Source organism: Silene latifolia, chromosome 1 (assembly GCF_048544455.1).
Source record: "Silene latifolia isolate original U9 population chromosome 1, ASM4854445v1, whole genome shotgun sequence".
Lineage (NCBI taxonomy): Eukaryota > Viridiplantae > Streptophyta > Magnoliopsida > Caryophyllales > Caryophyllaceae > Silene > Silene latifolia.
Genome location: NC_133526.1, coordinates 84208426 through 84352604, shown reverse-complemented (window position 1 = coordinate 84352604; position 144179 = coordinate 84208426). Strand labels below are relative to the sequence as shown.

Genomic DNA, 144179 nt, shown 5'->3' with positions numbered 1-144179 from the left:
GAGGGCACGCGCCTCAACCCCCTCTTAGGCTTCAATCCAGCCGTGTTTGATTTCGTCTTTCCTTTTTATTTCATTTCTTATTTGTAATCGGTTTTTACGATTTCAAATATTACAAATCATTTTCATGATAAACTTTTAACCATAAAACATTTTAACCCTTGGTTCCTCATACCATAACGGTTTAAATCCGTGTTTCGGTGATAATATTTGGTTAATCACATTTTAAAAGGCATTTTAAAACCTTTTATTTCATTTCTTTACATTTCAAAAACAAGCATATTAGTCATAAATACAAAATCATCCTTGGCTCCACATACCATGTCAGTTTCAACCCGAGTACGATGATAAACATTGACTAATTATAAACAAATGAACTTAAAACAATTAGTTCATAATCATTTTTCAAAATTATTCATGTCAAGCTTACAAAATCGAACCCGACATTAAATATTGTCAATACAATGATGATTATTCAAGTCTCGTTCCTTACATTAGCACAAAAGCGGTCCAAACGACCTTTTCAAACCAAGAAGGGTTCAAACACCCTCTTTTCAAACCATTTTACAAACATTTTAACAGTTAGAAGACGCCCCTTGGACAGTCTGATGACTCGCGCCTAAACAGGCCAACCATTTTCCAATTTTCAAACCAGGACTGGCCTGTTTGCATCGCCTGATAGCTCGCGCCTAAGTAGGCTACCTGATGCAGACCTATTTCTTTTCCAACACTTATCAAGGATGATCCCGACTTTGGATAACCCGAATACAGGACGGATCAGATGACAAATCTACCCTTTTTACATTATATTGGCAAAACGCTTTTCTAAGACAAATGGATCATGCTATGCACTATAAACCTAACTTGGTAAATGGATGTTTAATTTCCATCTTGCATGCAAATCAATATTAAATCCAACTTGACATCAAATACTTGATACTTGGATAAACAACCGACATAGAAAGCTCACATGTTAGGTTCAAAATTGTGGATGTGCATTCATGCATTTATCCGTTTTATCAACTTTTGCATTTAACCAACCAAGATCGAACAGTAGAGGTGGCTACCGCGGGCGTGATTGGGTGTCTGATTAAAGGGCTTCTAAATACGTACCTTCACCTCTTACTCATAAACTTTGGATAGTGGACGACCTTATCCAGAGCGAACGAGAGTCATTTTAGAGATAGGATGCTAAAGAGGGACGACTCCTTATCTTTAGTACCTATGTCAAACACCACTTTTTTTCTAAGTTGACCTAGGTATAAAGTGGATTCGAACGGGTTCCAAGCATCCCACAAATGCTTGGTGGCGACTCCGAACATCTCTTGCATCATTTCGAGACCCTTGCCAAGACGAAACCCACCGATCTAAAACGATCCGGTCGAAAGCATTTTTACACAGCCAAGCGTGGCTTTCAAAAGACCGCTGCATGTCCAAAGATTGGCTTGGCGTGCAGGTGGCCCATGACTACAGACTGGTAGGTGGATCACGCCCACAAACTGGCATGTGGCACATGTCCACAGATTGGCGACTCCGCTGGGGAAAACTAGGACACTTGTGTCATCGTGATCCCTAGATGGTGAGACTCGAATGAGGTCTTGGTTGAAATGCATTAATTGATATTACGGTCATAAGTCGGGTTCCTTGTCCGGGCCCACAACCTAACCCTTTTCGACCAATTGGCTCGTCTCGTCGGCGTGAGTTTTCTCATCCCCGCGTTTCGAATCCCGATTGAGTTAAGCATACCATTGACGTTGCACATTTCTGTTTTGTCAAAGAGCTTTCATTTCCTTCGAGCACGATGATTCATAATTATATACATATTTATGCCTTCCCTTAATTGGTTTTGATATGATTTCGCGCTAAATTATGTTAATTACATGCCTTTTATGTTAGAATGTCGATACTTCTGCTTTTTTATGTTTAATGCAGGAATGATGCATTTGAGGAGTATAGGAATGAAATAGGTATCACAGAGTAGGCATGAAGGAATACACGAAGCATGGTACGAGAATCCATAAGAATGAAGGAAGAGAAGTTAAGAAGAAAACACGAAGAAAAGAGCTTCTTATTAATAGTGCCTATTTGAAGAGCCATATCTTGAGTTCTACAACTGATTTTCTAGTGATTCCAACAGAAGGTGAAATCTTATCTTCTTAGCTTTCCAACTCCGTGAAAATAGCTTGTTTCTGACAAGTGAAGAAATGGCGGCCTTTTGAAGTTCAGTGCGCAAAGCAGGAACTTGGTGCCTCGATCGAGTACATCTTGGGATTGATCGAGGAACCTCCATACTCGATCGAGTACACCTAGGCTCGATCGAGGAACCTCCATAAACAAATAAAATTCGCAATGTTGAGAGTTGGGGTATCTGAGAATTGGTGCCTCGATCGAGTGCACCTAGGATCGATCGAGGAACCACTAGTTTCCATAATATTCCGCAAATTTCCTTAAGTCGGTTATGAATACTATAAATACCAAAACTCGTACTCTAGGTTATTTTATGCATTATTTTACGTAGGTTTAGTATAGCTACCTTAGAAAACTCTCTCAAATACTTAGTTTAGTTTATTTATTGTTCTTTCTTCCGGATCTAAACATTGCTATTTTACGGTATTGTTCTAATCTTTCAATAATTACTACTTCAATTACTTGTTCATCTTTTATGTTCTTAATTATGCTTTCTTATATCGTTATTGTTGTTATTGTTATTAGTATGAGTAGCTAAGCCTTTAATCTAGGTTGAAAGGGGATCTAGGTTGTTACAAAAGGGATTATTATGAATTGATTATTAAATTGCTCTTGATTGTTGTTTAATTCTAGTGTTACTTCTAATTAGTTGATTACTGATCAGAATTGATTAATTAGTCTTGCATAAACTAGGATTATCACCGACCGGGTTAAAACTAGTACAGGCCATGATAATTGAATTAGACCGACTTAATAATAGAGATTGCATGTTAAGTTAGATCTAAAAAGACATATTAGAATCGACCGATCTTATGACTTTCAACAATATAAATTGCTCAATCAATGAATTAAATCCTCCCCTTTGATGACTACCTAGTGAACCCGAATCCCTAGACTCTTTAATATTATTGTTTATAATCTTTATTTAAATTGCTATTAGTTGTTAGAGATCAAACCAATCAAAACCCTATAACTTGTTACCTTTAAGACGAATTTAAATATAAACAAACTAGATAACCACCGCCTCCCTGTGGATTCGACCTTGACTTACCGCTAGTTATTTTGTTAGTACTAAGCTAGGATTTATTTTGATTAAGGCAAACGACTGAAAATAACCTTATCAGAGCACGAGGCTAGGGCACCCTCCTTACACATTTTGTTTAGATTGGTATGCCTCTTGAAAATCGGGGTTTGATCGCTTGGTGTGTAATCAACTTTTTTAAGCCAAAACCGGTGTCAGCATTATGCAAAATATGATGAAACTGTGAGTGTTTATGTGTTATGTGATCATAAGTCATTCCATGTCATTTCAAACTTTCAAAACCCCCTTTTTGCGCCGTTATAATGGCCGTTTCAAACCTCGGTCTTTCGCCGACCATCGCATTTCAAAAACCACGCCTCTTTAGGCCGTCGTAATGACGATTTTCAAATCCGGTTTTCTACAAACATTTCAAAAGCACGCCTTTTTAGGCCGTCGTAATGACGATTTTCAAACCCAGTTTTCTGCAACCATTTCAAAAACACACCTTTTTAGGCCGTCGTAATGACGATTTTCAAATCTGGTTTTCTACAACCATTTCAAAGCACGCCTTTCTAGGCCATGGTAATGACGATTTTCAAACCCGGATTTCTACAACCATTTCAAAAACACCTTTTACGTCGTTATAATCGTCGCGTCAAGACACGGATTTCAACCCATCTCGCGCTGACACGATGGCTCTTTCAAAAACCGAAAGGGCACACACCCCTTTTCGAGGCTTTTTCAAATCCCGAGGACCATACACCGTCCCCGGGACCACAACCTTTCAAAACTCGATTTTCAAAACATACAATTTTGAATTTCAAAAACCGTCTTTGGAAACAGCACATTATTTCCAGAGCCGCTGCAACTCGAACTTAAACCATCTTTTGAAAACAAACTTAAGACAACCTTTTCAACTGATCGACTTTCGAAGATCCCTATTCTTCGTGAGCCGTCCAGAAAGCGACAAACGAATCTTTTTTAAAATCTCTATTTTCGAAAACTTCAGTCCACCATTCCAATTCCGCCTCGTATCTATCGAGTTGAAGCAAGCGTACTTATGGGTCTTTACTTATGAGTCGTCTCGCCCCGAGACTCGTTCAACGGCATCATGCCACTACGTTGAATGCGAGTTAAAATCCGGTCAACACCATCACATTATAAATCGAGTCAGCACCAAGGCACCACACATGGTTGCCCTCATCTTGTTGAGTCTGAAATGTCTTTCCATCTCTTGTGTTGTCTGCATTTAGTCGTTAAACCGTGTCGGATTGGGATGTAACGTGAGCCGTTTTTCTGCCTCAAAGCCATGGCCCCGTCTTCAGCTTCATCCAACAACAACGATGACAAAAGAGATCTCACGACTGCTCAGCTGGCCAGCCTACTCACCGCTCTTAAGGTCACCCTGGACCGTGTCGAGACCCGTATCGACACCCTGGAAAATAAGGAAACCGGAGAACACAACTCTTCGCCTTTGACTGAAACCGAGAAAAGGCTCAAGCTCTTGGAAGAACAACTCCTAGCCCGTGATAACAACATCCACCTTGAGAACAATCGAAGATTCGAGCCCGTTGGGGATCAACTACCCGACAACTTTACCCTGACTGATATACCCAAGTTTAAGGGAGTGGAGGACTCGCTCAATCACATTCGGGCCTTTAAGGACTATATGTCTATTAAAGGGGGTCAAACAGGAGCTCTTCACCCAGATCTTCCCATCATCCCTAGAACCAATTCCCCGCCAATGGTACTATTCCCTCGACCCCAAGAACCTCACTACTTCGGACGAAATCGCCATTAAATTTGCCAAACAATATGCCGACAACGTCGAAATCCAAGCTAACATCTGTACTCTTGAGGTCCTGATTCAAAATGATAAGGAAGGGTTCACAGAATTCCTAACCCATTGGAGGATGGTAAGCACTCAATTGATCAGTAAGCCGAGTGAATCAACTCTGGTGGAGAAATTTCTCAAGAACCTCTTCCCAGTTTATGCCAACCTGCTGAGATATCAAAACATCAAAACATTCCAGAACCTACGAATCCTCGGGACCCGCATTGAAGACGACCTCCGCAAGGGTGTCCTAGCCAAAACCACTGGTAGAGGCTATCAGGGATCTACATCAACTGGATCTCGCCCCTATGGCCAAACAAACAAAATAGATGAGGTCAACCTCCTTGAACCAACCGCAAAGAAAAATGAGCGTCCTCAAAGGGTATTCACAAACTTGGGAACAACTTATGTCAGTGCCCTAAAAAGATTCATGGATCAAGGGAAACTACAGCCGATTAGGCCTACTCCTGACCAGTCCGAGGCCAAGAAAACCCGTTTTTGGAATCCTAATGCCTACTGCCAATACCACCAGGGTAAAGGTCATGACACAGAGGCTTGCTTTAAACTGAAGCACGCCATCCAAGATATGATCGAGAAAGGGGAACTACCATTACCTCCACCCACCAAACCAAACAACAAAACAAACCCCTTGGGAATCCATGCTATCTCTGATGACAAGCCAACCTTGGATTTCTCATACCTCATCCTACCTGTTTATGACGAGGTGAATGCTTTGGAAAAGGATACCCCGGACGGGATGTTCGTGTTCAACGCCGCAACTATGCTCACCATGTTCCAATAGTTTGAAGAAGCCATAGCCAGTCTCTAAGAAAGGATTACCCGACTTGAGGACACCTACCACTGGTTGATTTTAAACCCACCAACACCAACACCACGCCCGAGGGAGGGTTCTCCAAACACCCAAAACTACCCTCACCAGAACGGATTCTCCCGCGACCATTCTGGCATGCACCCCACAAAAACTACCCCCACAAGAACTTCCCCTACAAAAACTATCAGCCGAGGAATACACCTCTAAGGTACCCTCGGGACCCCGAAATCAACAGTATCTGGAGAGACGACACAGAAGATATATACATTGTTCCAAGAAAAGGGAAACAAGCAAATTTAATCGGTCATCTTACCCGGTCCGGACACCCCTACCAAAACCCAAACAATACAACAACCATACCAACGGCGAATGACCAAGTTGTCTCGGACGCGGACACTCAGCCCAAGGTTCCCGAAAACTCGATCCTTAAACAACTGCAAAAGGCGAGGGCCGAAATTTCAATTTGGCAACTGATTGCTACATCCTTCAAACATCGGCAGGCTTTGCTACAAGCCTTGGGAAAGTTGACGGTTCCCTCTACCTCCTCCCCAGAAGAAGTGGTGGCACACATGACAAGGGATGTCTCTGACCTGAGCAATTTGGTCATCTTCTCTGACGAAGATATCCCTCCATTCGGAGCCAACCATAACCTAGCCCTGTACATCACCGTACAATGCCTCAAGAAGAACGTGCCAATGGTTCTAGTGGATGATGGATCTGCGGTTAATGTCATTCCCCTCAAGATGGCTCACAAACTGGGTATCAAAGAAACTGATTTGGTCCCAACTAATCAAGGAGTATGCGCATATTACGACACTCGTCGCAAGGTTGCGGGGCTTATCACCTTGACCATTGCAACTGGACCCTTGAAAATACAAGCCAGTTTTCAGGTGGTCGACATCGACGCCTCTTTCAACATGCTCCTGGGGTGCCCCTGGATTCACGCCGCCAAGGCCATCACCTCATCCCTCTATCGGAAAATCAGGGTCCCTTTCAACGGGAAGACAATCCCAATTCCCGCTTCCCCGATCAAGGCTATCATGAAAAAGGGAATAGCCTCTCAGGTCATTAAGGAGGGGGACATCGAAATGTGGGGATTCTAAGCGGTGAATGCCTTAACCGATGAATCGGCACCCTTTGATTGTGACCCGTTCATCAACCTCATAGTTAACCGCATTCTGATACGCCAGGGTTATTTCCCGGGCTTACCTCTCAATCTGCTAAAGAGCACCTTGCCTCCTATGAAACAGGCCAAGGTCCCTAACATCCCCTTCGGGCTAGGCTATGAGTCTACCGATGAAGACATTAGGGAGATGAACCTCCTAATACGGAAGCGCAAAAAGCACGGAGTCATCCTCCGTCCCAACCATTTGGCTCTCAATGGATACTTCGTCCCCAAGGGAGAATCCGAGCTCTACAACGGCTTTCCCGAGCCAATCTATGACTCCGTAGCTAAGGTCAAGCACCCGGGCGTAGAAGTCTTTCAAGACTGCTATTTCATCCCCGACAACACCAAAGCTGCGTCGATAAAACCTAAGTTGATCCCATGCCCCTACGGACAAGCCGTCAGTCTCCTCTTCGGGGAAGACAATATCAAGCAGCTCGGCTATTTGGACATCATCAACATTGCTCTAAAGGATAACCAGTTTGATCCCATCGCCTCAATCTCTGATACTGACCCAGAGAAAACTACACAAGGCTGGAGGAGAACTGTCAAGTGGACCGATCGCCAAGGCCGCATTCTCAAGGTCCTAACGGAAGAAGGCCCTATGTTCAAAGAGGAAAGTGATGAAGAGTCTGAGTCTGAGTCTGAGTCTGTCCTAGCTCCTAGCACTCCTGATGTCCCTGTCAAAGTCCCCTTTCCACTGTTTTATCACAAACTTGTGGCTGCTTCAGAGGCCGAGTCAACTAAGGTTATCCCCACTCCCATGGAAGGTAGCAACCTGGAGGTTGTTCCAGGGGCCCCTCCTCTGTTGTGTCGCCTCTGACTGCCCATAAGATGTCTGTCCTATCCGAGCTTTTCGCTCAAGTCGACTTAATGAACGCTAAGTTTGCTTATGACTCATCTCAATTTAACTGCAATGCAATTCTGAACGAACATGAGGAATTTAACTTGAGTGACTACCCACCTCACCTAGCCAAAGAACTTGAAAAACGAGAATATAAGACCCTCATCATTGAGGAGACCAAACCTATTAACGTAGGGACCGATAACACACCTCAAGAACTTAGGATAGGGACCACCCTTGACCCCTCGGAAAGACAGCAGTTCATCAACCTCCTACACGAATACAAGGACGTATTCGCATGGTCCTACAAAGACATGCCCGGGATCGACAGGGAGATTGCAGAGCACAAGATACCTATTAAACCCGAAACTAAGCCCGTGAAATAAAACTGCGCCGAATGCGCCCTGAATGGGCCTTAAAAATCAAGGAAGAGGTAGACAGACAGTTCAAAGTCGGATTTATCAGAGTGTCTGAATACTCTGACTGGGTGGCCAACATAGTTCCTGTACCCAAGAAAGACATGAGAATTCGGGTTTGCATCGACTTCAGGGACCTAAATAAAGCAAGTCCAAAAGAGGACTTCCCTCTGCCACATGTAGACATCTTGGTGGATAACACCGCCGAGCATGCCCAATTATAATTCATGAGCGGGTATGTTGGGTACAACCAGATCAAAATGGCTGAGGAAGACATGCACAAGACTGCATTCACTACACAGTGGGGTACTTACTACTATACTGTCATTCTCTTTGGTCTAATCAACGTCGGGGCAACCTACCAAAGAACCGCCATCACACTCCTACATGATATGATGCACAAGGAGGTAGAAGTATATGTCGATGACATGATCGTCAAATCAAAAGAGCGGGACGGCCACATCTGTACCCTTCGGAAATTCTTCGCCCGCCTTCGGAAATACAACATGAGACTAAATCCTCATAAGTGTGCATTCGGGGTCACCTCCGGAAAACTCCTGGGACACGTCGTCAGCAAAAGAGGCATCGAGATTGACCCTACCAAAATTAAAGCTCTTCAACAAATGCCCCAATCTAAAAACGAGAAAGAGAATCGAGGATTTCTCGGTCAAGTCCAATACATCAGCTGCTTCATAGCCAAGCTCGCTTTGATTTGTGAACCGATCTTCAAGAAGCTTTGCGCCTCCGATCACACCGATTGGGACGACGATTGTCAAAAGGCCTTCGACAGGATAAATGAAATCCTATCCAAACCTCCTGTCCTCATGCCACCTCAACAAGGAATTCCCTTATCCCTATATCTGACTGTCACCGACACAACCATGGGAGCCATGCTAGCACAAACAGTCAACGGCGAAGAATGAGCCATCTACTACATCAGCAAATAGTTCATCGAATACGAGACAAGGTGCACCCAAGTGGAAAAGACTTGCCTTGCCCTGGTCTAGTCAACAAAGAAGCTGCAGCACTACATACTCAGCTACACGGTTCATATCTACTCCAAGATGAACCCAGTCAAATACATCTTCGAAAAAACCCGTACTAAACGGAAGGCTATCTAGATGGACGCTCATGCTATCTGAATTTGACCTTAAATTCGTACCCCTCAAGGTTATCAAGGGAAGGGCAGTCGCCGATTTCCTAGCAGAAACCCCCGTCAACGAGGATCTAACGACTGACACATGGTCACTTCCTGACGAAGACATCCTTTGTCCCGACTCCGACGCATGGGACCTATACTTCGATGATGCATCAAATCAAAAGGGCTTCGGGGTAGGAGTCCTCCTAATATCACCGGAAGGAGAACATGTTCCGATCTCAGTCAAACTGGACTTCGCCGTCACCAACAATGCCGCCGAATACGAAGCATGCCTCATCGGCCTACAATCAGCCATAACACTTGCATCAACAGTTTGAGGGTCCACGTTGACTTTCACTCATCATCAATCAGGTATCCGGGTCATGGAAAATCCGAAGCGACAGCTTAGTACCCTACCGAGAAAAAATCAATCAAGAAGCCGAATTCTTCGACCAAGTCGACTACTTCCACTTGCCACGAGAGGAAAATCAATTTGCTGATAGCAAAACTTGTCGCGCTCGTCAACATACCTGATAACCTGACATCGATGCCCCTGTGTGTCGAGAGAAGGAGTGAGCCAGCTCACGTCTGCACCATCAACAACAACGAGGAGAACCATGTCAAACCTCGGTACCAAGCCATCCTCAACTACAAAACCATAAACGAATTCCCTCCCAACTCTTATACAAGAGGAGAAAGAGGCATCCGCTTACTTGCATCACAATTCGTGATAAACCAAGAACAACTATACAAAAGAGCACCCCAAGGGATCCTTCTCCTTTGCGTAGATCGCCATAAAGCCAAAAAAGTCATGGAAGAGGTCCAAGACGGAGAATACGGCCCTCACATGAGCGCAATGATGCTAGCCCAAAAAATCATGCGATTAGGCTATTACTGGACCACCATGGAAGCCGATTGCAAAAACTACGTCAAACATTGCCATAATTGCCAAATCTTCGCCAACATACAACACATAACACCATCCCTTTTATACACCATGACATCACCCTGGCCTTTCTCGACCTGGGGCCTCGACATCATCGGGAAAGTCAACCCGATAGGCACCAAAAATCATTGCTTCGTCCTTGTCGCCATCGACTACTTCACCAAATGGGTGGAAGCACAGTCCTATGTAGTCTTGACCGCCAAACAAGTGTGGCCAAATTCATCCAGGACAACATCATCTGCAGATATGGGGTACCCCATGGAAATCTCAGCGACCAAGGCTCCCACTTCCGGGCGGAAACACAAGCCTTGCTGGATAAATACAAAATCAAGCGGCATCGTTTATCTCCCTATCGTCCCAAAACCGACGGAGCGGTAGAGGCAGCAAACAAAACTCTTGTCACCATCATCAAAAAGATGCAAGATAATTACCGCAATTGGCCAAGCAATCTCCCATTCGCACTCTGGGGATACCGAACCTCCATTCGAACACCAACAGGAGCCACACCCTTCTACCTAGCATACGGTATGGAGGCTGATGAGTCATAATTATGTGCGTATTTATGCCTCCCCTTAATTGCTTTTGGTACGATTTCGTTCTAGTTTATTTCATTTACATGCCTTTTATGTTAGAACGTTGATACTTCCGCTATTTGATGTTTAATACAGGAATGATGCAATTGAGGAGCAAAGGAATGAAATGGGCATCGCGGAGTAGGCATGGAGGAACACACGAAGCACGGCACGGAAATCCATAAAGAATGAAGGAAGAGAAGTTAAGAAGACAACACAAAGAAAGGAGCAGAAAACAGATGATTCCTCGATCAACTGACCAAGGACTCGATCAAGGAACTAGCATGCTCGATCGAGTGCACCAAAGGCTCGATCGAGGAACCTATAATTTCTATAATTTCCGCAATTTCCTTAAATCGGTTACGTTTTATTATAAATACCTTATCGTACCCTAGTTATTTACGCTTTTATTACGCTTTAATTTCCGTAGGTTTAGTAGAATTCCTCTAAAAACTCTCTTAGAATACTTTAGATTAGTTTACATTAATTTAGCATTCAGATCTATTGCCTTTATTTTACGGTATTATTCTAATCTTTCAATAATTATTATTTCAATTACTTGTTCTTCATTCATGCTTTTAATCATGCGTTCTTATATTGTTATTATTATTATTATTGTTATTAGTATGAGTAGCTAAATTTACTATCTAGGATGAAAGGGAATCTAGGTTATTAGAAAAGGTGTTATTATGAATTGATTATTAAATTGCTTTTGATTGTTGTTTAATTATCGTATTACTTCTAATTAGTTGATTACTGATCAGAGTTAATTAATTAGTCTCGCATAAACAAGGATTTTCACCGATCGGGTTAAGACTAGTATAGGCCACGATAATTGAATTAGACCGACTTAATTATAGCGATTGCATGTTAAGTTAGATCTAAAAAGGAATATTAGAATCGACCGATCATATGACTTTCAACAATATAAATTGCTCAATCAATGAATTAAATTCTACCCTTTGATGACTACCTAGTGAACCCGAATCCCTAGACTCTTTAATATTATTGTTATTCATCTTTATTTACTTGCAATTAGTTGTTAGCATATAAACAATAATAACCCCCAAAACTGATTACTTTAAAGACGATCTAAATATAAACAAACTAGATAAATTAGAGCCTCCCTGTGGATTCGACCCTGACTTACCGCTAGCTATTCTGTTAGTAGTAGTTTAGGTTTACTTTGATTAAGGTAATACGACTTTAACCTTATCAGAGGCGGTTCAACCAGTAGAGTTGGATGTCCCATATCTACGCATCCTACTGGAGAGTCAAGTTCCTGAGGCGGAATGGACCTGTCGAAGGTTCGAACAACTCACGCTTCTAGACGAACGACGACTTAACGCCTTGCACAACGTCCAGCTATACCAACGATGTATACAATGGGCATTCAACAAAAAGGTCAAACCTAGGAACATCAAAGAAGGCCACTTGGTCCTCAAGTCAATCCGAGCACCACTACCCGTCGATCCGAGGGGGAAATTCAAACCCAATTAGGCCGGGCCATACCTGGTCAAGAAAATACTTTCGGGGGCGCAGTGAGACTGAGTGACCTAGACGGGGAGGATTTCACAAACCCGACCAACCTAGACCAACCCAAGAAATACTACCCTTGAAACCTAGCAACCAATAAACCTTGCCCTAGTTTTAAAACTAGCAACCACAATATCCCTTTCAAGTCATGTTCCTTAACGCGTTCTGATTTGAAATTGCTTGTTTTACCGAGTCTAAGTTACGACACCTTGCCATGTTTCAAACAACTTTTGATCTGTCAAAGGCAACATCCATTTGCTCTCAAACAAAAAACGCATGAACTACGAGCATGGTTTGATTTCAACTTTTCAGGTGGATACGTAGGCAGTCCTTTCTTATACAAGAAGGATACAACCACAACACCCAAACAAAACTAACAAAACATTTCGAACTACGATCATGGTTTGATTTTACCTCTTCAGGTGGATACGTAGGCAGTCCTTTCTTACACAAGAAGGAGACAACCATCCCCACACACAAAAAAATCACCCATATCAACTTCAAAAAAAAGGGGGAAAAACATTCCCTTTCCCACAAAAATACAAAAAAGAAGCCTTTCTCTCTTCCTACAAAAATCCCTTCCACAAGTGTAATGTTTAGAATAATTCAAACCGAATTGCCTTTACAAGATGAATGGAAGAAACAAGCACTCATAATTTCTTTTAACACGGACAATCCTCTTATTTTATTAATAATGTGAAGGATTACAAATTTGACGACAAATAAAGCTAAGTAAAGTCTACAACTTGTCAAAGCTAGGACGTCGACTAAGACATCTCACATAGTAAAACATAATAAAAATACACAATACATAGCTAGTACAACATAATAAAAATACACAAACACTAATACAACATAATAGTAAAACGGGTAATGCAGGTCTTCATTCTTCCATTCTACCCTTGCCATTTTCCTCGGGGTACATCTTCCCCTTGTTCTTCTTGTTGGTGCGCCTAGCATGGACTTCCTCTTCGGAACGGATCCTCAACGGATCTACAACGGCGACAGCCTCCGGTCTCTTGCAAGACCCTATACTCGGTCCAAGTCGAGCCCATACACGGCCCACTAACTCTTTGCGACCTGAGCTTCTCCTCTTTGGTGGCCTCATTACATCTGGGTTAGCTCCATCGACAAACCCATCAAATAAGGCACGGTTGGCCTTGCCAACCTCTCTATACTTCAAGTCGACGTTCTTTTCCTTACGAGACTTGGACCTTTCCTCCAAGGTTTGAGCTCTTGACCTTTCCTCCAAGGTTTGGCACCTCCAAAGTCGGCCGAGTGGCCCACCACCTTTCGAAGACCTCCACAAGCTCGGAGTTCCAGAAAACACTCTCTTGGATGAGAGTATCTTGAGCGGGCACCATTTGTTGATGCCCCATTTGCCTCATGAGCCTTTCGGGATAAATGAAGGAAACAACCTTCAAGCCCACCACCATCGAAGAACAAGAACTAGCGGCCGAAGCGGGAAACCCCGTGAAAAATATCATGTGCCACCATGGCACCACCCAACGGATATGAGGACCACCCTCCTCCACCAATATCGAGGTCCAATAGGCCTCGGTGGATGCAAAAACTATCCGAGTACAATTTCTTCCTCATAGTAAGGTGACGGAAGGAGTAAGAAGAAGAATTGGCTGGAGGCTCTACATACCTTAGCCTCTCCAAGAGCCACACTTGGAGGACCCTTGGTGATCCAAACGAGGGAGATTCTCCACAAGAGCCCTTCTTATCCAAAGCTTGGATGATCTCGCCAAGCACCAACCATGATGGATCCCAACCATGTTCCATTTGCTCAACTATGTGAACAAGGGTCATACTACCATACCATCTTGACCCCTCTTTCTTCAAGGCATCGACAAGGAGGTATGAATGCACTAGGCAAAAGGCAAGATCCCTTCTCCTAGCCACCTCCGAGACATTAACATCCAACCGGTTTGAGAAGATGTTGATAAGAGCCAACATATCCACACCATGGGGAGCAAGGAGAGAGTTCACTTGGCTCGTTGACAAGCCCAACAATGAATGAAACTTCTCTTTGTAACACAACCAAGTCGGAGAAAGCACCAGAGTACAACCCGACCATCCACCAATGGCGTCCACTTCTTCGACAAGAGGGCAAATTTTACCTTTCGGGAAAACGAAAATATGATGTTTTGAATCCCAAAACCGAGAGCATGCTTCAAGGAATGAGGATTTAGCCTTGACTTGATGAAGCACCAACAATTGACCAACTCCCTTTACAACGAGTTGATACTTCTTGGGAGGCGATAAATCCCGACACCAATGTCGCAACCTATTTTCGAAAGCATCCATGAATTATTTTGTGGAAGAAGAAGAAAGGTTTTTGTAGAGTTGTTTTTCGTGTTTCGGATTATGAAACAATGAAGCACAAACGTCCCTATTTATATAAAACAATCAGCGCTTTTTTCCGAAAAAAGGGGAAGCGCACTTCCATCGCCTATGGCCTCGCGCCTCTTTGAGCTGGTCCTCAGGATTCGCACCTTGATTTGTCCTTACTAAGTTGTGTTTCTTCCTGACACCTAGATTCTCTCGTCTTAAGGATCGAGCCTCTTCAGGCCTATCCAGGAATTTTTGTGTTTTCTCACACTCACATTCCCTTGTTTTCGCGTTTTACGAAATCCGACACGGTTTCCATGACGCGGCTTTAAACATACGAATTTTTCTCTTCTTTTTTTAGGGGGTTAAGGGCTAGTCGACCCGATCCGCGACGGATCATTTTCATGTCAATCGAAAGTTCCGAAAATTTCTCGCTTTTTCGCATTTTCCACAAAAATCGAGAATTGATAACACGACGTCAATTTTCTTCAAAAATTCAAGCTCTTGCAATTCCTAATCTTGATTTCACAAATATCAAATCAAATACACTCGCAAAATCTCTTTTAAAATTCATCCGTGACGGTTTGAGTTTTAGTTTTTCGAGTTACAAATCAATTTTCGGCAAAATTCGATGCAATTTAATTCAAACACGAATTAATTGCCCAAAATTTCAAATCAATTTTACTTGAAAAATCCAAACATGACGACCTGTCGCGGAATTTTCAAAATTTTCTTTTCAAAATTTCAATTTTAACTTCGAATCATCGTGGTTATTTTTGTTTTCATCAAATGCTTTTGCGTGTTTGCGTTTATACGTAGGTGCTACCTGTTTTCTACACTAACGATGCAGGAATAAATGCAAAGCAATGGTAAATCAACCGCTGACCGTGCCTCTCCGAAACACAACACAAAAAAGACAAACACAAATAAACTACAATCCAAAAACACATATATACAAACCGCCTCATGCAAAATATACACATGTACAAACAAAAGCCAAAACCACAGACGAACAACTACAACTACTCAACGCCTCTCGGTGGACCAGTCTCGGTCTCACGAGGAGTCGCGGGCAAAGCAGACACCACCTCCTGCTCAGGGCCCCCTCTCAGGAAAGCTCTCCAACGTCTCGTACTCCATCGTGACGCGAAGCTCCTACGCTGCAGCCAACTGAGACCTGAGAGAAGCAATCTCCACATCTCGGCTCCGCAACCCGTCCTCGCGACGCCTCAGCTCCTGGTTCCGACCGATGATCCCCAACACCTGCGACTCGATCATCGACCTCGCTGCATCCAACTCAGTATAGACCCGAGCAAGCTCCCCCAGATCCACAGTACCCTGCAGAACACAATACAGGTCATTGAGATCTAAACGTGAAATGCAACACAAAAACAGACAAAACAACCAATAAAAAAAGCACTTGTGCAAGCTAAGCCTCCCTCGCAGTCAGGTCACCAGCAAGCGCTCTCCACCGGTTAGCCATCCGCCACAAAGCCTGATGATTAACGTGTTGGAGCTTGTGTCCTCCACAAATTAGTGTGATAACATTTGTAAATCTCTTACAGGTTCACAAGGGTATACTTCGTATTTTATCAGTTGATTAACGATTACCTAATAACGGTTGGCTTGCTAGAAAGTTTGACGTTATTATCATACAGATGGCGGTGATCAACTGGTCCCTAAATGTCACACCTATAGGATGTGTTTGAGAGATGTGGTTATGGAAATGTAATCACATTGATGCCTTATATGACTAAATAGTTAGTCAATGTGTTGATGAGACAATTGTTTAATGCAGATTAAATAATATTAGTTGAGACGAATTAACTGTCAATTCGTAAATTGAATATAATAAGTTATATTTAATTAATGTATATGATGTAAGTTTGGACAAATTAATATGTTAATTCGTAATTAAATGTAATCGGTTATATTTAATCAACAAGATGAATGTGTCATAGTGGTAATAGGAAGGGTACTCAAACCAAGAGGTTATGGGATCGATCCTCACTAGATGACAATTTATATTTAACACATTTTATACATTTTTGGAATAACCGAAAATAAGGAAAGTATACTCCTCTTTATTTTCGTTAATGTGGGCCGAATTAGGGTAAATAATATCTCCATTTAACCTTCTCTTTTTCGGTTTATTAAGAGAGAGGAGAGATCATTTTCTACCCTAATTCTAACCTAGCCTCCATCTCATGAGGGGAGAAGCTTGATGCCTCATGCTGTTACTTTAATCGAGCTTTGTATGGAGGATGCAAGCGATGGAAATATTGGAGACTTAGCTAGGATAGTGGAGGTGTCTTTTAATCGGAAGGGTGCCAATGCCTCTCCTCCTACTCCAACCCATCCTAACAACTGCCCTTACATTTGTAACATGACTGTTAAAAAGCAGTTTAGAAGGAAATAATTGCCGTGAATTCTGCATTACTTAATTTTTTTTAAGCCAGTCTTTGTCTTTGGTGCTGGGTTTTCAGGTTGATTAATTAAGATCTTATATATGTGCTGGAGTAGTGGAGCAGTTTCCTCTCTATGTGAGACTTTTTAAGATTATGCATTCTATTATACAGTTGGTGTGATGATATCTCTTTTTATGTATGTAGCTCGTAACCTTATTAGTGTATCTACTACCTATTTTAATGTATGTTGTAAATATTGTAGTGTGCCTAGGACAAATTAGTGTATTATTATCATTTTATTTGTGTGTTTGTTTTAATGTAACAAATGAAACACAAAATCATGATACTTTAAGAAAACCCTCCCTTGGATCTTGACATATTTTTTCAGGCTTTTAGATTTTGACTTCTGGAATTATGATGTTGACAAGGAGCCTGAGTTGTGATGGTGAAGGGCTTGAGTTGTGATGCCGGTGAGGGTTTTGAGGGCTGATAGGCATAGAATTTTCTATGTTTGTTTTAATGTAGTAAGTGATAGTTGTGCTATTTGTTTCAAGATCTTCTGAAATATGAGAGAATTGTTGTGAACTTGAAGCTTTGATCAGTATAGAGAATATTATTTAGGAATTAAACATTTGAATAATCAATCTTTCTATCAATTTTTAGATGTTAGATGTTGAGATTTGTGTTTTGTGTTTTGGATATATATCGACTGTTGGTATTTGACCCTCTTCTAAATTCTATAATATGTTTTGATTTATCTCTTTGGAGAACTGTGTTATGTATAGCCCTCATTTAATCTTTGTTTAGCGTATATTAAAGGCTATTAGCTCAATGGTAGAGCAAAGTGCTAAATTTGTACAAAGATATGGGTTTGAATCCCATATAGCCTATCGATAACAAATCACATGTTTGCAACTTAGTGTCGAGATTCAAGCGGTACAGTACAACTAAGATTAAGCATGCCATTATCATACTTGGGTAAAAACGAGCAGACTATAATTAAACTCGAGCGTGCAGCAAGAACGCCAAGGAGGGGATGTAATATTTTTGTACTTGTGTAGTGATTAGAAGTTCACAGACTAGTATAGAAACTGTTGTAAAAGAAACTATGACCAAACATTTTGGTCTTAGGCAATCTAAATGTAAAAGAAACACTAGTATTTCATAGTCAATATGGGAGTTGAACCCACATCTTGGGCATTACACAATGCTAGTCAATATGGGAGTTGAACCCACATCTTGTGCATTACACAATGCTCTGCCATTTGAGCTAATTGACTTTCAAAATAAGTAAAATGTAAATATTCGTAATGTAGAAACGTTAATGACTATATCAAAGATAATATAAACTCACTATATTTTAAAATCAAATAGTCTATCTGAGTTGGGATTTTTTTCCCTTGTTCCTTTTTTTTGGTTGAGTTGACTTTTGTTCCCTATTTCCATGTCGTAGTAATAAGATTAAAATACACCTTTGATTTTCACTACCAGCCATTACCACTCAATTAATCACATGAACACAAATACCCTCGCCCATTCCCCATCCACAACACAATCCAGACGATATCACCCCTTCTCTCCACCATCCACAAAACTTAAACCAGTCTACAACCACCAAAGCTGACACGCCCTCCTCTCCAAGAAAACCACCATGTCATGGCTGCGATGAGGGGGAGGGGGTCGTCGAGGACTGCCAATGCCTTCCTTCACCAAAACTGACACGCTCTCCCCTTCACACTAAGCGTGTTTTATGCACGTAGAAATAAGACTAGATGCGTAGAAATATTCATTAGATACACGTAAATAATCACTACATACATAAACTAAATGAGTTGAACTGTTTATTTGGGTTAATCCTACCTTAAACCTTTTCCGGCCTAGATAAGGACACTAATTTTAATTTAAACCCGTTTCGATAATCAGGGAACGGGTTTAGGGTTGGATTAGACAGCTCCTCCTAATCATACCCTAAACCCTTTCCCACCCTACAAGAATGGTAAGAGTTTTGGGTGCAATAGCCTTATCAGTGCATGGAGTAGCCTTGTAGATGCATGAAAAAGTAATATATGTGCATTAAACAACTTTGTACATGCATGAAATATGTAAAATCTCGTTACATTAAAATAATCTAAGTGACAACAATGTCACTGCTTAACCAAACCCTAAACTTAAACCCTCCCATTGTAGGGTTTAGGGTTGTCTTTTTTACCCTCGTCCTTGTAATAAGGGAAAAGGTTTAGGGTTGGAGTAGGGGGGCTCCGCATAGCGGTCCAACCGTAAACCCTTTCTCGTCCTACTTTAGGACGCTATTCCCTAATTTTAAACTCGTGCCCCTCAGAAATGGTTCACTCTGCTCGTCTAGGGTGTCTTTCGAATCACTTTTCCGGAAAAGGGTTTAGGGTAGGATTAGACAACCCCGCAATGCGAAACTATTTTTTATAAGGACACTAATTTTAATTTAAACCCTTTCCCGTCCAAAAAGAATGTCAAGAGTTTTGGCTGCCATAGCCTTATTAGTGCATGAAAAAGCAATATATGTGCATTAAATAACCTTGTACATGCATAAAATATGCAAAATCTCATTGTTACATTAAAAGAAGCTAAGTGGCAACAATGTTACACCTTAAACCCTCCCATTTTAGGGTTTAGGTTTGTTTTTTATCCTCGTCCTTGTAACAGGGGAAAGGGTACGGTCCCGCCTAAACTAACTCTAAACCCTTTCTCGTCCTACTTTAGAACACTATTCTTCTAATTTTAAACTCGTCCCCCTTGAAAAGGGTTCACTCTGACCCTCTAGGGTGTCGGGTGTCGGGTGTCGGGTGTCTTTTGATCTTGAAGGCGTTCGAATGACTTTTCCGGAAAATGGTTTAGGGTAGGATGAGCCAACCCCGCGGTGTCGGGTTTGGCTCATCTTACCCTGAACCCTTTTTCGGTCTAGTTAAGGACACTAATTTTAATCTAAACCCTTTCCCATCCTAAAAGAATGGCAAGAGTTTTTGGGTGAAATAGCTTTATCAGTGCATGAAGTAGTCTTGTAGATGCATGAAAAAATAATATATGTGCATTAAACACCCTTGTACATGCATGAAATATTTAAAAAATTAAACATTAACAAAGGAAACTGAGGTTGTGCCATTTCTTCAAGTCAAATATTTAACATAATTAAAAATTAACTATAAGTGAAAATCACATTGAGTTACAGAACAGACCTTTATAAACCACATAGATACACACTTTAGTACTCCACGTACAGAAGTTAGGTCTCCAAATACACAAATCTCACACAAGTCGAGCCTGTGGAAATAAAAACTTTCGATGTCAGTCTCACACTTTTTGACAATGAAAAACTGTAAAACCCAAAAACAATAAGTACTGATCTCTTCACCATGTGTATATGCTCACCAAATGAGTGTTTTTCATTGAACACTAAAATGGTTCAGTCATAACACCAGAATTCAACAACGACAAGTGACGACAACGAATTACATCATCTAAATTGATGAATATAAAAGCTATTTATCATCAACGAAGAAATACAAATTACATTGATAAATATAAACACTAATTTCGACTAATTTAATTGATGAATCGTAAAATTAAAAAGATATAAAAATATAAACCCTAATGTCACCAAAACAAAATCAATTTCAAGTCTTTACCTCGTGAAATCCACAGCGTCCATTGATGAAGAAAGCATGACGAAGTTGAATTCACAAAATCTGGAATGTGATCGAACGCGGACTCTCGAAATTGATGTTCGAACAAGAAAACAAATGTAGTGCAGAGAGAGAAAAAAAAAGGATAAGAATGAAAATTTATAATGAATTATGACAGGGTTGGACTTTGAAGGGTCGATGTGGGGAATTAGCTGAGTTAATCTTAGCCATTCACTTATTTGAGATCTAACACTTGTAAATGGTTCTCACGGTTATCATTATATACATATACATAGAGAGGGGTTCTTGTAAGGCCCTCATATATAATGAGTCCCTAAGTCTTTATAGAAGCCTTTGGATATAGTGGATGGAGGGATGAGATTCAATCAAAATGAAAGGCTACAAACTAATCTCACTAAACAAAATGCTTATTACTCTAATTTCCTCCTCAACTCAATTATTCCCCTCATTAATCATTCCTCTCCTCTCATTATCACAACCACACTCCTTCTCTCTATCTCACTTCTCTCATTTCATAAACTAAAAAAAAAAACATACAAAAAAAACCAAACAAAAACAAAACACCACCAATATCCCCTTCGTCCTTCCTCCTACCGCCAACCATCCCACCTCCGCACCAGACCACCGTCACCAACAACAACAGCAGATCGACCCGCACTACCCCCGACTACCTCACCCGACAACCCCACGGCCACCTCCCTCCACCCGACAACACAACTGACTCGCACACCCGACAACCCCACGGCCACCTACCACCTCACTGACTCGCACACCCCGACACCATCGCGCCTCATTCACTCTCGCCCTCCACAACCCAAAACCCGACACCCTAAACACCAGATCTGACCATCCTCCCTCCTTCACGGCCACCGCAACAACCGACATCAACAACCACACTCACTGTCGTACCACCTTTCTCCCTCCCTGCTGCCGCCTAAACACCACGGGTCAGAAAATGGTGGTTTCGTGGGTGCGGTGGTCATAGGCCGGTTTTTTGGCTTTATTTTTTTTTTTTTATTTAAGATTTTGTATATGTTGTTTTTTGTTTTTGCTTTTTTGTTTCTTCTGTTTTATTTTCGTTTTTTTTTTTTTTTTGTTTTTTTGGTATTTATTAGCTTGTGTTTGTCATAGGCCGGTCATAGGCCGGTTTTTTAATTCTTTAATTAGCTTGTGTTTGTCTCGTTTTTTTTTTAGTGTTTTTGTCAGATTTACTTTATTTTGTTATTGTTATTTGGTTTTTTAATTTTTGTTGGTTATTGATGGGTTGTTATTTAATTTGTTCAGATTTAATATTTGTTGATTAATTACGATTTTTCATATTTATTTGGTTTTTATAAAAGTTATACTATTTACGACTAAAGTTATACACTTAAAACATTAAAGTTATACTATTTACGACTAAAGCTATACGCTTTAAACATTAAAGTTATACTATTTACGACAAAAGTTATATTCTTCAAAAATTAAAGTTATACAATTTATACTATTTTGTTGTGTGTTGTTATTTACTTACTTTATATTTTTTTATTTCAAATATGTCTTATATTACAATTTGATATTTAGATAATGGCTTTATTTTTCCAGATCTAGTATTGTTTTTTTATTTACGAATTACGACTAAAGTTATACATTTTATGACTAAAGTTATACCCTTGAAACATTAAAGTTACACTATTTACGACTAAAGTTTTACCCTTGAAACATTAAAGTTACAATTTTTATGACTAAAGTTATACATATTGTCTATTAAAGTTATACACTGCGTGCATTAAAGTTATACACACGATCTATAAATTTTTTGAGAATTTGGTTACACTATTATTTTTTTTATTTTTTTGAGAATTTGGTTTGTGGGATGTCTTTCGGTTTTTTTTTTCATTATTTTTTTTGGCCTTTTTTCAGTGTTTACATATTATGGGTTTTTTTTAGATAAGGATTTTTGTTTTTCTAGTATTGTTGGTTTGGATTTTGGTTTCTTCTTTTATTAAAGTTTGATTTTTTTTATTATTTATTTTTTTCAGATCTACTTTTTTCAGTCCACTATATTTTTTTGTTAGATTATTTATTATTGTATTGTATTTTCTAATTTTTTATCTTTGTTGTTTTTAATTTCTAATTTGTTATTTTTCAAGTTTCATATTTTAATCAAGTTATACAATAATCAAAATAAAGTTATACTATTAACTACTAAAGTTATACATTGTATAAATTAAAGTTACACAAATTTTGGACTAAAGTTCTACATCTTGTTTATTAAAGTTATACACTGGGTGCATTAAAGTTATACATCTTGTCTATTAAAGTTATATACTGCGTGCATTAAAGTTATACAATTTTGGACTAAAGTTATACAATCTTGGACTAAAGATATACAATTTTGGACTAAAGTTATACAATTTTGGACTAAAGTTATACGCTTAAAATATTAAATCTCTTATTCTTCTCATTTCTCTTCATTTTTGGACTAAAGTTGCACAATTTTGGACTAAATAATGTCACTTTATGGACTAGAGTTATTTGGACTTAAAGTTATACAAATATGGATTAAAGTTATACAAATTTGGACTAAAGTTATACAAATATGCACTAAAGTTATTCATAATAACAGTGAAGTTGAACACAATGTCATCGAAGTTGCACACAATGTGGATTGAAGTTATATATAATGTCAGTGAAGTTATACTTAATGTTGATTGAAGTTGTACAAAATGTCTTTGAAGTTGTACACAATTTATATAACTTTAGTCTATAATAGTATAACTTTAGTCCTTTTTTGTATAACTTTTAGTCCTTTTTTGTATAACTTTAATCTTTTTCTGTATAACTTTAGTCTATAATAGTATAACTTTAGTCCAAAATTGTGTAACTTTAGTCCATAATAGTATACCTTTATTCATTTTTTGTATAACTTTAATCCAAAATCGTGTAACTTTAGTCCATAATATTATAACTTTAATGATTTTTTGTATAACTTTAGTACAAAATTGTATAACTTTAGTATAAATAAAAATTTAGATTTGAAACCAACACAATAAGAAGATGAGATTGAAGTTGCACATAATGTACATTGAAGTTGTACATAATGTGAATTGAAGTTATACACGTTGAAGTTTAAATATTAAAACTAAAAACTTCATAAAATAAGACGAAATTTAACAAGACGAGATTTTAAATAATTTTATAAAACAAGAGGTTGAAGTTATAAACATTGAAATTTGAGAAAAAATAAATAAATATACATTTAAATTTAAATACTAAAACTGAAAAATTTATGTAACAAGACGAATTTTAAAGAAACGACATTTGAAAAAATAAAAAACAAGACGATATTTAAAATGTCAAAATATGCATTATAATAACTTTAATATGTCTAAGATTAATACTAACAAATAGAAAAAAAACTCCAAACAAATAATATACCACAAAACCGGAAAAAAAAAAAAACCTTAACTGAAAGTGAAACGAGATCGGGTGGTGAGACGGTGGCGGTGGGTGGATGGTGTTGGGTGAGGTAGTGGTGTATAAGGAAAAAAGATTTTGATTTAATTGGATTTTTTATTTTTTTGGGTTTTTTTATTTATTTGGATTTTTTGGGTTTTTTTATTTTTGGGTTTTTTTATTTATTTGGATTTTTTGGGTTTTTTTTATTTTTGGGGGTTTTAGAGAGGAGGTGGGTGAAATGTGTGAGATGAGAGAGAAATGAGTGAGTGGAAACAAATATATAGCAAATTAGTGTTTAATTAGGTGGATTAGTGAAGTGTGTTTATTAGGCTTTTAACCACCTTTTGGTGAATTCATCTCATCCCTCCATCTCCCTCCATCCAATGGGTCATAATAGAACTTATGGACTCAATACATATACATGGCCATACATGATCTCTTCTCTCTCTCTCTCTCTCTCTCTATATATATATATATATATATATATATACACACATATAGGATTTGGTGAGAACGACTATTCAGTGAGAACGGTGAGAACAGCCCACTAATTAAGTTAACCTCCACTGATCCACTCCCTCGTTGATAGGTTTATCGCGTACCTATGCAAAAATAATTTCCCTAGACACAAGTTAATGTAGTAATAGGGGTCGAACACAAGGAAACGGGAATTACGTCGTGAATTGCTATGGGTGGATTTTTATCAAGGTCGATTACGTTTTGGGTTTGATTTGTTTGGTTTGATGATTAATGAAAATTGCAATGTAAATAATATGATAAAAGATAGTCTAAAGGGTTCGGGTCACTCATGCAAAGGTAAACATATGAACATGATAAACTTGATACTAATAATCTTGTCAATTACTTAGGCTTAAAGTTACCCACCTTACGGCATTAGTATCAACCATAGACCGGGTCCTAGAAAAACTCTCGTCCATGACTAGGTCGTCCTACCACACATGCTTAGTCTAATTCAATTCCGTGCCTCTCGACTTTAGAACGAATAAACAAGTTTTAATCTACGACTACGCCGATAATCAAAGATTAAGCGTAACAAAGCAAACATGTGATGGAAGCAATTGATCAAAATTATTATAAACTTTATTTAATCATATTATATGTTTGATTTTGCATGGCTCCCCTAGCCTTTAGACTAGAGAATTTAGCTACTCATACTAAGATGTAAAATGTAAACTAAATTGTAAGGAATGTTGAACATGGTTATATGATTTATACTAATTAGGTGATATAACATATGAAAAGAGCAAAACTAAATAAATATGAAATACTTGACTATGATAACTATGTGATAACTAAAGCAATGATGTAAATTGTAAACTTGTAATAAGAAATAACTTATAAAAGAGGACTTGTATGGAAGAACAACCAACTAATAACCAAAAGATTGAATAACAAATGCTTGAGAATCTCTTGAAATACAAAGTGTTGAAAGATTAACTAAGGAATGCTTAAATAACTTAAACTTGAAATGAAATCTAATGAGAGAAAACTTATAATGCTTGAGAATTAATGTAGTAAACTTGGACATAAAATGGGATGGAAAAGACCTTGGAACACCTCTCCTATTTATAGGAGAGGATAAAGAAACGTAAACGAGCAAGATGCATGCGGCCCCGATCGGGGTTAGGTGGCCCCGATCGGGGTCGTGTGTTTCCGGGTATTTTCGCTTAATTCCTCACTTAATTGCTTGAGGAATCCTAAGTGCGTGATTAATGACCCTTAATGCACCCGGGTAAATGCTCCATCTAACATCTTTAGAGCTCCCAAAAAGCATCCTAAGCATGTTGGAATCTTATGCTTTCCACCTTGACTTGGACTTGAACATTTGGGCTTTGACTTTGACTTTGTTTGTTGGCAACATTTGCATTACTCAAACTAATCCATCAAATTTCTCCATGCAAAACCCAATCCAATGCTCCATGCTTAGTCCAACACTTGGTCTTGTTTAGCTTAGTGAACTTGGTGTATAAAATGGTAGGAAAAAGCCTCTAAATGCTTAGATTCCTATAAAACCGTAACAAACACAACAATACGCCTAGGACAACAAATATTAGCTTATGACACTATGATAAGTGCTAAATATCAAATAAAATGGACCTAATATAGGGGATGAAAGTATATAAAATATGCACTTATCAAACTCCCTCAAGCTAAACCCTTGCTTGTCCTCAAACAAGAAACCAAATCCCATCAATTGCAATATCCAAACAAGCTAAGCATAATGATTTTTGAAACCCGAAACAACTTGGGCAAGGAATAAAGCAAAACATGGATGAGATTTACACGACGGCGTAGCATAGAAAACTTTGAATGAACCTTTAAGCTCTTGCGCGATCTTGTGACTTATGGACTCTCACGGGGCACTCAACTCTTTTTATGTGAAAGGACAATTATGCGAATGATCACTCAACTATCCTCGACTTATAAAAATGTGCCCGCAATCTAATATGGTAAACAATCAAGACTAGCAAGCCAAAACAATCAAATGCAAGCATGATAAAGAAGCCAAATGGGTAGGAAGAAGGCAATATGTAATGGGTAAGAAGGGGGAACAAATGAATTATGGATTGTGGAGCTAATGTCAAGCTAGCAACAACCAAATTGTAAGGATGCTCAAACCCAATTCTAACCCAATTTTGCAATTCAAATCATAAGAAAACTCTCCAAAATATGTGAATAATGCATGAGAGTTTTTCACATCAACTTCTTCTTCTCTTTTTCTTTTTTTTTTCAATGCATACTTCTTTTTTTCATGATTTTTCTCATTCATTCAGTTTTTTCCATCTTCATTTTTTTTTTTCATTTTCTTTCATTTTCCAATTTCATCACTTCAACTTTTTCATTTTTTTTTCTCTTCTTTTCTTTTTTTTTTCTTGAGAATTAAGACCAAGCTCACATGATTTTCAAACTTTGAAACAAATCCCAATTGAGCACCCAAACAAGACCAAACAAGCTACTAGCTCAACAAGGTAGGCAAGTTATAATGTAGCTAGGGAAAATTTGTTTGTGAAGGGGTCAAGAAGGCAACTATATTCATGTGAATGGCTCCAAAATGCTATAACAAGTGAATGCATGCTTACCAAGAGATGACATGAGAACCATACTTGTGCGTTTTGATGAAACACACATTATAAGGAGACACCTACACTCACCTAAGAGAGACCGGATATGGATGCATCGGTCAAAGAGAGGCTCTACCTTACCATTTTGTAGCTTGCCACAAGTCAAGATCAAGCCTATTCGGTTCATTCTCCATCTCCCACCTACTATGTCAAGACATCCCCATGTAGCTAATATCCCAACATGAAAGAAAAAAATCATTAGAAATAAGCCATTATTAGGATAAGCAAAGAGGAAAGTAGGCAACAAGCAAGCACAAAGCAAAAATTTCTCTCAAAAATTTTCAAATTTCCTACACTACATGCAAACTAAACTATATGCAAATGCAATATCTCCCCCCAAGCTAAACATCACATTGTCCTCAATGTGCCAACTATCAAATCACCCAATCAAACCATAAAAATGGCTCAAAGCACAAAACAAGAAGGACTAGAGGTTATGTTTAATGGGATGCAAGATCTAAACTAATATGCAAAGCAATGAAAAACATACTCGACTTGCCAATCTCCCCCAAGCTAGCATGAATTCGGGGGATGAAGATGTTTCTTTGTGATTAAGGTGAAGAATTATAGAAAAACGGAAGAGAAAGGAAGAGAAAATACCATCGGGTGTGAAAATGATCGAAAGAATTCGATCCCCTTTTTTTACCCGTATAAAGAGAAGGCCAGAAAGTCACAGAACCACGACCCCGATCGGGGCCACCAACCCCGATCGGGGTTGACCACCTCTTCAGGTTTTGACTCTTTTCCGCATTGATTTAATTCCTTCTCGTTTCTTGAAAACCACGTCCCCGAGCGGGGTTGTTGCATGGGGAAGCGTGCCAAATTTACTTCTAATTCTTCTTCCTTCATTTTCACCTAAAAATCACAAAAAGAAACATCATCAAGTCGAACATTTTTATTACTAATCTACTAAAAACAATAAATTGCAGAAAATTAAAAACAAAAAGAAATAAAAGCAGTAAAAAGCTTGGGTTGCCTCCCAAGAAGCGCTGGTTTAACGTCCCGCACGACGTAAGAAGCTATTTGATTCAATTTTTGTTCTAGAGCTTGCCACCAACCAAGCTCCATTTCATAGCTATCTTTGCATTCCGCAACCATTTGAAATTGTTCAAATAAAATTTCCTTTTCTTCTTGGCACTCATAGCATTAGTGCCCTTAGAATCGTCACCTACAAAGCAAACAACACCCATATCGTCCTCGAACGGATCCGTTAGTGAGGATCCAAGCATAGTAGAGGCATAAGAAGAGTCCACAGTGCTAAATAAATAACCAGACTCTTGTAACATTGGGCTTCTAATGGTGTTGTTTTTGCTAAAGGAAACCCGGTCATCACCCACTTCCAACGTCAACCTCCCATTTTTCACATCAATTAACGCACCCACGGTGCGTAAAAATGGCCTACCTAATATAATTGGGGTTTGTGAGTCCTCGGCCATATCAAGTATGAGGAAGTCAACGGGTATGAAAAACTTGCCAACTTTGACGGGAACATCTTCTAAGACACCTAAAGGTCGCTTTAAAGAACGGTCCGCCATTTGCAATGTAATACTTGTGCATTTTAAAGCACCCATGTTAAGTTTTTCACAAAGGGAATAGGGCATGACACTTACACTAGCACCTAGGTCGCAAAGGGCCTTATCAATGGTATATTTGCCTATAGTGCAAGGAATAGAATAGCTACCGGGGTCCTTAAGTTTCGGGGGAGACTCGTTTTGTAAGAGTGCACTACACTCTTCGGTGAAAGTTATGGTCTCAACCTCATTGAAGGATCGCTTCTTTGAGAGGATTTCCTTCATAAACTTTGCGTAAGAAGGGACTTGGGTAAGCAATTCCATAAACGGGATGGTGACTTGCAAATTCTTACAAACTTCCAAAAATTTAGCAAACTTACCTTCCTCCTTGTGCTTTGCTAGACGATAGGGAAATGGTACTTGAACAACTTCTTTGGGAGGAGCATCCTCCACATCTTTCACTATCTCTTTCTCATTCTCCTTGGGAGCATCCACTTTCTTTGAAACGGCATCACTCTCCTTAGCATTAGGAGAGATTTCTTCAACAACCACCTCATCACTTTCTTTTGGCATCGGAGACCCAACATCTTTAGCATCAAGCTTGCTCTTCCTCTTTAGCATCAACAATTGATGAGGAAATGGCACACGATCTTTAACAATAGGCTCTTCACTAGCCTTCTTTTTGTCATTTCCCCCAAGCTTAGCCTTTTTAACAACCACCTCATCATCCAAAGTCATGGATGGCCCATCATAGCTTGAACCACTTCTCAAGGAAATAGAATTAACGGTTTCATGTGGTTGCTCACCTTGGGGAGGTAGTTGACCATTCTTCCTTTGAGAATTAGAAGCGGCTAATTGAGCCACTTATTGTTCCAACATCTTGACCACGGCACTATGAGCTTGATCATTCTTTTGAATTTGAGCCAATAGTTCCCTTTGCATTTGGATGATCATGCCCTCGAGCTTACCCACTCCTTGATTGTTTTGTTGGCCATTTTGTGGTGGATTTTGTTGGTAATTGTTTTGTGGGGGCCTTTGTTGATTTTGATAACCCGGCGGAGGGATATACTTTTGTTGTTGAGGAACATAGGCATTTTGTTGTGGTGGAGGTTGACGGTTAAGCACATTGTTGCTAGTGTAAGACAAGTTCGGATGGAATTTTGAATTCGGGTTATAAGTGTTGGAAAATGTACCCGGTGGATATGAACTTTGTCTAAAAGCTTGAAAAGTATTTACCTCTTCAATGGGGGCTCGGCAATGAGCGGCATAATGACCCGCACCTCCACAACCGTCACAAACGATGATTTGGCTCGCTGAAGACACAATATTGAGTTGTTGAATGGAATCTTTAGCATCTCTTTCCGCCAATTGTTGTTGGAGCAAGGCAATTTGAGCTAGCAAAACGGAGTTGTTGGAGGATTATTCTTTACCTTTAGATGGCACAACTCGAGAATTGACATATTGGGCGTCATGGATCGCCATAGATTCGATCGTGGAATGAGCAAGATCGGTGTCAATTTGATCAAACCGCCCATTGTTGGCGGAATCAAGAATCCTTCGCGACTCGGCACAACATCCATTGTAGAATGTTATTGCTAGAAACCAATCATCTAGCCCATGATGTGGGCATTGCCTTTGAAGCTCTTTGTACCTCTCCCAAGCTTCATATAAGCTCTCAAGAGCTTGTTGACGGAATCCGGTGATTTGGCTCCTCAAAGTTTGAGTTTTCTCCGGTGGAAAAAACTTTTGATAAAAAGCAAGAGCCAATGTCTCCCAATTGGTGATTCCCAAGGTGGTGCGGTCAAGGCTATTGATCCAAAGCTTGGCCTTGTCCTTCAAAGAGAAAGGGAAAAGTATTTCCCTTATTTGGGCTTGGGTGACGCCCGTTTGACGGATCATGGAGCAATAATCACAAAAGTTTTGCACATGCAAATTGGGATCCTCCAAAGGACTTTCCCCAAATTGCTTCCTCTCCACAAGGCTAATGAAAGCCGGCTTGATCTCGATTTCCGGCGCGGTGATTTGAGTGGTTGTGATTCCGGCCGGAAGCATGACCGCGGTCGGCTTTGAGTGATCGGAAAGTTTCACCATCTTTTTGGTAGTAGATGGTGGTGGTGGTGGAGTTGATGAATAAGAAACCTCCTCCTCTTCAAGAACCTCTAGATCGTCTAATTAAGACTTTCTAGCACTTTCAACTTGTATGGGAGAAGTGGCTTCTTTCACTTCCTTCCAAAATCGTCGTCTTCTCCTAAAGGTTTTCTCGGGCTCGGAATCCGGTGAAAGCAATTCTCCACTACGAGAGGACCTGGGCATAAGACAACAATTCCTAGGAAAATGATAAGTAACGGTCTCAAGGAACAAGTGTTCCTCAAGACAAAATAAAACAAGATAAAAATCGACAATTCAAAATGTAATAAAACCGTTTCCCCGGCAACGGCGCCAAAATTTGATAGGTGTATCACGTACCTATGCAAAAATAATTTCCCTACACACAAGTTAATGTAGTAATAGGGTTCGAACACAAGGAAATGGGAATTACGTCGTGAATTGCTATGGGTGGATTTTTATCAAGGTCAATTACGTTTTGGGTTTGGTTTGTTTGGTTTGATGATTAATGAAAATTGCAATGTAAATAATATGATAAAAGATAGTCTAAAGGGTTCGGGTCACTCATGCAAAGGTAAACATATGAACATGATAAACTTGATACTAATAATCTTGTCAATTACTTAGGCTTAAAGATACCCACCTTACGGCATTAGTATCAACCATAGACCGGGTCCTAGAAAAACTCTCGTCCATGACTAGGTCGTCCTACCACACATGCTTAGTCTAATTCAATTACGTGCCTCTTGACTTTAGAATGAATAAACAAGTTTTAATCTACGACTACGGCCGATAATCAAAGATTAAGCGTAACAAAGCAAACATGTGATGGAAGCAATTGATCAAAATTATTATAAACTTTATTTAATAATATTATATGTTTGATTTTGCATGGCTCCCCTAGCCTTTAGACTAGAGAATTTAGCTACTCATACTAAGATGTAAAATGTAAACTAAATTGTAAGGAATTTTGAACATGGTTATATGATTTATACTAATTAGGTGATATAACATATGAAAAGAGAAAAACTAAATAAATATGAAATACTTGACTATGATAACTATGTGATAACTAAAGCAATGATGTAAATTGTAAACTTGTAATAAGAAATACCTTATAAAAGAGGACTTGTATGGAAGAACAACCAACTAATAACCTAAAGATTGAATAACAAATGCTTGAGAATCTCTTGAAATACAAAGTGTTGAAAGATTAACTAAGGAATGCTTAAACAACTTAAACTTGAAATGAAATCTAATGAGAGAAAACTTATAATGCTTGAGGCTTAATGTAGTAAACTTGGACGTAAAATGGGATGGAAAAGACCTTGGAACACCTCTCCTATTTATAGGAGAGGATAAAGAAACGTAAACGAGCAAGATGCATGCGGCCCCGATCGGGGTCGTGTGTTTCCGGGTATTTTCGCTTAATTCCTCACTTAATTGCTTGAGGAATCCTAAGTGCGTGAGTAATGACCCTTAATGCACCCGGGTAAATGCTCCATCTAACATCTTTAGAGCTCCCAAAAAGCATCCTAAGCATGTTGGAATCTTATGCTTTCCACCTTGACTTGGACTTGAACATTTGGGCTTTGACTTTGTTTGTTGGCAACATTTGCATTACTCAAACTAATCCATCAAATTTCTCCATGCAAAAACCAATCCAATGCTCCATGCTTAGTCCAACACTTGGTCTTGTTTAGCTTAGTGAACTTGGTGTATAAAATGGTAGGGAAAAGCCTCTAAATGCTTAGATTCCTACAAAACCGTAACAAACACAACAATACACCTAGGACAACAAATATTAGCTTATGACACAATGATAAGTGCTAAATATCAAATAAAATGGAGCTAATATAGGGGATGAAAGTATATAAAATATGCACTTATCACTCGTCATTCACACAACCCAACCCAATTATTCAATTCACACAGCCCAACCCAGTTATTTAACCCACCCAAATTTCAACAAACCCCAACCACCCTCTATCACCAACAACCACCCTAATGCCTCTCCAAGGATCGTCGACGGATCTCAGACCACCGGCGACAATGAATGCCCAATCGCCGGCGACGAGATTATCATAATTGAGATTAGCCATAATCGAGATTGGCCTTCCCTGACGCACCCTCAGAACCAATTTACTCACCTTGCAACCTCACCAGCACCACCACCAGACGTCGACAACGACTAATGTCACCATAGAAAAGGTCGGTAAAGGCGTTTACCACCATCGTCGATTCATTTCTGGTCGCCGCTTATCAACCAATACTATACTTCATCCTCTTTGACGCATCACAAAACTCATTGTCATGCCGACGGAGCTCCGACAATATCCTCACCGGAAATAGTAATATTCCACTGGTACCATCACCGTCGTCAATGGAGCGCCGACAATATCCCCCCCTTCGTTTGTTTCCCGTTATTTCAACGTATCTACACCAATTGTTGATGTATCTAACCACTAATTTAATGTATCTTCATATAGATACACAAAATTAATGACTAGGTGCATAAAACTTGTTCCAGATACATAAATATATTAACCAGATACATCATTTTTGTGTTTTCCAAATCGGAGATTTTGGTGTGTAGGTGAGCGATATTGTTGGCAGAGGGAGTAGGGACGTCTTCAAGGGAGGGAATTCGGTGCTATTAAATGAATCAGAGGGAGTTTTATCATTAAATATTAAATTTGGAGGTGTTTGATGTCAGCCATTGATGATAATTAGGTTAATTCTTGATTATTTTGGGGGCTTTTCTGGGGAAATGATTCGGAGAGCAATGAAGAGCGTAAGAGTAGTAGCCTACATGGATGGATTCTTTCCGGCGACGACTGCCGGTGGTGGCTGGGAATGGTTGTGTCGTGTAGTGGTGGTGATGGATTGAGACAAGAGGTGGTGTTGGCTGTGGATCAGATGAGAGAGAGGAAAGTTGAAATGTGATTGAGACAGAATGCGAGATGATGTTTGGTTGTGAGCGACGCGCGTAAAATTTTATTATAAATTTCGTTCTCACCGTTCTCACCGAGTGTTCGTTCTCACCGGATCTATACATATATATGTGTGTGTGTGTGTGTGTGTGTGTGTGTGTGTGTGTGTGTGTGTGTGTGTGTGTGTGTGTGTGTGTGTGTGTGTGTGTGTGTGTGTGTGTGTGTGTGTGTGTGTGTGTGTGTGTGTGTGTGTGTGTGTGTGTGAGAGAGAGAGAGAGAGAGAGTTAAAGTATGTCATGGTTGGATTGCATCATAAGTTGTTTGGTATATGGTGGAATAGGATGTGTAATGTTCGGTTAAGGTAATCGTGTTATATGCGAGTTAGTGTTAATTGATAGTAATCGGATGGAAATAACCAGTGACGAGTTCCAAGTATACCCTGGACTCGGAACGAGTTGTTGTTTTGCAGGAACGGTTAACCGAATTCGTAATCTTTGACTTTTTTTTAATCTTACTCAACCGAGTACAAGTGCTTACACGACCTAGCAGACCTTACTCGATCTAGTAGTGGGTCACTTTTTCGAAATCGTTGGAAAAAACAGAATCGTGGTTTATTCTGGCCAGCAGGAATCGAGCAACCCCAACTCGATCTAGTAGAGGCTTCTCGATCGAGTGCCCAAGTCACTTGATCGAGTATGTCGCTACAGTACACGGGTTATATCGGGACTCATACTCCTTTTTTCCCCCATTCTTTTCTTATTCTTCCTATCTTTCCAAACCCTAAAATCCTTCTAAACCTTTCTCCTCTCAAAGTTTTGGGTAATTTGTGATTGAATCCTTCTTGTTATTTCACTCAATCTATTTGCAACTCATTCAAGGTAAGATTGTTACTCTTTTTCCTTCGTTTTAATCAATTAGTAGCATGTGAAAGTGTTAATTTTTCCGAAATTTCAATTTATACCCATGGATTTCGCATTATAATTGTTGTATTTTGATAAGAATCACTTTAAATCATTGTTATTGATGTTAGAAATTGTAAAATCAAACCAATTTATGAGTATGTTTGGGCCGAAATTTCTAGGGTTTGTTCTACAATTTTGATTTTTGTTCATCTTTTGCTTATCTAAAGGGGGAAATAGATTAAGGAATGCTATTAGTATCATCTTTGGTGTTTGAATTTGGCTAATTTCACCCGAAATTTCGTCTTAAAACTCCGTCTTAAAAATGGCCCAAAACTGATTTTTGCCTAAATCTTTGTAATAATAATCTTTTTGTGAATTTTACTTTGAGGGGTTAATATCTCAATACTCCTAGCAATTGTGAAAATTTGGTGTTTTGAAGCTTTGAATTGTCTTTTATGAAGTTAGGAGGGTAAAGTGTATTTGGAATTCTTATTTTGTCATAAAAGCTTTACTTCAGTTGACATTTTTCTTCACATGAATCTTTGGAAGTTCACTTATTTATGTAAAAATCCGATTTGTGTGGCTAAAAACATGCTGAAACATATGCCAAGAGACGCAGCTGTGACCCGCCAGAGCAAGAGGTCGAGAGCCGCTGAGCCTGAGGTGGGGGAGGGAAGTCAGGGACCTACTGTTCCACCGGTTTCTGAGTATCCCACCGTAGTCTTTGCTGATTTTAAGCAAAGAGATGCTTTTGTTGAGTTGATTGGACATCATATGCGACCCACTAGGTGCATCGACATCGTGTATTTTGGATGACCTGAACATAGAGGTTGATGTGAGGCACATCTTTGAGACCCTGGGTTTGGTAGGGTTATATCATCTTAGGAAGCTTTCCTATCATTTCCTGACCTTAGAGTTTATGAGTTCCTTTGCTTATGATACGGCAGCAAAGACCGTAGAGTTTCGTCTGATGAACACCGGCTTTCTCTTGACCATTGACCAGTTTGCTTCTCACCTTAGACTCGCCCGACCCGAGAAGGGATCTCTTATAGATATCCCGACTGAGTGTAGAGGTAGAAGCTACATGCCTTGTTTCACCTGTAGATCTGGTCCTACTTTAAGTAATATGTTGATTAATGATGTTCATCATGTTACTTTGAAGATCTTCCTCCGAGCCCTGGCTTGTTTACTTTATGATAGGAAGGATGTGAGTAAGTTAAACTCGCATGAGGTTATGTTGTTGATCGCTTATCTGAACCCCACCCAAGTGCAACGAGTAGTCTTTAGTGCTCAGGCCATTGTTTGTGCTAGTTTGGCCTTAATGGCCACATCTCCGACCCGGTACCCGAGTTGTGGTGTTATTGCAACCCGTTTAGCAGAGAGGTTGACTAGCTTTGAGGCCTCTTCGGCTCTCAAACCTATGGTTTCAGTGTTGCCCACTTTGGACAGGGCTTACTTCATTGGCCAAAAATGGCTGAGGGTGTTGGAGGGTGTTGGGTTAGCTTGTAGGGTGAGGGGTATGAGTTGGATGAGAGTACCCGACCCAGAGCATCTTCCTGTGACTGAGCCTTTGACTACGGTTGTGGTTGCGTCGGGCTCAGATGATGATGAGGCCGCCCCTACCCGACAGTACTACCTGATTGATGATGGTCTTTTGGAGGTGATGCAGGAGCCGGTTGGGGGAGACCAGGCTAGACCTGAGGACCAGGTACCTAGGGTGGGGAGATGTCCTAGACAAGTGAGAGAGATGGTTGGTGAGACTCAGCCAGTGCAGCCCATGCCTCCACGGTACTATTACCCTAGATATCCTTCCTCTTTTAGCCTCGAGATGCAGGTGAGTGAGCTCACAGAGAGGGTGTCCAACACGTTAATGCTCCAGAACCTTAATGAGATGGCATATGTGCAGGGCATTGGGACCAACCTGGCCCAACCAGTTTGGCGGAGAGGTGTCGGGGACGATAGTGGAGTCTTTCACTCTTATGGAGTGGACCCGGCCACATGGGGAGCCCCTTTGAGCTATCCCTTCGGTTGTCTGGCGCCACGGAGAGCAGAAGGAGACCCGAGTATAGGAGCGACAGTAGGAGGAGGCACTTCTGGAGCTGGCACATCTGGAGGAGGAGGAGGAGATGAGGAGATGGTGGAGGATCGAGGTGGCAACCTCGAGTGATTTCCTTGTTGTTGTTGTTGTCTAGTAGACTTATAATACTTGTTCCTTTTGTTTCTTCATACTTGTATTTATTTTTGGTTTGTAACTGGCCATAAAACCGTATTTTGTCGAATTTTGTTTTCTGAACTCGTAATGCATGTGTATGATGTCAGGGTGAAACCCCGGAGATTTGCTATGATTACTTAACTTCATGTTGCGTTGGAGGGTGACCTGCCCTGCATATACTCGATCGAGTGCCCTATACTCGATCGAGTACCTGTTGTGGATGACCTAGGCAGTGTACTTACCTCTAGTTACTCGATCAAGTACGTGTTACTCAATCGAGTAGCCTATTCCAGACTCGATCGAGTGTCTTCAACTCAATCGAGTGCCCCCTGTTTTGACCCCAATACTCCGTTCTCTTGGACTTATGGGAAAGATTGGTTGATTATGTCTTGTGTTGTGATTTTTAATCATGCTTCTATATTTCTTATTACGTTACATGTGTTATCAAGGTGGCTTATATTAGTTTCATGTGATGCCATGTTTTTAGCTAATTGCTAATGTTTCTAAACGGTGGTTAAGTTTTATTGTCGGAAATGATAATTTCAAGCTAGTGATATATTGAGTAGTTATGTTTCAAAACAAGTACTTAATTTTCACATATGTTGGTTTGGTAACGTTGCGTTTGATGAACTCATTTTTGGGTTGTTTTCCCTTGGTGTACACCTATGCATACATGTCATACAGGTAATATCAATGCGGTAATATGATAATTGTTGGACTCATCATACATTAAATTGTTTCGTAATGTCAAGATTAGGTGAAGTTATCTTTTCGTGTAGTGTTTATATCTTTTCTTGAAGGTCAACTTCGGGGATGAAGTTTTTTCCAAGAGGGGAAGAGTAATGTCGTATGAGGAAAAATGCCAAATATAACAAAAATATCATGTTTTGAGTAGATTGTTGGTTAAAGTTTATTATGCTGTACTCCATCTTATTAATTTAAAATTTAAACTTTGGTTTTGTGAAGGTAAAGTGCGTAATTGCTAAGTAAAATTTATTAAGTAATTTGAATTGTTACATTGCTGAGTAATATAAATGTTGTGAAAAAATAATTTAAATGAATGTTGAATCCATTGTTGTATAATTGACTGGTAATTTACTTTATATTGGATCTTAATAATTAATTGTTGGTTGAGGAAGTAGAATGTTTGTGCAAGATGTGTATGATGTGTATGATGTATGGAATCGTGCAGTGTTAAGATTCGGTTAGTAAGATAGAAGTAACAGTTGGTGTTAGTGTGTTTTCTCGTATGTGGTACGTGGTTGATGACTCGGTAAGGAGTCGTATTTTGATGGTCATGCTCGCAGAGGTAGATGATGATGATGATGAGTAGTTGGCGTAAACAGATGGGTGGTATATGGGAATGGTTACGATTGTTCTTGTCGAGATGAGTTGTCGTCAGTTACCTTAGTTCATGTTACACCTTGAGTTGTGGGAGATGATGAGTTGTTGGTAGTATGGATTGGTTGTAGTTGGTTGTTGTTGTTTGTTTGTCTCTGATTTGCGAGGTGTGCTCTCGGCTGAGTGGAGTCACTTGCGGGAGTGGCTTCACGCCCTTGATTCCCCCCTTGGGAACCCGCCACAAGAGGGGATGTGCATATTAAGGAACATGGGTTTGCGCTCGGCAAAGATGGGTGGGGCTTAGGTGGGAACGGCTGCGGTCCCCCACTGGCGGTATGGATTACTGGTTGCGGTCATAGTCTGGCAGGACTTGACCTTCGGGCAGTCAGAAGAGTGATAGGTACTGGAAGTGGTGTTAGCTGTATATATGTTGTTAACTAGTGTTGTGTGATTCTTCAGTTACTGACCTTGTGTGGGTTGTCTGTGTTTTCTTCTTGTGTTGTCTATGTCATGATCCATTATGGTATGCAGTCGGACTTAGCAGGTTGATACGTGGAGCTTAGCTGGTTGCTTTGGAGGGACGAGTCTACCACGAGTCATGGCATGGATAGTATCACGTAGTTGATAGTTGTTAAGGCTTATCAGTTGTATCTTTCTTTTGTTGAGTTAAACTTGTAATAAACTTAATTGTTCTTTTATTGACGTTTGATATTTACTATTCCTCGGGCAACTGAGATGGTAACGCCCTTATCTGTTGGGGAAGGTCTTGTTAAGGCTCCTTGGTTGATGGGGGTGTTATAGCACTTCCCTTATCAATAAACTTCTATAAGGCCCTTAGGCACACACAATCTGTTTCCAAAGAATAAGAACCCGTTTTGAACCAAGTATTTGCTCCAAAGTTTGATCCGGCCAGATTGAAGGAGCTCCCATTCTTCTTTAAATTCCGGATCCTCCACATATAACTCTTTCATATACTCAAACCCAAGGACTCTTTGCTCCTTGAAACTCAACATAATGAACCTCCTAGACAATCCATCAGCAACTATATTGTCTTTTCCCTCTATATATGATGTATCACTTTTATATACACTTTTATAACTCCTTTCATGTTGTTTTGATACCGTTTCTGTGCCTATTATATCATTTATATGCCTTTATTAGTGAAATGTCAATACTGCCGCTACTTTATGTTTTAATGCAGAAATGACGCATTACGAGGTGAATCAAGTAAAGATGAGCATTGCGGTTATGGCATAGCGGAATACACGAGACATAGCACGAGAAACGAGGAGACTTGAAGATAAGAAGAGAAGATAAGAAGAAATCAAGTTGTTGCACTTGGTTCCTCGATCGAGTACATGAGGGCTCGATCGCGTAACCCTCCTAGATCGAGTATCTTGAGGCTCGATCGAAGAATCTCTTTGATGGACTTATTTTCGTATTTTCCTAAAACACGTCTTGTTTGTAATATATATTCTAAACTCGTAGGCTTTATATTTTTACGCTTTTTATTACTTTTCGACGACTGAAAATACTCTAAGCTTTCATACTTTGGATCTTTTAATCTTTCCTCCTTAATTAAGGTACCAATCGTTCTTCATAATTTATCGTTCAAGTTTTATGCTTTTAATTCATTATTGTTATTCCATGTCTTCTATTATGTTGTTATCCATCTTTATTGTTGTTGATCAATTTATCATGAGTAGCTAAATCATTCATCTAGGATGAAGGGGATCTAGGTTAATTAGAAAGAGGATTATTAATTGATTGTTAGTAATATCGTTTAAACTATCGTTTGATTATTGTTTTTATTCTGGTTATATGATTTAAGGCCTGAGTCTATAATTAGTGTAGCGAATTAATGCTTTCACCGACAGGGTTATAGTTAATATAGGCTGCGATAATCAAATAAATTGTGTTTAATATTAACGATTGCATGTTAGACTTAATCTAAAGGCATAATAGAATTAATCAATCGTGTGACCTTAGATAGTTTTATAGACCTAACAATTGTTTAAGATACACCCCATTTAATTGACCTAGTGAACCGGAATCCTAGACTCTTTAATATTATTGTTACACATCTTTTAATTTACTTGCTATTAGTTGATAGAAAACAAACAAACAAAACCCCCATAAATTGTTACCTTTAAGACACTTTAAATATTAGCAAACTGAATATTACCGCCTCCCTGTGGATTCGATACCTGTGTTACCACTTGCTATTTTTTTAGTACTGAGATAGATTTATTTTGATTAGGTGATACGACTTTAGCCTTATCAAATTTGGCGTCGTTGTCGGGGAGGCAACAATTTTCTTGTTTGTTTTTGTTTATTTTGTCTTTTTGTCTCAAGGAACCTAGTTCCTTGAGACCGTTCTCACACTTTTCTTGTTAGTTTCGTGTATGTCCAGGTCAACTAGGTCCGAGATTATTCCAATAGATCCCGAGCCAGAGAAGACTTTTCGCTACAGACGAAAGTTTCAGAAAGAAGTGAGTCAAGTAGAAGACTTGAGTATACTTGACGTTGAGACGGAGCATTCTACTATTTCAGAAAATAAGTCCTTTGAAGAGGACACTACTTCTGATCTTGAAATTCCAGTTCCAGAGATTACCATCATGCCTACTTTAACAAGCTATTCCGAGCCTACTTTGGCTTCCATCCCAAAAGGATTCAAGCTCCTACCTCGGATAATGGAACTTTTGAGATTCGTCCATCTTACATCAATTTGGTGGAACGGAATTTATTTGGAGGTAGAGCTACTGAAGACCCTGCAAAACATATGGAGAAATTCGTTACTTATTGTTGTTCCATCCCTCTGACAACTGGGGTGACACAAGATCAGGTAAAGCAGGTGCTCTTTCCTTTTTCTCTAAAAGATGGTGCTATGGAGTGGTTGCGAGATTTGGATATGGAGGATCAAGGAGTTACTGACTGGAATACTCTAGCTCTTGCTTTCTACAAGAGGTATTTCCCACCACAGAAGACTAATGCATTGAGAAATCAGATTACCAGCTTCAAACAAGCAGCTACTGAATATTTGAATGGAGCATGGATTCGCTTCAAACGTTTGGTCCGTTCAGTTCCCCGTCATGGCTTTCAAAAGTGGTTTCTTTGCAACCAGTCTTGCAATGGGTTGTATGATGATCATCGTGCTTTGCTAGATTCTTCAGCTAATGGGAGGTTTCAGGACAACACTAATGATGATACCGCGTTGAAGTTGATTGATCGGATTGTTATCCATACTGCTAAGTATGGAAATCCTAGGGGATGTACACGTGGGAATGGTGGAGATAGTGCTCTTGCGGCGCAGTTAGAGGCTATTTCTGCCCAAATTGCTGAGATGAAGACTGCCCAATCTTTGGGTAATAAAGAGGTAGTTCATGCTATGAGTCAACAGGAGGAGTCTTGTGCTAGATGTGGTATGGATGGTCATAATTCAGTTGAGTGTTTGAGCACATTGGAGCAGGTTAATGCTTATCAATCTTTCAGGCAAGGTACACCTTTCTCTAATTTTTACAATGAAAGAACGAAGGAGCATCCTTTCCTTCAATGGTCTAGTCAGAATGTGCAAAATCCACAGCCGCAACAACCACAGAAAAATTCATATACAATTCCTCAAAACTGTGGTAATCAACCACAAGGAGGATATCAAAGGCAAAATTAAGGAGGTCAACAGTTTAATAATCAATATCAATAACCTCCTCAACAAACTCCTCAACAAGCTCCAAACAATGAGATGGCAGAATTGAGAAATATCTTGCAACAAACTTTGGCTATGCAACAAAAGCAGACGGCTCAAATTTCTGAGCTGATTGCCCATAATAAGATGTTGGATGCCCAAGTGGCTCAGATGGCGGTTCATAACTCATCAAAACAGCCCGGAAATCTTCCTCCTTAAGGTAAGCAAGCTCATGAGCAAGCTAATATCATTCAATTGAGGAGCGGTACCACATATCAAAATCCGGAATTGCCAAGTAATGAAGAAGAATTGCCCACTAATGATGATGAGATAACCTATATGCATCCTAAGGGATTGGGTAATTTGGAGCTAAGTGATGATGAAAAAGAAGTTGACGAAACTGAAACACGAGATGAGAATAAAAGCGAGAAAAATCAAAAAGACGGATCTGCCAAGGTTCCTCGATCGAGTAGCATAAGGCTCGATCGAGGAACTTCAGTACTCGATTGAGTGACATTAAGGCTCGATCGAGGAACCTCTCTGGTCGATGACGGTGTTTTAAAAATTGATTCTAAAGCAAAGGAAGCCAAGCCGATTACTATTGCACTACCTTTTCCGCATCGTCAACAAAAGTCTAAGCTGGACAAGCAGTTTGGAAGGTTTATGGAGGTAGTGAAAAACTTACATGTAAGTGTTCCTTTTACTGAGTTGATAACTCCAGTGCCGGCTTATGCGAAGTTTATGAAAGAGATATTGACAAGGAAGAGGTCCTTTGATAAGGTGGAGACCGTTGCTTTTACTCAAAAGTGCAGCGCCGTGTTGCAAGCTAATTCACCACCTAAGCTTAAGGATCCAGGGAGTTTTTCTATTCCTTGTCATATTGGTCATCTTGTTATTAGTAAAGCTCTTTGTGATTTAAGAGCTAGCGTCAGTGTCATGCCTTATTCTATTTGTAAGAAATTATATGGGTCAAATGACTGTTACTAATATGACTTTGCAAATGGCTGATTGATCTATTAAGCACCCATTGGGTGTGTTGGAGGATGTTCCCGTTTTAGTTGGGAAATTATTCATTCCCGTTGATTTTGTTGTCTTAGATATGGCGGAAGACAATCAAATTCCTATCATCTTAGGTAGACCATTCCTTCACACAGCGGGGGCGGTTATAGATGTTAGGAGACGGAGACTGACTTTAGCTATGGAGGATGATACTATTGTTTTTAACTTAGAAAAAGCTTTAAAACATCCCATGATAGAAGAACTTTGTCATAGTATTGATATTGTTGATTTTACTATTGATGAGTGTCTTGCTATGTGTTTAAACAGGGATCCTCTGGAGATTACCCTTGTTTCTGATTCAGCTGATGAGACGGGTTCATGGAGTCAAGAAGTAGATGATATTGAGAAGTTGCTTACTGGAGAGGAATGCCCAAAGCAAAAGGTATACAGCTTAGGTAGCCCATCTAAGGCTACTAAGGTAAAGAAACCTAAACTGAAACCCCTTCCCTCTCATCTTAAGTATGAATTTTTGGATGACTGTGAAATGAACCCAATAATTGTCAGTGCTAGCCTAACTGAAGGCCAACTTTCTGTTATGTTGACTGTTTTGAAAACTCGTAAAAAGTCCATTGGGTATAGCATTGATGATTTATAAGGTATTGGTCCTGACTTTTGTATGCATCGTATTCACTTGGAAGAATGCCACAAGCCTAGTGCACAGGGTCAGAGACGACTAAATCGTCCAATGCAGGAGGTGGTAAGGAAAGAGGTACAGAAATTACTTGATGCTGGCATTATTTTCTCTATATCTGATTCTAAGTGGGTCAGTCCTGTCCAAGTTGTGCCTAAGAAGGGAGGTACTACAATAGTAATAATGATAAGAATGAATTAATTGCTACTAGACTTGTTACAGTTTGGAGGATGTGTATTGATTATAGGAAGTTGAACACAGCTACTAAGAAAGACCATTTCCCACTTCCTTATATTGATCAAATGTTAGAGAGGCTAGCATGTCATAGTTATTTCTGTTACCTAGATGGCTACTCCGGTTTCTTTCAGATACCCATTCATCCTGAGGATCAGGAAAAGACTTCTTTCACATGTCCATATGGTGTATTTGCTTATAGGAGAATGCCTTTTGGTTTATGTAATGCCCCAGCTACCTTTCAGTGTTGTATGATGGCCATATTTTCTGATTACATAGAGTCTATTATGGAAGTCTTTATGGATGATTTCAGTGTGTATGGTACTAATTTTGATGTTTGCTTGAGAAACTTGACTAAGGTTTTGCAGCGCTGTGAGGAGAGCAATCTTGTGCTCAACTGGGAGAAGTACCACTTCATGGTTACTGAAGGGGTGGTACTTGGTCATTTGGTGTCAGGTAAAGGTATCCAAGTGGACAAAGCTAAGGTTGAGGTAATTGAGCAACTCCCGTACCCGGTTAATGTTAAGAGTGTGCGTAGTTTTCTTGGTTATGCACGGTTCTATCGGCGCTTTATTAAGAATTTTTCAAAAATTGCTCAACCTCTAACTCAGCTGCTTCATAAAGATACACCTTTTGTGTTTACTGATGAGTGTGTTAAGTCTTTTGACAGGATTAAACAAGCTCTTATCTCAGCTCCTATAATCCGATCTCCGGATTGGAATCTACCTTTTGAGATTATGTGTGATGCCAGTGACTATGCAGTTGGAGCTGTTTTGGGGAAAAGAAAAGATAAGGTGTTGCATGTTATTTACTATGCAAGTAAAACTCTTGATGATGTGCAGATCAACTATGCTACTACGGAGAAGGAGCTTCTTGCAGTTATGTATGCTTTAGACAAATTTAGAGCTTATCTTGTTGGTTCTAAAGTTATTGTTCATACTGACCATGCAGCATTAAAGTATCTTTTAACTAAACAAGAAGCTAAACCATGACTTATTACATGGATTTTATTATTGCAAGAATTTGATTTAGAAATTCGTGATAAGTCTGGTGCTGAGAATGTTTTTGCAGATCATTTGTCTCGATTGAGATTTGCAGGAAGAGAGATTTTGCCTATTGATGATTCTTTTCCAGATGACCATCTTCTAGCTATTGTTGCGAGCACTACATGGTTTGCAGATTATGTTAATTACTTGGTTGGAGGTATTCTTCCTCTTGACTTGTCTTATCAACAGAAGAAGAGATTTATGCATGATGTGAAGCGGTATTTATGGGATGATCCATACTTGTTCCGGGAGTGCGCATATGGTATTTATAGACGAAGTACTCCAGAGGTTGAGGTACATGTCATTCTCTCTCATTGTCACTCTTCTTCTTATGGTGGTCATCATGGTCCTTCTAGGACTTTTGCTAAGGTAATGCAATCGGGTTTCTTTTGGCCAACTATATTGAAATATGCTACTACTTTCATCCGTTCTTGGGATGCATGTTAAAGAACAGGTAATATTTCGCAAAGGCACGAGATGCCTCAAACTGGAATCTCAGAGGTAGAGATTTTTTATGTTTGGGGTATTGACTACCAAGGGCCATTCCCTACTTCTCATGGGAATCAATATATTTTAGTAGATGTAGATTATGTTTCTAAATGGGTGGAGGCAATTGCCACCCCCACTTGTGATGCTAAATCTGTTGTTAAGTTGTTTCAGAAAATAATCTTTCCACGGTTTGGAGTGCCTCACGCGGTGATTAGTGATGGAGGAAAGCATTTCAATGAACGTCATCTCAATTCTTCCATTGCTTATATACAATTGCTATTTCCTTGCTTTTTAGCCCTATAATTGATGAATTAAAGGCCTAATTTCGAAAATTTGGGAATTAGGGTTCATAATTCCGGGTTGATTTTTGGCATTAAATTGGTTAGAAATTGTGTTTATTTGCTTGGAATCTTCACTTTTTGTTATATATTTGCAATTCCCTTGCCTTTTACATGGTTTATGTGTGATTTTTGACCTCAAAATCAAATTTCTCGACTCATGTGGTCTTAAAAACGTGGACTGTTTTGGCAATTAAATTGGTTTGTGATTATATACTTGTCTTTCTATAGATATGTCAACTAGTGGACAAGGTAGCAAGAGGCTACATGAGAGGCGCGCTCCCGTTCGTTAGTCGGTGGTAGTAAAGTCTTCCGAGGAGGAAGAGGAGGAGCTTCTACCAATAGACGAGTTTCCTTTTGTTGAATTTTGGGATAAGGAACAAAGGGATAAATTTTTGCAAATTAATGACTACAAAAACAATGTTTCCAACTAGGTGTGTGGTGTTGGGGCTGGTGTCCTCCACAGTTAGTGCAATGACATATAAATCTCTAAAAGAATTAAAGGGTATACTTTTGTATTATTATCAGTTGGTCCACGTTTATCAATAACGGTTGGCTTGTTAGATAAGTTTGACGTTATTGTTATACAGATGGCGGTGATCAACTGGTCCCTAAAAGTCACACCTATAGGATACGTTTGAGAGATGTGACGGCATGAAAATGCAGTCATGTTGATGCCTAATATGACTAAGCGGTTAGTCGGAGTTATTGACTAATAATTAGTCAAACGCGATGTTGAGATAATTATTTAATACGGATTAAATAATACTGGCTAAGGTGAATTAAGCGGTTAATTCGCAAATTGAATATAAACGGTTATATTTAATTAATGTATATTGAATTAATTAATTATACAATATTGTCAATGTCGGACAAGTATTAATATGTCGACTGTTTCATGTTACTAGTCGATATTTTAATATCCGATATAGGATGACGATTTATAATAAAAACCCGTCATATACATTTTAGCAAAACGAGTCGGACCACGAGTTAAATAAGGAGAAAGTGGAAAGCCCACTCCCTCTCCTAAGCAACCTCACGGCCGAATGAACAAAAGGAGAGTTTCTCTCCTTTTGACCTAATCATTGTCATTTGCACAAAAATTAGGGTTTTGGAGGCACTCTCTCTGAAATCCTAGATCTCACATCAGAAAACTCACAAAAACTCTCTCAATATTGCAAGGCAATTAGAGAGTACTTTCTAGCACAAGGGGCATAGTCTCAGACGATCTTGGGTTCAACGATTAGGAGGAAATCTACGTTGATTTCTGTTCTTAGGCCGTTTTATACAAAGGACCCGAGGTTGATTCTTATTCTTTTATCGTTTCTCTTGTTTTTCGTTTATGACAATTAATCACATGATAAATTGCGTTATAGTCCTTATTTTTAAGGGAATTTTACGGATATTTCCCTACAAGTGGTATCAGAGCGAGGCCACGTAAATTTTTCATCGTGATTTTCATAAAACGATTTGAATCGATATTTTTTTTGCCTTGAATACCGTGACCTGTTATACACGGCTGTTTAATTTTAATTTTTTTTTTCCGTGCTGTTGTAAACAGTCAGCCGAACTGTTCAGGTCTGATCAGTCAATCGAGGACTGTTAGTGTCTCGATCGATTGGTTTTGTTTGCGATTTGTTTTTGCATATTGTTATTATAATCGGTGTTTATAGCAATATGTTAAAGTTTTATCAATTGTAGATTTAATTTTATACGGATAATGTCAAAATTGCAATTGGTTTTATTTTGTCAAATCGATTTCGAGAGGAAATATGCTCTCGGTTGAGCCGCTGAAATGAACCGCTGAAAAAAAAAATTTCGTGTTTTATTTTTTTTGTGCCCATAAAATGTACATTATACGGATGTTGTACACTCGCTTGATAGTGAAACGGTTCACTCACGTACCATTTAGTTATTTTAAAGCGATTTAAAGTAACGGATTGTCATGAATTAAAATTAAGTTGATAGAAGCGGTTTTGTCACATAATTTTAATTGTTAAAAGGTGGTTTGGATAAATTTAACATAATTACAGAATTATGTCACGGATAAATTTTGTTTTAGTTGATGCATTTTTATTTATCGTTACTTTTGAATGCCATGAATATTTTTTTTATTACGTATTTAATTTTACAAACGGTTGTAACTTAGTGTGGCCTTAGTAGAACGTGTTACCGTAATGATGGAACACGGTCTTGGTTGTATTTTGAGATCTCGCATCTCCGTTTTGGATCTTTCCTTGTAATTACAGTTTTTATTTAGAATGTAAATAGGTTTATATTTTGTAAATTTTAAATTGTAATTTTGAGAAGACCAAAGATGGAGAATCGGATGCTCACTCCCACGGCATGGACCAAGATGGAACATCAAGACAAGCTTCTCGGGTCCAACGGTGGATTCCAAAGTTGTATTATGTTTCATTTTGCTAGGATAGGCCACACTAGGACTTTTATTTACGTTTTGCATTTGTTTTTATGTTTTTCATCGTAACGATAGTTTGCATCATATTCCGCCTAAAACCAAACCACCTAATATTTGCATGAAAACTGACTCATATAGAGGTTACGCGTTAGTTTTCTATGACATACAGATGTCACACGAAATTAATAAGCCATCACCTAAGTTAATTCATTCACGTAATGCTAGATTTTCGTTCACTTAAAATGAATTAAAAATAAGTTGATGGGATCTTCCTCGTATAACCAAAAATTGAGAATAGTCTTTATAGGTCAAACTCCAATGAATCCCTTCTTCGTCGGTAGGCATAATATGACCCCTTCTACGTCGGGTAAGTTGGAACTGATTGACCTATTTTATCTCAACACTATGGTCACTCGTACGATCATGTGATTATGGTGGACTAAAGATAGGATTTACGGAAATCTATCGACCAAGAGTTCTAACGGTAGAACTAGCCAAACAGTTGGCTTATCAATTTACGGAAATTGAGTCTTGGGATCATTTGTATAATTCTTGAGGTAGATCGATTATACAAGTGCAATGAGTCTACACGTTAAAATGAATTTTAAATAGACTTAAATCACCTCGATGAGTTGCTTATTTCGTTTTGTTTTTCCTTTCTTTTTCAGTGTAGATCACGATCATTTAAACTGCTAATAACAAAATGGCTGGCCGTATGAACGACCCAATGCCAAGTGCCACATTGGACCGTGAGTCCTGGCTTCGGATCTTCATGAATCAGATGAATCAGTCTACTCGACTGAAGAATGATGGATCAAACTTCGCGGACTGGGAGGCGGCATTACGGAATGCTGCCATTGCTGACGGGAAGCTCAAATATCTGACTGAGCCCATCCCGCCAAACCCAGGCCCCACGGCTGGAGCTAACGAGATCGCCACATATAGCGATTTCGTCATGGAAGTGGAAGTGGGTGCGATAAAGAACGTACTCATTTTTGCAATGGAATCCAATTTGCAGAAACGCTTCATAGCCCAAGGTGCAAACAAGATTTTCACCACGCTCACTAAGGAATTCTCGAAAGCACCGAGAATCGTGACCTATGAGCATACTTGTCTCTTCTTTGAGGCGAAACTCCAGAAAGGCCAACCGGTTAGCCCACACATTCTCAGCATGATTGAGAATGTCGAGAAACTGGAGGCACTTGATTGTAAGATCAGCGAGAATATCGTGATTGACCGCATGCTTCATTCACTCCACGATGGTTTTGCGCTCTTTAGAGCCAATTACTATATGAATGATTTGAAGAAAAGTCCTCATGCACTACACTCCCTTCTCGTACAGACCGAGAAGGACATGAAGTTTAGTGGTAGTGTAGATACCCGTATCCGTCGATATTGGAATTTATAGAGAACCCGACAAACACCCGATGATGATAGGACACATGTATTCTTTAGTTGTCATTGTCATTATTTGGGCTCGTTTTACGAGGTAGAATGGGCGTCGTCGATGAAGTAATTTATTAATTTAAATGATATTTAAATTAATGTTTCTTTAGTGAGTTCATTCTATTAATTTAAATGATATTTAAATTAAAGTTTGTTTTTTAAAGTAATTTCAATTTAATTTTGAATTTATTTTTCCAAGTTTATTTTATTGAAAATAAAATAAATAATTGATTTGAAAAATCATTTTATGAGTATTTTTGATTTGAAAAGTCATTTATTTTAATGGATTATTTGATTTGAAAAATCGATTTGAAAAACGAAGAAAACTCGTTTTGAACACTTGTTTTTGAGCTCGATTTTAGCTCGGTTTTTGAGCCCGTTTCCTTTACGAATTGGCACGAATCTCGAGTACACTAACCGACCTAAGCCTCTACCCATCCACCCATGTTCGAACCCCCATACCACAGCCCAAATCCTCGTCCCAAACCCCTCACAAGCAGCCCGCACCAATGCAGCCCCCCCTGTTTTTGCGAGCCAATTCCCGAGCCCAAACCCGCTCCAAACACTACCAAGACCCGTACCCATTAACCCTAACCCATACCCTAGTATCCTACCCATATTATCCTAGCTTAATCACCAAGAAAACCCCCCTTAAACCCTCACAAAAATCGATGGACAGCAGCCATACGGGTTTGAGCCCGACTGCCTCCTCCTCCCTTTTACCCTATTTTAAACCCTTATAAATACCACCCCTTCACCATACATTGATTCCTCTAAGTCCTCCATACATCCAAGCATCACATACAAGCTTTAAACCTCAGAAACAAACCCTAAACATCCTCCAAAAACCCTAAACAAAACCGACACACAAACTGAAACTGTTTGTGTGTCCTCTTCGAAAACCCTTTCGTTCCTCCATCAAAACTCCATAAAAATTCGAGTTTCTTGTTCCTAATTAACCACATAACATCCATCTACACATTAGACAAAGAATTACGAGCCAAATTGCCCTTGATAGTACACGAAATCCCTCGAAAAACAGAGTGAAATAACACTCTGTTTTCGCGGTTTCTTCTTGTCTGTCCAGTTCTGTTTGTGCTCGTTTTTCGTGCCCAATAACCCAAAACGAGCAGGGGTTGCTTTAAGATCCTTGTTCTCCTCTCTTTCTAGTTTCCAAAACATCTTTTAAATCGAATTTTCGTCGTGAAACGAGGGAGATATCACTGTTTTAAAATCGCTGTCCAGAAACTTTCCAAAACGCGCGTGTGCTTTGTTCTTCGTCGACGACGGCCTCTCGAGATAAAATCTACCTTCGATTACGACCCAAGACGGTGTCAACGATACATGTAGGTTGAGGGTGCATCAAATCCCCTTCTCTTTCCTTTTTTATTTCGTTTTTTTATGCTTTTTTTATAGTTTGTTTTTCGTTTGTTTTTGTTTGTTTATCGATTGTTTTAAATTAACGATGAAACTAGTTAGTCCGAGTATGAGTTAAAGTACCACTATGAACACCCGCGTTGACTTGAGATGGGAAAAGAAACCGCTACATCTGTCGGTCGTACACCCCCGTCTCATTTACATATCCTCGTGTTCAAAGTAGGGCATAAATAAAACAATTATCTAACTTTGTTCTTCGTTTTCGACTCCCTTTTGTCTCGGCCAAATCGATGGACCCTAGGACCCGTTGCATGTTAGTTTAACCTCTGATTGTTAACCTACGACATATTTAGATAACATTAATTTAATTTAATAACCTAATTAGACACGATAGGTGGCTTCGACGTAAGTTGTAAAATCAATCGACGATTCTGTAATTAATTGAATGCATCTCTCTCTTTCACCTAATTTCTCGCTAGTATAAGAGTGCGTGATTAGCACCTTCTTATTGACACTCGATGAGTTAAATTAATTAGCGAATTTGACCTAAATAGACCCTTTAGGCCGTGTAGAATGCACCCTCATGCGACAATCAATCAACATCGTTTTTAACTCGTTTTCTAACTTGTTTCTTATCCCTTTTCGCAATCATTCGATCTAACCAATGAATCTAACTTAGGAACTAGGTTGATTTTGTCTTGGCCGTTGGTTGGGCCGTGTTTGGCCGTGTATCTTGCCCTTCTCATTCCGTTTTCCGTTCCTTGTTTATCGTTTGTTCTGTGTTGTTTTGTTGTTTGTAATTTATCGTTGGTTTATCGAGTTGTAATCTTTCAATTTTGTTTTACTTCTTTTGAGTCAAAACCTCTTCAAAAACCTTGGTCTTGTTTGGTTAGACGGTTGTTCCCAATGCTTGTAGAAGCGTAGTAAACCGCATGTCGTCTAAAGCAACATGGCCCGGTTTATGCTAATACATGCTTTGGTGCGTAGCCCTATGTCTAATTCGATGAGATTAAGCGCGAGCACGCATTACGAGGAGTGACCCAAGGACCGTGGTTCATGTGAGCCGTGGGCCACCCCTCATGTGCACGGTTTTCAAGGCCAAATGGCCGTGTGTTTTGTGTCGTGTATTGTTTTGTTTGTAGCAATTGTAATTAGATCGAGTTGTAATTTATTTATTGTTGTGTCGGCATGAAATGCCTGGTTTGTAATAGGTAGATCCCAACGGCTCCCCCATTCCCCCTTAAGCCTTGTTTGTTTTATTTGTATGCTGTTTAGATTAATCAACCCACATGCTAAATTACAACTTTGACAAAGTTAGTTTAGTTGCATCTAAAACGACATAGAAATTGTTGTCACATGTTAGGGTTAAAACAACGTTTGCATATCATACATCGCAGTAGCTATGACCTTGTTTGAAATCCGACACTTGACTTAGTAGAGGCCGTTATTGACGGGCGGGGTTGGGTGTCCTTATGGGCTTCCCAACACGTACCCTCACCCCTTACTCAAGATCTATGGTTTGTGGATCCGTCTAAATACTATTGGATTACGAGAGTCATTCAAATCGAGTGATATAGGGTACAAGTCTTTATCTTTAATCACTCGTAGTCGATTGGCTTTATGCTTTTCGATGAAAGGTGTAAAGTTGACTTGAACGGTTCCAAGTTCCCAAAAAACTTGGTGGCGACTCTAATATGTCTTAATTCGATTCTAAAGAACCTCGAGTCGATTATGCAGTGTGGATCCCGCGGACGCAGATTCCCAAGGGCCTTGTCCACGATTTGGCGACTCTTTGGGGAAAAGAGGACTAGTTACACTTTGTGTTTCTAGGGTCTTTTCCTCCGAGGTGAAACTTGAAAAGAAAGTGTTGGAAAGTAAAACATTACTCATAGTGCTACGATTCATGCATAAACCCTTAAGGACTTGCCCGGGCCGTCCCAGCGTTTCTTCGTGATGCGTGGGGGGCGACGTCCCACTATGCCAGGAAGCTGCACATTGCTCGCTTCCACTTCGCCTCGCGTGGTTCTTGGGAGTGGGGACGATCTTCTAGGTACTTTACCTTAAGACACCTTGCTCTATAAGACCGCAAAAGGATGGAGGGCATAGACCTTCTTATAGAAGACTTGCCGAGACTTAGAGATGTCTAGGAGCATACATCCTTATAACATGAGAATGACAATGTGCAATGTGTTTTCCCGAGTCTTTATTTTCGAAAATTCCCATGTCCTTTTCAAAACCGAACTTTTGAACAACCTATTTTCAAAATAGCATGGTTTTAAAAACGCGGAACGCTGCCCAAATAGGACTAGAAATTTCGGCCCAAAATGAGCTTTTATAGCCGGCATGCTGCCCATTTCAAATCTCATTTTCAAATCAATCCTTCGTTTTTCAAAATCAATCCAAAATGTTTCTCGAACCTCAACCAAGCATGAAATGCGTCGAGTCGTGTCCGAGTCATGGCCGTGTTAGGCCGGGTTTGTTTCAAGAGTCTAGAACACGACCTTGTTGGGTCACCCAAACTCACCTCTTGGGCTTTGAGTCATGTTGGTCGACCTTTTGGTCTAGAATAGTCCACAAAAAACGTCCAAGCTAGGCCTTATGGACGTTTCACTCGAACCCCTGGGCTATGTTAGCCCAATCACGGGTTTAGTCACACCCAGTCCAGTTTAGATTCGAGTTATGGCAGTTGGAGTCATGTCGTTTTGTCGAGTCTAAAATGAACCGATGTCTAAATCAAACCGTGAGTTGAACCTTTGGTTAGTCAATCTCAAGTCGAGTCTGTGTTTGAGTCAAGTTGAGGTCGTGTCCTTAAGTGTGCAGGGGCTCTTACTTTAAATATTGACTCGACGGGTTTTCTTGTAGAAAGGCCGCCCAAAACCCGACGTCAAGCAATGGAAGATGCTGTTAACAAGCTTACTGAGGCCGTGAACCTCATGATGACCAGAATGGATGCGATCGAATCCAAGCTGGGTGAAGATTCCTCTTCATCTACCCCGCCTCTGACTGATCTGGAGAAACGGTTCAAATTCATTGAAGATCGTCTGAAACTCTCCCAGGGAAAGAACATCCACTACGAAAATGCTAGGGCATATGCCCCAGTTCAGGATAAGTTGCCCACAAACATGGTACTCACTGATATCCCAAAGTTTAAGGGCACAGAAGATCCGGTTTACCATGTTAAGGCCTATAAGGGGTACTTATCACTAAAGGGAGTACTGTTTGACATGCTCTCTCGAAATTTTCGCTCAATCTCCGGATGAACACCGAAGGCGTGGTTCTACAATCTTGACCTTAAGAACTTCCCCACTTTCGAAGATATTACGGTGGAGTTCTGCAAGCACTATCTTTGATAATGTCGAGATTCAAACCAACATAAGAACATTGGAGGTGATGACACGAGAAAGACAAAGAAGGCTTTCTTGAATTCCTTGCAAGATGGCGCGCTGAAAGCGTGAAATTAGCCAAGAAGCCTGATGAAGTTGAAATGGTAGATAAGTTCGTAAAGAATCTACGACCTATTTACCGCAATGCTCTGAAATACCAGAATTTTGGCTCTTTCAAAGAATTGATAAGAATCGGGATAAAGGTAGAAGATGATGTCATAAGGGCAGAGGCAGAAAAGCCGAAAGGGTACCAAGGGGCCTCATCGTCTAAGGGCAAGGCCCCAGCAACGACCCATATTGATGAAGCCATCAATCTTTTAGAAGGGCAATCGAAGAAGCCGCAGCGCCAAGCTCCGAGGGCATTCACCGATATCGGATGCACTTATACATACGCTCTCTAAAGGCTCATAGCCCAAGGAAAGCTGAAGCCTATTGGTCCAACTCCGGACCCTCCCGCTGATCAACAAGGTAAATGGTATAAACCAAATGCCTACTGTGCCTTTCATCAAGGGAAAGGCCATGATACTGAAAGGTGCTATCGACTGAAGCACGAAATCCAAGACATGATTGAGAATGGAACACTCCCGATCCCAACTGTTAAACCCAATAACATCACCAATCCATTTAGCGATCACGCCAACTTTGTTTCTGTCGAAGACAATGTCGATTATTCCCATCTTATCCGCCCATGTCACTTGAAAGGGGTGTTTATCGGGAACATATTTGTGGATTGCTTTGAATTCTTGCCAAACCCAAAGAATGAAATTCAAGTCGGGAGTCTTGCTCTAGAATGTACTCCTCTCATTAACGAAGTTAATAAAAGACAATTCGATTCACCAACCTTCATCACTGGCATAGATCCTCAGAGGACTACCTCAGGATGAAGGCAGACCATCAAAGGGATCAAGGACCAGAGCCGAGCATCTAAGCTGACAGCTGAACAAGGGAAAGCTCATGACCAGATTTGAAATTATGAGTCGGGATCTGTTTTCTTATCTTAGTCGAGTCGAGTCTAGGACTTTCTTTTCCTGAAGTTGAGTCGTTTGTCCCGCGATGACCTAGGATGTGTCCTAGGAATCGTTTATTCGAGTCTGTTAAGCATTTCTCATTCCAATAAAAAAGTTGCAGTTTCGTTTCCAAATATGTCTTGTTTCCAATCCTAAATCATTCTGAAAGCATGATAAAATGCACAACACACTCAGAGGCATCCCTGGGGTAGAAATATGTCATGTTTCAAAATGTAAGGTACACCAGGATCCCGTGTTTGATTCCTTTACCTATTCCATGTCTGGCGGTAGAAAACCTCCATCTGAACCAATGTTTGTGACAAGCCTTTAGATGATTCCATGACAAACCCGGACTAGCTCCTTGTTTCCCCTATCGATGATGGAAGGCAAGCCTTTTCCCAAAAAATCATCCCATCTCGAAGAGAGAAGATATCAACCCGTTCTAACAAGGAATTGTTAGTTCTTACCCAAATTAGTTGGCGAAGCCCAGTTTTCAAGGTGTATCCATTTGTGACTAGGAGAATGAGTAGAAGACTTTTTTTTTCAAAAAGAATGAGAAAAAGAGAAAAAGAGAAAAATTGGAAAAATGAAAAAAAAATGAAAAAATGAAAAAAGAAAAGTGATGAAAGAAAAAGGAAAAAAGAAAAAAAGATGTTGAAGTCATTGCAGAACGCTTTTGGTTGAATGTCGAAGTTACGGAAGCCAGAAGTCAAGTCAAGTACCCATAGTTGAAGTTCAATGGGCGAAGCCCAAAAGCGTAAGTAGTAACCTCTTTACCCTCTAAGTCCCTCCTGAGACAGTTACAAGGGGATAGTCAGGAATTGTGAGAATCAGTCTGCTTGTGTTAGTACACCCAAGCCTTTAGGGTCCAGACATGGAAATTTGAACCCACATCATTTTTCAACCCATTTGCACTCGTGGTTCATCAAAACCGAGACACCCATTCCAACCACATCAGCAGCCATAGCCCTTGGCCTTAGCACCACAAAACAAACCTTCAGAATGATGGTTAACCATTCCAACTTGTTATTACCAAGCTCTACATCCCAAAAGATCCAAGCCTTTTACACCTAACCCCAAACACGGGATTTAACGGTACTTTACAGGCTAGAATGGGATATGACATGATACCTTAGGTGAAACCTTTGAGTGTGTACACACAATCAAAATGCCATGTTTATGCACCTTGATCGAACTACGTCGGATTTGATTTCGCTCCACGCGAATACGTAGGCAGTCCTTCAGAATAAGGGATTCAATCCACTCACCAACCAAGTTGTCATCTTGTTGGTTTCTTACGGGTCTTAACCAAGTCCAAATGAAGCCACCTTTGTTCGAGTCAGTCTTAGCACTCGATGTAGGCTAGGATAAGGATTTAGGTTCGGATGAATAGTATCAAGTCTCAGAATGAGCTTTATCTAACGGTGTAGGCAAAGATGCTGAGTCACATAGATGTGGGTTTGTGTTGGGAACAGAAAATATGAAAAAACCCGCTGAAAAGAAAGAAGGCGTGGAAGAAAAATATTAAAAGCCCGCTGAAAAGAAAGAAGGCGGTGGCAAGAAATGATGGAAACTCGCTGAAAAGAAAGGAGGCGAGGAGAAGAGTGACAGAATGTTCCCAACAAGAGTGATGTGTGATGTCTAAGTGTTCTCATAAAATCAGTATGTGTTTAGTGTCTGGGCGAAGCCAACGTTGTTGCTCCGTGAGTTTAATCCACCCTGTCAATGCCAAGTGATCTTGATTCCCATGTGCCCTCGGGAGCACGCTCATGCCATACGATATCTGTGTCTCAAGTCCGATGGCCTTGTGATTCCTATTTGCCATCTTTTGGGTGCGCCAGAATGGCCAATTTACATTTCTACCCCCAACAAGTCAATAATTGAATTAAAACCCGTGCACACTTACGGTTTTATTTTCCTTTTTGTTTTACGGTAGCGGGCTACGCCCACGTGGTTTACGAGTCATACAGAGTGTCTGAGTCGTATTTCATGCTCACCCGTCAAGGTTGGTTTACGAGTCATACAGAGTGTCTGAGTCGTATTTCATGCTCACCCGTCAAGGTTCGATTTCAAAATGGCAAAGATTTCAGAATTCCGAAATTTCAAAAACTTTTTGCGAATTATGGGATAGATGATCCAAGTAGTGGTACATTTCAAGTCAAGGTTCAAATCTAAAAGTTCAAAATCAAATTTTGGATCGACGACCCAACATCCAGGTGATTCATTTCAAATTCAAATTTTGGGTCGATAGCCCAATTATTCAAAATTTTCAACATGTTCAAATTTCGGGTCGATGACCCAGTCTTTCAAACTCAAATTTCGGGTCGATGACCCAACATTCCAAGTGATGTCAAATTCAAAATTCGGGTCGATGACCCAATCATTCAAAATTTTCAAATTCAATTTTCGGGTCGATGACCCAGTATTTCAAATGATCCAATTTCAAGATCGATGATCCAAATGTGCCTATGTGATGATTATTGCAAGTGCGTTTTTGTGTAGCAGGGTATGCTTCAACTGGGGGCTCTAAAGTCTTCGACTTTAGAGCCATTGCAAACTGGGGGCTCTGAAGCCGTTGGCTTCAGAGACCATTATCAAGATGAAAAGGATGACATCCACCAAGAATTCAATTCAATTACAAGAGTATGAAAGGGAAGAATTCCGTAGCTGAAAGCAAATGATGAAAGCGGCGGCAACCTCCTCGGAAAGTCCCGTCCCATTCGGACAAGCGCCAGCAGATGATAAATTTTGGGCCAATGTCAGCAGATGATGAATTTTGGACATACGCCAGCAGATGATAAACTTTGGGCATGAGTCAGCAGATGCCGAACTACGACGCGGGTTTGATTCCGTCAGAAACGGATACGTAGGCGCCTAAGGATAAGGCTCAACCCACCATTTATGCAATTTATGGGTCGATGACGGACGATGATAATTTGACACAACAGAAGCAAGGGTCAATCCCCAACGAAGTTTCAGGTATGATCTCTTCTTATGGCTGGCGAGCTTATATACGCAAGTCTAACGGACTATAAACGACCCGAAGAATCCTCAGGTCGAAAGGGACCTGGGGTATACTTTGACTTTCGCCTTGTCCAAGCCTCAGTTAAAGTGGGGGCTCTGTAGATACCCGTATCCGTCGATATTGGAATTTATAGAGAACCCGACAAACACCCGATGATGATAGGACACATGTATTCTTTAGTTGTCATTGTCATTATTTGGGCTCGTTTTACGAGGTAGAATGGGCGTCGTCGATGAAGTAATTTATTAATTTAAATGATATTTAAATTAATGTTTCTTTAGTGAGTTCATTCTATTAATTTAAATGATATTTAAATTAAAGTTTGTTTTTTAAAGTAATTTCAATTTAATTTTGAATTTATTTTTCCAAGTTTATTTTATTGAAAATAAAATAAATAATTGATTTGAAAAATCATTTTATGAGTATTTTTGATTTGAAAAGTCATTTATTTTAATGGATTATTTGATTTGAAAAATCGATTTGAAAAACGAAGAAAACTCGTTTTGAACACTTGTTTTTGAGCTCGATTTTAGCTCGGTTTTTGAGCCCGTTTCCTTTGCGAATTGGCACGAATCTCGAGTACACTAACCGACCTAAGCCTCTACCCATCCACCCATGTTCGAACCCCCATACCACAGCCCAAATCCTCGTCCCAAACCCCTCACAAGCAGCCCGCACCAATGCAGCCCCCCCTGTTTTTGCGAGCCAATTCCCGAGCCCAAACCCGCTCCAAACACTACCAAGACCCGTACCCATTAACCCTAACCCATACCCTAGTATCCTACCCATATTATCCTAGCTTAATCACCAAGAAAACCCCCCTTAAACCCTCACAAAAATCGATGGACAGCAGCCATACGGGTTTGAGCCCGACTGCCTCCTCCTCCCTTTTACCCTATTTTAAACCCTTATAAATACCACCCCTTCACCATACATTGATTCCTCTAAGTCCTCCATACATCCAAGCATCACATACAAGCTTTAAACCTCAGAAACAAACCCTAAACATCCTCCAAAAACCCTAAACAAAACCGACACACAAACTGAAACTGTTTGTGTGTCCTCTTCGAAAACCCTTTCGTTCCTCCATCAAAACTCCATAAAAATTCGAGTTTCTTGTTCCTAATTAACCACATAACATCCATCTACACATTAGACAAAGAATTACGAGCCAAATTGCCCTTGATAGTACACGAAATCCCTCGAAAAACAGAGTGAAATAACACTCTGTTTTCGCGGTTTCTTCTTGTCTGTCCAGTTCTGTTTGTGCTCGTTTTTCGTGTCTTAATAACCCAAAACGAGCAGGGGTTGCTTTAAGATCCTTGTTCTCCTCTCTTTCTAGTTTCCAAAACATCTTTTAAATCGAATTTTCGTCGTGAAACGAGGGAGATATCACTGTTTTAAAATCGCTGTCCAGAAACTTTCCAAAACGCGCGTGTGCTTTGTTCTTCGTCGACGACGGCCTCTCGAGATAAAATCTACCTTCGATTACGACCCAAGACGGTGTCAACGATACATGTAGGTTGAGGGTGCATCAAATCCCCTTCTCTTTCCTTTTTTATTTCGTTTTTTTATGCTTTTTTTATAGTTTGTTTTTCGTTTGTTTTTGTTTGTTTATCGATTGTTTTAAATTAACGATGAAACTAGTTAGTCCGAGTATGAGTTAAAGTACCACTATGAACACCCGCGTTGACTTGAGATGGGAAAAGAAACCGCTACATCTGTCGGTCGTACACCCCCGTCTCATTTACATATCCTCGTGTTCAAAGTAGGGCATAAATAAAACAATTATCTAACTTTGTTCTTCGTTTTCGACTCCCTTTTGTCTCGGCCAAATCGATGGACCCTAGGACCCGTTGCATGTTAGTTTAACCTCTGATTGTTAACCTACGACATATTTAGATAACATTAATTTAATTTAATAACCTAATTAGACACGATAGGTGGCTTCGACGTAAGTTGTAAAATCAATCGACGATTACGTAATTAATTGAATGCATCTCTCTCTTTCACCTAATTTCTCGCTAGTATAAGAGTGCGTGATTAGCACCTTCTTATTGACACTCGATGAGTTAAATTAATTAGCGAATTTGACCTAAATAGACCCTTTAGGCCGTGTAGAATGCACCCTCATGCGACAATCAATCAACATCGTTTTTAACTCGTTTTCTAACTTGTTTCTTATCCCTTTTCGCAATCATTCGATCTAACCAATGAATCTAACTTAGGAACTAGGTTGATTTTGTCTTGGCCGTTGGTTGGGCCGTGTTTGGCCGTGTATCTTGCCCTTCTCATTCCGTTTTCCGTTCCTTGTTTATCGTTTGTTCTGTGTTGTTTTGTTGTTTGTAATTTATCGTTGGTTTATCGAGTTGTAATCTTTCAATTTTCTTTTACTTCTTTTGAGTCAAAACCTCTTCAAAAACCTTGGTCTTGTTTGGTTAGACGGTTGTTCCCAATGCTTGTAGAAGCGTAGTAAACCGCATGTCGTCTAAAGCAACATGGCCCGGTTTATGCTAATACATGCTTTGGTGCGTAGCCCTATGTCTAATTCGATGAGATTAAGCGCGAGCACGCATTACGAGGAGTGACCCAAGGACCGTGGGTCATGTGAGCCGTGGGCCACCCCTCATGTGCACGGTTTTCAAGGCCAAATGGTCGTGTGTTTTGTGTCGTGTATTGTTTTGTTTGTAGCAATTGTAATTAGATCGAGTTGTAATTTATTTATTGTTGTGTCGGCATGAAATGCCTGGTTTGTAATAGGTAGATCCCAACGGCTCCCCCATTCCCCCTTAAGCCTTGTTTGTTTTATTTGTATGCTGTTTAGATTAATCAACCCACATGCTAAATTACAACTTTGACAAAGTTAGTTTAGTTGCATCTAAAACGACATAGAAATTGTTGTCACATGTTAGGGTTAAAACAACGTTTGCATATCATACATCGCAGTAGCTATGACCTTGTTTGAAATCCGACACTTGACTTAGTAGAGGCCGTTATTGACGGGCGGGGTTGGGTGTCCTTATGGGCTTCCCAACACGTACCCTCACCCCTTACTCAAGATCTATGGTTTGTGGATCCGTCTAAATACCATTGGATTACGAGAGTCATTCAAATCGAGTGATATAGGGTACAAGTCTTTATCTTTAATCACTCGTAGTCGATTGGCTTTATGCTTTTCGATGAAAGGTGTAAAGTTGACTTGAACGGTTCCAAGTTCCCAAAAAACTTGGTGGCGACTCTAATATGTCTTAATTCGATTCTAAAGAACCTCGAGTCGATTATGCCAGGTGTGGATCCCGCGGACGCAGTTCCCAAGGGCCTTGTCCACAGGTAGCCTGAAACAGGATGTTCTCGTTGTGTCAAACAAGGGCAAGGGTAAGGGCAAAGCTCAGGCAGACCTAGCAGTAGGTAAACCGAAGTTTAAAAAGTCGGGATCAGGTAAGAGTGGGCCTGGTGAGTCGAGCACCTCACCAGGCGCGACAAAGAGCAAGACCGGTAACATGGAATGCCACCATTGCCACAAGACTGGGCATTGGAGGCGTACATGTCCTGTATACCATGAGGACATAAAAGCAGGTCGCGTTACTCCTGTTGGTATGTCTTCTTCTTCTTCTTTTATTCATATGATTGAGATTAACCACGCAAGTTACGGAACTTGGGTACTAGATACTGGTTGTGGTTCTCATCTGTGCAATCATGTGCAGGGGCTCCGAAACATCGAACCCCTTGTAAAGGGTGAGGTGGACCTGCGTGTCGGGAATGGAGCACGAGTGGCTGCCGTCTCGAGGGGAACATATGTGATCCAGCTTCCTAGCGGATTTGAGTTATTTTTATAACTGCTATTATGTACCCAGTCTATCTAAAAACATTATTTCAGTTTCTGCACTTGACAAACTTGGTTTTTCATTTGTAATAGAGAATAATAGCTGCATTTTCTCATTACACGATATGATTTATGGCAAGGCAGTCTCCATGAATGGAATTTATGTTTTAGATCAGACCACCGAAATATTGCACGTAATGAATAAGAAGTTAAAGGTTGGTGACAAAGATCAAACTTATCTATGACACTACCGTATGGGACACATTAATGAGAAACGCGTTAAACAGCTCATTCAGAATGGAGCTATCTCGGCCTTTGATTTTCAATCATTTGGCACGTGTGAATCATGTCTCATTGGTAAGATGACTCGAATTTCCTTCAAAGGTGTTGGAATGCGCGCTGCTGACCTATTAGGACTCATACATACGGATGTGTGTGGACCTATGTCAATCACCGCAAGAGAAGGCTATAGGTATTTCATCACTTTCACAGACGATTTAAGTAGATATGGCTATGTCTACTTGATGAAGCATAAAAGTGAGTCCTTTGAGAAATTCAAAGAATACGAGAATCGGGTCTGAGAACCAATGGGTAGAAAGATTAAAACACTACGATCAGACCGTGGTGGCGAGTATCTTTCACACGAGTTTGATCAACACCTTAAGGACTGTGGGATTGTCTTACAGTTAACTCCACCTGGAACACCTCAATTGAATGGTGTGTTCGAACGGAGAAATCGAACACTACTTGATATGGTTCGATCCATGATGAGTCACACCGTGTTGCCTGATTCATTGTGGGGTTATGTTCTTCTGTCGGCTGCACTAATAACTAACCGAAGTCCGTCTAAAGCTGTTGACAAGACTCCATATGAACTATGGAAGGGAACGGTCCCTAACTTGTCCTTTATACGGGTTTGGGGCTGCGAGGCTTATGTCAAGTGGAGACACGAGGATAAGCTCGGCCCGCGATCGGTCAAGACATACTTTATAGGTTATCCTAAAGGAACATTTGGTCATTACTTCTATTCGCCAACCGAACGACGTGTATTTGTTGCGGCTAGTGCGACATTCTTAGAGAAGGAGTTTCTCGAGAACGCGAAGAGTAATAGAACCTTCGAGCTGTCGGAGATTCCAGAACCAAATGCCGAGCAACCATTGGAGGAACCAGTTCCTTCAATCCCTTGCCGGTTAGTATTCTGAGGAACCTAGGAGGTCGGGTAGAGTCTCTATTCCTCCGGACAGATACATTGGTATGGTCGAGGAACATGACATAGATGACATTCTGCTCTTAACGAGTAGTGAACCCGCAACCTATAAAGGTGCCATGACTAGTTCCGACTCAAATCTATGGCTTGAGGCCATGCAATCCGAGATGGACTCCATGTATGAGAACAACGTATGGGATCTTGTTGACTTGCCTGCTAAGGTTCGTCCCCTTCAATGCAAATGGCTTTACAAGATAAAGCATTCTGTGGAAGGTCAACAAGATATCTATAAAGCACGACTAGTTGCTAAAGGTTTCACCCAAGTGCCAGGTTTGCACTACGATGAAATTTTTGCACCCGTAGTCATCTTTGCGTTCCATTCGGATTATCTTAGCGATTGCCGCTTTTCATGACTATGAAATTTGGCAGATGGATGTGAAAACCGCCTTCTTAAACGGTTATTTTGAGGAAGAGTTGTACATGGTACAACCCGAAGGTTTCATCGATCCTGAACATCCTAAGAAAGTGTGTAAGCTTAAGCGTTCCATTTATGGACTTAAGCAAGCTTCTCGGAGTTGGAATCATCCTTTCGACCAAGTGATAAAAGAGAATGGATTTACTCGATCGGTCGAGGAACCATGTCTATATATCAAGTCGAGTGGGAGCAAGATTGTCTTCCTAATATTGTATGTTGATGACATACTTCTGATTGGGAATGACATACCTCTCTTAACTTCGGTAAAAGTATGGTTGAAGAACCATTTCCATATGAAAGATCTGGGTGAGGCACAAAGAATTTTGGGCATCCGTATCTATCGAGATAGATCACGTCGGATGTTATCTCTCAGTCAGGAGTCTTATATAGACAAGATTCTAGAGAGATTCAGCATGACTAACTCCAAAAAGGGGTTTCTTCCTATGGCTCCAGGGGTGCATTTGAGCAAGTCTCAGGCACCAGAGACACCGGAAGAGAAAGAGCGCATGACCCGGATTCCTTATGCTTCGGCTATAGGATCAATCATGTATGCCATGATATGCACACGTCCGGACGTGGCATATGCATTGAGTATGACAAGTCGATTCCAACAGCATCCAGGTGAATCACATTGGATGGTTATCAAGAACATTCTTAAGTACCTACGGAGGACTAAAGATTGGGCATTGACTTATGGAGGCGAACAAAAGCTATGCGCAACCGGTTCCGCAGATGCTAGCTTCCAAACGGATCGAGATGACTCTAAATCTCGATCGGATTCGTTTTTACTCTTAATGGCGCTACGATCAGTGGAAGAGTTCCAAACAAAGTGTTACAAAGCAGATTCTACGATCGAGTCCGAGTACTATGTCGCGTCCGAAGCTGCAAAGGAAGCGATATGGATGCGTCAATTCTTACAAGGACTATCTGTAGTGCCTAGTTCGAATGACCCGATCACCATCTATTGCGACAATAGAGGTGCCATCTTCCAAGCTAAGGAGCCTAAGTCTAGCAACAAGTCTAGACATGTACAACGGAAAGGTCATCTAATCCGAGATTACGTGCAGCAAAAGGAGGTAGTGATAGAAAAGATTGCTACAGATGATAATATAGCAGATCCTCTCACTAAACCATTACGACAAGATAAGCATGAAGGGCGTGTTAATTCCATGGGAATTAAACGTGTTCCTGAGTTGTAGTACTCTTTTATGGATTAGATTCATTTTCTTGTGTACTCTATACGACATCATCGTTTTGATATTTATATATTTTGTTTTTCATGTGGAGTTGTACGACAATTTTTGAACACCACAAAGTGAACTGAACAAACATTATATTATAGTCCTTAATTGCCCACGTGAGCTAATAACTCTGGCAATTATTTTGTGACGTTGGTTGATGGTGGGTTCAACGAGCCATAAGTCAAACGGTTGACTGACCAATCACAGAGGCGAGTTATACGGATATCTCGTAGGACACAATTGTGACAACGACGTGGAGTCCTTAATGTTTTATAACATTCGGTGCCAGGTCGTGGATAGGACCTCCATGGTGATCCTAAGAGTCGATTCTTTTGACTATCGACTGTCTCTTGAGATTAAGGCAGATTTTGGGTGACTTTGGTTTCTTTCTCACGGTCATGTAAGCAAGGGGGCCAAGTAGATTTTTTCCGGGTCATTTCATCGTGTGCTTAGATCGGCGGGAGTCGAGTTGAAGGAAATATTCAGCCTTTATCAGGTACTCGATATTTCTTAGGGCCACTCGAGGAGTCAGAATCGAAATGCATGGCCATGCTCGAATACGGATTCGTTTTATCAGTTAAGTTACTCTCTAGTCGGGGAAACCACTCTTGATACAGATCGATTGTAAAATACGACCTTTGCGGATACGGATCTGCAAATTGTTTTACATTGAGTGGGAGAAATTTTAAATGGATATGAGAATCGGTTATCGCACATACACTTGTACGGACAAGTGGGAGTTTGTTGGAGCCGGTGTCCTCCAGTTAGTGTGGATAACGTTATTGCACGTACACTTGTACGGACAAGTGGGAGCTTGTTGGGGCTGGTGTCCTCCACAGTTAGTGCAATGACATATAAATCTCTAAAAGGATTAAATGGTATACTTTTGTATTATTATCAGTTGGTCCACGTTTATCAATAACGGTTGGCTTGCTAGATAAGTTTGACGCTATTGTCATACAGATGGCGGTGATCAACTGGTCCCTAAAAGTCACACCTATAGGATACGTTTGAGAGATGTGACGGCATGAAAATGCAGTCATGTTGATGCCTAATATGGCTAAGCGGTTAGTCGGAGTTATTGACTAATAATTAGTCAAACGCGATGTTGAGATAATTATTTAATACGGATTAAATAATACTGGCTAAGGTGAATTAAGCGGTTAATTCGCAAATTGAATATAAACGGTTATATTTAATTAATGTATATTGAATTAATTAATTATACAATATTGTCAATGTCGGACAAGTATTAATATGTCGACTGTTTCATGTTACTAGTCGATATTTTAATATCCGATATAGGATGACGATTTATAATAAAAACCCGTCATATACATTTTAGCAAAACGAGTCGGATCACGAGTTAAATAAGGAGAAAGTGGAAAGCCCACTCCCTCCCCTAAGCAACCTCACGGCCGAATGAACAAAAGGAGAGTTTCTCTCCTTTTGACCTAATCATTGTCATTTGCACAAAAATTAGGGTTTTGGAGGCACTCTCTCTGAAATCCTAGATCTCACATCAGAAAACTCACAAAAACTCTCTCAATATTGCAAGGCAATTAGAGAGTACTTTCTAGCACAAGGGGCATAGTCTCAGACGATCTTGGGTGCAACGATTAGGAGGAAATCTACGTTGATTTCTGTTCTTAGGCCGTTTTATACAAAGGACCCGAGGTTGATTCTTATTCTTTTATCGTTTCTCTTGTTTTTCGTTTATGACAATTAATCACATGATAAATTGCGTTATAGTCCTTATTTTTAAGGGAATTTTACGGATATTTCCCTACATGTGGATCGTAAAATTTTGCGTACTTTCAAAATTGTCACGGCCATGTATGATATGTTCTTTGAGCTTGGTTTGCAGGGTCTCTTTCTTATGCATGAACTCTCTTATCGTGCTTTAACTCTTGAGTTTCTTAGCTCGTATGTCTATCTCCCAAAGGAACATTTGATTCGATTTATAATGTTCAATGTTGAACGGTCTTTGACATTTGATCAGCTTTCTGAGTACCTAGGCATAGATAAGCATTCTGAAGGGGATTTGTATAATGCTACTGGCTTATCTATTGTTCGATATTTTCTTATTTTTACTGGTTTTGCGGATACAGATGTTAGTTCTATGGCTTTGCTTGATGTGCAGCATGTCTGCCTTAGTCTCTTTTTGAGGTACTTGAGTTATTTATTATTTGGGAGGCATGACAGAAGTAAGGCGTCGTCCTTAGAAGTGTTGCTTTTGGCTAGTTACTTGAACCCTTATCAGGAGGAGCCCTTCCAGTTTACTCCACCAGCTCTTGTTTGCCACGCCTTAGACCGCATGACTGGGAAGTATGCGGATTTAGATTGTGGGGCTATTATTACTCGGATTGCATGCCGTTTGTGTGATTTTGAGGGAGATGCTCCTTATGAGCCTATGGAGAATCCTGAGCCTTTGGTAGATGACGACTATCTACGTTATGGCATCTCTCATATTGACATTATTGGTGGTAAAGACCACTACTGGAAGGTGAGGGATCACTTTTACATGTTATTGCCTAATCCCAATTTGTCGGCTATCTTACCTCTAGAGGAGAATGAGTCTCAGCGGAGACCTCCACCCATTACCTATTTGATTTCTGATGAGCTCTTGGTTACTTTACCTGGCTCTAGAACTACAGCTACCACTGGAGGGCGCCGTAGACAGCGCCGTAGACCTCCTACCCACTTTCCTGGTTCTTACCAGCCTCAACCTCAGCCTTCTGCTCCTGCTGTTACTTCTGCTTCCCACTATGGTTACCATTTCGATCCAGCTATTGAGAGGGAAGTGAGGGTTCACGGGGATATTAAGACCGCTTTGACACAGAGGCGATTATGGGAGCAGATGGAGGCCGCTACTATTTCTGGGGGAGGTCAGTATACTGGTACTACTCCGAGCATTTACACTTCACCTGGTGATGATAGTCGTGTTTTCCATCTCAATGGTGTTACTCCTACGGAGTACGGGCAGTTTAGTAGGGAGTATGGTGCTCTGGGTCGACCATTCTACACTCTTATTCGTCCTCACCAGCCTACCAGTATATTTCCTCAGGATGTCGGTGTCCCTCTTTCTCAAAGAGGGCCATTTGGGCAGTTTGCAGCTTCTTCTTCTGGTGCAGCAGCTGTTCCTAGAGGCGGTCGTGCTAGAGGTCGTGGTCGATGCGGTGGCCGTGCTAGAAGCCGTGGTGGCCGTGCTCTTGATCCTGAGTTGGATGCTATATTCGCAGAGATTGATGGGTTTGATGAGGCCATCCATGGTGGCAATGATGATGATGATGATGATGATGATGATGATAATGGAGCGCAGTAGTGACAGCTAGTCACTACATCCCTCACTTTCTAGCTTGTTTGGGGGAGCTTTTGCTACACAGCTGGTACTATCTTTCCTTGTATTTCTTATTTCCCTCTTCCCTTTGTTAGTAGTGTCCTTTAGGTTGCTGAATTTTTATGTGATTGCTATGCTGTAGGCGTCACAATAAGGACACTGTGACATTTAGGTTTGAGGGAGAGTATTTATTTCTATTGTGTGTTTTATTTATGTTGTGTGTTTAAAATTAAAAAAACCATGAAAATTGAAAAATCTTTAAAATATAAAAACATGTTTTTATTTATTTTAGGTTGAGTCTTGGTGAATTATTTAGCAATGATGATAATTTGCTTTGTCTTTGCATTTGAATCCCACTTAAGTTGTCCATGTACATTGTTTTGACATGTTAGCTATGAAAAACAAAGCTCATAACTCAAGTCTTGACCGTCACAATATGCCTTATACCAAGTAACTTTGACAATATGCTTTTAATTCATTATTTTTATTCCATGTCTTCAATTATGGTGTTATCCATCTTTATTGTTGTTAATCAATTTATCATGAGTAGCTAAATCATTCATCTAAGATGAAGGGGATCTAGGTTGATTAGAAAGGGGATTATTAATTGATTGTTAGTAATATCGTTTAAACTATCGTTTGATTATTGTTCTTATTCTAGTTATATGATTTAAGGCCTGAGTCTATAATTAGTGTAGCGAATTAATGCTTTCACCGACAGGGTTAGAATTAATATAGGCTGCGGTAATCAAATAGATTGTGTTTAATATTAGCGATAGCATGTTAGACTTAATCTAAAGGGAATAATAGAATTAACTAATCTTGTGACCTTAGATAGTTTGATAGACCTAACAATTGATTAAGATACACCCCATATAATTGACCTAGTGAACCGGAACCCTAGACTCTTTAATATTATTGTTACACATGTTTTAATTTACTTGTTATTAGTTGATAGAAAACAAACAAACAAAACCCCCATAAATTGTTACCTTTAGGACACTTTAAATATTAGCAAAATGAATATTACCGTGTCCCTGTGGATTCGATACCTGTGTTACCACTTGCTATTTTGTTAGTACTGAGATATATTTATTTTGATTAGGTGATACGACTTTAGCCTTATCAATATACTTGCTTGAAAAGTTGAAGGATTGTAGGAATTCCACCCATTTAGCATGCCTATGGTTGAGCTTGTGTTGGCCATTAATGTACTTGAGAGCCTCATGATCCGAATGGAGGACAAATGGTCGTGGTTTCAAGTAGTAGCTCCAATGGGTCAAGGCTCGAACAATGGCATAGAACTCCTTATCATAGATTGAATAATTGAGCTTGGCACCACTCAACTTCTGACTAAAGTAAGCAATGGGCTTGCGTTCTTGTAAGAGGACAGTCCCTATGCCAATACCACTAGCATCACATTCTACTTCAAATAACTTATCAAAATTTGGTAGGGAAATAATTGGAGACTCACAAAGCAGCCCCTTGATAGCTTGAAAGGAGCTCTCGGCCTTATCATTCCACTTGAACTCCCCTTTCTTCATACACTCGGTTATGGGAGCCGTGATGATGCCAAAATCTTTGATAAACCTCCTATAAAAAGAGGCTAACCCATGAAAGCTCCTCACATCCGTGATATTCCTTGGAGTAGACCATGTTTTGATAGCTTTAACCTTCTCTTTATTGACTAGAATGCCCCGGGCAGAGATGATAAAAACCCAAGAATTGGACCTCACTTTGCATAAAAGAACACTTCTCTAACTTGCCATACAACTTGTGCTCCCTAAGAGTTTCAAACAACACTTGCAAATGCTTGAGGTGCTCTTCTTTGGAAACACCATAGACCAAGATATCATCAAAATAAACAACCACAAATCTGCCCAAATGAGGTCTAAGTACCTCGGTCATGAGCCTCATGAAAGTGCTTGGTGCATTATAAAGACCAAAGGGTATCACAAGCCACTCATATAACCCATGCTTGGTCTTGAAAGCCGTTTTCCATTCATCACCTTCCTTGATCCTTACATGGTGGTAGCCTTGCCTTAGATCAATCTTTGAAAATAATTGAGCTCCACTAAGTTCATCCAAGATGTCATCAAGCCTAGGTATGGGGAACTTATACTTGATGGCAATGTTGTTTATGGCTCTACTATCCATACAGATCCTCCAATACCCATCTTTTTTGGGCACTAAGAGGGCCGGGACAGCACACGGGCTAAGGGACTCCCGCACAAAGCCTTTGCTCACAAGCTCTCGAATTTGTTGTTGTAGCTCTTGAGTAGCCTTAGGATCACTTCTATAGGCAGCCTTGTTTGGTAATGTGGCACCCGAAATGAAATCAATTTGATGCTCAATGCCTCTAAGAGGAGGCAAACCACTTGGAAGCTCATTTGGGAACACATCTTCATAGGATTGGAGAAGCTCTTGGACCTTTTTAGGAAGTGACATATTCTGCCCCCATGACATATCTTTTGCAACAAGAACATAGACATCTTCATCACCCTATAATTCTTGGAGCATCTCGGCCTCATTGATCAACAATACCTCCTTTGAAGGCTCAAGCATGGATGGTGGTGTGGTGTGCTTAAGGACGGGTGGAAGTGGTGTTAAAATGACCTTCCTTGAGCCAAACTTGAAGGTGTAAGTATTGTCTCTCCCATGGTGTACTGAATCCCTATCAAACTCTGAAGGTCTACCAAGTATAAGATGGCAAGCATCCATAAGTAGAACATCACAAATAGCCTCATCCAAATAGTTCTTACCAATGGAGAAGGACACTAGGCATTGCTTATCCACTCTAACTTCAACCCCCTTTGTTGAGCCACCTCAATTTATAAGGACTAGGATGGTCTTGTGTAAGCAATGATAGCTTCTCAATGAGAGTACTAGAAGCCATATTGGTACAACTCTCTCCATCAATGATAAGATTGCAAACTCTTCCTTTAATGGTGCACCTAGACCTAAAGATTTGTTGTCTTTGGTCCATTTCCAATGGTTGGGGTTGGGTATGCATCACTATCTAAGTAATCAAGCTAAGATCTGCATGCGACATGACCAAATCAGTCTCCTCATGGTCCGTCCCTTCCACATCCTCATCACACACAAGGACCTCATCATCACCCCAATGAACCACTTCAAAGCTACTAAGGGCTCTCTTGGTTGGGCATTCTTTAGCAAAGTGACCATAACCTTGGAATTGGTAATATTTTTTTAGAGGCATGGTCTTTTTTTGTGTGGTTTCGGGTGCTTTTCCTTTGTCAAGTATGGGGGGTTTGTTTTGAGGGTTGGGTTCATTAATTTTGACACCGTTTGGAGCTTTATATGGGGCTGTTTTGGCGGGTGGTTTAGTAGTGGTGGCCTTCCCCTTGCCCAATTTCTCAACCCTTAAAGCCAAATTCACGGCTTCATCAAAGGACCATACTTGTTGCATTCGGACTCTATGAGCAATCTTAGCATCTAAACCTTCCACAAACCTAGCAATCTTTTGTTCAGGCTTCTCATTGAGTTCACATTGCAAAGTAAGTTGTTCAAAGTCTCTAAGATATGACTCAAGTGGTTGTTGGTCTTGTTTAAGTTGTGTGAGCTTAATGAAAATGTCTTGGGTGTACTCTTTAGGTATAAACTTCTCATTAAGCTTCTTTTTCAATTTTAACCAAGACTTAATAGTTCCTTACCATCCCTTCTTCTCTGATTTTTTAAGTTCTCATACCAAAAGGAAGCATAGCCTTTGAGTTTCAAGATAGCAACTTTAAAAGCTTTGCTATCGGAATAACCTTTAAACTTTAAGACTCTTTCAATGGTCCTAAACCAATCTAAAAAATCCTCGGAGTTTAAGCTACCATGAAAATCAGGAATTTCTACCTTGAAATGCCTCGGCCATAGAGTCCTCCGAATCTGAAAATGCCTCTTCATCACGGCCACCTAGAGCTCGTCCTCTCCCCATGTGGCCACGGCCTCTACCCCTGCCTCGAGGTGGTCTCCCATCCCTTGTTGGTGTTGGAATAATAGCCATTATGGTGTTGAAAGAATCTAGCAACAAGTCACATTTTTCAGAAAGTTGTGTCATTTGGTTTTCAATTCCGGTGAGCCTTTCTTCACTCATGGTTATTTTTTTGTGTTTATAATGTGGTTAGGGTATAATGAACTCACAAGAAAGGCTTTTTCCCAAGACTAACACAAGATGTAATTGTATTATAACCTAGGCTCTTGGTACCAATTTGAAGTAAAACATAAAAGACTCGATTTTGGACAAAAATTATACTCGAAAATGGCTGCTCAAATGCTCAAGGTTGAGTGAATTGGATATGAATTAAACCAAGCACAAAGCCAAGGTTTAAGACTAAGAGCTAGTTCAAGCACCTAGCAATGAACTCACTCAGCCCCTAGCACTAAGCAAAGGAGGTTTTTCTTGCACTAAGCAAAGAATTTAAGAGAGAAAAACTAGGTTTTCACTTGTAATTAGGTTCATTCAAATCTGAAATTCTCATGTGTCTTACTTGGTTTATATAGACCAAGTCTTATAATCTTGACCCTTGATTACAAGCTACGTCTAAGGGACACAAAATGAGCTACTATAGTACAAGAAAAACGGTAGCCTAGGACCTTACAAGACCTTACACACACTGAAAATGAAAAGGACATAAAGCAAAGAAATGATAAAGTAAACTAATAGTCCAACCCTCCTTGTTTGTTTGCTCAACTCCTTATTTATGCAATATGGATTGACTTGGTGGCCTAAGGAACCGTGTAAGGCTCTTGTGCAGCTCTCAAAAGTCCTTTGAGATTTGTTGGATCAAAAGAGGAAAGGTTGAAAGCGACATTTAGCTCATTGTTCAAAAACGGGTCCCCTTGGTACCTTTGCAATGATTCTTCAATTAATTTCTGATTGGTAGCTCTTGGAGATAAAAGATCCTAAACAAAAACGTCCCAAATTCACCCAAGATATGAATTAGGATGGTTGAAGCCATGGCTTCTTAGACGGATTTGGAGTTAGACCTCAAATTAGGACGAGGTCCAAAACCGGGTGAAATAGGAGCATTCTCGGTTTGATTCTTTTTATCGCCCGAGTAGTTTTCCACCATCATGGGTCGTGACTTTTTTTTTGGTCTATGAGGTGGATTAGGTCGGGCTAGTTGAGTGACACTTTTGTCCACCTCTACTCTTGACCACCAAGGCATTAATAAATGATAAATAAATTTGGAGTCTCTAAATAAGTGTGTCGAAACTAAATAAAATTGGAAAATGAAAAGGCGCCACCGGTGTAACACCCTCATACACCAAAGTGCCTTAACAAGACCACTTAGTGCATGAGAATGCTACTGATGCGTGCATTTTATATAGGTATTTCATACTTCATTTGCACGCATTTCAATGCATTTTGTGTAGTGTTTGGTTACAAATGTCCCCCGAATTGTCTACTTTGGTTTGTCTTGTATTATTTGCAGGTATGAACCGGAAATTAGCATAATCAAACCTAAAACATGTCCCTATGCATGCAGTTAGGAGATGTGTTGAGTCGGAGCTTGCAAACTACTATTTTGAGATGCGCAAAGGAGTAAGATAGCTAGGCGAGCAAAGGAAGAACTTCAAATTACTAGTGCCTACTTTGAAGAGCCATATCTCGATTTCTACAATTGATTTTCAGGTTATTCCAATTGGAAATGAAATCTTGTCCTCTTAGATTTCTAACGCCACCGGAAACGCCATGTTTTCCCAAGTAACGAAGAAATGGCGGCCGTTTGAAGTTCAGTGCGCGAATCAGGAATTGTGCGCTGGAAAGTACTCGATCGAGTACAATTGTGTTCGATCGACTCCTTTTTCTACTCGATCGAATGGGGCCTTTTTTATAAGTGTTCGATCGAGTACCTAAAGTACTCGATCGAGAGGTTTTAGTTTAGTTTTGCTCGATCGAGTGATATAAAAGTCCTCGATCGAGTATTTAGCTATTATACACGGGTTAGTTAGTCCGTGATTAGGTTTAAGTTTGTAAAATCCCGCTTCCCTATATAAAGGAAGTCGGGATTAGGTCATAATTATCTTTGGCACTCCTTTGTACTGCTTGGGATGACTCTTTTGACACTTGAGATGTCACTTTTCCTCTTTTCTCTGTTAAACATTATTTTCCTCTACTTTGCTGGATTCTAGTCTGTAACTCTCTCTTCCCCTTTTCTCTTTTATTTAATTAATGCTTATTGTTCTTCTACCCTTTTTTCTTTTTCTTTACTCATCTATGTCTAGCTAATTCCCCTGCTAGGATTTAGGGGAGTCAATGAACCGATGTTAATTGCTAACTAGTTTACAGATCTGTCGTTGTTGTTTCTGTCTATGTTGTTAATCACTTCTTTAATTGTATCTAGCTAATTGAATCGATGCCTTTAGCCTTTTTAATTTTGGTAATCCTTGACCTAGACCGGAAGGTTGGAAGGGGTGAGACCTTCAGTGAACAATAGAATGCTTTAGTGAGGGCGGAAGCTAAGCTAATAGTATTTTAGGGCGAATTGAGACCGAAAGGAGATATTCATTGCCCCTTAGACTGACACATCGACTAATCTGTGACCTTAACTGCGATTGACTGACGTTCATTGATGACCCGACATCCTAGTTTTCTTTCTCTCTATTTACTTTCTCTTATTCCTTTTTAATCTCATTAGTTTAGTTAAAACAATTCAAAACCCCATTAGTGACCGTAGACAGACCGAATAGACAAGTAGATAGTGACCGCCTCCCTGTGGAGATCGACCCTACTTACCGCTGACTTCTGTTAGTAGTATCTAGGTATTTATTTTTGGTACTGAAACGACGGTATCAAATTTTGGCACCGTTGCCGGGGAGGCAACTACTTTATTTACTTCTTTTAATTTTGTCTGTTTTAGCCTCAAGGAATTTATTCCTTGAGGGCGTTCTCATCTTTTTCTTTAGTGCTGTTTTGATAGGCCCTACAGGTCCTACCTAGACAGTTCTAGATAAATGATCGTCAAAGGGAAGGCTTGAGTACCTTTGACCCTCCACCTATGTTCCATTCTATGGCGCAGCAGGTGGTTTACTGTGGGAGATGTGGTGCTGATGGGCACAATGCAGCTATTTGCATGGCAGAGAACGACGAGGTCTACGTGTTCAAGCACCGTAGACAAGCTAGCCATTCCGCTGTAGTTGTGCCGCCACATCCACCTTATCAACGAGTCTATTACAAGCCTCCGTTTGTCTGGTCACCGCAACAACAAGCTCCTCCTCCTGATAAACAGAAAGAAGAAATTGTTGAACTGAAATCTTTGGTGAAGGCGCTTGCACTCCAATTGCAACAGCATGATAGATTTAATTACGCTCAAATTGATGAACTTGAGTCTGAAATAGCTCAGTTAGCAGCTGAGTCGAATATTAGGCAACCAAAGAAGGTATACTTTACCTACGCAGAGAGTGGTCTTTCCCATGAAGGACCCGCATTGCCTAACGCTACTGATGATTTGGATGACTCTGATTACGAAGATCTATCAGAAAATGACGCATCACACGAAGATTTATGCACTGAACAGCAATTTTTACTCGATCGAATGGATTATAGTGGTCGATCGAGTGAAATAACTGAGGAAATGTTCGATCGAACAGAATATTCCACTCGATCGAACAGCTGCTTTGAGGAAGTTCTCGATCGAGCTGATTTATGTACTCGATCGAGTGATTATCAAGAGGAAAGCTCTCGATCGAGTGTCATTTCAACTCGATCGACTGATTTGGCCAGGGAGAGCAATGATTTGTCACTTGGGTTCGTTTTAGATGACAATTTTGACGACGAAAATGGTTACGGTGAATCTCCCCTTTTCAAAGCTGAGCTGGATGCGCTTGAGGCTGCGATTTACGGGACGAAATCCACAGAGGAGGGTGATGAGAAGACAGTTGAGTCAGTGATTGCTCCGAGCACGGAAAATGTAATATCTTCCTTTGTCAATGATTCCATCATTGAGAGCAACCAAACCGAGGTATTTAACGATAATTATATTATCATTTGTTTAAACAGTACATTACCTCATTTGACTTATGCTTTGTATTTCAATGCTCTACCCCCTCCCAGTTGGATAAACAATTTAACGATTTTTCACCGTTCTTGTCGTCAGAGATTTATTAATCTGAAACGGTACCTTAGATTATTATTAATTGTTCTCGAGCTCCTTTATTTTGTGGACAGTCATAGGAAATTTGTTAGGCTTAAACGTTTATACATTTTATTTTCCAATGCTTCTGTTCTACTATGGTGCTACTTACAATTTTGTGTAGCACATGTGCAGTTGTTTGATCGATTGCTGCGTGCCTTGAGCTGTTTTGACTGGGATAGATCAGGATGGCTGGAGGAAGAAAAGAAGGTCGAGTTGGGACCTGTCTGAAACTAGCGCTATCCAGGAGGCAACCCGGAATTTACGCTTTTTAGTTGTTTTTCTAACGTTTCGGCTTTTGTTGTGTGTTTAATAATGTGTCTTCTCGATCCAGTGCCCTGCTTTCTCGATCGAACACTTCTACAGCCCATTGCACTCGATCGAGTAATCTTCTCTCTCGATCGAGTTGGTATGCCTTGATTCGCTCCCTGTGGAGATCGACCCTACTTACTGCTAGCTTCTGTTAGTGTAACTAGGTATTTATTTTTGGTACCTGGCGACGGTATCAAATTTTGGCGAAGTTGTCAATAAAATGACGCATCACACGATGATTTATGCACTGAACAGCAATTTTCACTCGATCGAATGGATTATAGTGGTCGATCGAGTGAAATAACTGAGGAAATGTTCAATCGAACAGAATATTCCACTCGATCGAACAGCTGCTTTGAGGAAGTTCTCGATCGAGCTGATTTATGTACTCGATCGAGTGATTATCAAGAGGAAAGCTCTCGATCGAGTGTCATTTCTACTCGATCGACTGATTTGGCCAGGGAGAGCAATGATTTGTCACTTGGGTTCGTTTTAGATGACAATTTTGACGACGACAATGGTTACGGTGAATCTCCCATTTTCAAAGCTGAGCTGGATGCGCTTGAGGCTGCGATTTACGGGACGGAATCCACAGAGGAGGGTGACGAGAAGACAGCTGAGTCAGTGATTGCTCCGAGCACGGAAAAGGTAATATCTTCATTTGTCAATGATTCCATCATTGAGAGCAACCAAACCGAGGTATTTAACGATAATTATATTATCATTTGTTTAAACAGTACATTACCTCATTTGACTTATGCTTCGTATTTCAGTGCTCTACCCCTTCCCAGTTGGATAAACAATTTAATGATTTTTCAGCGTTCTTGTCGTCAGAGATTTACTAATCTGAAACAGTACCCTAGATTATTATTAATTGCTCCCAAGCTCCTTTATTTTGTGGACAAATTTAGGAACTGTCATAGGAAATTTGTTAGGCTTCAACGTTTATACATTTTATTTTCCTATGCTTTTGTTCTACTATGGTGCTACTTACAATTTTGTGTAGCACATGCGCAGCTGTTTGATCGATTGTTGCGTGCCTTGAGCTGTTTTGACTGGGATAGATCAGGATGGCTGGAGGAAGAAAAGAAGGCCGAGCTGGGACTTGTCTGAAACTAGCGCTATCCGGGAGGCAACCCAGAATTTACGCTTTTTAGTTGTTTTTCTAACGTTTTGGTTTTTGTTGTGTGTTTAATAATGTGTCTTCTCGATCGAGTGCCCTGCTTTATCGATCGAACACTTCTACAGCCCATTGCACTCGATCGAGTAATCTTCTCTCTCGATCGAGTTGGTTTGCCTTGATTCGCTCCCTGTGGAGATCGACCCTACTTACTGCTATCTTCTGTTAGTGTAACTAGGTATTTATTTTTGGTACCTGACGGCGGTATCAAATTTTGGTGTCGTTGTCAATAAAATGACGCATCACACGAAGATTTATGCACTGAACAGCAATTTTAACTCGATCGAATGGATTATAGTGGTCGATCGAGTGAAATAACTGAGGAAATGTTCGATCGAACAGAAAATTCCACTCGATCGAACAGCTGCTTTGAGGAAGTTCTCGATCGAGCTGATTTATGTACTCGATCGAGTGATTATCAAGAGGAAAGCTCTCGATTAAGTGTCATTTCTTCTTGATCGACTGATTTAGCCAGGGAGAGCAATGATTTGTCACTTGGGTTCATTTTAGATGACAATTTTGACGACGACAATGGTTACGGTTATAAATTGGAGGTAGTATTACAACCGGGTGGCATTTAATTTGGGCGTCACCCTCTCACATGGGGTGAGTGGGGACCCCTACAATTAAGACAGCATGTGAGAGGGTGGCACCCAATTTGGGCGCCACTGCCCTATCACTGTCAAACAATAAAATTAGTGTAAATCCCAACACGTTCAATTAAAGGACAACATCAATGCTAGAAGTCTCACGCCATTTTATTTCACTTCCAAATAACAATGCTAGAAGCCTTATCCCTTTTTATTTCACTTCCGCCTCATCAAACAACAAAATTCTTATTTCTTATTTCTCGGCAATAGTAAAAAGTTCCTTAAATGAACGACATTGTTTCGCTACTTTAAAAATCAATTTAATATAATTAAGGATTTTCTTATTTTGTAATCAATGAGAAAGGAGAATTTAATGAATGAAATTTCTAATATATCATTAGCTTAGTTGGTAAGAATCATGAAAGATGATACTCATAATCTAAAGATTTATGTTGTGTTACACTTAAGTTTAATATAATATCTTCTTTGGAGTAAAACGCAATATTAAATCAAACAGTCGTCTTAGCTCAGCTGGTAGAGCGCATGGCTTTTAACCATGTGGTCGTGGGTTCGATTCCCACAGACGGTGTCAAAAGCTTTCATATTACGTTAATGTGACGAGCCATTAATTCAGAATATAAATTTATTTATTTTTTTTAGAAATACACGATCTCGTTTTGCCATTACATATTTTCACTTTCTCACCATTTATCCAACTAAATATAAATATTTATAAAAAACAAATAAGATTATAAACAACTAAGGTGCTGTTTGGCCTTGCTTATGGAAAATGACTTTTCCTTTTTAAAAGGAGTTTATTCATAAGTTACTTTTCGGAAAAGTTTTAGTTGTTTGGCCATACTTTTGTAAAAGCGGTTTCTCACAAAATTTATATGTTTGGCCTAACTACTTTAATACAACTTTTGTTTGCTTATTTGGTTCTTTATGTAAAAAGTAGAAGTAGAAGTAGTAAATATCTACTTCTCCTTTTGGGGGTGAATAATCACTTTTTTACTTCTCAAAAGCACTTTTAAAACTCTCTGATTTACCATGTTTGGCCAAGCTACTACTTTTTCAATTACAAAATCACTTTTTAAGCTTGGTCAAACAGCACCTAAAAATATTATATATTTTTTTTGGTAGAATGTAAGAATTCAAAAATATTATAAACAACTAAAAATATTATATTATAATATACTTATATAAGTGTTTAAATAACATATTATTTGAAATAAAAATAATATTACAATATAAAGATTATACAAAAAGAATTATAAACGAGCTTTCGAGCCGAGCCTTGCTGAGCTCGGGCTCGCCTCGTATTTAACCAACCTCGGCTCCGACTCAAGCTCAAGCTCGATTTGACCGAGCCCACTCCGAGGGCTCAATGAGCCGGCTCATATTATTAACAGCTCTATCTCTGCTACACGTAGTAATCAACCCTTTGAATTTTCATTGACTTTAAAACTAATTGAGTAACGGTGTTAGGATCGAACGTTCCTGAGTTAAGAATATCTCCTTGATTAAAAAAGAATAAAAAAATTGAAGTGATCGATGGTCATTAAGCTCTTCCACATAGGGATGGTAGTGTATAGGATCTGAATAGGATCCTATAAGATCCAGATCCGGTCCATATTTACAGAACTTGAAATTATCATATCCATATCCGGATCCGCAGGATCTGGACTGGATCAGGATATATCCTATCTTTTTTATAGTAATGGAAAACTTCCTCTTAAAATATGAAAATATTAATTTTTGGATTTTATTGCAACGTAACATACTATTTTTCTCTATTAAATACAAATAATAAACCTAAGGTACCTTGGAGTAAGATGGTATGGCATAGTATCATTGTGCCTAAACATTCTTTCCAACTATGGATTACTATTCATAACAGACTGCAGACCAGGAGCAGACTCAACAGACTAGAGATATACAATGAAGTGAGCTGCTGTATTTGTGGAACAGGTATTGAAACAATGGATCACTTGTATTGGCAATGCCCTTACAGTGCAATTGCCCTTAAGTTACTGAAGGACTGGCTGGGGTTAGATATTCCCCTAACCAAGCCTTGGCAATGGTGTATGCGGATGAGAAGAAGATCAACAATGCAATGGAAGCTGGTGGTTGCTTGTGTAGCAGGCCTGATGTACTTGGTTTGGCAAGTGAGAAATGAAGCTAGAGTACGGGGGTTCTGAAAACCCCAGAATATGTTCTTAATCAACTGAAACATTGCATGAAAAACCGTGTCAGGAGCAAAGCAAAACAACCTCTTTTAGCAAGAGATCAGACCTGGATGTGTAATAGAGAGCTGATGTAGTTGAGTTCCTTTTACATATTGTCATTATTGTTCGAATTATGGGGATGCCCATAATCAGTTGAAAAACTTTGTAACTGTTATTGGTTGGAATGAAAAGCTTACATTTTCACCAAAAAAAAAATACAAATAATAAAGCTAAAATTCTAAAAACATAAAAATAAAGTCTTATGAAATTACAGTAACACTAAAAAAGTATCTTTTTTTTAACCGAAAAATGTTAATCAGAAAAAATCATGATTTGATTTATGAAAAAATATTAGAAGAACAAAGCATATAGTTTTACTATTTGTTTAACATAACATATTGTTTAAGAAAACGAAATAAAAATGGATCTAAGGGTAGGGTCTGGATTCCAACCACACGTTCCACACCCATATCCTTATCCACTGGATCTTAAATATTGTGATCCATATCCGGTCCGTAGGATCCGGATTCCAGGATCTGGGTAGGATCTTGATTTTGTTGCCATCCCTACTTCCACGTATTCAAATATAAAATGTCATTGTGTTAGTGCATAAAACAATTTTAATTGGTATGATATCACTTTGATGATATATTAAAGCTTTGAAATTTTCTTGAAAATAAGAGTTAGCTCAAGTGGTAAGAGTTCTTTTACCCATAATTATATCAGTTTGATTTTTATCCGATATATGGTGTAAAAAAACTTCGAAATTTTCCTCATTTGGTTAACTAAGATGTAGCCTGCGTATTGAAACTTTTTTTCTAAATTAATGTTGTTTCTCATTAAAATAACACGTAAAAAAGTCGTTAATAACTCATGTTAGAACTATTCTAAAAAAAAAAAAAATAGATTACTTGACTAGGGCTGGATATCGGGTTGGCCACAAGATGGGCCTGGCTAAGGATGCACATGTTGAATAGGGGTCGTTCGAGATTTTTTTTTTCGGTCTATGAGGTGGATCAGATCGGGCTAGTTGAGCAACACTTTTGTCCATCTCTACTCTTGACCACCAAGGCATTAATAAATGATAAATAAATTTGTACTCTCTAAATAAGGGTGTCGAAACTAAATAAAATTGGAAAATGAAATGGCGCCACCGAGTGACACTCAATTTGGGCGTCACCCTATCACATGGGGTGAGTGGGGACCCCTTCAATTAAGAATGCATGTGAGAGGGTGACACCTAATTTGGGCGCCACCCGATAGCGTCCTATTTCTGTCAAACAATAAAATTAGTGTAAATCTCATTATGTACTATTAAAGGACAACAACAATGCTAGAAGTCTCACGCCATTTTATTTCACTTCCAAATAACAATGCTAGAAGCCTCATCCCTTTTTATTTCACTTCCGCCTCGTCACACAACAAAAATTTTATTTCTCGTCAATAGTATAAAGTTCCTTATATGAACGACATTGTTTCGCTACTTTAAAAATCAATTTAATATAATTAAGGATTTTCTTATTTTGTAATCAACGAGAAAGGAGAATTTAATGAATGAAATTTCTAAGAAATCAATTAGCTTAGTTGGTAATAAGAATCATGAAAGATAATACTCATAACCTAGATTCAAATCGCCCTTATAGCTCCCTTTCAATCAAAAAATGTAATAATTTTTGTCATTTTGATCCACTTTCTGTTTAGTTTCTCTCTTCTATTATTTCAAATTTTCAATTTAATCAAATGAATGGATCCGTTTAAATATAAAAAAAGTTCTTTAAATGAATGAAATGAGATGTGGATGCGTGCTATAAGCTCATGAAACACTTTTGGAACGTGGACTGAAATGCGTGATTTCATACCCTAAAAAGCAAGCAAGATGACTAAAATGCAGGATTTTATAACACGCTAAAAAACAAGTAAACATTCACGTACGTTCTATACTTGGAACCGCTTCAACTCTTGTATGTAAACTTGGTTGTCAATAATACCAAAAACGTCGAAAAAAGAAACCAAATTACTCATAAAATCAAAATCAAATGAGGCGTCTAGCAACACAACTAGTCTCTTCTGGTACCCTTAAGATTTACGCATAATTTTATCATTACTCGTTTTTTATTGCATTCTTTCAATTGTAATATTGTTTGTACTGTGTTCTTTCAAATCATTTTCGTACATTTATCTGGGCAAATGTATGAAAATAACTGTGCTCTTTGATTGTATAAAATTTACATAGGAGTCGTAATAGCATCGACTTTCATGGTTTGGGAATTGGTGATATTACTGGCTGGATGTGAACCTCCGATTGCCGTTGTTTACCATGGTAGCATGGGCCCTGCATTTCGTAAGGGGGACATTTTATGGCTACAAAAGAATCAGGCTCCAGTTCCAATTGGAGAAATTGTGGTGTTCAAAGTCAATGTAAGTTACGACCTCCAATACAATTAGTTGTTTAACTTTGATTAAAATATTCATCGCCTTATTTAAGTACGAGTATTATATATAATCCTTTTTTCTCTTTGCATGTTCGTATGCAGGAGGAAAGTGCTCCCATCGTTCACAGAGTTATCACGGTGAGAGCTTCACCCCTAATGGTAATATGGGGGCTGGGGATTCGAACCTATGACTTAGTGTCACGATACCCCCATCTTAACCACTAGTCTAAGACCTCTTTGGTACTACTCGCTATAGTTGTTAGACAAGACATCAATATGATCTAGAATTTATATATGCTTGATCAAAAGCTAGCTACAAATTTTAATTATGGTCCTCTTAAATTGGTCATGTATGTCTGTCTATATGTCGCTTACATTGTTTATGTTGTTATTGTACGTTACCATCTAGAGCAGTAGTTGAATTTTATTTGATTTGCATGATTGCAGGTCCACCAACGACGAGATACAGGAGAAGTCTCTCTACTAACCAAAGGTCGTATTTGTTGTCGTTGTTACGTTGAAATTGTTATTATCAGTGTCCGTATATGAAAGTATGTTTCTTTTGGTATAGGTGACAATAACTCAGAAGATGATCGAGGGGGTACATACACTGAGGGTCGACTATGGCTTACACTTGATCAAGTGTATGGCAGAGTAAGATGGTAATGTGACTCTACCTATCTTACTCCAACAGTTCACTTTACCGTTACAATTGAACAATTCGACACTTACAAGCTTACAGCCTAGTCAAAGTAATATAAGACAACATATCTTAGGCCTTAGTGCCTTACATAGGGTATAATTGCGGTCTGTTTTGTAGTTTTGAATACCTAACACTGTATTATCTCCCCTATCAAATAAAGCAGGTACTGGCCGTACCTTGGGCGGGTTATCATATGGGTAGCCATGGAACGTTATATCAAGGTATCGTCTTACTGTCTTCTCATTCATTTAAATTTTTTAATTTACCTATGATTATAAATGATATATGATCAAATTATTGGAATGACCATAAATATACAAGTATATGTACGCAGTACCCGGTGATTGGTGCGGTAGTCATGTATCTCCTTGCATCAAAGAAGCCTTGACAGTGGAAGCGGCCGCACTGAAACTGCCATGGACTCGTGGAGTATGGCATCAGTTCCCTGATTTTGTAAACCCTAAAAGCTAAGGTTTTATGGATCTTGTCGACGGGTTGTATGTACTACTTATACAACTCTATCCTTGTAAATATTGTAGAATCTAAACAACATAAAACTTGAGAATAGAGAAAGAGGAGAAAACAAAACAAAGAAAACAAATAGTGTGTTAGCCTTAGGCCTGGTTCTATATGCCTTACTTTCACTTCACTTCTATTCAGTTCAATTCATATTAACTCTTATTTCAGTTCAACACAATTCCATTCAGTTCAAGTTTAGTTTAGCTCACTTTAGTTCCTACGATTACATTAAAGTACATAAAAAAAATTGAGATTGTTATATAAAATGATATAAGATTGGACCGGGATATATCCAATCTGGACAGGACGGTCAATCCGGATCGGTCCAGTTTACCGCTCCAATCTACTTGATGAACACCCTTAACTGGAATAACCTAACTGAACTTAATTTTATAAAGGCATGACTTGACTTAAACTGAACATATAGGATCTAAACTGAAAAAATCTTACCTCGTTGAATAGTTGAAAAATTAAAAATTGGTTTTTTTACCTAGTACCCTTGTGTTTTTCCAATTTCTACGTGCTACCCTTTGGTTTTAAAAACATCACTGATGCCTAGGGCTGAGCAAAAAATATCCGATTCGATTTTTTTTCCGAATCCGATCCGAAATCCGAAAAAAAAATCTCAATATATGGATACCATTTAAATTGGATAGCCGATCCGGTTTTTTCCGAATAAACTGGAACGGATGTGGATTGTGATTTTTTTTTAAAACCGGATATCCGAATCCGATCTGAATTTTAAAAATCTATATGGAAAAAAAGGGAAAACTTTATGTTTAATTTATGCGGCTTTTAGACTAGTTTTGAAATTTGTAATAAAGACTTGTAATTTATGCAATTAAGACTTGTAATTTATGCAATTAAGACTTATAATTTATGCGATCGAAGACGTTACCTTTTTTAGTGGGTTGCAAAATGCGAAATGGACCGAAATCTGGATCTTCGAATTTTCGGAATCCATATTTTTCGGATATCTGATTTATTCGAATCGGATATGGATCAGAAAAATGATAATTTTAAATTCAGATATCCGATCCGGTTTTGAAATCCGGATCGGATATCCGGTTTTGCTCAGCCCTACCCGTAAATTTTATAAATTGTTCTTAAAATATCCAAACTAATAAAATTTGAGTTTTCTAAGATTTAAATTTAATAAAGAAAATATAGTTAAGACTGGGTAAACGTAGTTTGTGATAAAAGTTTGACAAATTATCACCAAAAAGCCAATAGAAAGTGTATAAACTTGTTACGGAAATATATGATTCCTAGAATAATATTGTTAGCATATAGTTAGCATATTTAGGATATCAATATTATTGTTGCTATATTCTTTCCTGCTTACTAGGTCATTGTAACTTATTTAAGGCTTATGCCTCACATGAATGCAAATCATCCTTATTCTCCTAATCACGTTAACATGGTATCGAGCCTTTTCTTTCCTGTCTTCCAAAATTTTTAACCTAAAAACTTCACCACGAAAATCATCAAGCCGCCCATCATGACTGGAAGCGACGCAGATGCCGAGGTGCCTGTCGTTTTTCCAAAAATCGATCCCTCTAGTCCCTACTATCTCGGTTCCCAAGATGGACCGGGTGCTAAAATTTCGAATATTGTCCTTCGTCAAGACAATTACGACGACTGGCAAATGTCAATGAAAATGTCGTTGAAATCGCGATGCAAATTCGGATTTATTGATGGAACAATTAAAATACCCACCAATAAATTCGACCTCGAAAATTGGGAAGTGGTTCATTGTACCCTTGTACAATGGATACGTAACATGATTGAACCATATTTGCTTGCTAATGTATCATACGGTTATGATGCTGCGGCCCTGTGGTCCGAGTTGGAATCGCAATTCACAGTGGTAGACGGTACGAAAATTCACAATCTCAAAACTCAGTTAAAAGATTTTAAGCAAACCAAAGGTATGTCCGTCACTTCTTATTATGGTAAATTGAAGTCACTTTGGGACTCGCTTGCTGTACATGAACCCCCTTTCGTGTGTAAGTGTGGCAAGTGTGAGTGTGAAATTGGTCCAGCCGCTATCAAGCGTATTGATAATGAACGCTTACATCAATTTTTCATGGGTCTCGACCCATCTTTATATGGCCAAATTCGTTCTCAGCAGTTTCAGCAAGACCCATTACCCACACTTAATCGTGCTTACAATTTGATTCTTCAAGAAGAACGATTGCGTGCTACAACTACGCCCCCTGATATTTCTGACGTTGCAGCCTTTGTTATGCCGCTACCTACTTCCACTATTGACTGGCGTGTCCTCCGCGATAAAGAGCGTGGGGAACGTCATAAAATGCTTTGCTCTCACTGTAACATTCAAGGTCATGATATCTCGACTTGCTTCTTCAAAACATTGAGGTTTCCTGATTGGTGGGGTGATAGGCCGCTTACTTTGGCGGAGCATCGTCGCTCTCGGTCAGGGGGCTCACGGGGTGGAGGCTCAGGAAACACGGGTGCAACCGGTTTTGCTGTTGGACCTGTCCACGCTAATGGCGTGACAGCGGGTGTTTCTGCTCATAATCTGCTTATTTTCGATCGTCTCAGCGGTAGGTGCAATTGGATAATTGATACGGGAGCCTCCAATCATGTCACGGGCACCTTGTCATGTTTGGAGGATCGTGAAAACATTGTCGGACGTCCTGTTGGTCTTCCAAATGGCCAACACGTCGTCTCAACCTTGATGGGATCGGTTTATATTAATGACTATTTAACTCTTACTCATGTGCTATATGTTCCCAGTTTAAAATGCAATTTGATGTCGATCTCACAGCTGCTTTCGGCTAATGATTATTGCTTCGAGTTTGCTAACAGTTCTTGTATTATTCAGGACCATTCCTCGAGGACGACGATTGGAGCCGGTGAACTGCGGGATGGACTGTATTGGATTTGTGCGAGGGAGAGGCCATTGACGGTGAACACGGTGTCCGAGAAGGGAGAATTTGATCTTTGGCATCATCGCTTGAGTCATCTGTCAGATAAAGTGGTCAAGACTATTCCCTCTTTTAGTCATTTTAGTTGCAATAAAAACTCGGTTTGCGAGACATGTCATTTTGCTAAACAACATCGGAATAGCTTTACTTTAAATAATAAGCATGCGTCGGACTTGTTTGAATTGATACATTGTGACTTATGGGGACCTTATCGTATCCCGTCATCTTGTGGTGCGAAATATTTTTTGACAATTATGGATGATTTTTCCCGTGCTACATGGGTCTATCTTTTGCTTGATAAAATTGAAGTAACCGACATGTTTATGAGCTTTCTCAATATGGTCTCTACACAATTTTCTAAAGCTGTTAAAATTGTTCCTAGTGATAATGGGATGGAGTTTAACTGTATGGCAGGATATTTCTTTACTCATGGGATAAAACTTGAAAAATATTGCGTTGGGACGCCTTAACAAAATGGACGAGTTGAGCGTAAACATCAACATATTTTGAATGTTGCGCGGGCTCTTCAATTTCAAGCCAATTTCCCCACATCTTTTTGGGGTGAATGTATTCTATCGGCTGTTTATTTAATTAACCGCACTCCCTCCCCTTTGCTCAATAATAAAACCCCGTATGAGTATTTATTTGGAATCAGTCCGTCCTATGAGAATTTGAAAGTTTTTGGCTGTTTGAGTTTCGCTCATAACCAAAACACAAAGGGCGATAAATTTGCAAAACGGGGACGTAAGTGTCTATTTGTGGGATATCCTCATAATCAAAAAGGGTGGAAATTATATGACCTTGACTCAAAGACATACTTTGTCTCTCGAGATGTTGTTTTCTATGAGTCCGTGTTTCCGCTTGCATCCGCACAAAACTCCACTCCAGCTTCTGATCTTTTGCTCGAAATATTTGAGGATTTCCCGGATGATTATAGTACTGAACCCGTTGATGATACGAATGGGGATGCTCCTATCGATAATACGGACCCCACAGCCACAAATGAGCCCACGAGCAAGCCTACCAGCGCGACTGAGCCTACGGCTAATACGTCAGTCGAGACATCGGGCACTGCTGGGGTTTCGGGTTCAGGTACTACAGACACTAATGGGAGCTCGGGTTTTGAAACAAATGGACAAACTGAGGAGGTTGGTCGCGGCCATCGCCTAAAGATCCCAAGTTCTCGTCTCCGTGGGTTTGTACTTGATACCGCACACAGTCCATCTCCGTCTTCAAGCACACCGAGCTCATCCACGTTGTCCTCAGGTACGCCTTATTCTATTGCCAATTATCTTGATTATCACTCTTTTTCGACAAAACATCGTCACTTTCTTGCAGCTGTGACAGCTGGGATCGAACCACCTTCTTTTAAGGAAGCCATCCTTGATAATGGGTGGTGCGAAGCTATGAGAACCGAAATTGAAGCCTTGGAGCGGAATGATACATGGGAACTCTCTGATTTACCACATGATAAAAAAGCCCTCGGTTGCCGGTGGATATATAAAATAAAATACAAATCTGACGGGACTGTGGAACGCTTGAAAGCTCGCCTTATGGTATTTGGAAACCATCAAGTTGAAGGTTTAGATTATGGTGAGACGTTTGCCCCCGTTGTTAAAATGGTCACCATCCGTACATTCCTTGCGGTTGCAGCTATTAATAAATGGGAACTTCATCAGATGGATGTACACAACGCATTCCTCCACGGTGATTTGAATGAAGAGGTTTATATGCGGATTACTCCCGGGTTTAGCCGTGGGAAAGAGGGCAAGGTGTGTCGTCTAAAAAAGAGTCTCTATGGCCTTCGGCAAGCGCCTAGGTGTTTGTTCGCTAAGCTCACCTCGGCACTTAAAAGTTACGGCTTCCAGCAGTCATACTCCGACTACTCGCTGTTTTCATACTCGCAAGATGAGGTACGATTATTCATTTTAATTTATGTAGATGACTTTGTCATTGCGGGTAATAATTCTTCCGCTGTTGCTAAATTCAAAGACTATTTGGGAAATTGCTTTCACATGAAAGATTTGGGCCCCTTAAAATATTTTTTGGGACTCGAAGTTGCTCGAAGTGTCGAAGGAATTTATATCAGTCAACGCAAATACGCGTTGGATATTATTGCGGAAGCTGGGTTACTCGGATGCAAACCCGCGAACACACCAATCGAACAACACCATTCCTTAGGGATGGCCACTGGTCCTCTCCTTGATGATGTTGAATCATATAGACGACTTGTTGGGCGACTAGTATATTTTGCCGTGACTCGACCCGACTTATCCTATACTGTCCACATACTTTCTCGGTTCTTACATCAGCCTCGGCAAGAGCACTGGTAGGCTGCCTTACGCGTAGTCCGATATCTCAAGGGTAGTCCGGGTCAAGGGGTGTTGTTTCGTGCTGATAGTTCACTCAGTATTATTACTGGGTGGTGTGACTCAGATTGGGGAGGGTGTCCTACTTCCCGGAGGTCTGTCACGGGCTTGTTTATCCTTCTTGGTGGATCTCATATTTCGTGGAAGACGAAGAAACAACTAACAGTATCTTTGTCATCCGCTGAGGCTGAATACCGGTTTATGGCCAATATTGTTTGCGAACTGAAATGGCTTAAAGGGTTGCTTGCAAGCTTAGGCGTGACCGTTCCTCTGCCAATGCACGTCCTTAGTGACAGTAAGTCGGCTATTGATCTTGCTCACAATCCCGTGTTCCATGAACGCACAAAGCATATCGAGATTGATTGCCATTTTGTGCGTGAAGCGATTACAGACGGGTTAATTACTACGACACATGTTTCCACTACCGAGCAACTGGCTGACATCTTCACCAAAGCCTTGGGAGCTCCACAGTTTCTGCATTTACTGGCCAAGCTGGGCACTCTCGACCTTCATGCTCCAGCTTGAGGGGGGGTGTTACGGAAATATATGATTCCTAGAATAATATTGTTAGCATATTGTTAGCATATTTAGGATATCAATATTATTGTTGCTATATTCTTTTCTGCTTACTAGGTCATTGTAACTTATTTAAGGCTTATGCCTCACATGAATGCAAATCATCCTTATTCTCCTAATCACGTTAACAAAACTAAACAGTTAAAAACGACGAAATAAAGCTTTTTGGGTATTTTACGAAGTTTTCATTAAGTTTAAGGGTACCATTTATGTATTCAGACGACGAAGGGTACCACATAGAATTTCAAAAAACACGAGGGTACCACATAGAAAAACCTTCAAAATTTAGTGCTAGATTACAACTTTTACAACTACTCTCATACGGTGACATTTTGAAGGACAGTAGGTCTCATGAGAGACCGTCTCTCACTAATTTAGTGGGAGACATAATAGAGAAAAAATAAATTGAGACATTGAGTGTGTCCCTCACCCCATCATGTGAGAAGTCTCTCAATAACGCTATTGAGAGACCGTCTCTCCAAAAATTTTGTTAAAAAACTAAACAAAAAATATACAAAAAAATTTAATTTTAAAAGTTGGATTTTTTAAAAGGGTATTGCTTTTTTTTAATTGGTTCCTAAAATACACAAATTCTCACTTTGACGTACATTATCTGTCACAAGTGAGTGACAGGTCACTCCCTTCTCACACAAATGCAAGTGAGAGGGCAAGTGGGGCGAAAATGGAGCGCCCCACTTGCCTCCCACTTGCATTTATGTGAGATGAGGTGACCCGTCAGTCACTTGTGACGGATAGTGTCCGTCACAAGTGAGACTAACTGCCTAAAATATAACACAATCAAACTTAAAAGAACATTTTGACTCATACCCTACAATTGCCACATGTCAAAATGTTACTGGCCGTATATAGAAAAATTCTATACAAAACTAATGTCGATATAATACACGCTACTAATTCTAGTAGTTACATGATTTGTATTTAATTAAAAAAAGGGAAGTTTTTTTTTTTTTTTTTATGGTACAAATAATTTATGGAAGTTTGTTTTTTTTAGATGGTACAATAAATAATTTATGGAAAGTTATTTATTTAGGAAAGAAGCTAATTACTGACCGACCTTATCTAGGAATAGTTAGTCTTATTAGTCTTATATATACCCTCCTTAGGTCTAAGAAATTCTTAGACTATACTCCCAGGATCATACCAACGGTTAGTTTGATTGTTAACAAAACCATGAATTCGCATCCAAAAAGAAGGATAAACTCTCGGTTGGTGGGTGAATGTAAGAGTAAGACTCGATTATGGAAACAAGCGGAGCCCATCCCGAATGTCGAATGGTGGGATGTCCCACTTCTACGATCCGACAACTACATTGAAGATGATTTGAAGATGGAAAAGATCACCCGCTACGTACTACATCCTGAATCTGTAGTAGATGAGTCCCTTCCGCCGCCACCACCGCCTCAGCCAATTAGACTTACGACTAAGGAACGAAAGAAACTCCGCACACAGCAGCGCTTGCTTAGAGAAAAGGATAGGCAGGAGATGATTAGGAAAGGTCTAATGGAGGCACCAAAGGGTAAAGGTAGAATGTCTAATGTCTGCCATGCCACAGGTTTTGAGAACGTCCAAGAGCCAACAAAATCAGAGAGGGCCATTCGTAAAGCCGCAGATGAGCGGGTGCAGTCTCATGTAGACAGGAATATGGCTCGCAAACTCACACCTGCCGAGTGCTCTGAAAAGAAGAAGAGAAAGCTATTTCATGATCCTAATTGCTTGGACACCCTTGTATCTGTGTACCGGATAAATGACCGAGTAAGCCCACAAAATCGTTTCAAAATCGACATTAATGCACAACAAAACCACTTGACTGGGTGCCTTGTTCTTTTTAAGGATTTCAGGGTTGTGGTGGTTGAAGGTGGAAGCAAATCTATCAAAAGGTATAGGAAATTAATGCTTGGGCGTATTTACGGGTCTGACGATTCGGAAACTGATGAGGAAGAAGAAGCTAACAACAAATGTGATTTAGTTTGGCAAGGAAGTGTGGATAAACCAAGCTTTAACAAGTTTTCTGTGCACCACTGTCTAACACAAGATGCAGCCAACAAAGTCTTCTCTGCTGCTGGTGTTTCACATTACTGGGACCTTGCTGCTAATTTCTCTATTCACCACTTATGAAATACGAACTACTTTTATTCTGATAGATATATAAGATTTCTTTGTAACTCCCCCACTTTTTAAGATTTGTAATAAACGGAACGAGTACAATTTACGTCTTCTTCTGTAATTTGTATACTGTACAAGTTTTTGGTTTTGAATTTTTTTTTTGTTTAGGGGGAACTACGTGCTGTTTCTAAATGTCTTGCTTCAATTTTAATTTGTTTGTGTTGCTTAGCTTTTCTTTCGGAAATAATTCGCGATACAGGCAAATTATTTTCGTCTGGTTGAGCATTAACCTCACTGTTAGTCATAGTAAAGTAAGGCTGAAATTAAAGGGTGGTACATAAAGTGAGCATACGAGCTTGGACGATGTGAGATCGAGTGGTCCAAGCAGCTTACATAGGCAATGTTGGAGGATTTATGATGAATACTTGGAAAATGCTGCCAGTTATGAACATTATGAGATACTTATAGGTGAATAGTTGCGACAAATATGGTTAAGACTTATAACTTCAAGCAAGCTTTTCCGGCCATCAAATGGACAAATACAAGATTACGCGTCGCAAACATTAAGCTGCAGCTTTTCAAGGCCATGCCAATAGTCTCAAATGGACAAATACCTTGCATATCATGCGTAAATCAGTAAATGTGTTGCAATTAAGTTTTATGTAACATTACAAGTTTATAAAAACTAAATGCCAACTTTTAACCAAACAGCCGTCTTAGCTCAGCTGGTAGAGCGCATGGCTTTTAACCATGTGGTCGTGGGTTCGATTCCCACAGACGGCGTGTCATATTAAATTCTGTTTTGCTTTTCCTTATAAGACCATAACTAGGTAAACTCGATCCGAAAACGGTTTTTCTTTTTCCTATCCAAATTTTAGCGCCCGGTTCTCTATAACGCAATTTCCCACCATACGTAACATATTCAATTTCTCAATTACCTAACTGCTACATTGATCAAATGTGTGTAAATTCATGGCTAAAACGCCTAAAAACCTCACTTATAAAATCCTGCAAATCAAAATCAACACTTTCCAAAATCCATGCATTGTTAATCACCACAGGTTTATTATCCCATGGAAGCTCCACTACTCACTTAATCAAGTCATATTCATGTTTCGGCGAAATTAAAAGTGCACGCCAACTGTTCGATGAATTGCCCAACCGAGGCGTTGAGGCTTCGAACGCCATGATTGTCGCTTATTCCAGAGCGGGGTGTTATGACGACGTTTTGGGTTTGTATAGGAATATGGTTGATGAAGGAATTCGGCCTGATAGCTCGTCGTTTACAGTGGCAATTAAGGCATGTGCAAGCTTGTGTGATTTTGAAAGTGGCGCGGAAATTTGGCGTCAGGCGGTTGGGTTTGGTTATAAGTATGATATGTTTGTTGGGTCTTCGGTTTTGAATTTGTTTGCTAAGGGTGGGAGGATGGAAGAGGCGAAAGTGGTTTTTGAGGGGATGCCGATGAAAGATCTTGTGTATTGGACTACCATGATTACTGGGTTTGTGAAGTGTGGGAATGGAATGGAGGCTATTCGGGTTTTTCGACAAATGCGAGAGCAGGGTTTAGAGGGAGATGTGGTTGTTATGTTGGGATTGATTCAAGCTTGTACTAATGTTGGGGATATAAAGGCCGGGATTTCAGTTCATGGGTATCTGATAAGAAGAAATATTAACATTGATGTATTTATTTATACTAGCCTTTTAGACATGTGTGCAAAGAATGGATATTTGAATCTTGCATATCGAATTTTTAGTGCCATGCCTCAGAAGAACGTTGTTTGTTGGAGTGCGCTAATATCAGGGTATGCTCAAAATGGGTTTGCAGGGGAAGCTCTTGAGTTATTGGTAAACATGCAGAGAGTAGGATACAGGCCTGATTTAGCTACTCTTGTGAGTGCCCTTTTGGCATGCTCACATGTTGGATATTTGAAAAAGGGTAAATCAATTCATGCCTACATAATTCGTAGGCAAGACTTTGAATGTGTTTCAGCTACCGCATTGATTGATATGTATTCAAAATGTGGTACTCTTCTGTTAGCGCGTTTTGTCTTCGATATGATAAGTTCTAGGGATGTTATATTGTGGAATTCAATGATAGCTAGTTATGGAATACATGGACATGGAACCGCGGCCCTTGAAGTTTTCCTTCAGATGGTAAAGACAAACTCGAAGCCTGATGATGCCACATTTGCTTCTCTCCTTTCTGCCTTAGGGCACTCTGGCTTTGTGGAGGAAGGCAAATACTGGTTCCATGAAATGAAGAAAAAATTTAAGGTTGAACCAAGAGAAAAGCATTATGCATGTGTAGTTGACTTATTGGCTCGTTCAGGAAGAGCTGAAGAAGCTCTTGATTTAGTAAAATCAATGGCGAATCCCGGGTTACCGGAACCTGGAATTTCAGTTTGGGCTGCCCTTTTGTCTGGCTGTCATAACCACAGAAAATTTTCTATAGGCGAATTGGCTGCAAAGAAAGTTCTTGAACTAGAACCAGATGATTCCGGCATTTACTCCTTGGTTGCAAATTTCTTTGCTTTAACAAAGAATTGGGATGAGGTGGCGAAGGTGAGGAAATCCATGAGGAAGGCAGGAATGAACAAAGTACCTGGTTATAGCATGGTTGAGGTAAGAGGGAAGCTCTACGCTTTTCTAATGGATGACAGGAGCCATTATCAGTATGATCAAATGTGTTCACTGATTGAGAAGTTGGACCATGAAATGAGATCCATGGGTTATGTTCCGAAAACTGAGTTTGTTTATCATGATCTTGAAGAGGAAGTTAAAGTTAAAATGTTAACTAATCACAGTGAGAGACTTGCGATTGCTTTTGGACTGTTAAATACTGAACCAGGTACCAGGCTTGTGATAACGAAGAACCTAAGAGTTTGTGGGGATTGCCATGAAGCGATAAAATATATATCCAAGATTGTCAACAGAGAGATTGTTGTAAGAGATGTGAAGCGGTTCCATCATTTCAAGAATGGTGCGTGCTCATGTGGAGATTATTGGTGAATCAAGTTCATAATAGTGACGGTAAAAGGTATAGGAATTACAGAGAGATACGTGACGGCTTGTTTAGATGGAAGGGTTCATGCAGATAGTGAGGGCTACAATTTCCTCTGTTTGATTAATAAGTGGGTTTGGAAGCAAATGGAGACGGGGTGAAACGGATTATCCAAATGACTATCTGGATTGAAAAAACATCGGCCCTTACCGAGTATGGATAACTTGATTATAGTCTTTGGAGTTTGGAACTCTCTGGAACAATAGAAACAGGTACATCTATGGAGCAACATAAGGAAATCAATTGCTATTCTATAATTTGTGGGTTTCTTTCTATTGACACCTTACAAGTTACATTTCTTGTTGGAGACACGCTGCCCTGACTAGAGATATAGTTTCCGCCTTAGGAGGCAAGTTCAGTGATTCTGCATCCTTTCCAGTTTTTGGTGACCATATGCTTAACAATGGTTACCGGGTAAGAATGATCTAATCTCAACCCTTGAATGTAGTTTTTGGTGATGATGCAATATTGGGTGAATTTCTTTCTTCAATCTGGTCTTTAGCTTACCTGTATGTCTATTTAGGACTGTGTATCATGCTGATGAATTCAGTCCTGGCAGAAAAGTTTTACAAGACTCAGATTTGGTTAACAAACTCAGGGTTATCTTGCTCAAACTCGGCAGAATATCTTGGTTAGGACATGACTCTTCACTAAAAGATTCCTGTGTGCCTAAACTGAAGTGCCAAAATGCTGTCTCGTTTTAAGAGTGTCGTGTTGACAATAAATCGAAGTGAAGTTTGAAATTACATCGGCCAAAAGTTAATGCACAGGCTGCAATAGAGTACTCATTATATGTTCCATCATTTTTCAAGAGAAGAATGTAGATTTGATGAACTCACTAGTCACTACTACAGCTGTTGTATGTTAGATATTATAATTATTTTTGGTTGAAATGTGTAAAACGAATTTTTTTTTTTTTTTTTTTTTTTTGACTTCTAATGTTATTTAATTATTTTGATTAGCTTAGGGTAATGTCATTTCCAACACCATAATCATATATCGCCATCGTGTTGTCTTTCCTTACAGTTGCATTTGGATATTATTTGTCAGTTCGTTCAATTCAGGCGGTTTCTGTAACATCAGATTATATGATACTTCGTATCAATAAATGAGGCGTGTTAGCCATTATAAACACGCTTGTACGCCGTACTAGTGTTAAAGGAAAATAAAATATAATCCTAGCAAAATAATCCACATTGGCTGACGCCTGAAGCCAATACACAATCAAAGAACACCCTTTTTTTTGCCAATAAACGCCCAGCCTCTGCATTAAGATTAATAATACTAATATACAAGGCTTTGTGAATGAATAGCCTTGAAATTGAGAGACACGAGACGAAGCACCAACTTCTAAGGTATGAAACTATACCTAAGCTGAAACAAAAAAGGCACCACCAAACCTACAAATCGCCAAGTTCTAATCCCTTCACTCCAAACCCCAAACAAGGGATATCCTTCATCAATAGATGAAAACGGTTTTTTGGCACTAACAGCCCACGCAAATTAATCTCAAGACCTTTCTTTGTATTGGTTTCAACTCTAACTTACAGTTGAATGTACTCAGATCACCTCCGGAAAGATTGTGTCTGAAGGTTCTGGTTATCCTCTAAAAGACGATCATACTCGAGAAGCAAATCAGCAGCTTGTTTTTGAAGGGCCATAACATGAGCCTCGGCAGTCTCCACCTGCTTGTCCTTCTCTAGTGATTCCGACTTTAGCTTCTCTAAATCTTTGGACGTCTTTGATAGTTCAGTTTGCAGCTTTACCAACTCTTTTGAAGCTTTGTCTTCTTTTTCCTTGAGCTCTTGTTTTTCTTTCTCAAGCTTTTCCACCTCCTCTTTTGACGCTCCGACCTTGCTTCTGATATGGATGAGTTTCCGGAGATAATGGTGCATACGGTCGATTAAAAAGCCAAGAAACAAAGTAAACCCTGGAAATAAAGAAAATCTTTGTTGTCAATGGCTAATTTCACATGAACAAGAATCCATACTTGTGAAACCAAAGCCATAACAATCTACAATCGCATCTGTAGTTTTTGAGTGCACGTCTTCTGATACACTTGCAGCAGCAAAACACTAGGATGTTATTTTACTTTACAAAACAAAACAATAAAAAGTAGATACGACCAAACTCTGCCCAGTTACTAACATATAAAATGCAGTTGAGTAAACATCATAACACATCTTTGACTGAGGCTTGTATTACTCAAAACTTCACTTTGAATGTGTGCCGCGTGTCAACACTACAACCTTACCACATGACATGACATCTCAGACACTTTTTTCAGTCCAAAAAACATGATATTTTTTCAGAAAATAGTTGTGTCTAGCACTCACCACCATGTCGCACCCGATACTTGCAGCCGAGTTGGGGTCATATAGAATGAGGCCCTCTAAATATTTCTAGAGTGGTAGGACTGTAGGAGGGAAGGAGATGGAATGAAGAATGCATTGGATGGATGCCCGGGCATTCAGAAGGACGAAAACGAGGGAAAGGAGCAATGCCATTTTTTTCGAATCTGGCTTTGAAAAAGAGAAGTTCCCTCCATTTTTCACCAACCCAACACTAACCAAACAAAGTATTTTGTCACCTCCCTTTCCTCCATTCAAACAAAGGTAGAACGATTAAGCTTTCTTGGTCCTATATGAGAGCCTTGGAATCCATTGTAAATCTCGGGTCATTCAAAGAAGGGAAAGCATGTGAGATATGGGAAGTTGAGACTATGAAGCGGGGTTTTGATTCATGTCTATAACCCATACCAAACTCGGCTTAGCTCCTCAGGCTGCACCCAACTGTCAAGCCATCACAACCCTTTTCTGGTTTCATTTGAGAAAAGTCGTTTACCCACATTTACTCACTAGTATAACTGATTGAGCAAAATGGTAGACACTAGACATGGGTTCTACATTCCGTGATAAACTCAATAGCTTTTCATTCAGTGAACCGAACGAAAACAACAAGAAATCTCTTACATCAGAAAAGGGTCACTAACAGGTTAGATGAATAAAAAGAAGTAACAAAAGCACTTTCCAAATCCTGAAATACCACCAAAACATTTGATATCGAAGCTCTCAACCAGGAAAACAATGGCACAAAGCCACCTGATTCTCCCAAGAGAAGCCACCATGACAATCAATTTTATAAAATTGAAAAACTTTTGCCTCCAAAAATATCATCTCGCAAAACAAATAAACTAAAACACTAAAGGCCCTCAATATTGAGTCCCCCAGGAATACGATGAAATATAACTTCATACACCAAAAACATGCAAGCTTAAACACCTCTTACACCACTAAGAATAAGAAGTTATTGCATTACACTGACTACTTGATAACAATACCCTAGTGCCTCAAAGGCACAGACTGATGGCAGGGTAAGGGGGTCGATTCCAATTGTGCATGGCCTTACCGCGTTCAAAACACTATCTCTAAAAATGGAGTATCTACATTATAGTAACTTCACCTCCTTCACCCATTTCCTATCAAAACTAAAACACCCTCTTATTCAACACACATTCTCCGACATGATTCCGATTGTACAATGGCATTGCTTATGTGCTTGAATTTTGAAACACTACATCCAAAATGTATGTACACTATACTCCTAGTACCTTGACCTCCTTCACCCATCTCCTATCAAAACTAAATCACCCTCTCATTCAACACACATTCCGTAACATGTTCCAACAACATAATCACAAATTAAAATAATCATCCAAGACAAATACAATCCACAAAATTTACAACAACATTAATCAATGGCTCTCGCAAATTTCGGGGTAAGGGGGTCGTATGTACATATATACTAAAAAAGTAAGAGCAAATACAATACAGAAATTATGAAAATGAGATTATACCCATAAGAGAAGCCTCGAGCAAGTGTGTCCTCCAAAGAACTTGATCCATAGGTGACATAGTACCAAGCTTAGCACCTTTATTTTGGATCTTGATAATGCTCATAAGACTAGACAGCAATATTACAGACATAGTTCCTGCAATTGTTTTTACAGTTGCAGGACCTTTACCCATTTTTACCTGATCTAAGCTCTTCATCACTAACTCTCTCAAAGGTCCTATTTTTACCAACATTAAAAATGCAACTGCTGATTCAACAAACAACACTACAAACAATAGTTGTATCATATTTTAATTCTAATTTTACTGTCTAAACTTGTGTTAATCAATATGCCCAAAGATCAAAAAATTATGGGAAATAGAGAAAAGTAACAATAACCCAATTGTTATTTAAAAAAAACCCACAAAATTAGCAAAAAATTGCAGGAAATTCAAGGGTTTTTTAAGCAGATGAAGTGGAACTAATTAAAGTTGAAATTTTTACCAAACCTGAAATGTTTTACCAAAGAAGCTGCTAAAACCCTATAAGAAACACTAGAAATTAGGGATAATTGATCTAAAAAGCAGGATTAAAGAGCATAGATCTATGGATTTTAGTTTTTACAGTGTTGGCAAAAGGAAAAGAACTGTTTTTGGAACTTTTTAAAACCCAAAGAATGCTGTTTTAGGATTTAAGGGAGAGTAATAGCCTTGAGGGTTGGTTTGCTCTATGTTTGCTCTATTTTGGATGAAACCCGTTACAAAATAAGACCGTCTTATACAATAGTTACCATTTTAAGAGTTGGGGAAGTTGGAAAGTACTGTAATTGAAAATGCCAAAACAGTAAAACAGTAAAAAAAAAAAAAAAAAAGCAGTGAAAAGGGTAAAAAGTAGACACTACGGAGTATCAATTAGAAGGTGAGGTGAATAATGATGTACTTACTAAACTGAGATTGGAGAGGAGACATAGTAGAAAGAGAGAAGTGAGAAGAGGGAGTGTATAATGCAGACAGAAGACAGTTGCAGCTACTTTTTTTACTTTTAGACTTATGGGGTTTTTTGGTCTTCTAAGGGTTGTAGACTGCCTATCATCATTTGACACCTGTCATTTCTGTCTTGTTTTAGGAGTTAACACTAAGATAAGGACCCGAACTATTGATTTGTTTTCCGTTAAGGACCCGAACTATTGATTTGTTTTCCGTTAAGGACCCGAACTATAAATTTGTACAGTTAAGGACTTGAGAGGAATACACCGTTAAATTTGCCGTTAAATTGATTATGTATGATTACCTCCATTTCTTATTATACTATAAAAAAAAAGGAATTATCTTTACCAAAAAATCAACAATTAATTTACACGTCATAATGCTATATAAATCTCCCTTCAACTCATCAAGCTATGACAGATTGTTTAAACGGCATGAATCTCTCTTCAACTCATCGAAACTGGGTTGTTTAGAATTGAATGACGAGCAGAGGAAGCACGACGGCGGTGATTTGATTTTGGCACCGCGACTACATGAATCCGCCTTCGGACGGTTGTCACGAGCCAAGATCGATTATAGCTACCGTACGTAAGCTTTGGCGCTTGCAACTTGCAAGAGAGGAATTCCTAGTGAATTTTTATGGAGGTAAATGATGATGGAAGATGGTGATTGAAGGGCAAGGACATAGGAAAGTACTGCTCAATATTGAATTCGTAAAAGTTATGCAGGTCATGTCAAATTGCAATTGGGAGCAAGTGAGCAACAAAGAGGTGGGGGATGAAGCCAAAAAAGGAAAATAACAAAAATTCAGAGACAAAATTAATGACATTGACGCTTGCTTAATTTTTTATTTACAATAATAATACGTAATTGCTAAATCCCGCACATAAGTTTACTTCTATCCCGCACATTTTCCCACATTATTCCAAAACTACCCTTCATTAAAAAATTTGAAAAAAAAAATTGATCCCTTTTCTCTCTCAAGAACTAATCAACTCCTCAATAATTCGACAACTATGGAAGCAATTAATTTACACATATCACAAGCAATTTTTCCGTCTTGTCAACAATTTTATCAATACATGTAGTCTTTTGATCGATTGAATTAATTTTTTTTTATAAAAAAATTATTTTCTTATTAGGATTTGTATTGTATTATGTGTATTATTAATGCTATTCTATAGAATTACATATAAATATTTGATTTGAAATGCTATTTGATGTGCCACTAGACTCATTTCCTCAACAAGTTTTTTTCCATCTAATTTCTTTTTTATATCATGCGAAGAAATATCTTGCGGGATTCAACAACACTTGAAGACAAAATGATAAACTAAATTTGATGGTAAACTCATTATACTTATATATACTTGAACCTTTTTTTCTAAAAAAACACTCCTACGTTGTTTAATAGCAGGTGGTCGCGGATAAAGGAACAATTTCATAACGGTGAATCAATATTATTGAAGCCATAAAACACAAAGGATGAACTTAAGTAGCCAAAACAAACTATATGTTGCAATTGTTAAGGAGTTCATTCATTGTAATGTACGGTAAAATAGATTTGCTTTATTTTGTCAAGAGAATAATGAAATTCTATTACTTATAATTATGATTAATGCAGTTAGTATGTTTTTTTATAAATGATTATCAATGAATGGAGTTTTATAGATTAACTGATACGGAATAAAAACAAATATCTCGAGTTCAAATGCATCCATCTGATCCCGAGTTCGATGCATCCATCTAATGACGGGTTCAATGCATCCATTTATATTTTATTTAGTACTTATGGTTAATAATGGCTGCTTTTAAATAGCTAGCCTTTCGTTTTCCTTTGTAGGTTTTAGTTGTTTGTTGCAAGGCTATATATAGCCAATGATTATCATTTTGTAAAGCAGAAAATGAATTAAAAAGAAAACCAGAAATTGTTCAATTGTATCGTTTGTTTAACGTTCGATTGTCCTTTGAATTGACGCGTTCGATTCACCCTTGTTATTGTTTGACGCGCTTCAAACCTTAACCCGATTCGTATTCAATAGGTCTTGAATACAATCACCATTGACGTAACTATAGGTCTAGTTACGGCAAATATCCGGTTACATATCATTTTGGGCACCCAAAATACACGCCCAAATCAGGCTCTTGTTCGAAGTTGGCTATTTTGCTATGACTCGTGTTTTGCTTCCGCGCGCACCAGGGTTAAATTCGCATCATATGGTATCAGAGCCACGGCTCTTGATTCGCGAGAGCATGGACTTTTTGGGGGTGTATAATCCAGAAATTGTAATAGGAGTAATATAGGTACTCAAAAAGTTCCAAGAAAATACTTTTGCTTGAATATATATGAGTAATTCCACATAATATAAGGCGGTACATCGTAAATCTTGCATAATGTCTTGCGTATAGATCATCAAAAGTCATAGGTTACGGCTCATACGTATGGTAGTTATTATGGCATACAAACTTAAAGTGAAATTTATGAAGAACAAACATAAAAGTAGATACTACCTAATGATAATACTTGTTTAAACAGAGCACTAATAAGATGTACGCAGAGTAATATGTTAGCCTCTAATCTATACCAATATATACAAACAGACAATCATGCAATTGAAAGGCCATACAAAAGAAAATACTCTAAAAGCTCCTAATGTAACAAAATAATAAGAGAACAAACAATATATGAACAAAAGTATCGTTGATGTAGCATGTTTATATATGTCGAAGATGGTGAAAATCAATGTATATATTTATAGATCATCCTTTTGTAGAGATTTAGTTAGGTTAGGATAGGAGACCGTATAATATTATCTTCTATATTTTTATTTTATTTTAACAGTTCTATATTATCACATATTAATTTAATTGTTTTTATTTATTTAGGTGTTTTGAAAAATTTGGAGACTACCACGTGCTCCGAAAAAAGCCTCTTTTATATATATACTAGATTTAATGCCCGTGTGATGCACGTGCCACCTTGTAAAGTCTATTGTAATACTTTAATTCATTTTGACAATGCATCGGCCTCAAGATCTCATCACGCAACAAGTCTATTGTAATATTTCAACCTTGATCAAATGCTTATCTAATAAAAATATCGATAATATATGTATGCACTCAAATTTTAAAGTCAATAAGGCGGAGATACACTTTCTGTCTATTTCTTTTCTCTAATAAATCATTCTCTTTTGTAATTCGTAATTTAAATAAGAGTAATCTCTCCCAATAATGTTCCTAGAAATCAGACTTCTTATATCACTTGAACTTTAAATGAAACCACTAGAAGATTAATATAAATTTGCAATTGCTGGATTATTTGTTATTGCTCGAATTAATTCTCCTTTATATAAGTAGTCTGCAACGCTCGAGCCTAATAGAATTATGTTTTCTCATTAATTTTCCCTTCAAGGACTTGTAAAAGGATATACTCCGTATAACATAAATGCAAAATCATTGCTTGGCTGCCTACAAATAAAACACGGGAGTGTAGTTCCGTATAACATAAATAGACGACTGGGCAAGATTGCGAAAACGTCTTTAATCACAATTTAATTTTTGGGGAGTGTTAGGGCGACACCGGGTGTTACCGAATTTCGGTAACACCCTAATTAAAAAAATAGAAAAATATAAAAAATAGCTAAGTTGTTTTCGTTTTTGCACCAACATCGTAGGGTAAAAGCGTAATTCATTATATTTATTATATTAATATAATATACTAATTAAAATTAATCTATATCTAATATTATATACCAATTTAAAATAATCTTATAATTACATATCATAACAAACTATTCTTTATCTTCATCACTATCATACAGTACATGGCTATGCAACTATGTTTGTCGATCTTCCAGCCATTTTTACACCATATGTCTACATTCTCTTCTAATAGTTTTAATATATGTATGAGATTGGTCTTTCTAAGGGAAGAATTGAGCAAACAATGAATTCATCGTCAGTTCTGCAATGCTGTTTTGTCCATTGATTTGATGAATTTGTTAAGGTGAATCAAGCTCAAGCATAAAAAACGTGAAGGTTAACAGATTGTTTACCAATGGATACTATTTTTACAATTAATCAATTAATGTTTAAGTTCCTAAATTACTCTTTTTTCTTAATTAGTTTGAAATTCGAATTTTGATGGAGGAAGAGCAAAATATCTAAGTAATTTACAATAATATCCCGGGTGTCGCTCAATTTGAGTAACACCCGGTGTCACCATCTCATTTTCCTTAATTTTTTATCTTCATTGATAGATTTTTAACTAAATACTCTCTCTGCTTCGGTTTTTTGTTTATCTATTTCATTTATGTGTGTTTCAGTCATTTGTTTATCTTTCTATATTGGAAAAAAATTTAAAACGTAGTTTTCTCATCTGCATAACCTATTGCCCACTTGTCACTTAATAACAACAATCCCAATGATCCCCTTCCCTCTCTTTGGTCTTTATGTCAAAGACAAAGTTAAAAAAAAAATGACCGAAATATAGGAAATATGTGAATGATGCCATGGATTCTATTTAAATTCCTTTATTTCCTTATACCCGGTAGGTAATAATTATACAACCAACATTACAAAACGTTTATCTATATTACATTGTTCATCAAAGTATGCTATTTATATTAGGTTGGTTGTTTGAAATTACATATTAAAGTCCTATACTTGACCAAATCCAAGTTATCTATATTGTGTTTCTTAAAACGATTGGTAGAAAAAAGATTGATAACATTTGAATTGGGAATTTTACGTAATGTTGTGAGTCCTTGTGACTTAATTAGTGGGAATTGGAGGTTAGTACGTAAAACAAACTGATTATAATATTTGTATATAGTCGGTATAAACGCCAACTTTTGATGTGCGGCTCGAAAACTTTGATACATTCGGTCTAAATAGTGAACTTCGCAACGAAATACTATAGAGTTGAGTGTCATAAATTATTTGGCGTCAATCAAACTCTTACCAATCTCGTACCGACAATAGAACAAAGAGACTTGCATTCCACAAGCAAGACTGAAATAGTGTTGATGTATAATATAGATATCGTGCAAGACTTAAGCAAGAACATGCCAACTGCGTTGCTCCTTTGACTGCATATTCAAGTGTTACCATAGGGATTTAATAAATCAGACTTTGTAACAACAATAACACATAAGAATTCTTGCTAATTAAAAAACAAATGATGATAACATACGAAAAAGGATGGGATTTGTACCTGATTGATTACCTGCACCTGTAAATTCTTAAGAAGAGTATTTAAAACAATTAATTAACGGAGTTTATTTTCACAGTACGATTTTTACTCATTATAGTACTTTTTACACTAAACTTTCCATTTTCTACACTTAACTAAAAAACACATCAAACATAATTCTTTCCACCTTCTCTCTACATTCTCTCAATTGTTAAAACATTAACCGTTTTCAACCATCTTAAAATTATTCTATTATGAACGATTATCCGAATGAAGAGCATGAATTTAATTCGTTAATCCGATATTAATAATTTAATTGACCTTTCTTATATTTTTATTCCATATTAATTAGGGTTTTATGTCTAAATCAATAAATTGCTAATTAGTGTATGGTGGTTGGGTATATTTGTGTTGCGATTTATATGTAGCTTGAAATTGATTTTGAACCCTAAAAAGCAATTGATTAATCATTGTCAGGTAGTACACAATTGAAATGCAATACCACACATGTTGTCAGTTCTATGTACTACGTTTACTCCACCATCCACGACACCACCCTAACCCACCCACCCCTAACCTGCCGGCTCCTCGCAGTTGACCCATCCGTCAGTCTTCCTCCCTGACGGCGACCCTAACACGACGGAAAACCCATCAATGCAATGGCACTATCCCACGCCACCACCGTGACCCACGAACGTAACACCGCCGCCGCGACCTGGCCCAATGTTGAGACCAACCGTTGAGTATTAGCTTTGTGAAATTAGGGGTTGGATGCTTGAAATTAGAGAGAGATTAGAGAGGGAAAATGGTAAGAGAAATGAGAGAGGTATAATTGTCAAGGGCGTACTGAGATGAGTAAAATGCGTACTGCGAAAATCAGAACCCTTAATTAATTATTGACTAATTACATGATCGAAATAAGTTTTTACATTCATTAATTGTTGTACAAAAAAATATAAACAGATCAATATCAATACTACAAGGGAAAAAAATTGAAATTTCCAAAATACCTGTATTTTTGTCAGAATGTTGTGATTTTTAGAAGGCTAATGAACATATCCATCCTGAAAATATATAACAAGCAAATGTAAACAAATATTAAAAATAGAAAATAATTAACACAAGTTATTAAAATTTTCAGCATCGTAGTATTGGGCAATCGAATTCATAGATCTCCTACAGAAAACACCATAACAAAGAAATTAGTTAGAAGCATTTATATGGCAATATAATGACTAAGATCATAAAAGAAACACAATTACATGGAAACAATAGAAATTGAGGAAGCTAGCTTTGAATAATTATGGTGTAAATCTATTTATATACTCCGTATATCACAAATAGGATCCTACATCCTGTTGTACAATAACATTGTACAACAGGCCCATATATTACATATATCTATTTAAGCCCAATAAAAATAAAAATAAATTCTACGCATCTCTTTTTCCCTAATCCTGATTTCTCTTCAGTCGACAAACCCTCTTCTTTTTCTTCTCTAAATTTCTCTTAAACGACAGTCGACAAATCTCTCCTCTCCATAATTTTGATTCTAAAATGGTGAAAGGAAAGCAATTTACATCATCATCAAGGAGGAAAAACGCATCTAACAATATTTCGTGAACGAGAAGCAATTTATATCATCATCAGGAAGGAAAAATGCATCTTTGGATACAAACTAAAAAATACGAGTACCTAAGAATACGAGATATTAAGATAAGAATATGAGCTAATGTAGAAAGAATACGAGCTTAAAAGGATCACGAACTTAAAAAACGAGCACATAAGCATACGAGCTATTAAGATAAGAATACGAGCTAAAGTAAAAAAGAACACGAGCTTAAAAGGATCACGGGCTTAAAAATACGAGCACATAAGAATACGAGCTAATGTAAAAAGAATACGAGCTTAAAATGATCATGAGCTTTAAAATACGAGCACATAAGAATACGAGATATTCAGATAAGAATACGAGCTAATGTAAAAATAATACGAGCTTCAACTATTTTCATGCATTATAAATTTTGGATAAAAAAATTCCTTCAAGATGATGCTCAGCTCCGCATAGTCAATTAATTATAATAATTTAAGGGAGAAGGTGAATCATTAACTGGATGATGGAGGAAGATGAAGAGAAGTTAGAAAAATATTAAAATTGTCAGAGAGAAAATGAGGATTAGATTGAAAATTGAATTACGTTACCCTTTTTTTTTGCAAAAAAATTTGAAAAATGACTAAAATAACCTTGGATGTACAATGCTCATTGTACATCCAGTTGTATAGTCTTGGAACTGTCCGTATATAGTAGGAGCCTACGTGAGATAAGATTTTTTATAAGATGTAGTTTACTCACAAAAGGCTTCTTGAGGCTATTGATCTCCTAATATCATTCCCAATTTTCACGTACCATTAACTAAATACTCTATCTTCTAGTCTTAATCATTAACGAAAAACTCTATCTTCTAGTCTTAATCTTTAATCTTTTTAGGTAGTTTAATTGTTTTAGGTAGTTCGCAATAATTGGAGTCTCTATAATCGCTCGAAAAAAGTTTTCTTTATTAATATAGGTAGATAGATAGATATAAATCACTTACCTATTACATATTACATATTGACTCATTTGCTTCTATTTTAACACTTTCATCGTTATCTCTCACTTATTTTTTTCGTCATCTTCACTGTGAACTTTTTCCCCCAATTTCTTGCCATTAATCCGGGCATATTGACCAGGTAATTTTGGTCTTTTACTATCTCTTCCTATTGTTAGAGGATGCACCGTTGTTGTTGTTAGGGGTTATGATTGACCAATATATAAAGGGGTTTAAAGTCATTATAAAATTAGGGGTAAAATGAATTTAGGGAAAATACCTCAATTTCTTCAGTGAAGAATAGAGATGATGCACAATGAGCTTGTGATGTTGATTTTGATTAATCTAAGATGAGAGAGATAGGATTAATTTAGGGAATTTAACCTAATCTTAATTTAGAGAAAGTGAGAAGTGAAACGGTAAATGAAAGAAAGTAAATGATAAGGTGTATATAAGCCAAGGGTAAAATGGCCAGTCACATTTTATTTGGCCGGATAATTAGATTGGTATTTACTTTGAAGGAATTGATAGTTTGTGGGCGTAATTTTGTAAAGAAAAATATAAAGAGGCATAATTTCAAAATTTTGGTACATAAAATGGTGTTTTTATCAATTGACGGTCTTATTTTATGAAAGATCATGGTAGTCAAAAAAAAAAAAAAAAAAAGAAAGAAAATCAAAATCAAAAAATAATACTCATACTCCTTATTTGGCGTAAGTTTCCTTCCTTTTTCACTCACATTGCATGTTTCTTCCCCAATATAATTTGCCTTCATTGTATCAATAACCCTAATTTATATCAATACCATCATCTAATTCCGCTGATTTGCAATTACAACTGCACAATCATAAGGTATGTACCCTTTAATCTCTTCTTTTGATCTTCAATTTTGATTTGGGGTTTGAATTTTGATTTTTGCGCCTAATTTTGTTGATTAGGGTTTTTATCTTTAACTTTAGAGGCTAATTTACGAGATTTTGGTATTATAGATGTGTTTGTGATGATTTTGTTTGGTTAGTGTTTCAAAGTTTGAAGCTTTACGTGATTTTGTCAATTAATGCAAATGCTATCATTTGGAGATTCTGATAATTTGATGTTTGATTTCAGTCTTGTTAAACTGATCGGTTACGTTTGTTCAAAATTCCCGTCACAGAAAGCAAAACGTAGAGAACCAGTTGTATAGGAGAGAGTAGAGAGTATGCTAAGATTCGGAGATTTTGGGATTTGGTGTTTGATACTCCCTCTTGTTCAACTGATTTGTTACGTTTGTTCAAAATTCCCGTCACAAAAAGTACAAGTAAAGAACCAGTTGAATAGGAGGGAGTATGTAATTTTGATGATTATGTTTAGTTAGTGTTTCAAAGTATAGGAGAGACTAGAGACTATGCTTAGCTAAGATTCGGAGATTTTGGTATTTGATGTTTGATAATCCCTCTTATTCAACTGATTTGATACGTTTGTTCAAAATTCCCGTCACAAAAAGTTGAAGTAAAGAACCAGTTGAATGGGAGAGAGTATGTGATTTTGATGATTATGTTTAGTTAGTGTTTTAAAGTTCGAAAATTTACCCTTCTCTTCACTCAACTCGTATAGTATCTTAATTTTTAAACTCAATTTCGATACATAGTTTGAGTTGATGCACTTTTCGCCTGATTTTGTCAGTTAGAGTATCGAGTTGTAGTTCAAGTTCTAGTGTTTGGAGATTTTGAGATTTGATTGTGATGATATGTTTGGTTATTGTTTTAAAGTTTGTAGCTTTAATTTATTATTCATTCAGAATTCATGTTATTGTAATCAACCTTTCATTTTTTGTAAAAAAATAATAATTTTTTGGTTTAAATTTACTGAATGATATCATATCTTGGTGAGAGATCTCAATTTTGATTGCTGCCCTGCTATTTCGGCAATCGGAATCATGATGCAAGTGTACTGGCTTAGTATATGTTGCATTAAGGATTGTTTCTGATGGTATGATGACTATGATCAGTGGTACAATATTAAGGGACGGACAAAGGGTTGTGGGATTAATTATATTTAGACGTGTCTTAGTGCGGAGGAAGGTTATGGGGTCGACATGGGCAATCCTTGTTATCTCTTAGCCTTTTAGGTTGTATAAGAAACCTAGGAAAAAGGGCAACTAGCTTTCACTCTTGTTGTTCATATGATCTTTACAATTCTATAAAATCTTTGTGAACAATTTTTCATTACTGTTTCCTCATTTCAGTTTGCTCTTTATTATTGTGTATACTGTATACGCTATCGAAGAGTTCTTATTCTAGTAGTTAAATGGAGATATTGTGGATAATAGGTCACGGATTCCAATATCTTCTCCCCTTTGTATTGTAATGGGATTTTGCCTCCTTTGACACCAAAAAAAAATTATAATTGCTTTATGCTGACTTGTGAACAAACTAGCGTTGTTACGAATATCATGGTTGATTTGGACTATTGCATGTTGTTTTATGCCTAAGGTCAGTTGAATTGCAGAATTATTAGGAGGACGGATATATTTTGTTAGCATGAGCACTAGAGTTTCCAGGCGTATTCCCCTAGGGAGTGTTGGCCCTAGTTCTCAGCAGAAGAAAGGGGTACTAGAATTCGATCTTAATGAAACACCATCTGACCACTCTCATTTCAATGAAGGAGATGCCTTCACCCGTACTCCTACTGTACCAGAAGCGCAAGGCAGACAACAAAGATCGCAACTGCCACCTGTAACAATCGATGTAGATACAAGCGACGATGATGTTGTTTTGTCGTCGCCAAGGGCCTTTGAAGAGGTACTTCTTTTCTATTTGTTTGATAAGGGTCTGTACATTATTTACGTACTTTGTAAATTACTGACTATTATATCTCGGTTTGTTCCTTCTTTTTTTTTTGGTAAAATAAAATTGAAGGCGAGAAATAATCTGAGACGGCATCAGAATAGAAGCAATGTTGTGGATGTTGATTCAGGTGAGTGCATTTTTTATGCCTGTGTAATTTTAGGAGCATGCCTTTTTATGACCTCCTTTTGTCAGTCAAGTGTGAAGCATCTTTCAATACCTCTTTATGTGTTACTTATAGTATGACTTGAATCAGTTAATGGATATAATCATATAATAATGAGGACAGAGCGGGTTTTTCCTACTTATGATGGTGTGAGAAAATTTGACAATTAAATGAAAAATCACAAACTACTGCAGAAGTATTACAGTCCTTTTGGTTATATAAGTGTGCATAAACGCCAGGCGGATTGAGGCCCTGCTAAATGGCCTTGGAGTCCCTTAGGTGCAAGAGATAAGGCTCACTAGGCGTTCCAAGGCGCTACTAGTGAGGCGCACTCGAGACGCCTCAATATTCAATTCCATATTTTATTTTCTTAATCCTTTATTTTACCCTTCTCTTCTACCCCTTGTCATTAATTTTTATTTATTTACTTGATAGCCCTCTTTAAAACAAACAAAAATAGGACTAATGTTGCGCACAATTTATTTTATTTAAAACATACATGTTCATTTGAAAATTCAGTGCTCTTTGTTTCCATAAGGCGCGCGCCTTCGGACCTTGTCGCCTCAGTGCGCCTCGTGCCTTCTCAAATTAAGGTCTAAGACTAGTGTTCTTGATATAAGTGACTCACCAAACTACCTCCCTTTATTCTTTTGCTACTAGTTTTCTGCTTTAATTGGTTACTTTTCATATTTTTTTTAAAAACCTGGCTTAATCCTTTTCATTCGTCTTTTTTTGTGAGTTAAGGACTTAGTGACGTTGAACTATGTTGTATGTGTAAGATTTTGGAATCTGGATGACCCTAGCCACATTGCTTTTTTGTTGGCCTTTTCTTCTTATTACTGAGTAGGACAGTAGGTAGGTCACCGTTAAATTATTCTCCCTCCTACTCGCTCATTTCTTCGCCTTCCATTTTGCACAAAAAATAAGGAAATGATTTTAGACCACACAAAACCCCACATGCAAATGAATTTGGACCACACAAACCTTTCCAAAAAAGGAAAGAGGGAAGAAAATCCGATTAACATGAAAAAGGAAAGAGGGAAGAAATGAGCGACTAGGAGGGAGTAGATAGAGAGAATTCGTAATTCTGTGATGAGAGTGTGCTTCCGTAAGCTTTTTGGAAGGACTTGGAGCTTATTCTGTTATCCTAAACCAAACAAACTCACTTGATTATTTCATTAATGAATTTCTGTAGTTCGGGATTTGTGTCTTAGTTTGCATGTCCTAGCTCTATTATCTGGTGCTGGCTTCATTTCCTGTGTTGTACAACTTACCTGGTTTTATCTTTTGTGGTGTAGAACCTGAAGTTAGTGAAGCTGCTAATAATCGTAATAAGCGCCAGAGAGTTCCAGCAAACGTACCTGTTATCAACTGTGAATCGTATGTAGCACGAGATAGGAACAAAAACATTGTGGTGAGTATCATTTAAGCATCAAGTATATGTGTTCAGTTGCAGCCTCATGTCTATATGGTTGCTTGTACACTTTTGTCTGAGAACTCATCAAGCCTCTTTGCGGGAACAAAAGCCTTAATTACAAGCAACAGGCGGAGTGTTAAAAGTATTTTACCTGAGGCGCTGTATAGTACTCCCTCCATCCCATTCATATTGTCCCTACGCGACTTTGGTGTTCAAAAGTTTTAAATAATGTTGACTTTGTGCTATATTTTTTCAAAAGAAACACTAGCAATATTTTTTTTTTTGCACGAGAGTGTACATAAGTTTTTTGATAAATAATCAATACAAAGGTTAAATGGCTCAATTGTTGCACCCTTTTTTTTTGCAAAACACTCCCTTTTAATCATCTTTTTGCAAATTTCTTTATTTTAAAACTATTCTTTTATGTCTAGCACTTTCCAGCAAAAATAATGAGCTTTCAGGCGTTGACCATCTGAGAGCGTGTGAAGTTTGTTATTTTCCCTTATAGTTTGTCTAATACTATCTTCTAACGAATATTTTTGTACTAGTCCCTTCAATCCTTCATTCCTAAATAGAGCACATAATTTACACTATGTAAGGAAGCCATAAAAAACGACTTCTATTTAAGTCTGGTGACTGTTTATCCCACAATTAGAAATGGAAAATGGAAGGATAAACTGATACAATTGATGGGAAAGTAGGAAAAGACGGGAAAAATAGGTTTTGCACATGTCTCATGTGCTCAACACCTTGAAAGTGCGTATGAGGAGTGGTAGACGTAAAAGATGGTTTAAATGGGTGAATTAGCCCCTCCAAAAAAAAAAAAAAATCAAAGAATTTCAGAATTTAGAGAAGGGAATTCAAAATTCTTCACTTAAGCAACTTCTGATTGTGGTGTGTACTATGCTGTGTTTTTTTGTTTGATAGCAGAATGGATATGGACGGAATATGGCAGTGCAGACAAGGAGGTCTGTGGCACCACCACCGCCGCCACCACCACCTCCTCCACCGGAGCCTGCATTCAGTTGTCCTATTTGCATGGGTCCTTTTGTTGAGGAAATATCAACAAAATGCGGTCATATTTTCTGCAAGGAGTGTCTTACGAAAGCATTAAAGGTTAAGAGCATATGCCCAACCTGCAGAACTAAGGTGACATTGAAAGGTACTATCAGAGTATTCCTTCCCAAGACATCCTGAGATTTGTCAGTGTATCCAGTATTCGGATTTCTTTTGTTATTATACCCTGTGAATTTATTTTGATCCATTGTCAAAACCTAATTCACTATTAATAAGATTATAAGAATATGTTTATGGACATTGCCGTGTTTATGATTTTGAAAGGCAGACAAATTCTAATGCTTGCTCTTTTGCTTCGGCATTTACCTTAACATTGTATTTACCAAACCCTCCAAAGCAATGGAAGCAGCCACCACTTTCGAAAGCATCGAAGTCATTGTCCAAAGGACTAAAAGGTCTAAAGCTTGCCAAATGGTAAAAAACCAAACCTCTTGTCGCCTTGTCGAAGAGTTCTTGAGGGTTGCAGATTTATTTCTCTGCTATTTATTGTATTATCTCGGTACCAGCAAGAATTACCACAAGAATTAAGAGTGGTCACAAGTTACATTTGCTTCTTTTCCATGTTACATGAGTATATCTTTAGATGTGGTGTATGAGCTTCTTGAAGAGGCGCTGATACTTGTATCCGACATGTCTGGTGGTAAAAAACCAAACCACTTGTCGTCTCGTCGAAGAGTCCTGAGGGTTGCAAACTTGTTTCTCTGCTATTTCTTCTACTGTCTCGGTACCAGCAAGAATTACCACAAGGATTAAAAGAGTGGTCACAGGTTTCATTGGCATCTGTTCCATGATTTATCTTTTAAGATCTGGAGTATGAGCTTCTTGAAGTGGTGCTAATACTCATATCCGATATGTCTGATGCTATGCAACAATGCCTGAGCAGGCCTACGACAATGACGCTTAAACCACCTTGCTATAAGCCTACAAGGTAATACTAAAACGTCATAAAGCATCCCATAAAAATGGCTGATGTTCTGGCTCTGGACAAGTGATGCTTCAAAATATTGCCGGTACAATGAGTATACACATCTATACTGATGCATCAAAATATTGCCGATACCCTATTGTCCATATCGATAAATCAAACATTCAAATACAAGCGATAATGAATTTCAATACCACCCATTACTCTCCGTGAATATACTTGTGAAGAAAGAGGACATGTAATCATGGATCACTATAGTACGAAAAAAAATCAAAAACCAACTTTAAACAATTATTTTAGAAAGAATTTTCGTTTATTGTCAATTAAGCACACAAGATACAACATTTTAATAATTTTCTTATTAGTTGTAAGTTCTAACAAGCAACCGTCTACATGGGGCTAATGACAACAATTTAGTTACAGTAAAGGAAGATGGAAACTATTGGCAACCACTTCACTTGAGATGAGTAAATCCAACGTATCTTTTCCTCTAATTATCATAGATAATAACAAGTTCATCAAAAATTCCACCTAGGAGAATAATTTACAGCTGCAGTAGGCCGAGCCTTGACTGGTGGCTGTGGCCGAGGCTTGACCGATTGTTGCTCCATATTGTTCCGCTTCTTCATGATAGATGAGACGGTAGGGCTGAAAAAGTCCATGGTCTTATGAGATGGTGCACCTTGTGAGTATGTCTTTCTGGGTGTCATATAACTTTTTTGCTTTTCCATGGACGATCTTCGAGCCATGGGGTTTCTATGTACAGGCCCCCATCTATTATAGCTCACACAACTTTGGCTCCTCCCAACTGGCTGAAATCTCCCTTCTCTGGGAGGAGGGCTTGTGTAGTTTCTGCTCTCGGCGGTTTCTGCAGAGTATAATGTCTCTCCTTCACTACTCATCTCGTCTCTCGCCCCTAACAAGGCAACTGGTGAAGAGCTCGACTGAGCATCAGATCCGGTTGACGCATTGTCTTCCTTATTTTCTTCATTTTCTAATTGATTTTCTCTTTTTGGTAATGGGATTTGGACGGGGCTTTCTTCTTTTAGTGACCCTTCTTGGGAAGAGGCCTCATTAACACAATTTTCACCTGAACTAGGGAGAAGTTCCTTCGAAGCTCTGCATATCCTCGGAGGGAAACCGATATCCAAAAGGCGGATTTGAGTTGGGCTCGTCTTAACAGCATTAGCAGTCACCTTTGGCGACTCGTATATTTCTGGGGTCGGAATTCCCTGTGGATGTGAGATCGGTTTTTCCACCTCCTTTGTTTGTCGGGGTTGATCTCTTGGTTTGGACACTGTATTACATGATGATGTGGCTGCCTCTATTTCTTCGGTTACCTTGAAAACTTGTCTCATAGAGAAAGAACCACATGAATGCTCACTTCGGTGTCCACCCGATATCAACCTAGTCAATGGCAACTTTGTTTTGCTGATATCATCAAGGCTGCCTTCCCAATGCTGATTTAGCCAGTCGAAAATAATGGGCATCGGGATTCCAAACTGCATTGGAATATCCTTTTTCCAAGAAACTGATGATGATGAAGAAGTTGAAGATGATTTAGGGTTTGGCGAAGTGGCTATCTTCATCGGATCACAGACCATAAATGCAAGATTACCCTGGGAATCAAATCCAGCTGATCCCGGGCTCCAAGTAAACCCTTCTGTGGATAGTTTAATGAGATTATCAGTGGCTATAACTACTTTTCCTTCTCCGACCGTCAGCTCCTTTTTCTCAGCATGCCCTAGAAGATAAACGATGTTACCTAACTCAATGTTTGGTTTAGGACATGCCTTAAAGTACTGAGCTTGCTGACCATGATTAGCAGAATCTCCTTCAAGCGTATCTATACCCACAACTGTAAGATCGAGAACAGAGCTGGTGACAAAAAACCTGATTGAATATGAACAAACGAAACATCAGATAAGGTTTTTTACATGAACGTAACCCATTTAACTCACCATTTATTAGGATATAAAGCCTAGTGGTATAAAAATCATGAGACCGCAAAATATGAGCAGTTGTGATCCCTTTCTAAGGTGAATTGTCAACCAACATTTTGTAACTTCAATATTTCACCAACTTAACTTCGAAAACAGAACCGACCTAGTATGATATATTCATCGTCTTGTAGTTCCAGCATGAATTTAATCTTACACCAAAATATGTCTAAGTATCTACATTGAATCTTCCATGTTAGTGGTCATTTACTATACTGTACACGAAACATCATAATTTGTACTCTAGGAAACCCACCCAATGTGATTTGTAGTAGGGTTCCGGAATCGCTCGACTACACTACGAATTGCGAATCATTAAGAGCGAATTCTATCCCGTCGCTTGCTGAAAATACATATATCACACATCCTATAAGATCGAATCGCGAATTGGTAAGGGTGTATCCAAAATGGGTCCGGTACAATGATTTGTACCAAGTACTCCGTATATGCACACAACGGGAAAGACGATGAAAGTTTTAATAGCTACCCTACAATCAAAACCTCACAAAACTGTCCTTCTATCAGACCCTAGGAAACTCGTTGCTCTCTGAAAAGCATAGCTACAAAGTCATAAACTAAAATATGCTAACTGCTAAGCTATAATACCTGAGATTTCACAAGGACTCGAAAACACGCTCCCAAGGCCTTTTACTCAAGTATCTCCATTCTATCAATAACATCCTTTTTGATAAAATATGTTGAGCTATAATAGTTTCAGTACAGTAACAGTCAATGAAATACATAACGAGTTACATTGGCCAGAAATCAGATCCAACTCTTTATCACCCGCTTCTTTTTTAAAAATTGCTATGGATTGCACTCAGCAAGTGAGCAAAGCAAGTAGCAGCTCATAATAGCAAGTCGCTCATACCAAATCTCGTGAGCTACACAATTCAACAGCCCGTCATATGTCATGACATTTTTCATGTTTGAAGTTTAGAACCTAAATACTCCGTAGTTCACAATATATACTGATTATACAATAAGTCCCTGAGCAATTACAACCTTTCCTCTATGTATCCTCATTGGCCGCACCTCAAAAATAATAAGGATCATATTCACAATCCTATGACCCTGGTTAGTGGTTACTAAGCTCGGATGAGATTTGGAGTAGGCAACATAAAACAATGGTTGACAAACAGGAAATCACAACAGAAAATACCATCAAACATTGAATTAGGATTATCCATAACATGGGGGGAACAAAACAACAAATATGAGAAAAGAAAATACTCCCTAACATATTCGAAGTTGAGAAATACAGGAAAGCTCATAACTTGCTATCTACGAAAGAACCATACACAAAACGATCACAAAAACCGCTTAAAATTTGAAAAGGGAAACATAGTCAGAATTTGTAGAGTAAGCACCCCAGCCAACTGGACAAAGCCATCCGTGAAATCAAAATTTATCTACACTCATGTGAGTCATGTCTTTAAGATACACTGTTCATGAACTACTCTCAACAGTTAACATAGGCAGACAGTACTGAAACTACAACCTTACTAAAGTTCTCTCTTTTGGGTGCGAAATGAGGCACAAGTCTAGCACAATACAAGAACACGGGATTCAAACCTGCGACCTATCATCCACAAGCCATCGGTTTCTACTCTCTACACTCTACCATTAGGCCAACACATCAAAGTAACAGCACAACCAATACAAAAGAACCATCATTCTAATTTCTCAAAGATTCTCATTGCATTCAACACAAAATCCCAAACACCCACAACAAATAAAGCCTTACAACAGCATAAACCCAATGGCCAATGCCTCAATGGCTCCCTGAAATTGCGAGGTAAGGGGGGGTCGGATGTACCATTTAAAGCCTTAATCCACCAAAGGTGCAGGCTAATATGAACCATTATAAGCAATCGAACCAATCATATTAAAAAAAAATAAAAAAAAATACTCCCTCCGTCTCAAACATTTCTTCACCCTTTTAGTTCTCTATGAGCGGTATTTTAATCAAAGGTAAACAAATGACCGAGACCAAGCGAGGCAGGGAGCAGAATCAAAGTAATAACCCTGAGCATCACCTGTGAGGCACAAGAGTAGCAGGAACACCATTATGAAGCTGGATCTCAGCTAATTCAGCAGCATTAACAGAAGCAAGATTAGCATGAGTAGTCAACAAAAGATTCTTATGAATCAAAAACCCTGTACCAAAACCTTGACCATTAAAAGTAGAATTTGAAGATGAAGATGAAAGTTTCACCATTGTTGAACTTTTACTTGAAAAGATTGAAGCTTTAAGTCTTTCTGACTTGCCACCACCATTGCAGAAACACCAAGATTCACTCAAAACCCTCATTTTTAGTTTCTTCAATTGTTTCAATCTGTGAATGACATTTCTGCTTAAAAATTGAGGGTTTGATTCAGGAAATTGTGGGCAGTTTTTAAATTGGATTTTTCTAAAAAAAATTGCAGTGAAATGGAGTTTAAACTGTTTGTAATAATAATGATGTTGAGTTAGGAATAATAGTGATTATAATGATGGATTAATGGATAATTTAAAAGGGATTAGAGAAGAATGAAAATGTGAGAAGAAGGTGAGAAGAGAAGAAAGGGAAGAAGGATGAGAGTGACACAAATTATGAGGATAACAACAACGTGAGGAGAGAACACTGAGGACTAGAGTGAGGAGAGGCTAGTCGGCTACTAAACGTGCTATCAACTAAATTGAGGTGGTTTTGTTAATGTCTTATATTATATCAACATTTTTATTGACCTTGTTGGGGATAAATTGATTTTCAATTGGGAAGTCGTCTCGGTTTAAACCGAGTTCTTTTAGGATGAGATGCAACACAAAAATAGAATTGACAAATCTCCCTTTGTCGGTTGGTACATGTTTGTTACTCATCTCGTCCCTTAGTCATGAAGTCATAGGTCTGTCAAGATGGAGTAAATTTTTTGGTTAGTCATTTACCTTTCATAAGAGTATCCGCCGAATGAAAAAACTTCCATGAAATCGACTCGACGCAAAGTCCACAAAGTCGGGGCATTATATTAAGGGGCAAGGTTACCTATGACTCTTAGGAGTAGCAACTAGTAACTGTAACATGTTAATAAAAAATGCAGGTGAAGGAGACAGGGGACCAGGAAGAATGTGGAAGGCATGTCACATGGATCATGCCATCATGGGCCCTATCTACATAATATGTGTGTACTAATGCACGAGTAGTGGCCATTTATGTTCAGGCCAATCTTCTAAATTACAAATCTTAGAAAACAACTCCTCTTATTGTTTGTTTCTGCTTCTTTCACTTGAAAGTCAAGTGTGTGTGCTTCTTGTGTCGGTCGATGACTTCTCACAAATTTCGCAAATATTCATGCTCTATCATCGACAAAGGTCTTTGAAACACTTCGTTTGAGTGATTCGAAATACATATTACGCCAATTAAGATGCATGAAATTCCCAAGTGGTACATACATATCAAGTCAATTAAGATGCAATACTAGTTGGATTACATGATCAACTGTTGGAGATTAATGTGGATGTTGAACAATGAAAAACACGGCGTTTAAATGTAGCCATAACTACTAGAGATCTACACCGCCCCTAGCCCGCCTAATATATTAACTTAATATAAGTCTTAAATTCAACAATGTCGCCTTCGTTCTACCACCATGTTCTCTCCACAAAAGCTTCATCAACTGGTATCAGATTTATCAAGAGCTGCAACAAACATTTCAGATGAGAGCATTGTTAAAATTCAGAAAACACACAGAATTTGGACAACTATGCTAGAATTCAGAATCTGTAGCAGAGTGAATTAAGGTATTGGTAGGGGAATGGGCGAAGAGTAGCATTATACCGGATGTGGCGAGAAAACAGTGAAAAAAAGTGCATAACAAGCAATACATTCATAAGAATGATAACCGAAAGCCTTGCATCAATTTCTGAATCAAACCAAATCCAATTTTATTGCAGTTTGTTCCTCTCCTTACAACAGCTAATTGATATAAATCCTCAACTATTGATCTACAAAGAGTGGGCTGAATAAGCATTTTACGGAATAACACGGTTTGGACAGAAATCTCAAGGAACCATTAAATGTAAAAAAACCAGGATGCAAACTGAAGGAGAAATAAGATAGAGGAATTACTGTTATAGTTAAGAAGCTTCTCAATCAGGTCAACATGTGTCATGAGCATCCTCCTGCAGCAGTAACGAACCAATCCCAAAGCATCAAGAGCATCTCTGTTGCACAAATAATGAATGTGTTAGTAAACCTTCACATCTCCCAACATTTACACCGCTGTATTTAAAATTTTAAACACATAAAATAAGAGTATAATTCAGGTCATCAGGCCCGAATATAAAACACAGAAACAACATGAAGTTATGGGCAGGGTCAGCCACTGTCTGTGTGGGATTTAGGACAAGAATTTTTCTTCAATAACAAATACAAATATGCTCTTATTAAGCAACCAAGGCGGTTGGTGTAGTGGCAAGCATGGTTACCAGATTCGCTATGAATACGCCCCTATCAATTCGCGATTCGCTTTAGAGAATGTGTGCTATGTGTATTTTTTTAAGCGACGGGATAGAATTCGCTCTTAATGATTCGCGATTCGTAGGGTACCAAGCGAATTCGGTAACTCTGGTGGCAAGGGCAGAATTAAAATAGCCAAAGTTCAAGGAGTTGGCAAAACAATTTTTCTGAAAACAAAGATGTCCTAATAGGTTTGTAGGTTGTAACTCGTAACATGTTTATCCATTTTAAATTCCCTCTTCATGCTCCCACACAACCTTCATGTTTTCTTAGACCTTATTGCTCGTGTTACTTTTATACATAAAAGAACTAAGAAGACACAAGTTGCTCTGATTCCCAAAAATGAAAGCGTTATACGGACTACGGAGTAACATTTATCTGTACATAAAGAGCCGGACTTCAATGCATGGCATGGATGCAAACATTAGCAAGGACAACAGAGAGAACGGCTAAAGCCTAATCCTTTCCTTATGGATATTCTCACACAAAACTTCTACAGGGGCTATGGCTGCACAGTCAGCTCAGTTGAAACATGAATTTGTACTCCTTCGAACTCACTGTAATTTTCCCATTGTTTGAGTTTTGAAATATGTGTGCGGAAATTTGAGAAAAGGGGTAATTCAAAAATATTGGACGGTGTAATGACTAATAACTTTGTTAGCCTTAGCCATATATTTCCAAACAAACAAGCTCCAAAACAAAACCTCTTGACTCTTGAAGACAACTCACTCCAAAATCATAAAACATACTCCCAACTGTCCTCGTCATTATTTACCTCCACTTTTGGTACAAAGATTTTGAGAAAGAAGGAACCAACTTTTACAATTGCTTTCTGATGGCAAGTGAACCAAATTGTATTTTTATGCAAGTGGAGAAAAAGTTTACTAATCAAAAACACCCTCAAAATAGAAAGCTAAACAAATGACCAAGACAACCAAAATGAATTAGTTAAAACAAATGTCCGGGATGAAGGGAGTAGCTACGCATCTCTAGCTTATGCTTAGATCCGTCGCAAGAAGACTCAAATGGTGCATGCAAATGAGCAAATGAGCAAATGAGCAATTGAGCATTACAGTGCCTTCCAAGAAAACCTCTAATATACACTTTTAAATTTCCTAAGTCTTATCCAAAATAAACAAACAGATAAATCTCTACAATAATAACTCACTAACCCAGAACACCACAATTCCTTGACACATATTCGATTACTTACGAAACCCGAAAGCCTTGTTCAAAATTGATCCTCTCATTCAATATGACAGCAATAGTCTCACTCCATAACCTTTTATGTACAAATAATTTCGCCGCAACATAGACAACAAAATCTACACCAATTCACATGATATTAACCTAAAAAGACTCAATCTTGCACCAACATTTAAGCACAACACAACAATATCAAGCTAATTTAAAGCTAATCACATCAAAATTCCAAAATGAATGAATCTTTTACAATAAATCAAAAGAAGATTAAGAAAAGGAGGAGGGTTTAGTACCCTTCACTGTAATCAGCCTGGAGAAGATCAAGGTATGTGTCCCACTTGTTTCCAATCACCTGCAAAGATTTATTATAGTGTAAGATGAAATTTTGCATAATAGTATAAAATGTAGCAAAATAGAAGAGTGCACAAGAGGGAAAATTAATTAATTAATTAGGGTTCATGTAAACCCTATAAGTTTAATACCTTGCCGCAGGTGAAGCAACGAACTGGAATAATCATGTTTGCAGGGAGAAAGGGAAGAGAGTTGGACAAGTGCAGCGGAAGAAAGGGGGAGGCAAGTTAAGTTTGGTTCAGGGTTTTATCAAGCCCGGGTGAAACTGGTAAATTGGGGAGGCAATTTGAAATCGGATGGCCAATATGGGCCAAGGTTTATCAAGCCGGGTTTAGGGGTTTTATTTGTATAACAACATGGTAAATTGGTCAAATGATTTAGGTTCGGATGGTTCGAAACTTGGATGTGTTGTATTTTGAGTTAGCGTGAGCAAGGCTTTGTTATTTTAGGTTTGGAGTTTGCTTTTGGTATGCCAATTTGAGTCCCTTAGTAAAAGGGATTTTTAGTTAATTAAAAAAAAAAAAATCGTGTTCTGAATCTACCAATGACTCATGTCCATTTTGTAAGGATTCTGATGTAAGTTGTATGAAAGTTATGAAGGTAATGGTTGTGATTAGTCGGTCGGGCGCCGCCAGCCTGTAATGATCGCGCTACTCCCACGTCTACGTCCATGCCTTGCGTCCTCTGCCCTTTCCGAGTCCATATTTTTGCTTCCTTGGCCCGATTCACTAAAATATAATCGACAAAAGAGAGCAAAATCAAGCAAGGTGCAAAATAATAGGCAAAAAACTTTATAAAAAATACGTTTTAAGAACAAAATATAGATTGGGAAGGGGAAAATCGCGACAAAAATGTAGCATATCGACAAATTACTAGTTTAAATGGACAATGCATTCTGTGTGGATTTGGTCCAAGATGACCAACTCATAAGTCATCAGTAATGACCTTCATTCTCTTGTTCAACGTTGTAACTTGCAAGACTCTTATCAACGATGAACACTGGTCATTTGACTTGAACATGTATACAAGGAAGTTAATCGAGTAAGTGATTGACTTGCAATTCAAGGTGTCTCCTCTTTGTAGGAATTGGTTATTTTGGATTTTCTCCTCCAACCGATCTCTGTACCCTCCTTCACCAGGGTGTGGTACGGGGCTCTACTCCACGTAATACAGTTAGTTAGTCTTTTATTTATCCGTGCTTTAGGGTGGTTCGGGTTTATCAATAATCGTTAATCCGTTCTAACAATAACGATACTATTCTAAACCACCTAAATCTACTATCTAATTACAAAATTTTAAAAAAATAAACTAGTTTGGCCATGTTCTTTTGGACTTAAAGTCACTTAATTTAAGCTCACTTCAGATCCTATAAGTTCAGTTCAGTTCAGATCCTATAAGTTCAGTTCACTTCAGATCCTATAAGTTCAGTTCAGTTCAGATTCTATAAGCTCAGTTCAGTTCAGATCTTATAAGTTCAGATCATATAAATTCAGTTTAGAAAAGTTATATACATAGTATTATTTTTAAAAACCGATGCAAAAACATCTGACATTATTAATTATTCGATACATAAATACATTATTATTTTTAAAACAAAATTATCACTCTTCTCATTATTTTTTATCGTGATGTAACCATAGTATAATGTATGAACAAACCAATGTATATAAAGCGGAAAAATGTTATTATCTTACCTTGTGTTTTAGACAATATTTTCTTATCAGTATTCTCTCTTGGATGCCCACTAATTTCTTGTAAATTTTTTGTTTAATCTCAATAAAATTTTGCGTTTATTTTATAATAATAATAATAATAATAATAATAATAATAATAATAATAATAATAATAATAATAATAATAATAATAATTGAGGTTTTATAAAAAAAAGTAATAATAATAATAATAATAATAATAACAACAACAACAACAACAACAACAACAACAACAACAACAACAACAACCACAACAACAACAACAACAACAACAACAACAACAACAATAATAATAATAATAATATTTAAGTTAAATTAATTTAAGTTAATTTAAATTCGGATCGTGTAAGTTCAGTTCAGATCCTATAAGTTCAATTCATATCCTATAAGTTCAGTTCAGTTCAGATCCTATAAGCTCAGTTCAGATCCAGTAAGTTTAGTTCAGTTCAGATCCTATAAGTTCAGTTCAGTTAAGTTCAAATCCTATAAGTTCAGTTTAGTTCAGATCAGATCCATTTCAGTCCAAAAGAATAGGCCCTTTATATTACTTGCGTCGTCATCGATTACTTGAATTTGGTGGCGGAATTACAAGCGATGGTGACGGAAATGTCGTACTTGAAAAAAAGATGTTAAAATATGTGGGGTTTAGAGTGAGGGGAAGATTAGGAAAGTCATTACAAATTGTCGACGATATTTAGTAATTTGTCGATGACGTTTAGCAAGTTGGTTATTGAATTGCATAGTGGACCAATTTGTTTACTTATTCACAAATTCTCATTTGTTACAGGCAATATTCGTCGCAAACTTGCAACGAGTCAAGTATTATCTATATGGGTAAATAAGACATAAACAAAGTGTCTAGGAAATATCAATCTGATTTGACTTATCTACCACATGGATAATAATTGACCTTCGCAAGCTTGTGAGTAGTTGTGACTAGTGTGTGTATCGGGTGGGGTCGCCCCCGCTGGCGGATGGAAACCGCAAAAGTTTTAGTTAAAATTTTCGAGTTCCCCTTAAACCATTACCCTTTCGCCCCCGTGGTGTTCAATTCCTAGCTCCGTCTCTGGTTATGACGGATATGTCCATGAGTCCAACCATAATAAAGGAGACTTGGTGTAATTTATTAGTCATCAACATCATTTACCATAAAATATAGTCTGTGTTGAAATCATGAGATTTTCTTAAATCTTTCTCTGATTCATGTTTACTAAAATAATTTACACCATTGAATAATTGAGTTAAAAATTACAATTCGTCTCATTGTAGACGGACACCTGTAGGCGGATAGCGACACTCTCACAAAATGCAAGTGGGAATCCATTTCACACCCACTTGCACTATCCATTCTCATTTTATGAGAGGGACATTATCCGTCTACAGCTTTATACGGATAGTGTCCGTTAGAGTTTACCTAAAATCATAAATACATTATTTATTTCTCTTTTTGTTTTCATAATCGTGTCCAACTTTATATCTAGAGTGTAACACCCGCGAAATTTCCGTGTTGCAATTTATAACTTACTTAGCCATTTTATTATTTTATATGTATTTAAATCCGTTTGGGATATTCTACGATGTACCCTCGAGTTTTTTTGGTTTTCTATGTTATACCTTTACGTTTTTTAAATCCTATGGTGTACCCCTGAACTCTATACAATAATCGATACCATGACCTTATTTATCGTCTTTGCTAACTTAGTTTCTTAATTGACCTATTAAATCGTCTATTTAACATTCCAATTACTCGATAACATACCCATTTACTTATTAGTTTGTCGAATTATCCATTAACCCATCAAATAGTTTACGAATCTAACTAAAAGTTCATCAAATATCCATTATCGTGTTATAAATCATAACGGATGTTTTTAATAGTAGTTTGTGCTTATTAAAAGTAATTTGTGATGTTTCTCATATAGGATGGTGATACAACATTAATAAATTAGAAAAAGGGCCAAAGTACGGTTGGTTGATAGTGATAAAGTTAATAGAAAGTTAAACGAGGTCATGAGGGAGAAATAAGTAAGAAGTTTAGGAGTACAATGTAGAATATAAAAAAAGGAGGGGTACAACATAGAAACTCGAAAAACTCAAGGGTACACCCTAGAATATCCCAATCCGTTTTTATAAAAATGTGGCTTTACATGTATAATAATATTAATGTTGATAAAATATTCGTCTTAAATTTGTAGTAGGTTTGAGACGTATTTTAGTGGAAAATCGACTCAAATTAGGGTTTTGGGCCTAGGATGGCCAATGGGCCTTTCTCTTATCTTTTTCTCTCCACCAATCCCATAACATAAACTCTACCATCTTCATTCTCAAAAAAATTTCAGCAACTTTCCTCCATTACCATCCACCTTCACCTTAAATCTTTAGACGACTATAAAATCTTCGTTTCTTATCGGTTTTCAACGATTTTCACGCCTATTTCTTCCTCTCCTCTCCCTCCATCTTTCTAGGTAATAAAGACGCCGCCTTTCGTCACCATGCGTGACTGCCGTCCCATACAAGTTTCGGGATTCGTGCCAGTTTCTTACATTTTCGTGTTTAGGTGCAAGTTTGGACAACCCGGAATAATTTTAAGTCGGAAGCGTGTTCATTGAAGAGCAAAAAGGTAACGATGATAGGTTACTCGACATTATGTCAATTTTATGTGTTTATATGTTGTAGTTTACTCTTGTGTTTGTTAAAGTTTGAATCTCTACATGTTTCACATGTTCATTGTTGGATAAATTGGTGTGTGAAACCGTCTTATGGTTGTTTGAAAAATTTCTAGTCTTTTGTCACATGTTTGTTCAATTGGATGAAATGAGTTGTTTACATATGTTAATTAGAGAATAATCCGTCTTAATTATGCTTATTTGACATGTTTAATTATGTCATGAATTGGTTAGTTTGGATTTGTTTGAGTTGGGAACAATTTGGTAAAGATAGTGGCAATTGGAAACGTAAACTATTGATTTCCCGTTTCACATGTACCCTTAATTACTTGCCTTAAGTTGTGTGGTGAGATTCTTGTCGGAGTATTTGAATATTGGAGTGATTTGGGTAACGTTGGATGGGTAAATGGATTGCTTGTTAAATTCCATCTCAAGTATATGTAATCTCTTGTTAGTTACATGTTCATAATTAATTGGGGAAATTCATTATAGAAATGTTTATATTTTAAATTGGGTGGAAAAATATGTTAAAGACCGTCTTACTCGCATATGAAATGGGTGGAACGAGCTTAGAACGAAACCCGACTCAATTAGGCTCGTCCCAAGCTCGTCCCAAACTTCCTGCCTTGCATGTTCCAGGCGTTCCACAGGAATGACAGCCATCGCAGACTAGGGTAGCCTCCAGCCACGCACTCTCTTGCCTCTTACAACCATCCCACCGGGACGAGATCCATCCCACCGGGACAAGGTCACCCCGTACCGGCCGGGATACCCCCCATATCGGACCGGAACGACTTCCAGCACTACTGAAAATATGATAGTTGGATCGGCGTCAAAAAATGAAGTGGTTTAGTCACTTGAATCACTTGATTCGGAGTCCGAATGAGTAAATGGGGCCCGTTTTACCGTTTCAAGTTCTATAAATATATATCCTTTGTGTATGATGGTTGCATATGCTTTTTATTCGTATTATGACCCAAGTTTTCCCTTGTTGACTCGTACATGCTTATGGGTGGTTCAGATTTTGGTTTGTTTACGTTTTGCCTCGTGTTTCGTATTAGTTAATTCATTTGTTATGGGTTGTTTATACTTTGTTCAAGTAACATATAAATGTGAAATAAAATGTTTATTCATGATAGGAAAGTATGAAATGATGTTATATACTTCATCTTTGAGTTCATATTCATTTGTTTACATTTTGCCATGTGTTTCGTATCACTTAAGTCATTTGTTATCACTTTTTCCATTTTAAGCTCATGTGACATATAAAAATGAAATACAAGGTTTATACAAGTTATATAAGATTGAAATGGTATTCTATACTCGACATATGAGTTCTTAATTGTTCATCGTCGAATCTTAATCAAGTTTCAAGTATGAAATGTTTATCTTGAACATTTACTTATAATAAGTCGTATTCTTGTGAAATGCCAAATGTTATGCCTTCTTACTTGATTTATCTTTTTTACTTGTGCCGTTCTGCCAAGTGTTTGTTAACTTATACTCTTTCCGCCTCTTTCGTGCCGTTCTGTCGAATTCGGGGTACTCGACCTGTCGATCGAGTCTTGGATGCGAAACGTGTATCGCTTGTTGAATCGGGTAAAGTACATCCCGAGATTCTGACCATATTTAGACTATGACCGTATATATTATCGTCGTCCTGCCAGGAGGAATTGAGTCTTAAAGAAGTAAATGTCTTGCTTGGTTATGGTCATTGGCATATGTCTTTCTACACGGGAGTTTACGTCTTATGTGATTGAATGTAAGGGTCTTGGTCCTATCGGACACTAGAGATGAGATGCAAGCCTTATAATTGCGATATGATCGCCTTGATTGATGCTCCCATCCGTTATTATGGTGAGATGAAAACCATGAGTGCGCATGTGACGTTAATAGCCACATCCCGTGCAATGTTTGTTAGATGATTTCCAAAGTAATGTCTATAGTTTTCAGCTATATGTATTGCGATAATTGACTACTCGTTTATCTATCTCACATGACTTAAGTACTAATTTTGTGTAATTTGGATAGTTGCATATGTCACATTTCATTAGAATTCGTGCTTGTGATTAACTAATTGTATCTATGTTCTTTCCTTTACTTCACTTATTTAAATATGCCTATGACATTCTCATTTGCTATTCTATCTTGCTTTCTCTTATTATTCTAACATGAATGATCTCATGCTTATTTTTTCAAGCGAATTGTATCCCATATTTATTATGTCTTGCCTTATTTCAGTTCTTTGTTATATTCATTTTGATATAATGTGGCTGAGAGAACTTTGAGTTACTCCCCACTGACTGTGGCGTTCATGTTTACATGAATGACATGTGATAATGTTGCTTCTTTGGGGTGAAGACGTGTGAGCTAGTGAGGATTTTACTTACAATGAGCATTGTACTTACAACGATTGACCTTCCTCGTAGTTTAGAATTGTACATAGTTTTTATCATTGAGTTTTATTTAGGGTTTAAGATCCCGCTCACCTTACTAAGTTGTATTTTGTATAAAAGCTTTACTTAAACTAAATTTTTGGTTTATATAATGACTCCGCGGTTTTTAATATAAAAGTTCTTAAAACATCGTTTATTCTGCTGCAAAGTTTGTATTGTCTTTTCGTAGAAATCCGGGGGTGTCACATAGAGACTTCTTGCCAACAAAAAAAAAACTTCAAAATCAAAATATATCAATTATAAAAAAATAAGAAGGTTTCACATACCGTCTCATATTATCAACAACTGAAATCGAAAAAAAAAACAATACAAAGTTGTCATGCAACATGACAACCTTTTAATGATTCCAGTTTAATTTTTTTTAACCAAATTTGACAAATATTTCAAAAATACCAAATCGTCAACTTTATTCATTCACAAATTTTTAAAAGAGACGGTGTAACACCCCCATTTATCCAAGAGCCTTAATTAGGCCTTCCTAGATAAATGAGAGCGTTAACATCTCGATTTCCCGAGGTAATGAATAACAAAGTATAACAAACCAAAGTACTTTAAATAACATTTAGGGATTACATGTTTATTACAAACTATCCAAACTAAAACTTAATATAAAATTAATTACAACTCGCAGCGGAAATAAATAATGTGATTAAATAATCTATATGGTCTAGACTTCTAGGTAGACTGGCCAAGTTCTCACGCATTCCCATAAGATCCCAAGTCAACTAATCAATAGTACCTGTCAAATCTGCTCCCCAATTATGGTTCATCACAGGTGTTCACGAATACACGGTCAACCACGAGGTTGAGTAGGAATAACCAACAACAATACAAGATAAAATAAATGAAAATGCATGATATGATATGAATGCAAATACAACCGAGCTCATCAACCGGAACACCCGTTCATCCCGCCAATCCCTGGCCCGGGGTATTCATCATTCCAAACGAAGTTGAAGTATTCACCATCCCAACCGGAGTTAAGGTATTCACCATCCTAACCGAAGTTAAGGTATTCACCATCCCAACCGAAGTTAAGGTGTTCACCATCCCAACCGAAGTTGAGGTATTCAATATTATTATACGCCGTGCCAGTTATAAAAATCATCTCAGAAACGAGACTAAGGTATCCAATTGATGTGACTCATATTTGAGCACATTTAGTCCTCGAATTAACCTCGTTCCTATGCTTTATAGCACTTATTTGGGTCATTTACTATCTTTAGTTTCCCATTTTGCATATTCTTTGAGGTTTTGTCTCCTTGGTAGGAAAGGATTGCTAACCTTGCATATATGAGGCGAAATGGAGCTAAATGGATCGCATCTAATGATTAAGCATCAAAGAGAAGACCAACACTAGAGGCCTAAGTAAATAATAAAGTGAAATGGGCAATGTTGAAAGGATCCTTGCATCCCCGACATGATCCTTGCGGATTGTTAAGGAGGAAAAGAAGAGAAGCAGTCTGTCCAGGAATCCGAGTGAATCGAGCACGATCCGAGCGTCCCAGAACACCAGGATCCTGGCGTCTTGTTCCCAGGACGAGCGGCTTGAAAAGCCAGAACCCGAGCGTCTCGCAGAGGATCCGAGCGGATCACAAGTCAGAAGAGCTCGTGCCTTACCACGGGACGAGCGGATCGAGGCAGGACTAGCAAGGGGATCCGCTCATTTCCCTCGGGAGTAGCATTTCCTAAACTTTTCTTAATGTCTTAATAGTCATTTAAGCCCTTAGTAACCCTAATTCTTGTACCTAATCTTTAGTATAAATACCCTTTTGTACTACCTAGATTAGCATCACCTCTTAATCACTTCTTAACCATCTCTTAATCAAGTTGTAATTCTCTCAAATTAGTCTTAATTTAATTGTAATACATTTCTCAATATTAATCACATCTTAATCTTTCCTTAATTTCTCTATTGTTCTTCCTTTATTTTGGGTAATTAGATGATTATTTGGGTTTATTTGGAGGATTGACAACCTTCCATCAATCATCAAGTACTGCTATTATTCTTTGCTTTATTATTTGGAATCATCTTCATAGATATAATTCTCTCTAAATCTTGTTTAATTATTGTTAATCACTTTCATTTATTCATTATGTTTTGCTTTGTTAGTATGATTGACAACCTTATTAGCATGCTAAACTTGATCATGAGTGAGTAGTTTCCTTAGCTAGGGTTAATGGAGAATTAGGGGAAACAAACATGGTGAATGACTCATGCTTAATCTAATATGTTCTCATAATTAAATTGCTTGCTTGTTGTGATTTCAACTTATGCACATGTTATGTTTGATGAAATGCGAGCCTATGAATCCTTGCATTTTTTACCCATCACCTATCTTTTCAATAAGGCTTGTAAGCTTATACACCAACTCGAGCCTCATTAGACCATGCATATAGTTGGATAGGAAGGATTAAGTCGACTTGTAGGTGTTGTACAATCTAATCGATTCGGCTCTGGGACCCAAACCTTCTTAGGGATTGTAAGATATACACTAACTCGATTCGATCACAACAATAAGTGATTGCTATATAATTGAGAACATGTTTGTATGATCAACTCCCATGAATCCCCTATGAACCCATGACACCCTAGTGCTTTTAATCAATTGTTTACATCTCCTTTTAATTACCTTGCTTGTTTTCATTACTTTACTTTTATTTTGTTAATTAGTTTAGACCAACTTCATCTCAACCCAAATTGTGACACCCTTAGACATAGCTATTTGCAATTGAAAATCCTACATCAATACCCGTCCCTTGGGATCTGATCTTTATTTACCTCTTTACTAAAAGTAGTTTGTGAAGTTATAAATATTGGTTTGGTTGGTAGCTTTTGACGACGAGTTTTAACCGGACCACCAATGCAAACGAAATTCCAATATAAATACTCCAACAATAAACAATCCAACAATATGTGATCCACATCAATTAATCCATCAAATTCTTCAATACTTTTATAAATTCCACAAATCAACAAAGTTAAGACGAGTTGAGCAGTTATCCTACCTGATAGCAAATCTTCGAGTCACACGAGTCACACAAGCAATCAAATCGATCCTTTACAAATCCATAACCTACATAACATAATTATGTAAAATTACTACATAACCAACCAACTAATCATGCACTTATCCTATGCCCATCACGTCCTAATCCTTTTGACAACTTCAAAGCTAAATCTCTAATTCTACCGTTTTACAGCACAGTTCAGTCTCGCTATAAAATTCATAATTAATTTAGTAAAAATCCAAACGATGCAAGACTAGTGAGGTTTGGAACCCTAAGACACATATCTACAGTTCTTGTGAAACAGACTTTTCTCAAATTCTAGACTTATCAAGGTTTTCTTGAAAGATTTATAAATACTGACGAATTCCGTCGCATAAAAAGTATCGATTCATAAAACAAGTTTAACATATGATTTTTGAGAAATTTCAATGCCTACCATCATCTAGACTCTTCCAAGTTAATGTATGCAAAAGGCCCAACTAAATTTCAATTTATAAATTAGGTTTAGGAAATAAACTTTAGACTACTAGTGGATTCATGGGTTCTTAGCCGACATTTCATAACGAATTTATTCTTGAAAATCTACACGGCCAATTGCTACGAACGTTTAGGCATAAACTAGACTTGAAAATAACCTAAGTCTATTCTTTACGTTTTCGAAGATAACAACTTTAAAACGGTCTAATAATTCGTTTAAGACAACTTACAGATTTACAGAATTGCTATAACTTTATTCTTTAATAAAATCGTCACAAATTTAACTATAGATGATTATATTTAATCTAGATATGATTAGGTGATGAAGTAAAACGAAAAACATGCTTATAAAGATTAAATATTAAATCTTTGAAAGATTAATGATGAACTTACAAAATAAAAGATTCAATCCAATGAGAGTAGATGCAAAATCCGCAAATTGATTGCTCAATTCCCTTTTCCCTTTTTATCTCCCTTGTAATTCCCTCTCTCTCCCTCTAACTTTTATGTGATGTTGTAAAAGTGAATAAGTGATTTACGAATAGGCTAGCATGATATATATAGTAGTAAGGTAGTATTATTTTAGGAAAGTTTCTCTCTTTATTATTATTATTATTATTATTATTATTATTATTATTATTATTATTATTATTATTATTATTATTATTATTATTATTATTATTATTATTATTATTATTATTATTATTATTATTATTATTATTATTATTATTATTATTATTATTATTATTATTATTATTATTATTATTATTATTATTATTATTATTATTATTATTATTATTATTATTATTATTATTATTATTATTATTATTATTATTATTATTATTATTATTATTATTATTATTATTACAACTACTACAACTATTATTACTTATTACTACTACTATTATTATTACTATTATTATTATTATCACATCAAAGCTTAAAATATGGATTTCCGTTTCAAAACACATTTCCTCATTAAAAGTATAAATTGATAAATAGTAATAATAATGATCATAAAATATATGTTAATAAATTAAATTCATAAAATTCGTTTAATAAATGTAACTCATTCACATTTTACCGTTGACAATCCTTTAACTAAGTCTTCAAATATACGGGGTATTACAGACAATCTCTTATTAATCGTCAACTTTGTGATGCCACAGAAAATAATTGTTTATAACATCCTTGTCTCTAAAACTGATATTCTTTATATATGCTTTTTAAGGAAGAAAGTACAGTTGCTCATTCAATTCCTCGATCAAAATGGGATGTGTTAGACTTCATTAATCTCATAATTTAACATATTCATATATGAATCAATTTATTTAGTCATAAAATAAATTCTAGATCTTATGCATGCAAACATAAATAAGATAAGAGAAGAAATCATTGTTCTTACTATATGATTTCGGTTTTATGGGCACCAACAAGATCTCCTTCTTGTTAGTTCTTGAGCTTTCCAATAATGGATGAACAAGATTCAAGTTTAGAATCTCTCCCAAAAGCATATACCCAAGGAAACCTCTTAATAACTAATATTATTATGATCTAGTAATAATATAAGTCTTACTATAAAAATTGACACAAAAATATTTGTAATTGCTCTTGAATAAATCGGTCCAAGAGGGAGTAATTTTTGTGATTTTATTTCTCTAAGATTCTCACAAATAGTAGAGAGAATTATTTTTCTTACACTAGAAAATGAGTTGAAGTTGTCAAAATTGTAGAGGAAAAATCTATCATTCCTCTTGTTAAAACCGGTTGGAGGAGTAAGAGTGCCCAATGCATGGGCTAGTTTTTCTACCCAAGAATCATAGGCATGCAAGGCTACAAGCAAGGTCTTATTATTGTGTTTTCCACTTAAAAATAATTAACACAATTTTAAAGACCCTAACCCTCCTATTTCGGTACACTTAATAAAATGGGAGGTCCATTTTATTTTTGTCATTTGTCAATTGTGACAAATGTGACATGTTACTTGACATGTGAAATTGCAATGTATTTTTAACATATTAAAAATCAACATACTCATAAAATATGTCATTTACAAAATCGACTAGTAATTCGTAATCACTTGTACCAAAACGGTTTATCAAATTATAAATTACAACGTCTTGTATTTATAATAAATTATTCATCCAAATTCAATTCCAAATTGTTTCGTAAACAATAATTTTATCTAAGTAATAAAACAATTCAATTACTTAGACCGTATCTAATTTAATCGAATTACAATAAGACACGTTAACTTTACTCACAAAATCATCCGTCAATTTTAAGCAATGTAATTAACTCGTATCGGCATACGATTAATTAAATAATCAATTAAGAGTATTTCCCTATAGGTATGACCTAAGGGGATCAACTGATACCACCGTCGCACGACAGTAATGTCAAACTCTAGTCAGCCAATCATTACCGATATGTGTGGATCAGTTGACTGTAAAAATTACATCTCAAATGTATTCTTAAAATGAGATTTAATCATGTGATCATCATGATCAACAGTTGTGATCGCATTATTGTCGGAGGACACATATTCCAACAGGATGATTTGAAACAATTTATATCTCTCTCTAATTGTATAACTCTCTTTTACAATTTGAAATCCATCAGCTAAAATGTTACTTGTGTTCGTTGTGGTGGTGGCATCTTTAGCCACTACTCCGGTCGTCGAGACGACATCAACCCTTACCGTCGACCGTACCCAACCAAGGAGGGCAATGCCTAATACGTTGTTTGGAGTTTTTTTTGAGGTAGGTAGATAGGACGTCGCCCTAAGATGAATTATCATTTTTTTTTACTAAAAATTCATATACTACACTTTACAAAAAAAATCATATTGTATAGTCCGACCTGATCTTTGCCAATTATGAGGATACATCCGTTTCATCAAGAGAATAATCCTACCTGTGTACTTTGCTAGTTAGGAAAAAAATGACAACAACAACAATAGTCATAACACAATACTAATAGATGTAACAATATATGTGATAAAAAACTTAATATTGCTTTGCAAAATGGTAATAAAACTTGGCAATATATACATAATATATATAATATATGTGTAAAAAATAATTTTTTTCTCACGAGGCTCATTTGTCGTCAAGGCCTAGTGCAACTAATGCATTGGGTCAAGTCCGCCCTTGACAAACCATTATCACGATATGAAACACAAAAACTGCAATTTCTCAAGGACTCAGTTACAGTTTCATCTACAAATCGTCTTTTATTAGAGTATCAGTAACGTCAAGATGATTTATTACGGCCAACCTAACTCGTTGTTTAAGAAAACCTTGGTCATCACTGAAAAATGTTGGTCTATAATCTGTTTTTCTTTAAATACTATCCAACTCAATGCAATATAAGAATCCGTTTGTTTTACTGCTCGAAGAAAATGCTAATGACTGTACGAACATACCTGTTTCATCAAGAGAATAGTTCCACGTGATGGGGTGAAGATACAATAATTCATCCCCATAATCTCCATTCTTGTTTTAGAGTTTCAACTTTTATTTATTATTAAACGTAAAAACTTACGTTTTTTTTGGATTTATTAAATTACTAAATTTTATAAAATTTTACAAAAAAAACTTTGTCTAAACATATAATTTTTATAAGTTTATATTGTTTAATTTTATTCGAAATACTCTGTTTTTTTTGTTCTCGACTTTTCAACTTATTGGAGGGGAAATCTAAAAAGTGGATATAAAATTAGGATCAATTGATAAAAACACCCTTTAATGTTGCACTTTTTTTAAGACTTAACACCTTATGAAAAGTTTTTTAAAACTTAATACCTTAATGTGCATTTCATTCACATTTTGGTACCTTAAAGTGGATTTAGGCCAAAAAAATGGAATATTCCGGCCATTTTTTAAGACATGACGACATAATCACATACAAAATCACACTCAACTTCTCCTTTTAATCTACTAAACACACTCGTAACTTTGGATCACCAAAATAATAGCTCCTTAATCAAAAAACACTACTTAGCATGAAAGATTGCTTCTTCAAAAGTCAATAGTCATGTTACGTTCTCATATCTCTAAATTTATACTCTACATTGGTAACATATGCTTATAAACACCCATTTCTATTCACTATTCCTTTACTCACATACTTTCATCACTATTTAACCAATTCCAAATTAATCTCTAGCACATCATACATGTAACTCTCTACTTGGATCAAATCCACATCCATTGAGCAACTTACCATAACCCATGTCTCCCGCTCCCAACTCTCAAGATACTTTATTCACTCATTGCACATTATTAGTACCCCCTTTTTCCTCATAAACTCATCGACTCACTCCCATTACACATCCTTTCCAACACAACCATATATGTCTACACGACTTTACTCATTAAGACCATACAACCTAGAAGGTAAACAAGGCATTGACAGATATATATAAGCAAACATCACACTATTAGCGAATATTGCAACATTACGAGACAAGAAAACCATGTTTTAAATATGAAGATTTAAATTATAATCATATACCCTATGGTATATAATTTTTATTTTGCAAAATTTTAAGATAAGATTCCCAAATTAAGGCAATGCATAACATTATTAACAAAAATTGAAGTCTTATTACTCAATTAAATCAAGAAGGCTTTAAAACGAAATTTTCAATTTTTAAGACCATACCTAGCATCATCAAACCACATTTGGACCACACAATACTACATCAACAAGGACTAACTACCAAGAATTAACTAAGTCGTGTTTCAGTATGACGGGCTGAAAGTCGTATGCCTATCAAATGTAAATTTATAATCACTTACTTACTAAACTACTAAAACAGTAATATAGCGAAAGTAAGGGTCGAACCCACAAGGAAGGACTAAGTTAATTAACGTGTACAAGAGTAGAGAGTAAAGTAACCAGTTTAAGGGGGGATTGATTTGTTTGATATATTAAACAACTAAGACTAAGCAAATAATGAAATAGATGAACTCAGATAATTTAAAAATATCTTGGGTCAAGCACAAATCCGCAACTTAATACCAATTGATCATTGTAAGATGGTTCTAATTAATTATCTTGACTACCTTATCGTGAATTATGAAATTCCAATTCTCCGTAAGATTAGCTAATTAAAACGTATCCCGTTCTTAACTTGCCCTAACTATTAAACTGTGGGGTAATATCCGTATAATACCCTTAAAAATTAGGACTATAACGCAAATTTTATATGTGATCATTGTCATAAAACGAAAATACAATAAAGAAACGATAAAGCATTAGAAATAACCTCGGGTCCTTTGAGATGTGGCCTAAGAACAGAAATCAAAGTAGATTTCCTCCTAATCGATACACCCAAGACCGTCTGAGACTATGCCCTTGTGCTAGAAATGAATTCTCTAATTGCCTTGCAATATTGAGAGAATTTGTTGTGTGAGTTTTTGCTAGATGTGAGATCTAAAGTTTTGAGAGAAAATGTTTCTCAAAACCCTAATTTTTGTTGCAAAATGAATTAGGTCACAAAAGAGAGAGGGACTCCCTTTTGTGAGCTCGGCCAACCGTGAGCCTCCATGGGGAAGTGGGCTTCCACTTCCTCTTAATTTTAACTCGTGGTCCGGCTCGAAAAATGCTAAATGTATATGACGCGGTTTTTATTATAAATCGTCATCGGTTATCGGCTATTAAAATATCAACTAATAACACGGATTAGTTGAAATATTAATACATGTCCGACAAAGACAATATTGTATAATTAATTCAATATACATTAATTAAATATAATCGTTTATATTTAATTTACGAATTAACTGTTTAATTCGCCTTAGCCCATTTTATTTAATCCGTATTAAATAAAATATCTCAACATCGCATTTTGACTAATTACTAGTCAAATAACTCGGACTAATCGCTTAGTCAATTTTCCGCATCAACATGATTGTATTTTCATACCGTCACATCTCTCAAACGTATCCTATAGGTGTGACTTTTAGGGACCAGTTGATCACCGCCATCTGTATGACAATAACGTCAAACTTATCTAGCAAGCCAACCGTTATTGATAAACGTGGACCAACTGATTATAATACAAAAGTATATCCTTTGATCCTTTTAGAGATTTTATAAGTCCTTGCACTAACTGTAAAGGACACCAGCCCCAACAAGCTCCCACTTGTCCGTACAAGTGTATGTGCAATGACGTTATCCGCACTAAATGGAGGACACAGCTCCAACAAACTCCCACTTGTCCGTACAAGTGTATGTGCGATAATCGATTCTCATATTCATTTAAAATTTCTCCCACTCAATGTAAAACAATTTGCAGATCCGGATCCGCAAAGGTCGTATCTTACAATCGATCTGTATCAAGAGTGGTTTCCCCGACTAGAGAGTAACTCAACTGATAAAACGAATTCGTATTCGAGCATGGCCATGCATTTCGATTCTGACTCCTCGAGTGGCCCCGAGAAATATCGAGTACACGATAAAGGCTGAATATTTCCTTCAACTCGACTCCTTCCGAACTAAGCACAGCATGAAATGACCCAGAAAAAATCTACTTGGCCCCCTGTTACGGATGACCGTGAGAAAGAAACCAAAGTCACCCAAAATCTGCCTTAATCTCAAGAGACAGTCGATAGTCAAAAGAATCGACTCTTAGGATCACCATGGAGGTCCTAGCCACGACCGGGCACCGAATGTTGTAAAACATTTAGGACTCCACGTCGATGTCACAATTGTGTCCTACGAGATATCCGTATAAATCGCCTCTGTGATTGGTCAGTCAACCTTTTGACTTATGGCTCGTTGAACCCACCATCAACCAACGTCACAAAATAATTACCTTGAGTTATCAGCTCACGTGGGAAATTAAGGACCAAAAATATAATGTTTGTTCAGTTCACTTTGTGGTGTTCAAAATTGTCATACAAAACCACACGAAAAACAAAATATATAAATATCAAAACGATGATGTCGTATAGAGTACAAAAAGAATGAATCTAATCCATAAAAGAGTACTACAACCCAGGAACACGTTTAATTCCCATGGAATTAACATGCCCTTCATGCTTATCTTGTCGTAATGGTTTAGTGAGAGGATCTGCTATATTATCATCTGTAGCAATCTTTTCTATCACTACTTCCTTTTGCTCCACGTAATCTCGGATTAGATGAGCTTTCCGTTGTACATGTCTAGACTTGTTGCTAGACTTAGGCTCCTTAGCTTGGAAGATGGCACCTCTATTGTCGCAATAGATGGTGATCGGGTCATTCGAACTAGGCACTACAGATAGTCCTTGTAAGAATTGACGCATCCATATCGCTTCCTTTGCGCCTTCGACGCGGCATAGTACTCGGACTCGTCGTAGAATCTCTTTGTAACACTTTGTTTGGAACTCTTCGGTGATCTGCAGCGCCATTAAGAGTAAAAACGAATCCAGACCGAGATTTCGAGTCATCTCGATCCGTTTGGAAGCTAGCATCTGCGTAACAGATTGCGCATAGCTTATGATCGCCTCCATAAGTCAATGCCCAATCTTTAGTCCTCCGTAGGTACTTAAGAATGTTCTTGATAGCCATCCAATGTGATTCACCCGGATCTTTGTTGGAATCGACTTGTCATACTCAATGCATATGCCACGTCCGGACGTGTGCATATCATGGCATACATGATTGATCCTATAGCCGAAGCATAAGGAATCCGTGTCATGCGCTCTTTCTCTTCCGGTGTCTCTGGTGCCTGAGACTTGCTCAAATGCACCCCTGGAGCCATAGGAAGAAACCCCTTCTTGGAGTTAGTCATGCTGAATCTCTCTAGGACTTTTTCTATATAAGACTCCTGACTGAGAGATAACATCCGTCGTGATCTATCTCGATAGATACGGATGCCCAGAATTCTTTGTGCCTCACCCAGATCTTTCATCTGGAAATGGTTTTTCAACCATACTTTTACCGAAGTTAAGAGAGGTATGTCATTCCCAATCAGGAGTATGTCATCGACATACAATATTAGGAAGACAATCTTGCTCCCACTTGACTTGATATATAGACATGGTTCCTCGACCGATCGAGTAAATCCATTTTCTTTTATCACTTGGTCGAAACGATGATTCCAACTCCTTGAAGCTTGCTTAAGTCCATAAATGGAACGCTTAAGCTTGCACACTTTCTTAGGATGTTCTGGATCGATGAAACCTTCGGGTTGTACCATGTACAACTCTTCCTCCAAAAAACCGTTTAAGAAGGCGGTTTTCACATCCATCTGCCAAATTTCATAGTCATGAAAAGCGGCAATCGCTAAGATAATACGAATGGAACGCAACATGACTACGGGTGCAAAAATTTCATCGTAGTGCAAACCTGGCACTTGGGTGAAACCTTTAGCAACTAGTCGTGCTTTATAGATATCTTGTTGACCTTCCACAGAATGCTTTATCTTGTAAAGCCATTTGCATTGAAGGGGACGAACCTTAGCAGGTAAGTCAACAAGATCCCATACGTTGTTCTCATACATGGAGTCCATCTCGGATTGCATGGCCTCAAGCCATAGCTTAGAGTCAGAACTAGTCATGGCACCTTTATAGGTCGCGGGTTCACTACTCGTTAAGAGTAGAATGTCATCTATGTCATGTTCCTCGACCATACCTATGTATCTGTCCGGAGGAATAGAGACTCTTCCCGAACTCCTAGGTTCCTCAGGAATATTTACCGCAGCCGGGATTGAAGGAATTGGTTCCTCCAATGATTGCTCGGTATTTGGTTCTGGAATCTCCGACAGGTCGAAGGTTCTATCACTCTTTGCATTCTCGAGAAATTCCTTCTCTAAGAATGTCGCACTAGCCGCAACAAAAACACGTTGTTCGGTTGGCGAATAGAAGTAATGACCAAGTGTTCCTTTAGGATAACCTATAAAGTATGTCTTGACTGATCGTGGGCCGAGCTTATCCTCGTGTCTCCACTTGACATAAGCCTCGCAGCCCCAAACCCGTATAAAGGACAAGTTAGGGACCGTTCCCTTCCATAGTTCATATGGAGTCTTGTCACATGACTTTAGACGGACTTCGGTTAAGTATTAGAGCGGCCGACGAAAGAGCATAACCCCACAATGATTCGGGTAACACGGTGTGACTCATCATGGATCGAACCATATCAAGTAGTGTTCGATTTCTCCGTTCGGACACACCATTCAACCGAGGTGTTCAGGTGGAGTTAAGCGTAGGGCAATCCCACAGTCCTTAAGGTGTTGATCAAACTCGTGAGAAAGATACTCGCCACCACGGCCTGAGCGCAGTGTTTTAATCTTTCGCCCGATGAGGGTTCGTACCCGATTCGGTATTCCTTGAATTTCTCAAAGGATTCACTTTTGTGCTTCATTAAGTAGACATAGCCATATCTACTTAAATCGTCCGTGAAAGTGATGAAATACCTATAGCCTTCTCGTGCGGTGATTGACATAGGCCCACACACATCCGTATGTATGAGTCCTAATAGGTCAGCAGCGCGCATTCCAACACCTTTGAAGGAAATTCGAGTCATCTTACCGATGAGACATGATTCACACGTGCCAAATGATTGAAAATCAAAGGCCGAGATAGCTCCATTCTTTATGAGCTGTTTTACGCGTTTCTCATTAATGTGTCCCATACGGCAGTGCCATAGATATGTTTGATCTTTGTCACCAACTTTTAACTTTTTATTCATTACGTGTAATATTTCGGTGGTCTGATCTAAAACATAAATTCCGTTCATGGAGACTGCCCTTCCATAAATCATATCGTGTAATGAGAAAATGCAAGAATTATTCTCTATTACAAATGAAAAACCAAGTTTGTCAAGTGCGTAAACCGAAATAATGTTTTTCAAAGATGGTACATAATAGCGAGTTATATAAAAATAACTCAAATCCGCTAGGAAGCTGGATCACGTATGTTCCCCTCGAGACGGCAGCCACTCGTGCTCCATTCCCGACACGCAGGTCCACCTCACCCTTTACGAGGGGTTCGATGTTTCGGAGCCCCTGCACATGATTACACAGATGAGAACCACAACCAGTATCTAGTACCCAAGTTCCGTAACTTGCGTGGTTAATCTCAATCATATGAATAAAAGTAGTAGAAGAAGACATACCAACAGGTTTAACGCGACCTGCTTTTATGTCCTCATGATAAACGGGACATGTGCGCCTCCAATGCCCAGTCTTGTGGCAGTGATGGCATTCCATGTTTTCGGTTTTGCTCTTTGTCGCGCCTGATGAGTTACTTGCCTCACCAGGCCCACTCTTACCTGACCCTGACTTCTTGAACTTCGGTTTGCCTACTGCTAGGTCTGCTTGAGCTTTGCCCTTACCCTTGCCCTTGTTTGTCACAACGAGAACATCTTGTTTCATGCTCCCACCGAACTTCATGTCCTTCTCGGTGCGTACGAGAAGGGAGTGCGATTCATGGGGACTTTTCTTCAAATCATTCATATAGTAATTGGCTCTAAAGAGCGCAAAACCATCGTGGAGTGAATGAAGCATGCGGTCAATCACAATGTTCTCGCTGATTTTACAATCAAGCGCCTCCAGTCTCTCGACATTCTCAATCATGCTGAGAATGTGTGGGCTAACCGGTTGGCCCTTCTGGAGTCTCGCATCAAAGAAGCGAGTGGTATGCTCATAGGTCACGATTCTCGGTGCTTTCGAGAATTCCTTAGTGAGCGTGGTGAAAATCTTGTTTGCACCTTGGGCTATGAAGCGTTTCTGCAAATTGGATTCCATTGCAAAAATGAGTACGTTTTTAATCGCACCCGCTTCCATGACGAAGTCGCTATACGTGGAGACCTCGTTAACTCGAACCGTGGGGCCTGGGGCTGGCGGGAGGGGCTCAGTCAGATACTTGAGCTTCCCGTCA

The 144179-nt window shown here is 38.3% G+C and overlaps 7 protein-coding genes and 3 non-coding genes across 15 annotated transcripts; 7 read left to right on the top strand and 3 right to left on the bottom strand.

The window, feature by feature from the left end:
• The first annotated feature begins 30617 nt into the window (after window positions 1-30617).
• On the top strand, window positions 30618-30724 carry LOC141619109 (small nucleolar RNA R71). Its single transcript, XR_012531587.1, has one exon. It is a non-coding gene; the product is annotated as a small nucleolar RNA R71 (small nucleolar RNA).
• A 48742-nt stretch (window positions 30725-79466) lies between these two features.
• Window positions 79467-79539, top strand: TRNAK-UUU (transfer RNA lysine (anticodon UUU)). Its single transcript has one exon. It is a non-coding gene; the product is annotated as a tRNA-Lys (tRNA).
• Window positions 79540-83118: 3579 nt separating this feature from the next.
• Window positions 83119-84855, top strand: LOC141595547 (uncharacterized). Its single transcript, XM_074415530.1, has 7 exons — window positions 83119-83248; window positions 83412-83596; window positions 83713-83748; window positions 84058-84103; window positions 84182-84272; window positions 84477-84534; window positions 84648-84855. The coding sequence occupies exons 1-7, from the start codon at window positions 83215-83217 to the stop codon at window positions 84699-84701; spliced, it is 504 nt and encodes a 167-aa protein (XP_074271631.1). The 5' UTR covers window positions 83119-83214; the 3' UTR covers window positions 84702-84855.
• A 7067-nt stretch (window positions 84856-91922) lies between these two features.
• Window positions 91923-92867, top strand: LOC141649620 (protein RDM16-like). Its single transcript, XM_074458306.1, has one exon. It carries the CDS (start codon window positions 91923-91925, stop codon window positions 92865-92867), a length of 945 nt encoding a protein of 314 aa, XP_074314407.1.
• Window positions 92868-93565: 698 nt separating this feature from the next.
• Window positions 93566-93638, top strand: TRNAK-UUU (transfer RNA lysine (anticodon UUU)). The gene has a single exon. It is a non-coding gene; the product is annotated as a tRNA-Lys (tRNA).
• Window positions 93639-93672: 34 nt separating this feature from the next.
• On the top strand, window positions 93673-96819 carry LOC141607376 (putative pentatricopeptide repeat-containing protein At3g25060, mitochondrial). Its single transcript, XM_074426728.1, has one exon. It carries the CDS (start codon window positions 93814-93816, stop codon window positions 95863-95865), a length of 2052 nt encoding a protein of 683 aa, XP_074282829.1. The 5' UTR covers window positions 93673-93813; the 3' UTR covers window positions 95866-96819.
• Window positions 96820-97067: 248 nt separating this feature from the next.
• Window positions 97068-100762, bottom strand: LOC141607371 (uncharacterized). Its single transcript, XM_074426724.1, has 2 exons — window positions 99774-100762; window positions 97068-97847 (listed from the first exon to the last, which is right to left on the bottom strand). Exons 1-2 carry the CDS (start codon window positions 100057-100059, stop codon window positions 97483-97485), a joined length of 651 nt encoding a protein of 216 aa, XP_074282825.1. The 5' UTR covers window positions 100060-100762; the 3' UTR covers window positions 97068-97482.
• Window positions 100763-109142: 8380 nt separating this feature from the next.
• Window positions 109143-114281, top strand: LOC141607349 (uncharacterized). Of its 6 annotated transcripts, none has more exons than XM_074426711.1 (5): window positions 109143-109371; window positions 111007-111299; window positions 111417-111474; window positions 112809-112924; window positions 113858-114281. In XM_074426711.1, the coding sequence occupies exons 2-5, from the start codon at window positions 111039-111041 to the stop codon at window positions 114122-114124; spliced, it is 702 nt and encodes a 233-aa protein (XP_074282812.1). In that variant the 5' UTR covers window positions 109143-109371; window positions 111007-111038; the 3' UTR covers window positions 114125-114281. The 6 variants fall into 6 exon arrangements, with proteins under 6 accessions (XP_074282812.1, XP_074282802.1, XP_074282819.1 ...); XM_074426701.1 differs by having other exon boundaries at window positions 113855-114281; XM_074426718.1 differs by having other exon boundaries at window positions 110996-111299.
• A 988-nt stretch (window positions 114282-115269) lies between these two features.
• LOC141607344 (uncharacterized) lies at window positions 115270-119627 on the bottom strand. Its single transcript, XM_074426697.1, has 2 exons — window positions 118969-119627; window positions 115270-116822 (listed from the first exon to the last, which is right to left on the bottom strand). The coding sequence occupies exons 1-2, from the start codon at window positions 119241-119243 to the stop codon at window positions 115448-115450; spliced, it is 1650 nt and encodes a 549-aa protein (XP_074282798.1). The 5' UTR covers window positions 119244-119627; the 3' UTR covers window positions 115270-115447.
• Window positions 119628-120247: 620 nt separating this feature from the next.
• LOC141607334 (DNA-directed RNA polymerase subunit 10-like protein) lies at window positions 120248-123234 on the bottom strand. The gene is made up of 4 exons (XM_074426691.1): window positions 123114-123234; window positions 122925-122983; window positions 121039-121133; window positions 120248-120608 (listed from the first exon to the last, which is right to left on the bottom strand). Exons 1-4 carry the CDS (start codon window positions 123147-123149, stop codon window positions 120583-120585), a joined length of 216 nt encoding a protein of 71 aa, XP_074282792.1. The 5' UTR covers window positions 123150-123234; the 3' UTR covers window positions 120248-120582.
• Window positions 123235-144179: the final 20945 nt, after the last annotated feature.

Excerpts from the sequence above, each read along its gene's own strand:
- LOC141595547 (XM_074415530.1), top strand. The coding sequence starts at position 83,215 with ATGAGGCGTCTAGCAACACAACTAGTCTCTTCTG. Across the intron at positions 83,249-83,411 it reads AACACAACTAGTCTCTTCTG|GAGTCGTAATAGCATCGACT; the intron begins GTACCCTTAAGA and ends AAATTTACATAG. Across the intron at positions 83,597-83,712 it reads TTGTGGTGTTCAAAGTCAAT|GAGGAAAGTGCTCCCATCGT; the intron begins GTAAGTTACGAC and ends GTTCGTATGCAG.
- LOC141649620 (XM_074458306.1), top strand. The coding sequence starts at position 91,923 with ATGAATTCGCATCCAAAAAGAAGGATAAACTCTCGGTTGGTGGGTGAA.
- LOC141607376 (XM_074426728.1), top strand. The coding sequence starts at position 93,814 with ATGTGTGTAAATTCATGGCTAAAACGCCTAAAAACCTCACTTATAAAA.
- LOC141607371 (XM_074426724.1), bottom strand. The coding sequence starts at position 100,059 with ATGATACAACTATTGTTTGTAGTGTTGTTTGTTGAATCAGCAGTTGCA. Across the intron at positions 97,848-99,773 it reads GCTCGAGGCTTCTCTTATGG|GGTTTACTTTGTTTCTTGGC; the intron begins GTATAATCTCAT and ends CTTTATTTCCAG.
- LOC141607349 (XM_074426701.1), top strand. The coding sequence starts at position 111,039 with ATGAGCACTAGAGTTTCCAGGCGTATTCCCCTAGGGAGTGTTGGCCCT. Across the intron at positions 111,475-112,808 it reads TGTTGTGGATGTTGATTCAG|AACCTGAAGTTAGTGAAGCT; the intron begins GTGAGTGCATTT and ends TTTGTGGTGTAG. Across the intron at positions 112,925-113,854 it reads ATAGGAACAAAAACATTGTG|CAGAATGGATATGGACGGAA; the intron begins GTGAGTATCATT and ends TTTGTTTGATAG.
- LOC141607344 (XM_074426697.1), bottom strand. The coding sequence starts at position 119,243 with ATGAGGGTTTTGAGTGAATCTTGGTGTTTCTGCAATGGTGGTGGCAAG. Across the intron at positions 116,823-118,968 it reads GCTACTCTTGTGCCTCACAG|GTTTTTTGTCACCAGCTCTG; the intron begins GTGATGCTCAGG and ends ATATTCAATCAG.
- LOC141607334 (XM_074426691.1), bottom strand. The coding sequence starts at position 123,149 with ATGATTATTCCAGTTCGTTGCTTCACCTGCGGCAAG. Across the intron at positions 122,984-123,113 it reads GTTGCTTCACCTGCGGCAAG|GTGATTGGAAACAAGTGGGA; the intron begins GTATTAAACTTA and ends AAATCTTTGCAG. Across the intron at positions 120,609-121,038 it reads GAAGCTTCTTAACTATAACA|CTCTTGATAAATCTGATACC; the intron begins GTAATTCCTCTA and ends TGTTTGTTGCAG.